Source organism: Tachyglossus aculeatus, chromosome 7 (genome assembly GCF_015852505.1).
Source record: "Tachyglossus aculeatus isolate mTacAcu1 chromosome 7, mTacAcu1.pri, whole genome shotgun sequence".
Taxonomy (NCBI): Eukaryota; Metazoa; Chordata; class Mammalia; order Monotremata; family Tachyglossidae; genus Tachyglossus; species Tachyglossus aculeatus.
In genome coordinates this window covers 31,480,248-31,615,517 of record NC_052072.1, presented here as the reverse complement: position 1 = coordinate 31,615,517, position 135,270 = coordinate 31,480,248, and the positions used below count along the sequence as shown (strand labels likewise).

General features: G+C 44.6%; 2 protein-coding genes across 4 annotated transcripts; both read right to left on the bottom strand.

Annotated features, from left to right (window-relative positions):
• Positions 1–51,716: 51,716 nt before the first annotated feature.
• Positions 51,717–56,223, bottom strand: OLFML3 (olfactomedin like 3). Its single transcript, XM_038749160.1, has 3 exons — positions 55,941–56,223; positions 55,174–55,456; positions 51,717–53,348 (listed from the first exon to the last, which is right to left on the bottom strand). Exons 1-3 carry the CDS (start codon positions 56,052–56,054, stop codon positions 52,534–52,536), a joined length of 1,212 nt encoding a protein of 403 aa, XP_038605088.1. The 5' UTR covers positions 56,055–56,223; the 3' UTR covers positions 51,717–52,533.
• A 2,019-nt stretch (positions 56,224–58,242) lies between these two features.
• HIPK1 (homeodomain interacting protein kinase 1) lies at positions 58,243–116,036 on the bottom strand. Of its 3 annotated transcripts, none has more exons than XM_038749548.1 (16): positions 115,948–116,036; positions 98,258–99,338; positions 89,903–90,026; positions 82,977–83,096; positions 82,185–82,271; positions 80,480–80,664; positions 79,973–80,135; positions 77,259–77,484; positions 73,368–73,489; positions 72,213–72,347; positions 69,245–69,387; positions 68,620–68,802; positions 67,893–68,105; positions 67,061–67,302; positions 65,591–65,721; positions 58,243–63,430 (listed from the first exon to the last, which is right to left on the bottom strand). In XM_038749548.1, the coding sequence occupies exons 2-16, from the start codon at positions 99,334–99,336 to the stop codon at positions 62,939–62,941; spliced, it is 3,645 nt and encodes a 1,214-aa protein (XP_038605476.1). In that variant the 5' UTR covers positions 99,337–99,338; positions 115,948–116,036; the 3' UTR covers positions 58,243–62,938. The 3 variants fall into 3 exon arrangements, with proteins under 3 accessions (XP_038605476.1, XP_038605477.1, XP_038605478.1); XM_038749549.1 differs by having other exon boundaries at positions 69,245–69,384; XM_038749550.1 differs by lacking the exon at positions 72,213–72,347.
• Positions 116,037–135,270: the final 19,234 nt, after the last annotated feature.

The following is a 135,270-nucleotide window of genomic DNA, read 5'->3' as shown; positions in this document are numbered from 1 at the left end:
AGAGAAAGGCATTCAATAATTGATATACATAGAGGAGAAAGCGACATGGCTTAGTGGAGAGAGCAAGGACCTGCGAGTCAGAAGGACCTGAGTTCTAATCCTGGCTCTGACAATCACTTGCTGTGTGCCCTAGGGCAAGTCACTTAACTTCTCTGGGCTTCAGTTCTCCTATTCTCCCTCCTACTTAAACTGTGAGCCCCATGCAGAAGTGGGACTGTGATCAACCTAATTAACTTGTATCTACCCCAGCACTTAGAACAGCGTTTGACACATAGTAAGCGCTTAACTGGTACCAAAAAGATTTTAAAAAATTTAAGAAACTGTTGGCAGCATCGTATTAGGTTCCAGGATAAACGAAAGATCTTCAAAGCTGTGGTGCTGACAAACCTATTCTATGTCTATGAGACCTGGACTCTTCACAGGTGCCCCATTCAACTCCTTGAAACAGTTCCTTCTCTATCACTTAACGATTGTACCCTACATTCTATAATAAAACAGGATCATAAGCAGGAAAGTCCTAAAACAAAATCAGATTCCTAGGATTGAAGCTATGCTTACGTTAACCCAGCTGGTCTGGGCCTGTGAGGAGAATGGACAACAGCAAGATGCTCAAACAACTGCTGAACTGAGAGCAAGGAGTTATCAAAGAAACATTCTAAGAACAGAGTATAACAAAGTCTCAGATTGTGCTTGCACCCCATCTGAAAACAGAGAGTCAATTGCAACAGATAGATCAGTATGATGCACCACACATAACGTTTGGTTCTTTTCAAACAGAAAGGATGACGAGACAAGGAGACAAAAGTAAAACTAGTGTCAGGTGCTGCAAACAATAATCATGAAGGCATAGCAAGAGGTAATCTGTCTGTGTGCCAAATATAGTAGGGACTGTGGTCCTTCTTTAGCCTTTTCAATGCCCCCTGCACCATTAGGTGAATTTCCTTGTCAGTGGTGTCTTCACAGATCACAAACAACGGTTATGCTTACGTATGCACAATTTCAGCAGGAGTCCACTAGATAGACCACTAGTTATATGATAAAGTTAATACTCCTCCCAAAACAGAACTTAAGCATCAAGAGATTAGTTACAATGATGACTGTGATCATTTTCCTCATATTGTGGAAATGTAGCTTCATAGCTTCTTGTGGAATTTAGTTTCTTAACTAAATTCATTCATTCATTCAATCGTACTTATTGAGCACTTACTCTGTGCAGAGCACTGTACTAAGCGCTTGGGAAGTACAAGTTGGCAGCATATAAATCTCCAGTGTCCCTAACTGGGTGATCTGTGTGGGATGCTACTGATATTATGCGACATTTAAGTTCCCAGCACATAAGGCATAGTAGAGGATATAAAAACAACATCATCTCTGTAAGTTAGTGTTTATGGAAGCGACAAAATTCATGAATATTTTGGGGGAAGGAAGAGGTATTTCTGAGTGTGGTTGAATTCTGCTTTCCTTCCTGCACTTCCCTTTCTGACACAGTAACATGGTCCCACCACAACTACGTGTGGTTTTCAGCTGCTTCTCAAAACCGCCAGAACCTATCCCTGATTCCAGCTACTTCCAGCCATACTGACTCTCTTAGCTCTGACATACAGATGTGTCCTCATAGTAGCCACCAGAACTTGTGCAACTCTCTCGTCCAGCATAGATGAAGGGAGAATGGGGTGGGAGAGTTATTTTTGGAATGGGCCTGTGTGCTCACAAGCAGGAACGGATGCAAAGCAACATGACCTTGTGGGCTAAGGGCCATCAGGAGAGAAACCCCTCCCTGAGGAGGTGACATATGGGTGGTGGGTTGGTGTTCGGGCAGCAATGGGATCTGAAGATTTTCTTGGGGGAAACTCAATTCCCCCTGGAGCTAAAGACTAGGAGGCAGGGGAAGACATACACATGAAATCATGAGTGGCAATTTGGGTGATGCACTCCCAAAATTAAAAAAAAATCCTCTGCATTTCCTCTTTCCGTTTTCCAGGTTTAAGTGCCTCCCAAGTGCCAAAAGTACCCTCTTCACCAAGAATTCCTGCATTCTAAAATCCCTTACAGCTCTCTCCAAAGAGAGATGATTAACTGGGAGAAAATAACAAATTAGTGTCCACTCTCTTCTTTGAGGTGGTTCCTTCTCATATGAACAAAAAAGATTTGGTGACATCCTTGGATGGGCTGCCTGAAGCTTGTCTGAGTCTTGCAGCATTTGGTATATGTTTTGTGACTTCACCTTGTATTCTGAGAGACACCAGGCAAGTTGGCACAGGTGATGGAGAGGTGACATTTTGTGATCTCCTGAAGGTGAAGTCATCAAAATATTCGGAGAAATCTGAATTGCTAAAGTTACAGAGAACTTGGCAATCACAGACTGAAACGCCGCTGTCCTTTGTACCACCGTCTCTCACATCTCCAGAGAAATTACAGCCTGTGAAATACAAGTTTAAAACTGAATATGAAATCAAAGACCAACTGCATTTCCCAAGTCACCATATCCCTGCCTATTTAAAACTTAATAACTTTCTCTTACAGGGGAGCTAAACATGCCTTATTTAGTCTGCAGAATGTTTCTAGAGTTCTTCCATTGAAATAAAACTGACTCTCCACCCTTCCGCCAAACACTCTTTCTTTTTTGCCTCTATCTCCCAAGAATATCTCCCTTAGCTATAATTAGTGATGACACTGTCTCACCAGGCTACATTTTCCAACTTCTTATTTCCTCCAGGAGCATCAAGATAGGGATGCTGAGTCTTGCTAGATTTGCAACTCCCTGATACAAGACTTCTAATAAGCTTAGTTTGGAACATTTAAAAAAATGTAATTTTCTCAAATTGTGAAAAGAAGAGGCACACAATTAGGGAAATTCAGATGGGAGGAGTGCTGGAAGAAGTTATGATTTGAAATTTCAGGATAGCCTGCATTGTGCAAACCTGACATACAGATACCTAAATTAAATCAACAGATTATTTTTAAACTCAAAGGTTCTCAACTGATTTATTAGCATCCAAAGATATTCCCTAGATCTTTTCACTCTTATTAATGGCACAGTAACAATGTAAACATAGAATATGCCCTTAGGGTCATTTTTTTCTGATTTGATTGAAATTTTGTCTTGCCTGCAACCTGATTTATTTTTTCTTATTTTTTTTTAAATGGTGTTTGTTAAACTCTTACTACATGCCAGGCACTATACTAAGAGCTAGGGTATTCCTTCAGTCGTTCATTCAATCATATTTATTGAGTGTTTACTGTGTGCAGAGCACTGTACTAAGCGCTTGGGAAGTACAAGTTGACAACATATAGAGACGGTCCCTACCCAACAGCGGGCTCACAGTCTAGAAGATACAAGCTTATCAGTTGGACATAATGGGGCTCGCAGTCTTAATCCCCATTTTACAGATGAGGTAACTGAGGCTTAGAGAAGTGAAATGACTTGCCCAAGGGCACCCAACAGACAAATGATGGAGCCGGGTTTAGAGCCCAGGTCTGTCTGCCTTCCATGCCCAATCACTGTCCACTAGGCCATACTACTTCTCTTCTGACCTGGACTAATTTCTTTGTGGCACCAGATCTACACCAAGAGATAGGAATAGTGGACTTCTCATCTCGATGAATGCTCATTTCTCTGCCTCATCCTGGATCTGCAACTGCTAGTAGTGTCCAGGCCACATAAATGCATTTGATTATTGAAGAGCTTGGGGAACAGTGGCAGTTCTGGGTCTAGCACCAAATTCAACAGCAGGACTCAAAGTCTCTGTATGGCCTCTATCCTCTTTGCCTCTTACTTCTATCTTAAAACACTTCCCCGGGAAACATACTTACCATGACTCAAAAGCTCATTCTATCATTCCCTCCTGATGGCTGGGTTCCCAACCAGGTAATTCAAGGGAAAAGGTGGCAAGAGCAATTATAAAACTGTTGGAGTATAGGGGAAGGTGAGGCACTGGAAAGAATGTAAGTAATAAATCAAGGACTCATGTAATTAATTTAGAATAACTTAAGGACTGAATGCTGAAGAAAAACAAAAGTGGTGACATTTAATGAATGTGCCAGTCGATATCTCAGTCATTCCAGCTGTCTTGTTAAATGTCAAATACCTCACAGTTCTTTTTCCTTACAGCTTAAATGCATGTTTTAACAGCAACAACAACAAAAAATCTGGCCTAGTGGATAAAGCACAGACCTGGGAATCAGAAGGAATGGCTCCATCACTTGCCTGCAGTGTGATTTTAGGCAATTCACTTGACTTTTTTGTGTCTCAGTTACCTCATTTGTAAAATGGGGATTAAGACTGGGAGCCCCATGTGAGACAGGTACTAGGTCCAACCTGAGAAACTTGTATCTATACCAGTGCTTAGTACAGTGCCCGGCACATAGTAAGCATGTACAAATACCATTAAAAAAGAAAGTCCCTTAACATTCACCCAGGGACTTAGAAGCCAAGAGCCCGAAGTTCCTTAGAGCCATTTGTGGAGTCACAACAATGCTCTTCCCACCCATGTCCCTCAGTTAGTTATTACCCAACTACAGCCTCCTGAATACCTTCACCAGTCAGTTCTGCCACCTTTGCCCAAATCCTTTCTCCCCTCCTTCCCTTTAAGTTACAATAACCGTGGAATTTTAAAAATGATACTTGTTAGGTACTTACTGTGTGCCAAGCACTGTCCTAAATACTGGGGTAGATGTAAGATACTCCAGATAAATTCTTCTGGAAATATTCTAGAATAAACCTGAACTCCACAAGCAATCAGAACTGAGAGAAGGTTGTTTCGGAAAGCTCCACTCTTGGGGACTTGGAAATTTATTTCGGTGCTGACTGATAGTTGGAATGGGGATTTGGTGCCTCTGAAAACACCAATTACTGCCTCTCACTGAATAGCTCAGGGACCAGTCATGTTTTCACACCTGGGAAAAATGGGAAGTCAAATGGCACCAGCAGTTCTACAAAATAATAACCATTATTATTATAATAATGGTAATAAAATAAAAATTCCAGAACCCTAATGTGAGTGCCCCCATTTTATGAGATAAATGATCTCTTTCTTACCCTTGACATATTATATTAGGTTGGGAAGGAGACTAATAACCAAGTCAGAAGGAAGGAAATAAAAGTCTGTGTTCAATTGTTTAAGTGGCCTGTGCTGATTGTACAGTCTCAGAGGTTCAGAGGTGTTTACCAGAGGGTTGAGTTGTGCTTCCACAAGCGGAAAAAGGCCATTGTATTCTTGGTTGCCTGGGGGGAAGAAACAGTAAGAACCACCTGTAGCCCAAATGTTAACTTCACTTGTAATTGCATAGACATTCACAGGGACAAAAATGGTGACAAGTTCCTCCTCTGACATCCAATTTAAAGAGTACCTGCTTTACTCAGGCAGCTTCTGAAACCAACCCCCATGCTAGAGCTTTTGTGTACTTTTCTCTAATACTAAAATGAACCGAACAAAAGCAGGTGAATCTTCAATTCCAGGCGTCTTCTTGCAACTACTTGGAGCCTTTCTGACAGCCAAACTGCAGAGGGTTGTGCCACATGAGTGGGTCGATTTCGGTTAGATGACAACTAGCACATCAACTGGCAAGGTTACAGAATGAAGAGGGTCAGACACTGATGATGTCACCTAACACTTGGAAAGCAGATGTTGGAGTCTCCCATCAGACAAAGACAGAAGAACCTAAGTCCTGTCACTTCCTCTATGTTGTGAGAAAAGAAAGGCTTCAGGATAGAAAGCCTGTGTGAAGAAATTATTAGAATCCTCTTGATGGTAAGCTCGTTGTGGGTGGGGAATGTGTCTACCAACTCTGTTATATGGTACTGTCCCAAACAGTACAATGCTCTGCCCATAATAAGAGCTCAATAAATACCACTGATCCAGCCAATTGTGTCCCCACCCCCCATCCCCTGCACTGGACACCAGAAGGCAATGAGTGGGTTGGATAGCAGCTTGGTGAATGAAGGCTCTCTCCAGAGTCAAATACTTGGCTTCTACCTTATTGGAAGCAAATGTTCCTGAGGAAATGGGCCCTGGAAAAAGGGTGATTGTTTCCTGAATACCATGGGACAGCTGGTTATGGATCCTGCACAAACCTGTTAGGGTGCTGATGCAGTTACAGCAGAAGAGAAGCAGCATGGCCTAGTAAGAAAAACAATAATAATAATAATAATAGTAGTACTTGTTAAGTGCTTACTGTGTATTAAGCACTCTACTAAGCGTTGAGGTAGTTACAAGTTAATCAGGCTAGATATAGTTCCTGTCCCACATGGGGCTCACACTCTCAATCTTTATTTTACAGATGAGGTAACTGAGGCCCAAGGAAGTGAAGTGACTAGCCCAAGGTCATACAGCAGTTATGTGGCGGAGCTGGGGTTAGAACTCAGGTCCTTCCAACTCCCAGGTCCATGCTCTATCCACTAAGCCATGCTGCTTCTCTTTGTAGAAAGAGCAAGGGCCTGACAGTAAGAGGACCTGGGTTCTAATGCTGGCTCTGCCACTTACTTGTTGGTAAACTGTGTGACCTTAGGGAAGTCACTTAACTTCTCTTTGCCTGAGTTACCTCATATTTAAAATGGGGCTTAAGACTGTGAGCCCAACCTGAATAGCTTGTATGTATCCCAGTGCTTAGTGCAGTGCCTGGCACATAGTAAGCACTATACCATTAAATAATTTTTTTAAAAAGCAGCAATGTAATTCTCATTCCCAGACCCTTGTTTTGGTCTTCCACCAGGCAGCTGTGAAGCTGACAGATCAACTGTGTATACAGTCATTTGAGGTAGTCTAGATTAGGCAGGTATTTCAAGCTGGACATGTGTGCAAAATTGAAATCACAATCAAAAAATCACAGTCTATCCTTGTAGACTGTGAGCCCACTGTTGGGTAGGGGCCATCTCTATATGTTGCCAACTTGTACTTCCCAAGCGCTCTAAGCGGTGCTCTGCACACAGTAAGCACTCAATAAATATGATTGATTGATTGATTGATTGATTGAAAAGGTGAAAGGGGGCTTCTTTTGGGTACTGGGTGAAGCCTACTGAGCTTCCCTCCAGGAATGGCTTGGCTTGTGTTGGATAGAAGCAGGTGTTAGCTGAGTCCTTTAACTCCAAAAAACAAAGCAAGGATAAGGTAGGGGGCTGAGGTGGGAAATGTATAGTTGGTGTTCTGTTCTCCTGAAAATATGACTAAAAGAAAAAAAGATTCCGTTTAAGTCTTAGGACAGTGACTCCATTAAAATGTTTTTCTCCCTCTCCCAAAAATTTCTTATTCAACAACCATCTTACCAGGAGATTTTTGTGGAGTGGCATTCTTATTTAAATGGTCTGAAAAATGAATTCCACTCTGATAAGGAGATCCCAATTATTTCTCTCACAGAAATGAAAAAAACGGTGCCCTCAGTGGTGGATGTCAAACAGATGAGGGCACAGAAATGTCTGCTGTGAAGAATAGCTCTTGAGATACCTTTTCTCCTCAGTCCTGGGCTGCATCCTTAGCCCTATCCGGTCATTTGCCCCAAATCTCTTGCATATGCATCTGTAATTTATTTATATGAATGTCTGATTCTCCTTCTAGAATGTAAGCTCACTGTGGACAAGGAAAGTGTCTATCAACTCTGTTATATTGTACTTTTCCAGGTGCTCTGCACACAGTAAGCATTCAATAAATGGTTGACTGATTAATTTGCTATTGGCCACTTGAAAGCTCCTGGAGAAGCTCTTGCTTCCTGATTGTGAGAGACCTCCTTCTCTATCTTTCACAAAAATCCTTTTGCAAATAGGTGGCCCTGGAAAGTCAATCGAATTTATTGAGCACTTCTGTGTGAGCACTGTGCTAAGCGCTCAGGAGAGTACAATACAACAATAAACAGACACATTCCCTGCCACAGCGAGCTTACCATGAGAGTTTGCTAAAATTCTGAAGCGTGAAGCACCACAGTTTAGAATGACTCAGTTCACTCTAAGTGGGGGAAGGAGCTTGAAAAGCACGCCCAAAAATCACCTGCCTCATCACTTGGCACACGTTAGAGGTAGAATCCTGTCACTCTGGGGAGAATTTAAATTGAACACATAGGAAACTAACAAAACCGAAGGGTTTTGCAAAGAACTCCAAAAGGCTATATTATAATGGTAACAGTGATTGTCCAGAAAAAAAAGGCCCTGGTGTAGGGGAATTGACCAGTCAACAACCCAGCATTGAGGGAAAAAAAACAAACAAACAAAAAACCCTTACCTGATCAAGGCCAGCTCATGAAAACAAGTACTGAATTCACCCAGCCAGTGAAAGGGCTCATCAAGTAACACCTTTCAGTAACACCACCACAGTTTGGGGGCTTGGGTCTCCCAAATCTGCCCAGAAGCAATCCTATGGTTCCCTCTACAGCAAAATGCTTATGGCTACAGTCATCAACAGGACTTCAAAGTCAACCCTATAAATCAATAAGAAAGGGGAGAGTTGACTTTGGAATCTACTGGGTCATTTCACTGTTGTCATTATCCTCAGTATATACTGAACATCTATTTGGGGCCCAGAACCATCCAAAGCATTTGGAAGTGTGTAATGAAAGGAGACAGGGTCACTGCCCTTAGGGATCTTAATGAGGGAGACAGGCAGACACAAACACATACAACAGGAAGAGTAAAAAAAAATAGACGCAACTCGAAAAACAAAAGCAAACTTGAATAATTATAAATAAAATAACCTGCTAGGGTATTTTAGGGAAATGACAGGAGAAGGGACATATGGATTGTTATTGTTATTATTAATAAAAGCATTTGTTAAGCACTTACTGTGTACCAAATACTGTACTAAGCTCTGAGGTAGATACATGGTACTCACAGTCTAAGGGGGAGCAAGAAGAGTGGTTTAATTCTCATTTTACAGATGGAGAAACTGAGGCATGGAGAAGTTGAGTGACTTGTCCAGAGTTTTGTAGCCAGCAAGTGGTGGAACTGAGATTAGAACCCAGGTCTCCTGACTCTTAGGCTTATATTTCTTCCACAGGGTCATGATGAATGAGTCCTGGAGGAGGTGGCTTTTTAGGAGAGATTTAAATGTGGGGAGTCAGTCAATCATATTTGTTGAGTGCTTACTTTTTGCAGAGCACTGTACTAAGTTCTTGGAAGAGTACAATACAACAATAAACAGACACATTCCCTGCCCACAATGAGCTTACAGTCTAGAGGAGGGATACAGAAAGGGCAGGCCATGCAGGAGGAAGAACATGCAAACAGAGTGAACACAGGAAAGTCTAGCACAGGGATCAGGTACATAGCTTGGGAAGAGCAAAGAGTACAAGCTGGGGGGCAGTGAGAGATGAGAGCAGGAAGGTAAGAAGGAGACAGCTGGTGAAAAGCTTTGAAGTCAGTGGTCAAGGCATTTCTGTTTGGTACAGAGAGAAATGCTCTCCCTTGTTGTCAAGACCCAGATCAGACTTGCTACCATTGAATATGAAAAACGCACACTACTTGAATCACAATGGTGCGTAAGGCCAAAATGCAACACAAAGGACATAGTCTCTGTAGCATGACAGCCACTGAAAAACGCAGAGAGCAACATCAGGACGTCAGAGCTGTATCAAAGAGTTTTGTGAGATCAGCAATCCTGGACTCTAGCAACTACTAAGCAAATTTGACTGGCCTGAAAAGTTCACCAAAATACTAAGACAATAGTGGTATGGCTAGCCAAGAGAGAGAGAAAAGTGTTTTTGATCCTTTTCCTGTCACCATCTGGGCTGTTATATGACCAGTTCTATTCCATATATTCTACACTACCATGTCAAAAGACACCTGAAACTGGGGCCAAAATACACATCTGATCCCCGGGAAAATTCTTCCAATTCAAAAGGCTAAGAGTATCACTGAAAAGTTTTGAGTAATAATACAGGGATCACTGTTCACTCAAGGTTATCCACTGGGAACCTGAAAATGAAGAAATCATGCCAAATACAAATTCCTTTTCAAGAGCCACATAGTGCTTTCCACTGACAAGAAGTTGAAAACAAAAACAGTTTTATACCAGAATGTATATGAGAATCCCAACACATGACCAAATATTTTAGAGGCAATGCTGAGCATAATGTAATCACCAAATTCTGCTAACCAAGAAGCATTTTATCTGATGATAGAGATAAAAAAATTAAAATTGAATCAAGAAGGAAAACCTTTCCTCTGTGCAATTGTAACAGTTTTGTGAGAATGGAACATCAATCTTCTTCCCAAATTGAATGTATTTGAAGCTGTGGAAATGTCCAGTCTCCTATATGTCTGGGAGGCCTGGAGCATCCACAAAAATCACATCATCCTTCATCAATATCACTTTTTTATGGTATTTAAGTATTTATTATGTTCCAGGCAATGTAAAAAGCACTGGGATAGATACAAGATAAGGAGGTGGACACAGTCCCTGTCCAACATGGGCTCACAGTCTTAATCCTCATTTTAAAGATGAGGAAACTGAGGCACAGAAAAGTAAAGTGACTTGCCAATGTCACACAGTAGACGAGTGGCAGAGCCGGTATTATAACCCAGGTCGTTCTGATTCCCAGCCCCATGCTCTATCAACTAGGCCACAGTGCTTTTCTCAACATCACATAGTGCGACAGGATGACCTACAATGAGATCCTGAATGAGGTAAGGTCAGCACACCTTCAATGGTTGAAGTTTGTGAGAAGGCTGGTGAACATTCATTCATTCATTCAATCATATTTATTGAGCGCTTACTGTGTGCAGAGTACTGTACTAAGGGGCTAGTCAAGAAGTTGCTATACGATGAACTGCAATGGGGCACACACAAGTAAGGAAATATGCAGCACATCTCAAAAAGTAGCAGCAGTGGCGTGGCCTTGTGGATAGAGCATAGGCTGAGGAATCAGAAGGAATGCGTTCTAATCCCAGCTCTGTCACTTGTCTGCTTGAGAGACACAAGTAATAATAATAATAATAATAATAATAATAATAATGTTGGTATTTGTTAAGCGCTTACTATGTGCCAAGTGCTGGGGTAGATACAAAATAGTCAGGTTGTCCCACGTGGGGCTCACATTCTTAATCCCCATAGGATAGAGACGGTGTCTGTCCTGATTGTACTTTATTAGGATGGTGTTTAGGATGTATCTTCTATGTGATCTTGGGCAATTTACTTAACTTTCTGTGCCTCAGTTACCTCATCTGTAAAATGGGGATTAAGACTGTGAGCCCTGTGTGGGTCAAGGACTGTGTCCAATCTGATTATCTTGTATCTACCCCAGTGCTTAATACAGTGCTTGACACATAGTAAGCACTTAAATTCCACTTATTATTATTATCATTATTAACAACCAGACTAACTTCAGTAGTAGTCATTAGGAGACGAGACTCTCTCCATTGGCAGACATTTCAGGAGGACTGGGAAAGTATGAGGGGGACTCTAAGTCAGCAACAGGTGCAACAAAGTGGCTAACATCAGAGCAGCAAAGGAAAATCGCAGCACAGAATGCATTGTCAGTTGTGCACAGGTCATTTCAGTCTACACAACTCGTGTGAATAGGATGTCAACATCAGGAGTGTCATCTTCCAAAGTGGAGAGCTCTGCCTTTATATAGCCTCATATGTACACATCTACACATTCAGAGCCTGTAATGAAAGAATTATGGCTACATTGAAGAGTCACACATGGGGCTCTTATCTATTAGTTGTCCTTTGTACCCTAAGACAACGCCATTAATGGAGAAATTCACCTGCGAATGTGGGTATGACTGAAAAGCTCAATGTGGGTCACACAGGCCCAGTCATAATGTGCACACACAAAGGCTGTATCTTGTTGGGCTGTCATAATAATTATAAACACTCATTAAGCACTTTCGGTGCCAAGCACCATTCTAAGCACTAGGGTAGATACAATATAATCAGGTCAGACACAGACTCTGTCCTACTTTGGTCTCTGTTTGTCAGTTAATGTTCATAGTGCCTGGGGTTGTTTTTGCATTTGCCTCTTGGTCTCTCAATCCTTATGAAGCCCCAAAAAGGGCCCCTCCTTTCTTGATTACTGTGTGTCATGCTGGTATTATGGCATTTTCTGAGGCTCTGTTTTACTTTAACCTTAAAATTGTCCCTATTTCTCCTCGCTTTCAGTTTCCCAATTTTGGTTTGATTTTCAGGAACTGTTTGGATATCCTGCTGTCATTCTTAGTCTTCACATATTCCCCAGCGCAACTGGGTTGAGGTGAGCATAGCATCAATACAAGAAGCCTGACTTCATCATCATCAATGGTATTTATTGAGCACTTACTGTGTGCCAAGCACTGTACCAAGCATTTGGGAGAGTACAGTACAAGAGAGTGGGGAGAAATGTTCCCTGCCCACAGTGAGCTTGCCAACTAGATGGAGACCTTTTTTCTTCCTTCATGGTATTTAAGTGTACTACAAGCTGGAGGTTAGATACAAGCTAATCAGGTTGGATGTGGTCCGCGTCCCACGAAGGGCTCACAGTCTTAATCCCCATCTTACATTTAAGGTAGCCGAGCCACAGAGAATTTTAGTGATTTGCCCAAGGTCACACAGCAAAAAAGTAGTGGAGCTGGGATTAGAACCCAGGACCTTCCAACTCCCAGGCCCATGTTCTATCCATTAGGCCACACTGCTTCTTCGAACTTCATTCTAGAACATCACTGTTTGTGATCTGGACTGGTCGTCTGATGCTCAGTGTATGCCGTAAAAGACATTATTGCAACTGCTCGAGGTCTATCTGGTCTGTAGCAGAAACTTTAATATCAAGTCCAGTGGTGTGAAGTTCTTGCAATGTCTGGGGGAAGAAAATACACCTGAATTTTCTAGCTTAAAATGCAGGCACTCTGGCAGAAAATTGATGGATCCAATTAATGGTCACAATTGCCTGGAAATTCCTCAGTGGCACTTGGGTAGAAGACCCTACTATTGCCCAGATAAGGAAGTTTTTCACTCAGCTAGACTTTTTGAGTGGGGCAACAGTGCCAGATCCTTTCATTGGTTTGACCAGCACTGCCAGGGAAGTACGGATACAAACTAGGGCCAATGGTAAAAGGAAATTAGATTGTCCTTGCCTGATGAGGACACATTCAGCAGGTGGATCCGAAAGGGGATTATACAACATTCTGTGTCAGGAACAGCCTAAAAACATCAAGACCTATCATTGTCGTCATTACTCCTGGGGATTTCTACAGCTCAGTTCTCTGGTGCAAGTGTAATACAGCATGTCTTGAAAACAAGGCCTGGGATACATTTAAATATCTACTCCGGCTTCATTTAAATTTTCAAATTCTGATCAGGATGGAAACTCAAGAGCAAGAAGAGAAAGGAAGCCTGAGGGGAATTTTGATTGGATTCCATAATGCAGGAGAAATCTGGTGGAAAGAAAGGGAGTGTAAATATGTTTAAACCATTTAGACAGTAGCTGAGAGTCCGATCATTTAAATTCTAACCAGGTTGGTGATGGAGATAACAAAGGCCACTGTGTTTAATTAAGGATATAAATGGTAAAAATATGAGACAGGAGCTTTTACAGTCTGCTAATGAGGTGGATTGGGGGGAGTCTAAAAATAAACTAGAGTGCTGTTTAAAGGGTAATTACAGGTGCAAAAATAAACAGAGGGTGTCATATTGGGAGGCAGACTTGGGCCAGAAAGCTCTGTAAATATTTCCAGAGTATTTAGAGGTGACCAAATAGAGAAGGTCTCCTCAAGAATTCCAGCCCATTGAAAAGGAAACCGAATCACTTTAAAGAATCTTTCCCCTTCTTTAAAGATCTTTAACAAAATAGGAGATGCACTAAGCTGTCTAGGGTAGCTTAAGAGGAGTCCTGCTTGGGGTCAAGAGCGGCAGCCCAGTAAACTGATGGATAGCCGGCTTTCTTAACGGATTGAAAATTCAGGCTTGCGAGTCTTAATTTTGGCAATGCTGCTGACTCATTAAATGACTCTAGGCGAGTCAACATAGCCTCTCTGTGTTCTGTTTCATCATGTGCCATGCTTGGATCATAAACAAAAAACAGAAAATACAGGAAACCATGGGACCACAGACATCAAATGTTGAACCTGGCTTAACCAGTACTGTCAAAGTGACAGATAGAGATAGCCACACAACTTGCTACCCAAGGATTTCCAACCATTTTACTAACATAACACTGTGTCCAACTTGATTAGCTTGTATCTTAGCCAGTGCTTAGAACCGTGCATGGCACATAGTAAGCGCTTAACAAATACCATTAAAAAAAAAAAAGAACATCAGTTGGTGGTGAACAATTGATCAATCATATTTACTGAGCCACTTACCGTGTCCAGAGCACGGTACTAAACTCTTGGGAGACCACGATATAACAGTGTAACAGAGTTGGTAGACACATTCCCTCCCCACAACAAACTGTAAGTATAGAGGGGGAGCTTACAGAGATCTGACCTCTCTTTCTTTCTCTGCAATCTCACATTTCCTCCTGTCTCTAGGATAAAAATTGATGATGCATCAATATCTCAAGCTCATTATGTTCCAAAATGAACATCTGGAATTTTGTTTATATTAGTAACAATAATATTAATATCTGTCTCTTAAGACTGTAAGCTCATGTGGGCATGAAATGTGTCTGTTATATTGTACTCTCCCAAGTATTTAATATAGTGCTCAGCACACAGTAAGTGGTCAATAAATATGATTGACTGACGAATGACTTTTCTTCACCCCTAAATCTTCTCCTCCTACATATTCCATCCAGCGCTTAGAACAGTGTTTTGCACATAGTAAGTGCTTAACAAATGCCATCATTATTATTACATTTGACAACTCGGCCATCCTTCCCATCTTTCAAATCCATGACCTGGACATTATCCTTCATTTTGTCTTCTCTTTCAACTCTCGCAGTCAGCCTGTCACCATATCCTGTTGTTTTCCTTCCCCAAAATTTCCAGGATAATCTGAACTACCATTACCAGGCACTTGTCATATCCCAACTCCACTACCGAATCTGTCTCCTCATTGTCTTCCTCTCTCCACTTTCTCCCCTCTCCAATTCTCACTTCAGTCAGCTGCCTGGCTCATCTTTCTAAAACATTAGTCTGCACCTGTCATTCTTCACACTTCTCCCCACTCCCCTCAAAGACCTCTCCACATCAAGCAGAAACTCCCTACGGTTGAATTTCAATCAGCCCTCTCCCTATTATTTATTCACTGTCTACACCTTAGCTTGCACTCTTCATTTCTCTCAAGTGTTGCATCCTCCTCCCTTCCACCACCGTTCTCTTGCCCTCCTCAGCTCCTGGAACTTCCTCTACCAATAAATTAGGCTGCACCTCTCCTCATTTGCAAAGTCCTTCTGAAATCACATCTCCTCCAGGAAGCCTTTATTCACTTTCTAATCTCTCCTGTGCATAACTGCCTCCTTCGGCCTATTCAGCACTTTTATGCCACCTAAGCCAATAAGGGCTCACACTCTGTTGCTGCATCGTTATACATATTTACACACCTCCCTATTGTATGAGGCTGTGAGCCTGTTGTGGGCAGGAATTGCCTCTATTGCCGTATTGTACTTTCCAAGCATTTTAGTACAGTGCTCTGCACACAGTGAGTGCTCAATAAATACGACTGAATGAATCAATTGAATGTTCAGATCTCTTTTTCCTTCTTCCTCCCCCACAATTTATTTATGTGTCTATCTCTCCCACTAGATTGTAAGCACTTCAGAGGCAGGGAGTGTGTCTACAAATGGTATCATGCTCTCCCCAAGTGCTTAGAACAGTCTTCTACTCAGAGTAGATGCTCACTAAATACCCTGTATTGATGGTCAGCCAAGAGCTGAGCATCTTCATGGACATTTAGACTGGGAACCTCATGTGGGGCAGGGACTGTGTCTGAGCTGATGATTCTGAATGCAAGGCCATCCTCTAGATTGTAAGCTCATTGTGGGCAGGGAATGTTTCTCTTTATTGTATTCTGCCAAGCTCTTAGTATAGTGGTCTGCACACAATAAGTCTCAATAAATATGGTTGAATGAAATACAACAGAATGAATACCCTAACACTTAGTACAATGCTTGGCAACATAGTAAGTTCTTAACAATACTGCAATTATTATTTGTCTGTCTGATTTTGCATCTCCTGCCAGGGAGATGACGACAGCATAATACAAGACAAGATGAGACAGACACCTTCTTCTTAAAATACTTGCATATCTGGCTTGAATTGATTTTACTGCTTTAAGAGATGGAAGGGAGAGTTACTTCCTGACTGAATTTTAACAAATATCAATGGGTAGCAGGTCACAGTGTCAGGGAAATTAGAAGTAAATGGAAGAAGGAATGGCAGAACCAGGGAGTTCTAGGACTTAAAAAGAGAGGCACACTAACCTTTTCAGACAGGATGTTCACACCAAGAACCTGCATTGGTGACTTAACAATTATAATAATGATAATAATGATAATAATTATGATACTTGTTCAGTGTTTACTATGTGCCAAGCACTGTTCTAAGTACTGGGGTAGATACAAGTTAATCAGGGTAGACACAGTCCCTGTCCCCCATTGGGCTCGCATTCTTAATCCCCATTTTTTGCAGATGAGGTTAATGAGGCCCAGAGAAGTTAAGTGACTTGCTCAAGGTCACACAGCAGACAAATGGCAGAGTTGGGATTAGAAGCCAGGTCCTTCTGACTCCCAAACCTGTGCTCTATTCACTAAGCCATGCTGCTTATCCAGCGGAGAAGATGGAAACAGGGGAAAGGATGTCATTGGTGTTTTCCAGTGACAGCAGAGCCCAGGAGAGTATTTAACTGGGTGTTTCTGTTGTTCTTGAACAACAAAGCAGATTCCTGAAACCAAGTAAACCAAGTGTACAACAGCAAGGGATCCTAAAATCCAACACAAATTATTTTTATATTAAGTATGGTGACCTGATTTTCCTTAAAGAGCAGCATGACAGGTTGGAAGGCAGAATACTAACCACTAAAGATTGTGGCTTTGGGGACAAACATCTCATCCCTAGGCTCAATAACATTCTGGAAACTTCCTAAGCTGAGTTGTTAATCCCCAATATCAGTATTATTTATATCTAACCACTTTAGTTCCAGGGGCTCAGAGCACTTGAGAAATAAACAGCTTCAAAGTAGAACAAAACTCTACTTTTTTTTTAAAGAGCAGGCTTTGCCCAGTTCTGTAAAATGAGATTATTCCCCAAAAGCCCATGTTGCAGAAAGACACAGTGATGATCACACATCTCCATTTGTATTTCAGTTTTACAGCTGGGAAAAAGAAAAACAACAAAAACAACAACAACAGAAAAAAAAAAAACCAGCTACCGATAAATAAAATTGCTTCTGGGCAGGTCTCTCCAAGTCAGTGTTTCCTGCCAGAATGAACACTTACGGCTGAATTAAACCTTCCAAAGCGCTGACAGGGCAGTGCAAGCTGCTAGATGGGTATTTGCAAAATTGATTGATCTCAGGATAAATGAGAGCTCTATGTTACCGGGCCCCACAATGGAAATGCATAGTAATGATGGGCCAGATTGAAAGAAACAATTTAAGTACAACACTGAACAGCTTCTCTTGGGTACATGCATCAAGCTTCAGCCAGAACAGAGAGTATTGTTCTGGGCAGGAGATGGAGTTTCATTCATTCAGTTGTATTTATTGAGCACTTACTGTGCGCAGAATACTGTACTAAGAGCTTGGAAAGTACAATAAAGCCTCCCTGCTCCTGTCTACTATGTTACCACCTTTCCCTCTTTTATAATTCAAGCTCTACCTTCCCCAGAAAGCTTTCCCCAATTTCCCTCACCCGTTCCAAGGGAGTGTGGCCTCATGGATAGAGCACAGGCCTGCGAGTCAGAAGGATTATAATCCCACTCTGCCACTTGTCTGCTGTTTGAGCTTGGGCAAGACACTTCACTTCTCTGTACCTCAGTTACCTCATCTGTAAAAAGGGAATTAAAACTATGAGCCCCAAGGGGGACAAGGACTGTGTCAAACCGATTTGCTTGTATCTACGCTGGTGCTTAGTACAGTGCATGGCACATAATAAGTACTTGAAAAATACCACAATTACTGTTAACATTATTCTCCAGCCTTCCATTATTGCTGCCCGCTCCCCTTTCAATTCATTCTTTTAATCATTGAATCTATATGGACAGTTTTATCTTGATTTAACATCTGTCAGTCAATTTACCTGTTGGACTAAACACTCTTTAGGGTAGAGCCTGGCTATATGTTATAGAATAAACCCCTGTGCCCCTAGTTCAGTGCTATACCTTGTAGCTGTTCAATGTTGATTGACATTGTTGAAGTAGAACCTTCTGAGAAGATTCATGAGAATCTAATCAGTAGTTAATCGACCAAGAGCTCAAACATGATAAGGCAGCTACACAGGTTTCCTACTAATCTACTTATCTTGTATTCATCCCAGCTCTCAGCACAATACTTGGCATATAGTTAGCGTTTAGTAAATATTATTATTATCCCACCTCCAATAGCCTTCCCCTACTAATTTCCTACACCCCCAAGTCATATCAACCCAACCTCTAGAATTTATGTATTTATTTATGCCCATCCTGTGTATTCAACTGTATTTTCAATTATTAATTCTGATCCTACTATTTGTAAATATTTTTGTGTACTTCCCTTGTTAAGCTCCTTCAAGGCAGGGAACATGCCCTGTGCTTTAGCAGTACTTAGGATAGTACAGTGAACTCAGTGGGAGCTCAGTAAATACCATTACCACTATTACTACTTGATGGTTCAGGTGGGACAGCCACACTTTTTTTTTTTTTGCTTTTTGTAATTGTTGCATGGACACTTTCTTCAGTCAGTGTGTTTTCCCCATTATACCACTACATCATCACCCTCCTCAGCAGCGACTTAGGACTTCACAAATAATGCCTCTTCCTTTTTCTCTCTTCAGGACTTACTCACATCTTGCTTTCAGCCATGGTCCCCGGTACTGTACTAAGCACAAAAAAGAAAAATCACGAAGAATACCTGCAACCCCATGACACAGAGAGATCACTGACAGAGCTCGGCTCCATTATAAAGCTTTCCTATATGTTCCAACCGTATCGCAAGTCCTTGAGGAGTGGTTTCTGTATCCCCACATTCCCCAACTTATTTCAATGCAGTCAGTTCTAGCATATTCACTATAACACAACAGTACTGTGTGAGACATGTGAGAAAAATGAACAACGGGAGGTTACCCAAGCAGCTGCTATATGGTGAGCTGAAACTGGGTACTAAAAGTAAGGAGGAGATAGGAAACATTTTACAGATACAGTAAAACAAAACTTCAGACAATGCTGCATTCCAGCTGAAAATGGGGAAATAATTGCAGCAGACATGTTGCAATTAAGGAAATATTACTACTACAACTACTAATAATATTATGGCATTTGTTAAGCACTTTCCAAGTGTTCAACACTTTTCTAAGTGCTGGGGTAGAAACAGGTTAATCAAGTTGGACACAGCCCCTGTCCCACATGGGGCTCACAGTCTTTAGAAGGAGGGAGAAAGTTACTGAATCCCCATTTGACATCTGAGGAAACTGAGGCACAGAGAAATGAAACAACTTGCTGAAGATTACCCAGCAGTGAGAAGCAGCATGGACTAGCGGATAGAGCATGGGTCTGGGGCCCAGAAAGACCTGGGTTCTAATCCCAGCTCAGTCCTGCTGTGTGTCCTTGAGCAAGTCACTTCACTTCTCTGTGCCTCAGTTCCCTCATCTGTAAAATGGGATTAAGACCGTGAGCTTCTTGTGGGACATGGACTGTGTCCAACCTGATTAGCTTCTATCTGCCCTAGTGCTTAGTACAGTGCCTGGCACAAAGTAAAAACTTAAATACCATTAAAAAATTTATATGTCAGAGCCAGGATTAGAACCCAGGTCCTCTGGCTTCCTGGACCATGCCCTTTCCACTAGCTGAACCTTCATAAAAATAGTGAGACAAAAGTGAAAATAGAGCCAGGTGTTAACAGTGATCAAGCCTAACGGTACCCCAAAAGACAGCTTCAGTGTTTGCACAATGAGATCAGCTTTGGGTTGCATAACACCCCTGCCTTACCTCCTTTCCCTCCCCACAGCACCTATATATATGTATATATGTTTGTACATATTTATTACTCTATTTAATTTGTACATATTTATTCTATTTATTTTATTTTGTTAATATGTCTTATTTTGTTGTCTGTCTCCCCATTCTAGACTGTGAGCCCGTGTTGGGTAGGGATCGTCTCTATATGTTGCCAACTTGTACTTCCCAAGCGCTTAGTACAGTGCTCTGCACACAGTAAGCACTCAATAAATACGATTGAATGAATGAATGAATATTGACCTTTGAAGTGATACATATTCCATTAAATAAATTTCACCAACAGTCTTCTTCAAGTACACAGGAATATAAATGTCACACGTGTGTGTGTGTGTGTGTGTGTGTGTGTGTGTGTATCTTGTAGCTATATAGATCTCGATATACATCTACAAAGACACCCACCCACACACACACTAAGCACACACACACACACTAAGCACCACGCAGGCAGGTCCATACTGTGGGACTCCATCCCCCTTCTACATGTTTGCTTAGCAACTCAGCCATTAAACCCAGAAACTAATTTGTAAGGAAAACAATGAGAAAAGTAATAGTGTCTCTAAAGGATTCCAATAGAAGTTCCACTGGGACCCACGTGCCAAAAAGAACTGAGCTGCATGGATAGAAATGCCTATTAAAATTCAAAACCCCACTAGTGTAATGGAAACAAACCAGCTGCAAAATGAAAAGCTGCCCCCAACCCACTGGCGCAGGGCATCAAATTACTTATCCTGCAACAGAATTTTAAATGGGAAACAATCGCTCTCCTGTTCAGCTTTCAGACTCAACTAAAATGTGGCATGCCGAGCTGCTTCCAGAACAGCCTCAGGGTGCTTTGGAGTGGTGCTGTTTGCCGAAAGAGAGGTCTGGGAGAGGTCAGAAGGCAGCAGACAAAGCTTTCCCATCATCAAAAAGTAAAGGAGGAAGCTGTTTCTTGATCAAAGCTTATATGAAAAGAAGAGACTGGATAAGCTCCTAAGGGTCATAGGTCAGGTAACCAACAAAAGTGGTGGGAGCACCCCTAGTTGAAAAATACAGCCCTGCCTTGGTCTTTCTCGAAGGTACTTCAGAATTTTTATAGCCAGGATTCTCTTGGAGAAGGTCAGATCGTTCAGGAGAAAAAAACAACAACCCTATCCCTTTGCCTCAAGCGCAAACAGGCTATTTCAAACATGACCAGCCCATTTGATTGACTTTCACATGTGTCCTCCTACTTGAAGGGAAGCCTTAACACTTGGGGGAGGCCATTTTCTTCCAGGACTTATGATACAGCAGGATCTGTGGAGATTTCTTTCCATTTTCAGATGAGGGCAGCCCCAGTAGCACTCTAGAGACTCTGAGAAGGGGACTCTCAAGACCAAGAGTGGGCGCCTAAAAGATCCCTGCGAAGAGGCTCCCTTGCCAGCAAGAGAGCAGAATCAATCAGTCAATCAATCCATCCATCAATGGTATGTATTGAGTGCTTACTCTATGCAGAGCCCTGGGAGAGTAACAACATAATTTAGTTGATAGACATGATTCCTGCCCAACCCAGATGGGAAGATGCACATTAAAATAAATTACAGATAGAGGAAATGGGAGAGTGTAAGGGCACGTACATAAGTGCTCTGGGGCTGAGGAAGGGGTGGATATCAAGAACTTAAGGGTACATATCCAAATGTGTAGATGATGCAGGAGGGAGAGAGAGTAGAGGAAATGAGGACTTAGTATGGGAAATGTGATTTTAATAAGGTTTTGAAGCTGGGGAGTGTGGTGGTCTGTCTGGCATCAAATCAGTCACATTTACTGAGTGCTTTCTGTGTACATATTTATTACTCTATTTATTTATTTATCTTGTATATATCTATTCTATTTATTTTATTTTGTTAGTGTGTTTGCTTTTGTTCTCTGTCTCCCCGTTCTAGACTGTGAGCCCACTGTTGGGTAGGGACTGTCTCTATATGTTGCCAACTTGTACTTCCCAAGCGCTTAGTACAGTGCTCTGCACACTGTAAGTGCTCAATAAATACGATTGATTGATTGATTGATTGATTGAAGAGCACTGTACTAAATATTTGGGAGAGTACAATATAACAGAGTTGGTAGATATGTTCCCTTCCCACAAGACACTTACAGCCTAAAGGGGAAAACAGAAACTAAAATGAATTGTGGATATAAACATGTGTTGTGGTGCTGAGGGTGGGATGAATAAAGGGTTCAAATCCAAGTGCAAGGATGACGTGACAGGCAGCAGACAAAATGAGGAGTTAGGGAAGACTTCTTGGAGGAGATGTGATTTTAATAAGGCTTTGAAGAAGGGGAGAGTGATGGTCCGTCAGGTATGAATAGATCAAGGTAAGTTAGTAGATTGGCATTAGAGGAGCGAAGCCTGTGGGCTGAGTAGTAGTAGGAAATCAGGGCAGCGTGGCTCAGTGGAAAGAGCCCGGGCTTTGGAGTCAGAGGTCATAGATTCAAGTCCAGGCTCCACCAATTGTCAGCTGTGTGACTTTGGGCAAGTCATTTAACTTCTCTGTGCCTCAGTTCCCTCATCTGTAAAATGGGGATTAAGACTGTGAGCCCCATGTGGGACAACCTGATCACCTTGTATCCCCCCAGCGCTTAGAACAGTGCTTTGCACATAGTAAGCGCCTAACAGGTACCATCATTATTATTATTATTTCTAGACTGTGAGCCCGTTGTTGGGTAGGGAACATCTCTATATGTTGCCAACTTGTACTTCCCAAGCGCTTAGTACAGTGCTCTGCACACAGTAAGGGCTCAATAAATATGATTGAATGAATGAATGAAAGATAGGCAGAGGTAAGGTGATTGAATACTTTAAAGCCAATGGTAAGGAGTTTAGGTTTGATGCAGAGGTGGATTGGCAACCACTGAAGGTTCTTGGGTAGGAAAACATGGACTGAACAGTATTTTAGGGAAGTGATACAGGCAGCGGAGTGAAGTATGGAATGGAGTGGGAAGAGACAGGAGGCAGGGAGGTCAGTGAAAAGGCTGACTCAGTAGGCAAGGTGGGATAGGATGAGTGCTTGGATCAGTGTAGCAGCAGTTTGGATGGAGAGGAAAGAGTGGATTTGAGAGATGTGGTGAAGGTTGAACTAACAGGGTTTTGTGGCAGGTTTAATATAGGGATTGAGTGATATGAAAGGCAAGAGGACAGCAGCAAGACAGAAGAAATTGAGGTGCAGAGAGTAGGCGTGAGGGCTGGATTGTAGTAGGAAGGTAAGGTCAGCAAGGTAAGGTAAGAGAGAAAAAGAGCTCATTCAGTGCCTTAAAGCCAATGGTAAGGAGTTTCTGTTTGATTGGAAGGTGGAAGGCCAACCATTAGAGGTTTTTGAGTGGGTAGACGTGCACTGAACAGGTTTTTAAAGAAATGATCCAGGCAGCAGAGGGAAGAGTGGATTAGAATTGGGAGAGACAAGAGGCAGGGAGGTCAGTGAGGAGGCTGATGTAGATCCGCTGGACACATAATCAGGACCCTTGCCAAACTCACAAATGTAAATACTTTCTGGATGTTTAATTACTTTCAGTGCAAAGAACACATTTGGAGCCTCTCTTCAGCAATTTTGCCTCTCTCACCATTTCAAACTGCTTGGGAAAATGAGTTTTGCTGCCACGGGGGACACAGAAGAGAACTAATGACTATTTTTTTTAATTAAGTCCGTATTTGGTGCTATTCTCAGATGCACTGCATCAATTTGTAATAAATGGAGCTGGATTCTGTTATTCCTTGAAAATTGATTTTTTCCCCCCCTCCCCCTCCTCCCTCCTGCATTCCATCCTCCTTCTAGCCCCTTTTAGGCTCCAGAAGAAGCAGGAGCAAGTCAAGGAAGTTGCCCTGGGAATTTGAGTTAGCGTCTCATACTGAGGCTCTGGATTTCAATCTGCAATTGAGATGTCATCCTGCTTCACAACACTGCAGTGGGAAGGTCGGAAGCAGCCACAATGCCGGAGACCTCCCGGCCACCAGACAGCTGAGCCACCTCGCAGATAACATACGTTAGGATCCCTTCTTGTCATCATAGACCCAGGTCCCATCTTGCCTTGCAACATCGCAGTGGCAAGTTTTTTTTGCTACTTGTTAAGCGTTTACTATATGCCAGGCATTGTACTAAGCACTGGGGTAGGTCCAAGCTGATCGATACAAGCTGTTTGTTACTATATCATACTCTCCCAAATGCTTAAAACAGTGCTGTGCACACATTAAGTGCTCAATAAATACAATTGGATGAATGATCAGGTTGAACAGAGCCCATGTCCCACTTAGGGACTCGCAGTCTTCATCCCCATTTTACAGATGAGGTAACTGAGGCCCAGAGAAGTGAAGTGACTTGTCCAAGGTCACACAGCAGACAAGTGGCAGAGCCGGGATTAGAACCCAGGTCCATCTGACTTCCACGCCCCTGCAATAATAATAATAATAATTATTATTATTATTATTGTGGGACTTGTTAAGTGCATACTGTGTGTCAGGCACTGTATTTAGTGCTGGGGTGGATACGAGCAAATGGGATTGGACACAGTCTCTGTCCCACATAGAGTTCCCAGTCTCAATCCCCATTTTACAGATGAGGTAACTGAGGCACAGGGAAGTGAAGGGAGTTGTCCAAGGTCCCCCAGCTTCCCAGATGTAGTTCAGATGTGGCCACCACCAAATATAGAATGCTGGGAAGGCCACGGCAGCTGTCATGGCAGAGACGACGGTCACTGTGGCTCTAATTCTGAGCCACAAGGAGCCTGAACCTCTTCTCCTCTAGCCACGGTGCCCTATGACTTTTTTTTTTTTTTTACTTCAGCACTTACTATGTGCCAGGCACTGTACTAAGTGCTGGGGAAGATACAACCTAATCAGCTGGGGCACAGTCAATGTCCCTCGTGGAGTTCACAGTCTTAATCCCCATTTTACCGACAAGCTAACAAACACAGAGAAGTTAAGGTCACAAAGGAGACAAGGGGCAGAGCTGAGATTAGCAGACCCAGGTCCTTTGACTCCCGGGCCTGTGCTCTTACAACTAGGCCAACTTGCTTCTCTTGCTTTATATTGCTTTAGTTTTCTTATTGTTTAATTTCTCTATGTGTTTGTCGCTAGTCCTCCAGCCTTTTGCACTTAGACTGGAAGCTCCTTGAGGGCTATCTGAAGCTCACTTGTGCGCTCTTCTCCAGGACTCGGTACGGTGCTTTACATATCGTAAACACTTAGTAAATATTAATACAACTTCTCTGAACTTCCCCCTTCCTGTGAGGGAGATGCCTCAGAGTGTCACTTCTGATACTTAACCAAAGGAGGAGTCTCACGTCAACAATTACCCTCGCAATGAAAGGAGCAAATCCAGTTAAACCCAGAAGTGCACACCCTGATTTGAAAGCATTACTGAACCTAGCTGGTAGATAGATGGGTTGAGGTGGACGGGAAGTTTACCTAATTTCCCTGGGGACAGTTCACCTAAGAAATCTCTCTTCTCAGTAGTTAAAAATTGCAGGCCGTCCAAGAATGAATATTTTAATTAGTGACTGACGAGTCCCTGGAAAGTGGCTCTGTTAGTGTGGAGAGAGAATTGACACCAATAGGATATTGGCAGGCCTGATGATATAAACCAAATGAAATATGTATAACAACAACAACTTAGTACTATAGCATATAGTACAGCACAACTTACAACAGAAAATCACTTATCTGAACTAATTAAGTGTGAGGCTAGTTCAAGTAATTGCTAGTTCAGGTAACTGAACATAATTGAATTTATCCATTATGGATAGATGCATACTCAATTTCGAGCTTTTTTATTATCAGAATTACCAAAAGGAAATACTTCATCCAGCTGGGAGTGAGTTTAGAGTTCATTAAAAAAGAAGGCGTGTGTGAAGAAGATATCAATGCATTCAAGAAAGGTTGAGATGAATTTCTTGAATTCATAAAGGGTTAGAAGTGAGAAAAGTTAGGGATGGTAGAAGATAATTTACTAAACACAAGGATGGATGTTAAGGAGAGCAACAAATTCCTCCAATCACCCTTTAGTGCCGCCACTGTCAGAGGCTTTCTAACCCTTTGTGACATTCCTTATTTTCTTGGTTTGGATAAATGGTCATTCAGATAACCAAGTTTTCTATTTTCAAAAGAGGAGGAGAAGCAATGTGGCCTAGTGGAAAGAGCATATGCCTGAAAGTCAAAGGACCTGGGTTCTAATCCTCGCTCTGCCACTTACCTGCTGTGTGACCTTGGGCAAATCACTTGGACTTCTCTGTGCCTCAGTTCCCTCATCTGCAAAATGGGGATTCATTTTCTCCCTTCTACTTAGACTATGAGCCCCATGTGGGGCTGGATTATCTGTATCTACCTCAGTGCTCAGTACAGTGCTTGGCACAAAGTAGGAGCTTAACAAATACCACAGTTATTATTATTATTATTATTATTATTATTATTATTGGTCTCTAGAATAAAAAGTGACATGACTCACAAATACAGAGACACCTAAGACAGCAAAACCTAATGGTGGCATCTGTTGCAGGGGAGAGGGCAGTAGGAGAGTTCAAAGGTTGTTTACACAAGGTGGGACAGGTGGGACAGTCAATATGTCTCTTTAAAAATGATTTTTTTCTTTAATGAGCACCTCCTCAAATATATAATAAAATGTGTTTTTTCTTAATTAGCTCTGGAGAGCTTCCCTAATGTCAAAGTAAAAATACTAACAGGGACCTGCCAAGACAAAGAAATTTGCAGTTTCCCAGGGTCTCAATTTCAATTTATTTGCACGTGATCACACACAGACACACACACACATGCACGCACGCACCGCAGAGAATTAGAGGAAACTGAATGAATACTGGAACAGGAACTGAGTTTGAGCCTGGGACTAGAGAAAGAATTACCTGTGAAAGAACCCAAAACTCTTTGTCTTTTTGATTGGGCAAGGCTTGCTGAGGTATGGAGCTCCTGGCAGGGAAGTCTGAATAAATTGTATGGACCCATATCCAAAACGCAACTCCTCATCTTCCCACCCAAACACTGTCCTCCCATCACTGTAGAGAGCACCATCATCCTCCCTGTCTCACAAGCCCATAATCTTGATGCTATTCTAGACTCAACTCTCTGATTTGATCCACGTATTCAATTGGTCAGCAATTCCTGTTGTTTTAACATTCATAACATCATTAAAGTCTGCCCTTTCCTCTCCATAATAATAATAATAATAATAATAATAATAATTTTGGTATTTGTTAAGCATTTACTATGTGCAAAGCATTGTTCTAAGCACTGGGGAGGATACAAGGTGATCAGGTTGTCGCATGTGGAGCTCACAATCTTAATCCCCATTTTACAGATGAGGTAACTGAGGCACAGAGAAGTTAAGTGACTTGCCCAAAGTCACACAGCTGACAAGCAGCGGAGACGGGATTTGAACCCATGACCTCTAACTCCCTAAGCCTGTGCTCTTTCCACTGAGCCACACTGCTTCTCTATCTCTATCCAACCAAACTGATACCATGGTAATCCAAGCACTTATTCTATCCTGCCTTGATTACTGCATCAGCCTCTTTGCTTACCTTACTGCCTCCTGTTTCTCTCCACTTCAGTCCATATTTCACTCTGCTGCCCGGATCATTTTTCTACAAAAACATCCAGCCCGGGTTTCCCCACTTCTCAAGAACCTCCAGTGGTTGCCCACCCACCTCCACATGTTAAGCACTTACTATTTGTTAAGTGCTTTCATATAAGCGATCACCTTGCCTCCATGATTTCCTACCACAATGCAGCCAACACATTTTGCTCCTCTAATGTCAACCTAATCACTGTACCTCATTTTCATCTATCTTACCACCAATCTCTCAACCACATCCTACCTCTGTTCTGGAATGCCCTCCTACTTCACATCTGACAGATAATCACTCCCCACCTTCAAAGCCTCATTAAAATCACACCTTCTCCAAGAGGCCTTCCTCGCCTAAGCCCTTGTTTCCTCTTCTTCCACTCCCTTCTGCAATGCCCTTGGATATGCATCCTTTATTCAGCCCTCTTCCAGCCCCACAGAATATACGTATGCATCCATAATGTATTTGTTTATAGTAATGTCTGTCACTCCCTTTAGACTGAACGCTCCTCGTGGGCAGGGAACACAACTACAAACTCTAATATAGTGTATTCTTCCAAAGGTTAGTACCGTGTTCTGCACACAGTAAACTCTCAATAAATACAGTAGATTGATAGATTCTGAAGGGCTTGGAGGTTAAGTTGACTTCAAACTTGGATGTATAATAATAATGATAATAATAATAATAATGGCATTTATTAAGCACTTACTATGTGCAAAGCACTGTTCTAAGCGCTGGGGTAGGTACAAGGTGATCAGGTTGTCCCACGGGGGGCTCACAGTCTTAATCCCCATTTTACAGATGAGGTAACTGACATACAGAGAAGTTAAGTGACTTGCCCAAAGTCACACAGCTGACAACTGGCAGAGCCGGGATTTGAACCCATGGCCTCTGACTCCAAAGCCCCTGCTCTTACCACTGAGCCACGCTGTTTCTCTATAAGACTTTCTATCCAACAGTATAGTAAATAGTAAATAGAATTTAGTGGTAAGTCCTTAGAAGGGAGAAATTGCATTTTGTAACTGGATTTTATTTATGTTCTTTTTGGTGGTACCTAGGTTGTTTGGGCTTCTAAAGTCCACACTTCCTCAAGCTCTCTTACCACGAAGCTCAAGGGCTGTGCGTGAGAAAGGGTGATCCTTTTAGCCCGGGCCTTCACTGTCCCTGTAGGAGTGGAGGGTAAAAGTCAGCTCCAGCCCTTTTAAAATGCTGAGGAGGTTGAGGCCAGGAAGATTTTCTCCAAAGTAGCGAGATGCTGAAGACTTCTCCTTCCGTCCCTGATTAACTCATGCACATTTCTACCATCGATCTTCTTGATTTGTTGAATTTAGCCAGCTTTCTAGGTGTCTGTCCTCCAGTACTGAGACCAAAGAGTGGGAGATTATAACTAAGAAAGCCCTTGGAGTAGGGGAGCAGTGTGGCTTAATGGATAGAGCATGGGCCTGGGAGTTAGAAGAACCTGGGTTCTAATCCCAGCTCTGCCACTTGTCTCCTGAGTGACCTTAGGCAAGTCACTTCACTTCTCTGTGCCTTCAGCTGTCAAACTGGGATCAAGATTGTGAGCCTCATGTGGGACAGGGACTATGTCCAATCTGATTAGTTTAACAGATACCATAATTTTTCTTATTATGATTATATTAGCTCTATCTACCCCCAGAATTTGGAACACTGCTTGACACATAGTAAGTGCTTAACAAGTACCATTATTATTATTATTATTGCAGGTTTATCCATCTCATGGGAATATAAACTCATAGGAAAATTGGGCAAAACTTTCCTCTCCTAAAGGGGTAGAAGTGATTCAGAATTTGAACTAAATTGTCCCGAATAAAGTAAAGGCTTGCTCCATTTTCCTTCACCTCAGAGGCAGGAACTGCTGAAGAGGTGACTCGTGACCCCTACAGTTATGGGATTGTGGAAAACCCTCTGGGCAAGGGAGCAGAGGAAGAGAAATAGAGCCAAGAGAACATAGGGTGAGTTAAGAAAGCTTGCAGAAGGAGCTGACTTGGACTTCCTTCAACTCCTTCCCATCTTTCTATTCTCCTCTTTGTCCCAAATCAGAGGAAAATTTCATTACCCTTTTGGGAATATTAAACCAAAACACCAGTAGGCCCTTGAGCGAGAATTCAGAGAAGGAAAGTATCAAATTATCTGTGGAGTTTTTTACTTTCTCAGCATCTTCTCTGTATTGTGTAACGTTGCTTTGTTGTGCAATGGTTCCTCTCCCAAGAGTAGTTCTGCAACATTAGGCAGCAGTGAGGGGAGTCTGGTTTGTCAAAAGTAGGAAAGGTTTAGAAAAGAGGTAATGTGATATTTCCAGAAACTGAAAGCTGACAAAACAAAGGACACAGAAGAAAACTGGATCCCCTAGGAAGCTAAAGAGAATGAATTTCCTTCCTCCAGCCACTGGTGTTTCGCAAAGAATGAGTGATGTTGACTCTTGCCCCTCTGTTATTGAACACAGTTTTGCTGGAAACAATGTCAAATGTAACAAGTTGCTAGGGTTTGGCTGCCACTCCATTTTTCCTTGAACATTTTCTCCTCAAAAGGCTAGTCCTAGGGCTCTCCCCAAGTCACAGCTCCATGATGGGAATATTCACTGACTTGCAACTTGCATTTAAAAGCCAACCGCTCTACTGGAAGAAAGACATTGCGATAAACAAAAGAATAGGGCTTTTTGAACATCATATATGTTGAAATGGGGTTAATCACCCTTTCCTCTCCATTCAAACTGCTACCGTGCTAGTAATAATAATAATAATAATGGCATTTATTAAGTGCTTACTATGTGCAAAGCACTGTTCTAAGCGCTGCAGAGGTTACAAGGTGATCAGGTTGTTCCACGGGGGGCTCACAAGTCTTAACCTTTTAGACTGTGAGCCCACTGTTGGGTAGGGACTGTCTCTATATGTTGCCAACTTGTACTTCCCAAGCGCTTAGTACAGTGCTCTGCACACAGTAAGCGCTCAATAAATACGATTGATTAATCCCCATTTTACAGATGAGGTAACTGAGGCACAGGGAAGTTAAGTGGCTTGCCCAAAGTCACACAGCTGACAACTGGCAGAGCTGGGATTTGAACCCATGACCTCAGACTCCAAAGCCCGTGCTCTTTCAACTGAACCATGAAGCAGCATGGCATAATGGCTGGAACATGGGCTTGGGAGTCAGAAAGTCATGGGTTCTAATCCCGGCTCTGCCACTTGTCTGCTGTGTGACCTTGGGCAAGTCACTTCACTTTTCTGGGTCTCAGTTACCTGCTCTGTAAAATGGGGATTGAGACTGTGAGCCCCATGTGGGACAGGGACTGTGTCCAATCAGATTTGCTTATGTTCACCCCAGCACTTAGAACAGTGCCTGGCACAAAGTAAGCACTGAACAAATACCATAATTATTATTATTACTGATACAATCACTCATCCTATCCCACCTGGATTACGGCTTCAGTCTCATGGCTGCCTCATCTCCTCCTGTCTCTCCCTAATCCAGGCCTGCTGCCCAGGTCATTTTTCTATAAAAATGTTCAGGACTTTTTCCTCCACTCTAAAAAACTCCAGTGGTTGCTCACCCACCTCCACATGAAATAAAAATGCCTTACCATTGGCTTTAAAGCACTCAATTACCTTGCCCACTCCTACTTCACCTCGCTACTTTCCTATTATAACCAGCCCACACACTTTATACTCTTCTAATGCTAACCTTCTCACAGTGCCTCAATCTCACCTGTCTCGCTGCTGACCCCAGCCCATGTCCTGTATCCAGTCTGGAATGACCTCCCTCTTCAAATCCAATGGACAATTACTCTCCCCCACTTCAAAGCCTTATTGAAGGCACATCTGAAGCAGCGTGACTCAGTGGAAAAAGCACAGGCTTGGGAGTCAGAGGTCATGGGTTCTAATACTGACTCCGGCACTCGTCAGCTGTGTGACTTTGGTCAAGTCACTTAACTTCTCTCTGCCTCAGTTACCTCATCTGTAAAATGGGGGTGAAGGCTGTGAGCCCCACGTGGTACAACCTGATCACCTTGTATCCCCCCCAGTGCTTAGAACAGTGCTTCACACATAGTGAGTGCTTAACAAATACCATTATTCCAGCACTTAGAACAGTGCTTGGTACACAGTAAGCGCTTAACAAATACCATCAGCAGCAGCATCTTCTTCAAGAGGCCTTTCCTAAGCCCCCCTTCCCTCTTCTCCCACTCCCTTCTGCATCGCCCTGACTTGCTTCTGTTTTTCATCCCCCCTCTCAGCCCCATTAAAACTTATTTATGTTAATGTCTGCCTCCCCCACTATAGACTATAAGCTCACTGTGAGTCTGGAATGTGAATGTGTCTGTTTATTGTTGTATTGTACTCTCCCAAGCACTTAATACAATGCTCTGCACACAATAAGTGCTCAATAAATATGATCAAATGATTGAATGAGTTAAAATACTTTACTTTCAGAATAACTCCAGGAAGGCAGGGATGATAGTCCACAAGGAACTTCTTTCTCTGAAGCCTTCTTTACAGAGTATAGGGCATTTCTGTAGGCAATTTTGCCTTAACTTTATTCTCCAACCCCTGCACCCACCTGCCACAACCCAAAACTTGGAGGTCTAAAGGCATTACACTAAGCCCTGGGCCCCGAAAATCAAGACAGCAACTTCCTGAGAAATATAGCATTCTCAGCCTATAATGGCTGAATTTCAAATAATTTTGGGTAAAGTAGAAGCACAGTGAACCTACCAAATCACCTCTGTGATAATAAGGGATCATTATTAAAAATGGACTATAGCCCTGAGTGATGAGATGAGCCAAAAAGAGTATCCCTACATCAGTCCATCCCTTTCTCCCAACAACAAAAATGAACCAATCAGTTAATGTACTACTGCTCCTCTACTTGTCTGCTGGGTGACTTCGGGCAAGCCACTTGACTTCTCTGTGCCTCAGTTACCTCACCTGTGAAATAGGGATTAAGACTGTAAGCCCCAGGTGGAACAGAGACTGTCCCTGATAAAGTTTGTAGCTAACCCAGCCTTAGTACAGTGCCTGGCAAGAAGTAAGCATTTAGCCAAAAAAAACAAAACAAAAAACAAACCAAAACAAAAAAAACAACAAAAAATTGCAGCAGCCTCCCTAGTGTTCTTGACGGTCTAAAGGCAGGTTCTGAGTCATTTGAGTCCCTGCAGGGAATGTGACTTCCATTGCTGTGGCCTGGTGTGAACTCCCCCAAGCAATTAATACAGTACTCTGTACAAAGCAAATGCTCATTAAATAAGATTGACTGATTTTCATCCCAGTGCTTTTCACTTAGTAAATACTTAACAGATACTATACTACTACTATTGTTACATCAACAGAAGCAAAGTCATGGACTGGCTCTCCAAGAGTTTACAATCTAATGTGTGCGATAAGAAGATAGAAATTATTTACAAATTGTGGGAGGAAGAACTGAGCTAGTAATAGCAAGAGAATGGAAAGAGAGATAAATTAATAAGCAGTACACCCAATCCTTCAGTTCTTCTGTATTGCATGAGTTGCTTTCTTGCAAAACCCCACATTAAGAAAATCTCACAATTAGAATACTTACCCATTCCAAGCCATGCACACATGCACATTTCTTCTGACACTGCAGCACTTTATCAAATATTCTCAAAGTTCCCAATAATGTTCTAGTCAAAATGGTTAGTGAAGCAAACACATTTTATGGTAGAACTAAGTTGAGTGTACCTAGACCTGTATTTCCAAAAGTGCGAAAGGAGGTTATGTGTATAATAATAATAATAATAATGGCATTTATTAAGTGCTTACTATGTGCAAAGCACTGTTCTAAGCGCTGGGGAGGTTACAAGGTGACCAGATTGTCCCAAGGGGGCACAAGTGCGCGCACACACATACACACACTTGTGTTAAGGATGGCTTTTGGGTTGGCACAACTCCAGGAGGTACAAATTAATTGGAGAATGCTTCCTAGAAGAGGTGAACTTTCAGGAGAGTTTTGAATTTTGGGGAAAACTGTGGCTGGGTGGAGTTCCAGGTATGGAGAAGAACTTAGAGGCAAGAGAGTTGAGATTGAGGGGCAGTGAGAACATGAGTTTGGGAGGAGTGAAGAGACAGCTGGGGATGAGAAGGTGAAGAGAGCAGATACACAAATAAGAGAGTCGGTGGAAAGCCTTGAAGCCAAGTTTCAAGGAGGAAATAGATAGCCATTGGAGGATTTTGAGAAGTGGAGAGATGTGTGCCCAGCAACATCTTAGAAAAACAAATCTGGGTAACAGAGTGTAGTAAAGATGGAAGAAGGAGAAGCTGGAGGCAGGAAGACCAGTGAAGAGGCTGGTAAAATTGTCCACACTTCATTTGGTGTAGTAATCAAATCAGGATCGATTCTCCTGAAGAGCCTGTATTCTCAGGAGTCCAACTGTCCACCATTCAACCCCTGTAACGGGGCACGCATAAACTACACATGCAAATCACAAAACAGCTCAGAAGTCAAAGATTACAGAAATTCCAGCCCATAACCTTTGTAAATAAGAGTCTGCTTATTCATTCTATTTTAAGAAGAGTTCTGAAGAGATGCCATATCAGCTCCTGGCCAAGAATTAATGACAGTTGGTCTCCACTGAGAGCAGAAAATGGGATTTCAAAAAAAAAGAAAACACAAAAAAAACCAACAGCAATGTTTTGATTATTTTCTTCCCAGAATTATTAAGGCTCTTGGTTTTCAAAGCAGCGTCTTCTTCCCTTGGTCAAACACCCTTTTCTGCCAGTTCCTCCTTTATGGCAGAGGGAAAATTCATTTTAAAATAAGCCGCAGAGCATTAGTCATTCAACTACATCTCATTTAGAGGTTTTTAATATCGAAAGTTATAGTAAATCACCCCTGACTTGTAATCACATGAATCAAGGATCTATATAACAAGGCTCCTAGAGCAGTGTTCCTGCTAATGATAGAGCAAGGCAGACTGAAGGGGCCTGTTTATCACTAGCATCTAAGAAAGAGCAACTCATTATCTAACCCTTGGATTAAATTATGTGCAAAACAAATCCTTCCCTTTAAACTCAGCTGTAACAACCACAGAAACCCAAACAAAGCAGGTTGAGACACAGAGCTTAGGCCATATACTGCAACCTGAACTATTGAGGAATGGGTGCAGAATGTCTGTGAGAGTCTCTCAGAGAAAAACTCCCATAAAGTCCTGCACCTCAGGGCCTGGTCCAGGCCTCCCCATTCTCCTAATTCCTCCTGAACCGTTTTTTGGCAGAAGAGCCAAACAAAATAAAGCCTTCAAGCATTTGACTCACAAAAGGCCAACCACAAAATTTCACCATGTATCAACATTTTACCTCATTAGTGAATCTAACGGTTTTAAGTGTCTCACACACACACACATCCCGTCCCACTCAAGAATCATACTTGGTTTCAAGAAGAGCTACCTAAGGCTCCCAAGCAATTGGTTGCAGATCACTGTCCTAAGAGGACTGTCTCATGATGCCTCACTCTCTCTTCTTCCACTTCCAATTTCTTGTTCATGCCCATCCTCCTGCATGTAATAATAATAATAATAGCATTTATTGAGTGCTTACTATGTGCAAAGCACTGTTCTAAGCACTGGGAAGGTTACAAGGTGATCAGGTTGCCCCATGTGGGGCTCACAGTCTTAACCTCCATTTTACAGATGAGGGAACTGAGGTCCAGAGAAGTTAAGTGACTTGCCCAAAGTCACACAGCTGACAAGTGGCAGAGGTGGGATTTGAACCCATAACCTCTGACTTCAAAGCCCGTGCTCTTTCCACTCAGCCACGCTGCTTCACAGCAGTGTGGATGTAATCCCCTTCCAATCTGCCGGACTACGACTACTACTAATAATAATATTTATTAAACACTTACTATTTGCCAAGCACTGCACTGAGCACTGGGATAGATACAAGATCATCAGGTTGGATACAGTGCCTGTCCTCATGGTGCTCACAGTCTAAGTAGGTATGAGTAGGATTTAATCCCCACTTTATAGAGGAGGAAACTGAGGCATAGAGAGGTTAGCAACTTGTTGGAGATCACCCATCAGATAAATGGTGGAGTCAGGATTATAACCCAGGTCCTCTGAATTCCAGGACCATGTTCTTTCCACTATGCCACGCTGCTTCTTTCCCTTCCCGCCCCTGCCCTAATCTTCAAAACTTTCTTCAGTTTTCTACAGTTTCCCTCCCACCCCCATCTTCAAAGCCCTCTGGTAATTAATGATTAATGGAACTGAGTGAATTGTTAATTATTCTACGTGTTAACTTGAGGCTCATTGACTAGTTCTTACCAAGGAGTAAGGTGATGGGATCCAGAGGGCAAACTTGGATACAATAGGGGCCTGGAGTCTTCTAAACATTGGATCCAGGCAGAGGGAGGAGGGTAGCAGCACCATAGCGAAACCATTTACCTTTTAGTTTGGTTGGTTATTCCCTTTTTGTTTCTTAGGGTCAGGGAGGATGAGAAGTCCCCAGCCAGAGATGGTCTTAATGATTAATGGAGTTAATTGTTCTGCAGAGACCCCCTCACATATCACTCTTTTCCATTCAACCACTCTTCAAAATATTAATGGCATTTCCACACTCACTGGTCTCTGATACTTTGAACAGGCCAACTGGACCACAACCATTCTCACAACTCCCACCTGTATACGCTTTCCCAGCACTCAATACCTGCTTTACACACAATAAGCACTTAATAAATACCATTACTACTACTCACCAGTGATGTATCAATTGGCCGGCAGCCTAATTAGTTTGAACAAGGACAGGATAGGGAAGAGGAACCTGCGGAGCTGGCTGTTTCAAGACTGAAGAAAATCGCTGCTATCCTACAGCTGCTCTTTTGAGGTGCAGGGCCTGTGGGTTTGGAGTCAGTTGCAAGACTGTTTGAATCGATATAAAGGAATCAGGTGGTGATGAGAGTGGAGTATGGTATCAGCCAGGAGTTTTCTCGCATGCACCGTGAACTGGAGAATCTATTTTTAGGAGGAAATCATTGATGAGCTTAGCATTGTAAATGACTCTGTAGGTGGGTGAGGTATTAGTAACTAGTTACTGTGACAGAAAAAATACAATTAAAGCAATATCTGTGGGTTCTGGGTATCTGGGTAACGAACTTGGAAAGTTGTGCTGCAGGTCTCCATTCCCCACTTAGTTACTGCACTCTTTCTTTAGCCCATTTTTACCTGTAGGAGTTGAATTGCTGATTTGGAACCTCTGAGTCGGTGGTTAGGTTAATGAGGCCACATCAGTTACTTCAGCAGAATATTAGCCAGTTTGAATCAGCTGGGTTTCCAGTGCCTTTTCAGTCTCACCCATTTTTTTGTGTGCTTAAGGTTTCAGGGAACTTTACTAGTGAGGAGGGGCAGAGGGTTCGGAACCATCTTCCTCCACTCATAGTCTAATGGGGATATAATAGTTATGGGCTCTCCATGAGGTCAAGTAATGAACTCACAAACTTGCTGAAACTCAAAAGTGGTAAAAAAAAAAAAAGGTGGGATTGGCAGAGCCTCTGGTAGAAATGCAGTTAAAATGTTAATCCTAATGCGTACCATCCTATATGTAGATTAGTAATAGTAATAAAGGCAACTGTGGTGTTTGTTAACAGCCCAATTCTTCTGGAGGCTCACATTCTAAGTGGGAGGGAGAGCCGGACATTTCTCCTCATTTTATAGATGAAGAAACTGAGGCACATAGAAATGAAGTGACTTGTTCAAGGTCACTTAGCAGTGAGAATAATAATAATAATTGTGGTATTTGTTAAGTGCTGTTCTAAGTGCTGGGGTAAATACAAGATCATCAGGTCCCACATGGAACTCACATTTAAAGTAGGAGGGAGAACAGGTATTAAATCCCCATTTTACAGATGAGGGAACTGAGGCACAGAGAAGTGAAGCGACTTTTCCATGGTCACACACTGTTGTCTAATAGAAAGCACATGGGAGTCAGAGGACCTGGGTTCTACTCCCACTCTACCACTTGCCTGCTGTGTGACCTTGAAAAAGTAACAACTTACCTGTGTCTGTTTCCCCATCTGTAAAATGGAGATTCAATGAATGTTCCTTCATTTTATATATGCATATACCAATATATATGTATATATGTTTGTACATATTTATTACTCTATTTTACTTGTACATATCTATTCTATTTTGTTAATATGTTTGGTTTTGTTCTCTGTCTCCCCCTTCTAGACTGTGAGCCCACTGTTGGGTAGGGACTGTCTCTATATGTTGCCAACTTGTACTTCCCAAGCGCTTAGTACAGTGCTCTGCACACAGTAAGCACTCAATAAATACGATTGATTGATTGATTGATTTTACCTCCCTCTTTGCCTGTGGCCCAACCTGGATGAACTGTGAGGAACACAGAACAGGTGGGGCCATCTGACACCTTGGTGACAAAAGCAGGTCTTTTTGCATTGTCAACAGCTGCCTGTCTTCACATCAACTCCCCTTTTGTTCTCTCCTGAACATTCACCTCTTTGCTCTCAGGGACCCAGAGACCTGCATTCAAGTCAGTGAGTGGTCACTGTCTAAGATTAAGCAGTTATTGTTCCTGATAACCTTCTTTGAACTCACCAAGCCCCCTCAAACTCCTCCCTCTAATCAGCCCATCCCTGATTTTTCCTCCCAGCACTCTCCTTTCCTCTGTCAACCCCTCCCCACCCCTCACAATGTCTCCTCTCCCTTCTCCCTTCACATCATCCCTTCCCTTCTTTCCCTGTGCCATCCCTCATCCCCCCTCCCTATAAACCAATCCCGTCAGCTCCCTCACATTCCACCCTTCCCCTATCCTCACCTGTCCCCTCCCCCCATTCCCCACTAACAGCCTCAGCCAAATCCCATCAGAAGAAGTTTGGCCTAGTGGATAGAGCATAGGTCTGGGTGTCAAAAGGACCTGGGTTCTAGCCCCAGCTCCACCACTTGTCTGTTGTGTGACCTTGGCTAAGTCACTCAACTTCTCTGTGACTAGGTTACCTCATCTGTAAAATGGAGATTAAGACTGTGAGCCCCACATGGGAGATGGATTGTGTCCAAACTGACCAGCTTGTATCTACCCCAGTGCCCAGTGCAGTGCCTAGCACATAGTAAGCACTTAACAAATACCATAAAATCCCACTTCATCATGAGAAACCTTCCCTTCATCCTTGAACTTAAACCCTGTCCCTATCTTTACCATCACTGTAGACAGTACCTCCCTCCTCTCTATCGCACAAGCCATCAACTTGGCGTTGTCCTCAACCTACCTCTTTCATTCAAACCACATATTCAATCAGTCACCAAATCCTGTTGGTTCTACTTTCGCAACATCACAAAAATCCTCCCTTTCCTCTCCATCCAAACTTCTGCTATGCTGATCCAAGCACTTATCCTATCCTGTCTTAACTACGGCATCTGCCTCTTCGCTAATGTTCCTGTCTCCTGTCTCTCCCCCACTTCACTCTGCTGTCTGGATCACTTTTCTAAGGCAACATTCAGTCCATGTCTTTCCACTCCTCAAGAATCTCCAGTGGTTGCCCATCCTCCTCTGCATCAGACAGAAACTTCTCACCATTGGCTTTAAATAAAGCACTTAATCAGCTTGCCTCCTCTTACCTTACCTCACTGATCTCCTACCACAACCCATTCTTCACTTCACACGTCACTCTTCTAGCATCAGCTTGCTCACTGTGCTCTGATCTCATCTATTTAGCTGCCGACCCCGTTCCCACATCTTCCCTCTGGCCTGGAATTCGTTCTCTCTCCATATACACCAAAAGAATCTGAATTAGAACCCAGATCCTTCTGACTCCCAGGCCTGTGCTCTATTCACTGGGCCATGCTGCTTCATGCAGCTCTTTCACATCACTGTCAACAAAATCACTATCCTCCTTATCTCACAAACCCATAATCTTGGTATTATCCTGCACTCACTTCCCTCATTCAACCCTCATATTCAATCTGTCACCAAATCCTATCACAGCATCACTAAAATCTACCCTTTCCTCTCCATCCACACTGCTACTATGCTGATCCAAGAATTTATCATATTCCACCTTGACTATCGCATCAGCCTCCTCACTGATCTCGCTGCTTCCTGTGTCTCCCCACTCCAGTCCATTCTTCACTCTGCTGCATGAATGATTTTTCTTAAAAAACATTCAGTTCACATCTCTCCACTCAGAAACCTCCAGTGTTGCCCATCCACTCCACATCAAACAGAAATTCTTTACCACCATCTGTAAAGGACTCAATCACCTCGCCCCCTCCCACCTTACCTCAAAGGCTTCCTTCTACAACCCGGTCTTCACACTTCATTCCTCACTGTACCACATTCTTGTCTATCTTGTCCTTGATTCTTTTCCTACATCCCACATACCTACCAACTCTGTTGTATTGCACTTTCCCAGTGCTTTGTACAATGTTCTATACAAGTGCTGAACAAATACCATTACTTGACTGACTGACTGTTCTCCCTCCTACTGAGTCTGTGAGTCTCATGTGGTACAGGGACGTTTCTGACCTGATTATCTTGTATCTACCCCAGAGTTTAGTACAGTGCTTGGCACATAGTCAGCGCCAAGCAAATACTATTATTATCATTATTATTATTCTTAACTGGTGGAGTTGGGATGAGTCCAAGTCCTCTTCTTCCCAGGCCTGAGCTCTTTCTAGGAGACCACGCTGTCTTAAATTAATTTTAAAGGGGGAGTCAGTGGGCCAACTAGTCAACTAAACAATAGTAACCTGTATAGCTAATCCTTTTACTCACAAAAATAAATGATTTCTGACCTGCTAACTGCAAAATTTCTGGCAGCATGTTCAGCCCAGGGTAGGTGTTCAATAAATAACTGTAGATCATGGTACTATCAAATTAACCCAAAGACAATGTACAAAGGGTCCCTTTTGTTGCTCACTACTGGTTCAGTGAGAGTTTATGGATACCTTGGAGTATTTTAGCAAGTTTATGAGCAAGTTGCAAACTCCACTTATCCAAGCTATCTGTTAATCTAACAATCACTGAGCAAATTTTCTTTGTCCCACAAAAATGTACCACCTCCTTTCTAGATACCGATGTCCATCTCTGCCAATTATTTCCATTTCTCAGGGTAAAGAGTGCTTTTATTACAACTTTTTTATACACATGCAGGGCACAGAGTATATTTGGTTGCCTACCTTTTAGGAACTGAGAGAGAAAGAGAGATTGATGTCGTTCATATTAGAAGACTCGTCTTCAATAATAGAAGGCATATTTAAGAAAATCTGAAGTGATGGTGCTCTCATCAGGATTCTCTCCTTGACCACAATGAAGGTGGAGTTATCCTCTCAGAGATGTTGTGAAAGTGTACAGAGTTAATTTCAGATTTTCCAATTGGCCTATTAGGGCCTATCTAAAAGCAGCAAATATTTGGAGGACCACCAATTTTTCCAGAGGCAAAAAAGTCACATCACACAGGATTTTTATATTAGTAGTGAAATGAACCTGTGTGTATTTTTTTCAAGTTGCAATTTGTTCCCCATAAACTATATCAGCACAATTCCCTTCAGCGATACTGTGGTGGGAGTTCTCATGTGATCACAGCACCTCAGAGGCAAGCTCTTCTGAAGATGGTGTGGCCACAATCAAGCAGTGGCATTTATTGAGCATCTACTGTGTGCAGAGCACTGAACTAAATGCTTGGAAGAGTACACCAAAATAAATAGCCATGATCCTTGCACTCAAGGGGCTTACAGTCAATCAAACAATCAGTCAATCATTTTTATTGAGTGCTTACTGTGTGTGCAGAGCACTTTACTATCGGGAGAGAAAGACACTAAAATAAATTACACATTGGAGGAAGCAGTAAAGAATAAAAATATGTTCGTACTTATCTAGGCAGCTGTAAGTATCCAAGTGCTTAGGTGACACAGAGGGCTCAAGTGGCAGTTAATGGGGAAATAATGTGGAGGGAAAAGAGATTAATCAGGGTGGGCCACCTGGAAGAGATATGATTTCAGGTGGGCTGTGAATATGAGGAAAGTAGTGGTCTGTCAGATGTGGAAGTGGAGGGAGTTTCAGGCAGGAGGGAGGATGTGAGTAAAAGGATGACGACAGTCTGACTGGTGAGTAGGCAAAGTGAGTAGGTTGGCTTAGAAGGAATGAAATCAGTGACCTGAAGTTTAGTGGGAGAAGAAGAAAATAAGTAGGAGGAAGCTGATTGAGTGCTTTAATGTCGATGTCCTGGAGTTTTTGCTTGATGCAAATGGTCAACTATTGGTAGCTTTTGAGTAGCAGAGAGATGTGCGCAGAACATTTTAAAAAGTTGATCTAGGTGAAGAATGAAGAATGGACTGGAGAAGGGAGAGTCTAGAGGGAGGGGGGTCAATAAGGAGGCTGATGCAGTGGTGAAGACGGGATATGACAAGTGGTTGGACCAGCATAGTAAAAGTTTGGATGGAGAGCAAGGGGCAGATTCTGGAAAGATTGTGGAGGAAAAATTCAACAGGATTTCGCCCTGAACATAATATAAGGGTTGAACTAGAGAAAGAAGACAAGGGTAATAGAAGGTTGTGGTCTTGAGAGATGGGGAGGATGGTGGGGCAATAAGTTTAGTGTCCAAGAAAGGCAGCATCATCATCATAAATCATCATCATCATTATTAATGGTATTTATTGAGTGCCTAGTGGGTGCTAAGAGTGGAACTAATTAAAGGATTGGTAGAGTACAACAAAATCAATCAATATTATTTTTTAAATGCTTACTGTGTGCAGAGCACTGTACTAAGCACTTGGGAGAGTACAACATAATAGACAAGATCCCTACCCACGAGGACCTTACATTCTAGAGGGGTGATAGACATGAAAATTAATTACAGATTAATTAATTACAGAGTATAAACATAACCTCCCTCTAGAATGTAAACTTTTTTATGGTATTTGTTAAATATTTACTACTAAGTGGTGGGGAAAATACAAGTTAATCAGGTTGGGCACAGTCCATGTCCTACTTGGGGCTCACAGTCTTAATCCTCACTTTACAGACAAGATACACTAAGCGACTTGCTCACGGTCACACAGCCAACAAGTGGTGGAGCCAGAATTAGAACCCAGGTCCTTCTGACTCCCAAGCCTGTGATCTATCCACCAGGCCATGCTTTGCAGGGAATATGTCTAATGGCCCTGTTGTGTTGAACTCACCCAAGCTCTTAATACAATGCTCTGCATATAGTAAGCCCTATAGTATTTATTAATACCATTGATGATGATGATGATGATGATGATATGTATATATGTGTTGTGGGGTTGGGGATGGGACGACTATCAAGTTCTTAAGGGGTACAGATGATGATGATGGCATTTGTTAAGCACTTACTATGTGCCAAACACTGTTCTAAGCACTGGCATTGTTGCATAGGTGATACAGAAAGGAGGGTGAATGGGGGAAATGAGGTCTTAGGGAAGGTCTATTGGAGGATACGTGATTTTAAAAGTGGGAGTGTGGTGGTCTGGGAAATATGAAGTGGGAGGGAATTCCAAGCAAAATGAAGAACATGGGCAAGGGGTTAGCAGCTAGACTAGATTGAGTTACAGTGAGTAGGTTGGCATTAGAGGAGTGAAAAGTGATGAATTCTTAGTTCAGCAAGGTAGCCCTTTGGACAGAGAGGAAAGGGTGGATTCTAGAGATGAAGATAGAACCATCAGGATTTGGTGACAGATTGAGTGTGTGTTCAATGAGAGGGATGAGTTACAGACTCGTGAGACAGGGAGGATGATGGTGTTGTCTGCAAGGATTGTGAAGACTAAAGAAGGAGTGCACCTAGTGGAAAAAGCCCAGGTTTGGGATTCAGAGTATCTGGGTCTTAATCCTGGCTCTGACACTTTCAATCAATCAATCAATCAATCAATCAATCATATTTATTGAGTGCTCACTGTGTGCAGAGCACTGTACTAAGTGCTTGGGAAGTACAAGTTGGCAACATATAGAGATGGTCTCTACCCAACAGTGGGCTCACAGTCTAGAAGGGGGAGACAGAGAACAAAACCAAATATATTAACAAAATAAAATAAATAGAATAGATATGTACAAGTAAAATAAATAGAGTAATAAATATGTACAAACATATATACATATATACACGTGCTGTGGGGAAGGGAAGGAGGTTAGGCAGGGGGGATGGAGGGAGCAGGAGGGGGAGAGGAAGGAGGGGGCTCAGTCTGGGAAGGCCTCCTGGAGTAGGTGAGCTCTCAGTAGGGCCTTGAAGGGAGGAAGAGAGCTAGCTTGGCGGATGTGGGGAGGGAGGGCATTCCAGGCCAGGCGGAGGACATGGGCCGGGGGTCGACAGTGGGACAGGTGAGAACGAGGCACGGTGAGGAGATTAGCGGCAGAGGAGCAGAGGGTGTGGGCTGGGCTGTAGAAGGAGAGAAGGAAGGTGAGGTAGGAGGGGGCGAGGTGATGGACAGCCTTGAAGCCGAGGGTGAGGAGTTTCTGCCTGATGCGTAGGTTGATTGGTAGCCACTGGAGATTTTTGAAGAGGGGATTAACATGCTCAGAGCGTTTCTGGACAAAGACAATCCGGGCAGCGGTGTGAACTATGGACTGAAGTGGGGAGAGACAAGAGGATGGGAGATCGAAGAGGAGGCTGATATAGTAGTCCAGGCATGATAGGATGAGAGCTTGAACGAGCAGGGTAACGGTTTGGATGGAGAGGAAAGGGCGGATCTTGGCAATGTTGCGGAGCTGAGACCGGCAGGTTTTGGTGACGGCTTGGATGTGAGGGGTGAACAAGAGAGCGGAGTCGAGGATGACACCAAGGTTGCGGGCTCGTGACACGGGAAGGATGATAGTGCCGTCAACAGTGATGGGAAAGTCAGGGAGAGGGCAGGGTTTGGGAGGGAAGACAAGGAGTTCAGTCTTGGACACGTTGAGTTTTAGGTGGCAGGCAGACATCCAGATGGAGATGTCCTGAAGGCAGGAGGAGACGCGAGCCTGGAGAGAGGGGGAGAGAGCAGGGGCAGAGATGTAGATTTGGGTGTCATCAGTGTAGAGATGATAGTTGAAGCCGTGGGAGCGAATGAGGTCACCAAGGGAGTGAGTGTAGATCGAGAACAGAAGGGGACCAAGAACCGAACCTTGAGGAACCCCCACAGTAAGGGGATGGGAGGGGGAGGAGGAGCCTGTAAAAGAGACTGAGAATGAACGAACGGAGAGATGAGGAGAACCAGGAGAGGACGGAGTCGGTGAAGCCAAGGTTGGATAGCGTGTTGAGGAGAAGGGGGTGGTCCACAGTGTCGAACGCAGCTGAGAGGTCAAGGAGGATTAGGACAGAGTATGAGCCGTTGGATTTGGCAAGCAGGAGGTCATTGGTGACCTTTGAGAGGGCAGTTTCCGTGGAATGTAGGGGACCGAAGCCAGACTGGAGGGGGTCGAGGAGAGAGTTGGTGTTGAGGAATTCGAGGCAGCGCGTGTAGACGACTCGTTCAAGGAGTTTTTCCTGCTGTGTGACCATGACAAGTCATTTAACTTTTCTGTGTCTGTTTCCTCATCTGTAAAATGGGGATTAATTACCTGTTTCCCTTCCCCCTTAGGCTGTGATCATCATGTGGGACAGGGACTGTGCCCAACCTAATTATTTTGTATCTACCCCAGGGCTTATTACAGAGTTTAGAGGAGAACAGGGTTTGGGTGGGAAGGTGAGGAATTCTGTTTTGGACATGTTAAGTTTGAGGTATTGCCAGGATGTCCAGGTGGTGATGTCCTGAAGGCAGAAGGAAACATGAGATCTGCAGGGGAGACAGGTGAGGACTGAAGAGGCAGATTTGGGAATTATCTGCAAGGAGAAGGCAGTTGAAGCCATGGGAAAGAATGACTTCTCCAAGATTTAGATAGAGAATAGAAGGGGAAGTAAGAAACATAATCGTTGCCAGCTAGGAGTTTACAATCTAATGGGGTGGGTAGACAAAAAATATCAGTTCCTGTGGTACCCTAAGATTAGTCACTGTGGGCTGTAAAATGAAAAGCCGAGCCAATGTACGGAGCATTTTAACTTCCTCAGAGATGTGGAGAAACTCTTGGTTGAGCCGCAGTCTGCATGGCTTTGGATTTCTTCTGTTTTAGCATCGCGACATTTGTTGGACACACTCTTTAACTTGATTTGCATGTTACCTTCTAGGTTTCTGTAAGCCTGTGGATTACAGGGCCCAGCAAAGTGTCAGTGTGGTATTTGTTTTGCTGCAAGTAGTCTTGGATTTTTGCATCATTTCCATCAAGTGAATCTTGAGGACTTCTTCCAACATGTCCAATGTCTTGATGGCAGCCTACTATCACTTATGAAGACTGTATAGTATATCACCCCAGGTTGGGATGGTTTCCATTGGTAAGTCGTTAAGAGAAGAATTTCAGTCTTCTCCCCATTATGAACCACAGAACATAAATCAAGAGCCTTATGACCAATAATTTGTCTGGAATTTATAGGTTTTCAAATGAAGACTGAAACTCGAGCCTAAATAAGATTAGCCCTTTGCAGTGCAGAATGAACTGATGCAATTAACATTTCCCTTGTGCCTCTGTTACCTCCTTAATTATCCACGGGTGTTTCTCTTTTAAGAAAGCCTTGCTTAGATGCCTAAGCAATGAGCCAGTAAGAACAAAAGCCTTTAACCCAACTGGGAAAAGCCAGCATAGAGCAAACAGTTTCTAAGAGTCAATGTAGAAGTAATGATTGAGTCTGGCGAGAGTGATGATGAGCATTGGTATTGAGGCTTCAGGACTGAAAGCCCGCATGATTGAATTGATTATGGTCCTAGTGGTTTGCACAGTGCCACTTTTACTCTCGTGTCCCTGACAGTCATATTCCCACAGGGGCACAGAGTGCAATAAGCCAGAGGCAGGCAGGGATGCAACACATTGCAAATGCACACAAAATTTTTTGTTGGTTTACTTTTCCTGCAGAACTCGTTTACAGTTGAAGTGACAGCGATATAGTGCTGTTGTTATGCCACAAGCACTTAGTATAGTGCTCTGCATGCAGTAAGTGCTCAATAAATATGATTGAGTGAATGAATAATGCATACAACCCTCTAGACTGTAAGCTCTTCGTGGGCAGGAAATGTATCTACTGACTGTTATATTTTACTCTTCCAAGCACTAGTGCACACAGTAAGCACTCAATAAATAGGTCTGATTGATTGATATTGCCATATCCCAGCTGACAGCTGCCTTGAGAGCTGCTGCAGTCTCTGCTTACTACATGCAGGACACTGCCTTGGGAGAGTACAATTGATAGATTCAATCCCTGCCCATGAGGAGCTTACAGTCTAGAGGGGAAGATAGATATTAAAATAAAGATGGGGGAAATGGCAGAGAATACGGATATGTACCTATTTAAGTGCTGTGAAGTAGAGAGTGGGGTGAATATCAAGTGCTTAGGGAAGGATAGCCATGTCAGTTTCAGCAGAACTTAGACCACCTGACTAAGGGGGCATTCCCCCAACTGCCTTAGCAGGGTCAGCACCCTCCTGTCTATTGATGGAGTTAAGGGCCTAGTCTAGAGTCCCCTCCAACTGATCCCTAGGCCCTGAAGTCAGACTCTGTGGATCACCTTATTTCTGTAATGGAAATTTCGTATGGCTTCAAGTCTCATCTGAGGTTACTTTTCATCTTTTGACTTTTGCTTTGGGTGTTTTGCGTTGGTGGTTTTTTTTTTCTAAATTTGTATTACACGACACCACTGATGCCGAAATTCATCTATGAGAGTGTGTGTCCGTGTGTGATTTAAATGACCAATAAGAGATCCGCAGACCCAGCCACACTATGTACACAAAAAGGCCATTCCTTATTTGTGTTGTCACTTTGATGTTTGCAGCAACTAGACCTGTTTTTGCCTCCCTGTCTCTCTCTGCTTATGTAGCTTTTGCTTAAAAACAAGATGCTCCTTTCTTGATAACAACACACCTCGCTGGGCTGTTTCAGCAGTGAGCACCCAGGTTTTTGCTGGGATGCAGTATTACTTGAGGCTTTGTATTACGGTGCCCCTAAAACATTTCTTCTATCCTTCTTGTTTTTGGTTTTCCTATTTCAGCAAAAAAGGCCTAAGTGGATGGTATCCGCTGGATAACCAAAAGATTCTCAGTCCCTCCCCTCCCCTCCCTGCCTCTGAATCCACAGATTAAGATAAAAAGAGAGATCTTTTACCGTGAGCAGCGGAGACCCCTTGCTCTTTTTCCTCTCACCAAGGGGCCGGCAAGGTCCCAGAACCCAAGAAGCAGGGGAAGAAGGTTCAAAATGGAGTTGATGAGTTCAATTTTAGCTCTTTTCTTCTTTATTATAACTTGTTGGTCTCTGCACACCAAAGCTTCTTTGGAGTTATTAAAGCTATAAATATTTACTTTTAAAAAATAATGCAGACTTGTCTGCAGTGGGAAAATCAGAAGCCAAAATTCATGACAGAGAAAGAATTCCCAACCTCTCTATTAAGGCCACCAAAGACATTCATATAATCCCAAATGGGGTGAGGTGAAGACATTGGCTGGAGGTGGGGGCGGGGATCACTGCAGCTACTGGGGTCAAATAGCCAAACTTTACTTGAGAGGAAGGGGAACTTGGAGTGTTGGGGGGAGCTCTGTCAGGACCCCAAAACACAGCCTCTGACCAAGGCCCCAGAGGGACAGCTGGACAAAACAGACAGTTAAACCCAAGGCCAGGAAAGGGGTGAGGAGGCTGCTAGGGGAGAAATCCCTGAAGCAGTGAATCTGAGGAAGGGAGCTGAAAGAGGAAAGACCAGAGCCAAAGAGGAGGGATAAGGAGAGGTAGGACTCAGCCTGGGAAGGTGAGGAGAAAAGGGGAGAGCAGGTGCCGTGTAAAGGGAGAGGAGAGGAGGAACAGGGGAGCAAGCAGAATAAAGTTGGCAAGGGGAGGACAAAAGGAAGGGGGAAGCGTGTGGGGAAAAGAGGAGTTTGGGCTCTGCTTGGATCGGGGTTGAGGAAGTGGAGGAAGGTTTGATTGCAGGAGAAGTGGCAGCAGTATGTAAACAACTGCACCACCCCCCTCCCCCGATCCTGTTGATTTAGGTTGAACAAGATTTCCATTTCAATTTGTCAGCGGGCAGCTGGGGCCCCAAGCCAAAGATGCTGACCGCGGCAAGATGCTGGAGGTGGCGGGGGTGGGGGAAGAGAGGCCGGCCGGCCTCCCAGGGAGGGGGGGAGGGACAGGGCCTGGGGTCTCCTGTCTCTGGAGGACCCCCCCCCCCCGCAGTTGGGGTGGACATTCCAGTCCTGGAGTGTGGCCTTTGGGACACACACACACACACACACACACACACACAATTGCTGGGGTGGTGGGAGTGAGGTGGGGGAAGGAAAGCTCGGGCTTGGAAAGTCACCAAGAGCCCCCCGCCCCCTGCCAGGTAGTGGATGCGGGGGTAAAAGGGTTCTCAGCTGCGGAAGAAAGGGTTGCAGGGGGTTGGGGGGGGGAAGCTGGCTGCGGGACAGCGGGGAGGGCAAGGGGGAGGACCGCTGCGGGAGGCCGGCTGCGGGGGCAGAGCAGCCTGCCGAGGGGAGAGGGGTCGGAAGCAGGGGATGGATGGATGGATGGGGGGATGGATGGATGGATGGATGGATGGATGGATGGATGGATGGATGGAGCGGGTGGGGGTGGAAGCTGTCTGCAGGGGGAAGGGGTGAAGGGTGGGAGGGAGGCTGTCTACAGGGGGAAGGATGGAGGGTGGGAGGGAGGCTGTCTACGGGGGAAGGGGTGGAGAGAGGAAGGGGATTCGGCTGCAGGGGGAAGGATGGAGGGTGGGAGGGGGTTGGCTGCAGGGGGAAGGGGTGGAGGATGGTCAGCTGCAGGGGGAAGGGGTGGATTCTGTCTCCCCCTTGTAAAAATAATAATAATAATAATGGCATTTGTTAAGCGCTTACTATGTGCCAAGCACTGTTCTAAGCGCTGGGGGGGGATATCAGGTTGTCCCACGTGGGGCTCACAGTTTTAATCCCCACTTTACAGATGAGGTCACTGAGGCTCAGAGAAATGACTTGCCCAAGGTCACACGGCAGACATGTGGCAGAGCTGGGATTCAAACCCATGATCTCGGACTCCAAAGCCCGTGCTCTTTCCACTGAGCCACGCTGCTTCTAGACTGTGAGCCCGTTGTTGGGTAGGGACCGTCTCTGTATGTTGCCGACTTGTACTTCCCAAGCGCTTAGTACAGTGCTCTGCACACAGTAAGCGTTCAATAAATACGATTGAATGAAGAATGAATGAATGAATGGAGGGTGCGGGGGAGTTGGCAGCAGGGGGAGGGGAGGGATGGGATGGGAGGGGGGTCAGCTGCAGAAGGAAGGATAGAGGGTAGGAGGCTCCCTTGGAGGCCCTGTGCAGGGGGAGTCTTAGGCCTCCACCACAAGTCCAACTTGACGGGCAGGGTGTCTGCCCAACCAGCAACATCTGGAGTCTCCTGGCCCAGCCCGGTCTGGTTGGCCTGGACAAAGGCCAGGGACGCGGCCTCTCCCCCTTGTCTTCTTTGCTCCCTGCTCCCTTTCCACCCTTCTCCTTCCCCCCAACCCTGCTGTTCTAGGCTCTTCCCGAACTCTCTTTTGGCAGCCAGACCCATTTCTGCCCAAACCTGAGATGGGTTTTTATTTATTTATCTTGTACATTGGCTCCGATCCGGAGAGTCAGGCTCCGTGAGAAGCGGTTAGCTTAATGTAATTAAGTTGGACAGTTCACTACATCTGCCCACACAGCTCCTCTGGCTGTCCAAAACAGCTCTCTGTTGTGTAGAAAAATCAAGAGAAAAAACAGAAAAAGCAATTCATGACAGGTCCCTAGAGGTTCTGCTCTTTCAGAAGAAGTGTATGCCAACTTTGCTGTAGAACTTTCAATGCTTTAGAAAAGGAGCCTTTACGTCCCTGTTTGGAAAAAAAAAAAAGACTAAAGGTGTTTACACACCAACCCACCTCACATACTCTCATAGGCTAACGTATACACACTCCTCACAAGCACCTCATATATACTCTCATGGACTAACGTACAAATACATGTTTCTCACAGACACCTCAAATACTCTCGCAGACTAACATATAAATACACACTTCTCACGGACACCTCACACGGGCAGACATGCTCACACACACATATTCCCATGGACCCTCATATTTGAACAGGCACCCAACTTCTCACACTGATGCAAACGTAGAGACTTGAAGAAACAGACACATACGTGTGATGGGCCTATTTGCTCAGTTGCATTAATACCCGCTGTGGCAACACATTTGTCTCCTGACACTTTAGCCATTCTTCCCTGCAATCCTGAGAGGCCGTCCTGTCTCCTTATACGACATATAAACCACAAACGCTTGCTCCTCCAGATGTTGCGTGGGCTGATGGCTCCGTGAGCTGAAAAGCAGTGATTAGTGGTGCCAACCAGCCCCACATTAGACATCATCCCCACTTGGGCGGGCCCCACAGTGATGTTTTGGGAACACAGTTCTTACCTCGATTCCTTTCCTTTTCCCCTTTCCCCCCACTGATGTCAGGAACCTGGACAGAAGAAGCCATGTGTGGTGGAGAAAAGAACAAAGAAACAAAGACAGGGCTAAGGGTCTGATCCAGGCAGGTCAGAAAGAATAGTCTGACCCTCTCTCCAGTATGTCCTAACAAATCATTCCACAAACTCACTGAATGAATGGCTTAGGGAAATCTTTCCATACCAGGCTCCAGTTCAGGCACCAGGAGAGCTGAGTCCCTTAGAGACTGGGCACGTGGGCCTGACCAGGAGGAAATCAGACCACATAGCAATGGGCTCTCTCCCCATTCTAGCAGCACTGGCAGGACCCACAGAAAGCAGACCTCACAATATGAAACTCAGGAGGCCACGGAGGCTTAGGTCCTTAGCGAGAAATCAGAGTGAGGAATAAAAGAGCAAAAATCCGGTCTGAGCACCGCCCCCTCCTTCACCTCCACCCCCCACCCTCCGCAGAGATTCTTCCTCAACTTCACAGAGCACATGCCTGTTTGCTCTGCAAAAGACATCAATGTGCATGTCCACTCTTGTCAGATCAAAACCACAAAAGAGGCCTCGAGGGCAGAATGAAAGGAGTTCTCTGTGCGGGGAGGACGCAGGAGTCTGAGTGGTGGATTTTTCCTTTAATGCAAAATGTCACAATACAAAAAATCAGATTCTCAGAAATCACTGTAGACCCCGGGATGCAGGACACCCGGAGCCAAAGTACACCCTCTCATCACCTGCTGGTTTTTTTTTTCATTCTAAGGTTTGTTTCCCCAGGCTCCAAGAGCAGGGAGCCATATACTTCTTACAGTCTCCTGTGACTGCCATGCTCTCAGAGCCGGGCACTGGGTTGGGGAAGGGAAAGAGATTCACCAGAATTAGCACAGTGATAGCGGGATAAGTATTCTGCCCAAATTTGCTTAACACATGAGAACTGAGACCTGGGGATCTGAGCAGTGTTTTTCCATGGTGAAACCCTGGTGATCATGCTTGCTTGAAAAGAGGAGGTCCAAATTTTATCTTCTTTTTCACTGAACACAGTTGGGTTTCTAGTCGGTTTTGCAAGAGTATGGGGTTAATGAAAATTTGCCCTCAGGGAAACTAAAATGCTAGAATTTGGGCCTGAACCTTGGAGGTGAAGGCCATTTTGGATGAGTTGAGGGAGTGGGGGAACAGGCCAGGACTATGGTGACCGGTGGGGAGAGTTACCACAGGCTAAATGTGGGGGTGAGGGGCGGGGAGGGGAAGGGAGGGCTTGCCCACATGTCAGGGAGTAGAGACTTTTAAAATTAATGTGTCCATTGCGGGGACACTGAAAGATTCGTGGGGAGCCCAGGGAAAGGCTAAGAAATACAGCCTAGTTCTGGGAGTAGGAATAGTTATGCCCAATCATCAACCTGGTGCAGGGACATGGAGGGAGGGCAACCACAGCTTGATCTATTAGACCTCTGCCTCCTTCTTGCGCATCTCTAGCTTGTAGACAATCTGGTACCCATCGTCCCACGCATAGAGCTGGCGCTCACGGGGGTTGTAGCGGACGCTGGCGTGGGCCCCGTAGCGTCGGGGGAAGTAGACGAGGGCGGCGTGCTCGGGGGCCAGGGCACCGCTGGCATCGAAGACGCACTGGACCCGGGCCCGGCTGGGTGGGCGGGTGTTGTAGACCACGTAAAGGGCCCCGCATATAACGAAAGCGCTCTCGGCCCCTTCCCGGGGGCAGGGAGTGTCCCACTGCTGCTCTGTATCCAACGTCTGCGGGTCCAGCTTGGCCAGGCAGAGGTGCCTGTCATCCTCCCTCGTGGCATACACGGCCCACAGTCCTTCTTCATCTGCTGCCAGATCAATGTAGGTGGCTCCGTTCAGGCTGTAGGGTGGAATGAGCCCCTCGGCGGGAAACACAGAACTGTCCACCACGGTCCGGTTGGCCATGTGGAACTTTATGAGCTGTAGCGTGTTCTCCCCGCCCCCGCCAGGGCCTCCTGGGGGCCGCCGCACGAAATAGAGGAAGCCACCGTACACCAGGTGACCCGTCCCCACCCAGGGGAAAGGGAGCCGCACCCGGCCTGCCTTGCGAGCAGCAGATGCCAGGGTGAAGTCACGCAGCCGCGGGAAGATGTAGGCCGTGTCGTTCTGCGTCCCGTCTAGCACAAAGATTTTTTCCGCTGGCCCCAGAGGGTCCTTGGTCCACAGCCCCGCGGGGCCCCCAAACCGCTTCAGGATCTTCATGGATCTCACCTGGGAGATGGTATCACCACAGTCTAGGCGCCGGTGGGAGAGAGAAATAGAATCATTCCCACACTTCGAGCCTGCCCACCCCTCATAAACCTCCCCGGCTCAGACAGCTGGAATTTTCTACAGGTCTCTAGGGAGAGGATCCGGAAATGTCACCCGAATCCTCTTTCCAGCGTTTCTCAAACCCGGCTACCCGGAAATCCTTTGTGGTGCCCAACTTTGTGGTCAGACTTCTTGCTGCTTGAAGCTGGGTGGATTTAGGGAAGGGGTGGGAAAGAAAGAAGGGGCAATCCCCAGCCTTTTACCAATGGAGAGCCTAGTCTCAACTGCTTACCTAGGTGCCAACTCCCCTTTTGTTTGACTTTCCTTATGTGTCCATCACCAAGCCCCCACTACCCTCTCCTCATTCTTAAACCAGGAGGCCCTTAAGGGCCAGGGACTGCACCTATCTCAGCCATGTGTTTCTTTCCCAGTACTTAGTACAGTGCATCGCAGAATAGGCATTAAATAAATATTAATAATAATGGTATTTGTCAAGTGATGATGATGATGATTATGGTATTTGTTAAGCATTTATTATGTGCCGAGCACTGTTCTAGTAGATACAAGGTTGTCCCATGTTGGGTTCACAATCTTAATCCCTATTTTACAGATGAGGTAACTGAGGCACAGAGAAGTTAAGTGGCTTGCCCAAGGTCACAGAGCAGACAAGGGGCAGAGCTGGAATTAAAACCCACGTCCTCTGACTCCAAAGCCTGTGCTCTTTCCACTAAACCACACCGCTACTACCACCCCATTCTTTCCTGCCCCAGCCCCGTTTTATTGCCTGTCCTCCTCTGCTATGGATTATAACTTGGAGTAGGAGGGGGCTGCTGCTCAACTCTCTCAAATCCTGGGGCCTCCAGGACGGCCGAGGACTGGGATGAATTTCCTCCTGGCAGAGCTCCCAGCCCCAGCTTCTCCACTCCTCAAGCCCACTGGCTGTTCAGGGAGTTGAGAAACAGCACCCTTCTCCTTGCCTAGAATGTGCTCTGCACACAGCAAGTGCTCACTAACTGACTGAGGCTAAAAGAAAATGAGGAAAGGAGGTGAAGGCCACCTGGACTCGGAACTGAAGAGACAGTTGCCAGTGACCCCTTGCTTATGTCCTTCCTCCTGCCTACAGCTCCCTCCGTCTTCATATCCAAGAGGCCACCCACTCGCTCCACTTTCAAAGCCCTACCTAAAATCAGTTTCCCTCCAGGAAGTCTTCCCTGACTAACCCCTCATCTACCACGGTGTAGTGGATTAAGCCTGGGCTGGGACTCAGAAGGTCATGGGTTCTAATCCCGGCTCCACCACTTGTCTACTGTGTGACCTTGGGCAAGTCACTTAACTTTCTGTGCCTCGGTTACCTCATCCGTAAAATGGGGATTAAGTCTGTGAGCCCCACATGGGGCAACCTGATTACCTTATTATGTACCCTAGCACTTAGAATAGTGCTTGGCACATAGTAAGCGCTTAACAAATATCATCAGTATTATTATCCTCCCTCGCTTTTGTGTCCCCTATATACTTGGGGTCCTAAGCACCCTACCTTCAATCCCACAGCACTTATGTCCATATCCTTATATGCTGCTGCTTCCCCTCTCTGTAATAATTATAATGTCTGCCTCCTCCACTGGCTTGTAAGTGATTCGAGGGCAGGGATCATGTCCATCAGTTCTACTGTATTCTCCCAAGCGCTTACTTAGTACAGTGTTCTCTGCCCAAAGTAAGCGCTCAGTAAATACCACTGATGGACTGAACGAGGACTGAAGATAGGAGGAAGTAGGAGTGGGGGAGGAGCGGTTCTATGCTCTGGTCCCTCACCTGTCAGCAAGTCATACTTCTCATTTCTCCGGCCCTTGGTCTTGGTCCCTGGCCCTGTCACCTTCTCCTCCATGTCTATGCAGGGCAGGGCTGGGTTCTGAGTCTCCAGGTAGTCAACTTCACGCTCCAGCCTGTCCAACCGCGCAGCCGTGCTCTCCGCCTCGGTCCGCAGCGCCTCCCTCTCCTTCTCCGCCCCTTCCAACAGCGGCAGCATCTTGTTCTTGAACTCGCGCAGCTCTGCCGCGTGCCGACTGCTCTGGTCCTGGCACTGGGAGAGCCGTTCCTGGCGGCGGGGGAGGGAGGAGGATGGAGAAGAATAAGGCCTACTGAGGGCAGAGGGGCCCAACGGGGGGAGCAACCTAGGGACCTCCCCTTGCCGTGAAGCTAGAACGTGGGGTTGGTTCCAAGCACTCACTCCAGAGTCCCTGGAGGGTGATCCTATAGGAGAAGAGGTTCCAGATAGACCCCGTTCTCATTTTTCAGGAGCTGCCGCAGGCAAGAAATCTCAACTTTGGGTGGCCCCTGCTTCTACATGGAACCAGGAAAAAACTCCAAATAGAGGTGGAGAAGGCAGAGAAGGGGAAAGGAGGAGGAGGGATACAGCCCAGGTTTTGATGGCAGTCACAAGGTCCCTGTGTGGGACCTTGATTTGTTCTCATTCTGTAAGTCTAGGTGTCACTGGGTTAAACGAGCTGCAGGGGAAAGAACCGAGTGGAAGGGGACGGTGGGGAAGGGGAATGAAGGAGTCAGGGTAGGGAGTACCTCACCTCCAGGGAAGCGAGGCGGCGCTCCATGTACTCCATGAGGTGATGCTGCTGCCCCTGCACGGGCCTGGGTAGGGCAAGGAGGAGCAGGACAAGGACGGGAGCCCAGGGCTCCATGGCACAATGTGCCACTGGGACAGAGGGAAGGAGACGGGAAAGTAGCTTGCGTTTTTGCACAACTGATGAGAAGGCCGAGGAGCGGTTGAGGTTCAAGAAAGGGGTGGGGAAAGGAGGAGAAGAGGGGCGGTACTGCTTCTTTCTCTCCAGCCCGTCTCTGTGTCTCACCACTCTGGAATGCGATCTCATCCCACCAGGGCTAATCAAACCCAGATGGCCCCCCTCTTGGGCTGCGGACGGAGACCAGAAGCCTTAACCATCTCATTCCCAGCTCCTTGGGCCTAGGGGACAGGCTGCCCCGGGCCTGGCTCTAAAGTCGAGTCACGTTCCCGGGGGGAGATGCCCAAAGATTGTTTCTTTGGAAATCCCATCCTTAGGACTCGAGATCGTGTGTCCCAACGCTGATTTCTCCGTGAATTCTACCCCTCTACTAGACTACTTCTCCATTAATCTCTCCCTCGGAGCCAGGCTAATGATCCCACTGGACAAGGAGTTTCTGGGCCTGTCTGTGTGAGCCCTTGGGTCCAAAGGATGGGAACAGTGGTGTTTTCCCTCTGGTCTGACTCGATCGGTAGTTCATTGGCACCATCTTGTGCTTAAGCCCAGAAACGCAGCCACTTTCAACCTGGAGTTGGGGGGAAAAAAAAGATCTGAGGCCCAGGTTAAGCCTAGCCCAAGGGGCTGATGAGGGGATAGAATCGACTCAAACTCTCCCCACCAAATCCCGACAGACCTACGGGCCCCAGTGCTCCACACCTTTCCCCATAACAGCCCAAGTTTGGGGTGGAGAGAAGACGTGAATGAAGACACACATGGTGGGCCACCCCTGGCTACACTTGCGGGGCAGTTGGCAGGAATGGATGGGGATCTACACCCTGCTTCAACCCTCATCACTCAACCCCCAGCCAGCAATGATGCAGTGAGGATTAACCTGAAGGAGAGAGTGTCGCAGGAGGCCAGTGACTCAGAGTCTTAATTCCATTCCTGCTGGGGAGGCACAATCCCTGATTTCCCCACCCCAAACCAATGGTGAGATCCTGGTGTTTCTCAGCACGCACCCTGATCGATTTTCGCTTGGCAGCTCGGCTCAAGTTCAGCCTGCTTGGCAGGTCCCAGGCTAGGTAACGCTCGGTAACAAGGGCAGGGAGTTGGATGACCACAGATGGCTCTCAAGGATATCTGACGTTTCTCCGCCGACTCCTAGTGCTAGGTGGTAGGGCGGATTAATACTGGATACATGGTCACCCTAGGAAGGGGGACAGCCCAAGACCACCTTACCATGACCTCCTTTCCTCCAACCTTCAATCTCTGCATCAAATTGAGATGGTGTTTATTCTGAGGTCAGAAATCCAAGCTGAAATTCAGAATTCCTTTAGGTAGGGCTCTAGCTGCAACAATGAATTTTTTTTAAATGGCAATTAAGCATCCTTTGCGCTAAGCACTGTGGTAGATACAAGGTCATGAGATTGAACACAGTCCTTGTCCCACACAAACTTCGTAATTTATCTTGTCCCAATTTTATACATACGGAAACTGAAGCCAAGAGGTCATGACTTGCCCATTGCTATGCAGTAGTCCAGTAACAGAGCTGGGGCTCAAACCCGGGTCTCCGGACCCCGAGCCCCAGATTTTCCCACTCGGCCAAACTGTCACCCTATTGAGTAGTAAGTCTCAGAAAACCCCAAGGAAAGGGGAAAAAAACAAAAAACACCCCACCCCAAAAGACCCCTAGAAATCTGGAGGAGCCTAAATAAAGGTTTGGGAAAACTTGGCCACTTAAACATTTCTCTACCTGCCTTTTTGTTGGGTCTGCCCTAATTCATTAAACAGACCTACTCAGGGAATGAACTAATTTGAATCCTAAAGCACTCAGACTACAGGGAATTTGGACATTTTTCAAAAAAAAGTCAGCTTCATCTTACCTCTCTTGTTCCTCCTGCACTCTGTCTTCAAAGTACTACTTTACTACTTTTTTTCTGACGTGATAAAGTACTTGGGGGGGGATCACTCGATTAATCTCCCTGACAAATGACCACATTAAGAGCCTTGATTAAAATGCCAGGACCCTCCGCCTTGGGTGGTAATTAGTCTGAGGGCACGGCCCCTACCAGGCACAGCCACTCCACAAACAGCTGGCAACAGATGATCAGCGGATCGTTTTCTGGACAACAGGAGTCAGACACAGCCGCGTGATTAGAGTACAGAAAATTAACCCATTTTATTGATGCAATGCAATTGCTCTACATTTTACCATATTATGTAGAAAATACTGAAAATACAAGCTACTTTGTAAAACCAAAGACAAACATTGAATCCAAAGATAAACTATGTTTTCACAATGGACCCTTTTCCCATAGTTAGTATTAAATTTTAAATATCTATATTTCTTTTGTTAAAATGATTATTTTACATACCCCCTAAGTACATCTGCAATACAAACATAGATCAGTAATTCTCAGAAACTACCTGTTTCTAGAGGCTTGTAAAAGGATGAGCACAACCATAAGAGGGAGGAAAAAAAGGTTTAAATCTCACACAATAACTAGCATATCAAATACATTTAATAAAGTAGGAATTCCATTGCAATACCAAGGATTCGAAGCAGAAATACTAACATTACATATAATGTACATATAATGTACTGCTACATGTAGTGAGATTATTTTTCAAGCTGAATCGGAAATCACACATTATATAAAGTTGAGCAACAAACACCCATGTAGACATGCGGCACCATCCATCAGTTCAAAAAATCAAAAAAGGAAGCAGGCGTGGGCTGTTCCTGACACTGAGAAGCAACTGAGTTTCCTATCTTCAAACAAACCAACCCAAACAAGGAAGTTTGTGTAACACTAAGCAGGAGGGGTAAATTACTGCCTCCGCAAGCGGGCCCCACCAGCGGACAGGCCGGTTCCCTAGCCTCTCGAGCGGTGGAACGTACGGTGGTCCATTTCCAGAGCCATCCCAAGCAATCAGATGTCGTTTCTGGCCTAAGCTGAAATGGACTTCTCTTTCGGGGATTACATACGCACACACACATACACAAAAACAAAACAAACAAAAAACACCACACAAAAAACTGCTTTCCAGGCTCAGTGCATGGTCGGGTGCTGTTGTGGCTAGAGATCTTTCGATGCCACCGACGGTGGCCTCTGCCTCCCCACCTGCAGTGGGGAGGGAGAGTGGATTATTCGCCCGCAAGCTTTGTACAGGGAGAGCAGAGATGGCACGGACTGTGAGGTACTCTCACTGCTCAAAGCTTCACAGTGAGAGACGCTGGAAATAGAAACTCTGAAAAAAGATGTGTTATTTTTTTTCAGCTGGTTTGGCACCAGGTCGCTTCTGATAACAGAGCCGTTCTATACTCAGGACCCTGGACTAGACGTGTGTGGTTTTCCCACCGTTGAGCCTCAATGATGGTTTTTTTTTTCGAAAGACAAGTATAAAGCAGAGTCCCTCTCAGTGGATACATTTAGTATGCAGCTTTTGGTAAATCTGCAATGTTACTTAATTTACAGCCTTACAAGGAGAATTCTTAAATACTTTACACTAGAACCCTGCCTGGGTGAGTAAGCAGCCTGCAAAGATCTTAGCCTTTTTTGCTTTTTTTCCTTTGAGATCGGATTCACATTTTTACGAAAGCCTCCAAGAGGTTCGGGGTGGGGGCGGGGGGGTTCTTTTTTCTGCATCTCATGCTTTCTGTGTACACAACAATCAACATCCATTGCAGGGTAAAACAGCAAGTGTTCATCACAAACAAACCATGCATTTGGGAAGGCAAATTTGCATGTTATCTGGCAACAAGAAGACACAAAGATCACACAGAGCAACAAGGACATTGCAACACCAGTGACAGAAACTATGCGAACTGCTTGGTTGTCTTGACATTTATAGCATCAAAAGACAGCTCGGTGTAATGTCTAAAAAAAAATACACGCAACACAGACTTCTTGTGGGCTATCCAGCTGGCTATCTGCCCCCTTTTGGAATTCGCACTCTCTTATAATGAAAAGATTCCAATCCCCTCGACATTTCTTCAGCCTGGGGCCCGGCACCTAGCTCTCTGATGCGGGCCTCGTGAAGTCTCCCAGCTCCACTTTTCACCTCCCTCACACCATCTCTACAGTCCCAGAATTATTACCCCAAATACATTACTTTCAACTCAGACAAAAATACTCACTGGAACCCACTGCACTGCCCCCTGGAAAATCCTTTCTGGGTTCCGGACTGCCTCCTGCTTCTCCCCATTTCCACAGCTCTCCCTCTGCTACACCTGGACTTTGATCCGAACAGGAGTCGAGGGCACGATCCCTAAGGAAGCATAGTTGTTCCGTGAAGCCACTAGGTCCCCCCCTCACCCCATGAGCCAGGGAACCCTAATCTTCTTTTAATACTTTCGCTCCAACTGAGACCCCTCTCTGTGAGCTCCCTGTCAACAGCGGCCTCACAAAACTCCTAATGGTATGAGTACATTGTGAGCTAAAACAACAGGCTCTCTTTGGTATAAACAATATCAGTTTTGTTTGCTTTTTAATCAGCAATGTTTTACAAGAAACATCTTACTAATGCAAGGGAGCACCGTGCTCAAAATAATTTCAGACCAACGGTGACTGCATAACCTTTAGAAAATGGGGGGGAAAAAAAACTCTTCTGATATCGACTTGACTACCCAAGTGTTTTCTACACTCGAAGAAGTGACGCAACACAGTGTGCAAGCCATCTGAGGGGAAAAACCCTGGGAAATGGCTCCCGGAAGAAAGGGGAGGGGAGAATGTGACTTTATTTATTTTTTCTTAACGTCAGCTTGGAAACTGAGAATAATGCATCTACACAACACAACTGCTAGTCCTGTTCTGGGAAGCCCAGTGAACTGCTTAGATTCAATAAGGGCTTGCTGGTCCATCCTAAGGCAAGCTCACTGTAAACTCTAACAACACTACATTATCATATAAGGCACTACAATAAGAGGAAAGAGGGGATGGCTGTGGGCTGGGGGGGAACAAACACAAAACGATTCCTCACCACACACACCTGTGCAAAACAATCCCGAAGATCTTCTCTCTTTGCATGCGACTGACTCCACTGCTTGCTCTCAGTGCTACAGTGAGATGTGCTCTACACAACTGCAACTGGTTCACACACATTCCAACATGTAATCAGTTCATTTTGGTTTAAATACAATGGGTACATCAATTTCATGAGGGGCGGGCTTGAGGATTAGACACACACACTAAGTACATTGTTCAAGTATAGCCACTACACATCTTGATTACAAAGACAGAGGACAATTTCGGTGAGCAGGAACATTTTTGCTTGTTATATTTTTTCTAATCAATATGTACATATTTATGTAAAATATTAAAACACCACCATTACAAAACTTCTAAAATATTTTAAATTCAGTAATAAACTTTAAAATCTTTTTTCCTCTTCCTTTTTTTCTTTTTTTTTTTTTTTGCAATTCCTACATGCATTTACTGTATAAGTCATAAGAGAACATTCAGTTGGTTGCTGGAGTACAAAGGAAGCTGATCTTTCCGAAGTATAAAAAGCTATTCACAACAAGGTTTTTATCTGGTTTCAGATTCTTGACTCCGCCCCAAGTGAATCATGTAAAATAAAAGAGGAGTTTGGGGTGGGGGGGGAGGGCGGGGAGAAGGGGGCAGAGGTGAAAGCCTTCTGCTTAATAAAGAAATTCTGCCCTTTGAGAGGTCTGGTGTCAAATGAAAACTTAAAACTACTTGTGCAGCTCTGCTCCCACTCGGCTGAAAGCACAAGCTTTAGCAAATCAGACATATATTCATTCATTCAATCGTATTTATTAAGCGCTTACTTTGTGCAGGGCACTGTATTAAGCGCTTGGGAAGTACAAATCGGTAACACATAAAGACGGTCCCTACCCAACAACGGGCTCACAGTTTAGAAGGGCCAAACATATATGCCAGTATCACGTAACCAAAGCAATCGTGCATATAACTGGAAAAGAATGAAAACCACCTTAATTTAATGGCTTCTGCAGTGATAAAGAGTTTAGCTGAATCACAGGGACAGACGTCTTAAAAATAATTTGAGAGCATTTGGAATTTTCAGTTTCAGTAGATTCTCAGATCACCGATGAGCGGCAGAAGGTGAACTGCCCTTTAAAAATGGCTTTAAATGAAGCACAGAGATAACCAAGAGCGAGAATTCCAGCAGCAACTCAAAACGATACAGAACTAGTTCTAAAGAAATAGCCACCGGCCAGTACGAATAATCTGGGGTGCAAAACCAAAAAAATCTAAAAGTTTAAAATGTCCCATAAACAAAGATAAACATACATTATATCTTAAGTGAAAATGCCTGCTAGTAACATAGACTAGTGCAAGCTGTTGCTAGAACTTCCTGGTGAATAAGCATTTGTTACCTACCAAAAATTACTTTTCTTCTTCATCCCCATACTCTTAGTTTTAAAGTACTCTGCACTGGCATCTTTATTCCAACCAGTTGTAACAATTAAAACAGCATTAAAGCAGAGCTCTTGCCTCTACTTAAAAACACCTACAGAAATAAGAAGGCAGAATGTTAAAATAGTTTTTGATGGGCAATCCGAAAATGGAAGCTTTACTGGTTACTGAAGAGACTGGCTCCTTAGGGGTGGATGGTTGTGTGTGTGTGTGTGTGTATCTGAACTGCTCGATCTGCATAAAGACTATCAAAAAAACAGAAAAATAAAAAACAGAACAGACTTTGGGAGACTACAACAATGCAGTCAACGTTAAGATTGGTTCCCCCTGGAAGACCTTCTTTCCTTCCACTTCAGCTGGCTTCCCGGAGGAGCGATGGCTGGCCAGGAGTTGGCCGCCAGCCACCGATGGCTCTGAGCAACGCCCGCCCGATCCCACCTCCTACAAGTAGGAGTACTGGTTAATCTTGGTTGGGCTCAGCGGGTATCCAGTGTAAATCGTCGAGCCCCGGGAAGCCCCGATGTAAGACTGGGTGGCAAACTGGTGCTGGTACTGGGCTGGGGCCACGCTGGCAGAGGTGAGCAGACTGGGACCCACACTCACGGGGACCTGGTGGACCAGAGTGCTAGGATAGGCCGTGTGCCTCGACGAACCCTGAGGGGAGAACAGGTGGGCGATGGAACTGGTGGAGCCCAGCGCCGCGGCCGTCGTCGGGGCCGCGTAGGTGTAGACGTGCGGCTGGCTTGGCAGGTGAGCGGAGGCCGAGGCGGTAGCCAGGTGGGGGTGCACGGTCGAGTGCAGTGGGCTGCTGTGCTGGAAGGTATAGGGAGCCTGAGAGAGGGTGGAGGTGAGCGGGGCCACGTAAGCTTGCTGCCGGCGAGAGGCAGAGTTGCCGCTTCTCTCCTGCGGGACCGACACCGCTTGCTGCTGGTTCTGGAAGGAGCAAGAAGGGAAGGGAAGGCTCTGAACGTTATTCCGCTTTAGGACGCTGAGGAAACCGCTGGATGCGGGACTCGCATTTGGAACATTTTTGGGCAGCTCTAGCTCACGGGTTACCGGCTGGCAGTCGTCCAGGGGCCGGCCACATAATCCATCACTTGGCCTCCAGGTAGGACTGCCCTTTCCCCGGTCCAATTAGATGAGGAGTTTTTCCTCATCTTCACTAAGCATTTAGGATAGAACGCTGTTGGGAAATCTTCCTCTCTCTCTCTCTCTGCATAGAACATGATGCGACGTTGGAAGAAATAGCTGTGCGGCTCCCCTAACACTGGGTTCGTCAGAAACCTAACCCCAAAGTTACTTAACTGCTTAGTACTTATTTTCTACATTTTCCTTATTACCACTACCCTTTTCTCAATGCTTTAAACCCCCGTTAAAATGTACAATCCCAAAGTAAACCCATACATACAAATATCTTTCCAAGATTTTTTTATGATTTTGTGTGTGTGAGAGTGTGTGTGTGTGTGTGTGTGTGTGTGTGTGTGTGCGCGCGTATGGAGTCAATTAATTAATTGAGTCGATTAATCTGGGTCAATGAAGAATGACCAACTTTGTCAACTTGCGCCTGTAGCCAAGTCCTTTTGCTGAGATCTTTAGCTTTAATTCTCCTATTTATCCTTTGCCAGGCAGAAAAGATGTAGCTCTAGCATTCGGTTTACCGGTTGGCAGTAGAGACCCTGTAGAGACCCTGATTGTTCTATGACAATTTACAGGGAAAAATATACGAAGAAAACACTCTTCTGTCTTTTTAAAAGCTCTACATTACACACACACACACACATATATACACATATAATAATAATATATGCATATATGCGTGTGTGTGTGTGTGTAATGTAGAGCTTTATTATTTATATTATATATTACACATATTATAATTATATATTCTTTATATATAATTATGGTATTTGTTAAGCGCTATGAGCCAGGCACTGTACTAAGCATTGGGGTGGATAAAAGCAAATTAATAATAATAATAATAATTGTATTAAGCTCTTACTATGTGCAAATCACTGTTCTAAATGCTGGAGGGGTGGGGGGAATACAAGGTGATCAGGCTGTCCCAGGTGTGGCTCCCAGTCTCAATCCCCATTTTACAGATGAGGTAATTGAGACCCAGAGAGGTGAAGTGACTTGCCCAAAGTCACCCAGCAGATAAGTGGTAGAGCCCAGATTAGAACCCATGACCTCCTGACTGCCAGACCTGAGCTCTATCCACTTGTGAGAGAGCAAAAGTGCATGAGAGCTTCTAAGATGACACAAACACACACAGAAACATACAAAGAGAGAGAAGTGTGTGACAGCAAGAGTCTCTAAGAAGACCCAGACATATATGAGGGGTGGGGGAAGATGAGGGAGAGAAAGAGAAAAAAGAAGCAGCGTGGCTCAGTGGAAAGCGCACGGGCTTTGGAGTCGGAGGTCATGGGTTCTAATCCCGGCTCCGCCAATTGTCAGCTGTGTGACTTTGGGCAAGTCACTTAACTTCTCTGGGCCTCAGTTCCCTCATCTGTAAAACGGGGATTAAGGCTGTGAGCCCCCCCGGGACAACCTGATCACCTTGTAACCTTCCCAGCGCTTAGAACAGTGCTTTGCACATAGCAAGTGCTTAATAAATGCCATCATTATTATTATTATTATTATTATTAGAAAAAGGAGGGGGGAAGAGGGCAGGGGAAGGGGGCCAAGGAAGGCCTGAGCAAAGTGTTTTATGATTCTGAGCCAGTGACCTGAACATAACTGGCCCCCTACATTCTGGGTCTATATCTAGTCCCCTGGGACAAGCTCATGGGGAACCTGGGGTTGACTCTGATCACACAGTTATAAGACTGCCCTTCCCGCCCCCCACAAACTTCCCCCCACCAACACACACACACACACACACACACACACATACACACACACTCTCTCTCTCTCTCTCTCTCTCTCTCTCTCTCTCTCTCAGCACAGGCCACATCATAAAGAGTTTGTTCACCAGAAGGGGCTTTATTTGCATTTTAAAAATCAGAACCATTCAGCAGTCCATCCAGAGCTGGATTTCTTCAGGGGCTAACAGAATGGTGTCTGAACGGAAAGCAACAGCCCCCAGTTGCTTACCTGGCTGAGGTTGAGGGGCTGCACGCCATTTGTCACCCCTCGCTGGGATCGGTACCCCGTGGGGGTGATGCAGCATCCGGATGTCTGCCCGCTCACTGAAGCCACTGGCTTGGTCTTGCTGGTCAGGAGGCCTGGAAAATGCCAGGTAAATTTCAGATGAACATTTATTGCTACTGAATATGATCGCCACAACAGAACTGGGTAAACCTGCCCCTTTCTCGAGCACCTTCCCAGGAGAAGCCGAATGAACCAATCAGTCCTGTTTATTGAGCACTTACTGTAAGCAGAGCACCCTACTAAGCGCTTGGGAGAGTACAATACAGAGTTAGTAGACACGTTCGCTGCCCACAAAGAGCTTACATGCTATGGATGGAAGACAGACATTACTGTAAATAATTTATGGATATGTACATACCTGCTGTGGGGTGAAAATCAAATGCTTAAAGGGTACAGATCCAAGTGCAAGGGTGATCCAGAAGGGAGAGGGAGTAGGGGAAATCAGGACTCAGTAGGGGAAGGCCTCTTGGAGTAGATGTGATTTTAATAAGGCTTTGAAGGTGGGGAGAGTAATCTTCCAGGAGATATGAATGGGGAGGGAGTTTCAGGCCAGAGGCGAGATGTGGGTGAAAGGCCGGTGGTGAGACCCATCAGAATCAAGGTACAGTGAGTAGGTTGGCATTACAGGAGTGAAGTGTGTGGGCTGGGTTGCAGTAGGAGAGTAGCAAAGTGAAGAAGGAGGGGGCAAGGTGATTGAGTGCTTTCAAGCCAATGGTAAGGAGTTTCTGTTTGATGCAGAGGTGGATGAGCAACCACTGGAGGTTCCTGAGGAGTGGGAAGACATGGACATTTTTTTAGAAAAATGATTCAGAGGGAACTATGGACTAGAGGGGGGAGAGACAGGAAGCAGGGAGGTCAGCCAAGAGGCCGATGCAGTAGTCACGGAGGGATAGGATCACCCTAGTAGCAGTTTGTATGGAGAGGAAAGGGCAGATTTTAGCAAAGGCAGAACCGACAGGATTTAGTGGCACTCTGAATATGTGGGTTAAATGATAGACATCAGTTGAGTTATGCATTTGCTTCCTGATTCAAGGCTCATACAGACATCTTCACCCTGGGGAGGAGGAGGTGGGGAGGGGGAGGGAGGAGTTATTCCTGGGTCCTGTTTTTACCTAACCTGGCATTAAGCCCGGGGACTAAAAGAAATCAAGCAGCGGGCTAAGAATCTTAAAGTGGCAAGTATGAGCCACAGTCCATCCTATCCTTCCTCAAGTCACTCCTGGAGTCAGTAACGTGGCAATGGGGAGATGAAGGAAAGACTGGAGGAGGGTTTTTTAATTCTATTTACAAGTCTCTATTGTGAAACTAAAAAGAGGGATATACAGGGAGGGAGGATTTCATTCCTTTACTGATGAGGAAAGGAGGAGCTCGGTGTTCCCGAGGCACCCGTCGGCCGAGTCGGGGCACACACACCTGAAACCTGGGTCCCCACAGTGCAGTCGCTGAGCTGGGTTTTGAGGGGTGGCACGATGATAGTGCGAGTGCCAGCGCCATCCGTCAGAACACGGCTAGGAACTTCCAGCAACCCCCCGGCGTTGACCCGCAGAGCTGCCATCGTGTCTGTGGAGTACGGGCTGCTCAAGGAGGAGTCGGAATCTGGCGAGTCATTGACGGTGACATAGCTGATGACGTTGGACCGTGGTTTCAAGCTGGAGCTGAGGGACAGAGAGGGAGAGAAAAAAACACTGAGACTCTCTTCAGCAAAACCCAAAATGGAGGTTCCTCTTGAGCAGCTGAGGACAGCTGCATTCTGGGGCCTTCAATCCCAACAGATTTTGTACACACCCTCTTTCATCATCATCATCATCATCAATCATATTTATTGAGCGCTTACTATGTGCAGAGCACTGTACTAAGCGCTTGGGAAGTACAAATTGGCAACATATAGAGACAGTCCCTACCCAACAGTGGGCTCACAGTCTAAATGGAGGGTTTCGCTGTCGTTCGCCCAGGTTTTTACTCCACCAGCCCAGAAGCAATAAAGACGGTTGAGGTTAGGCAGCTTCAGGCAGAGTGGGCTAATAAACCCTGCAGACTCATCTTCAAGGACCACCATTTAAGACGACTGAGCTGCCAATAGGGTAATGTGCAGTCAGATCTGCTCACTCCTTCTCAGGTACCCCATCTGGGAGACTGATCCGGTTTCCGCCAAGACCCCAATCTGATTTTCCTCTGCGTCCACTCGCAATGCCCAAATTTACCAGTCACCTGGTACCAGCCCCATCCCAAATCTACCCCTCCTTGCCTGTTCGGTTTGTACTTGCTGTCTTCCTCTTCGTCGGTGTCGCTGCGGATGGTGATGACGCTGACTGGGGGGCTGGGAGTATCGGGGATGACGATGGGCTGGTGCTGGTCTTGGACGGGGAGGAGGGGGTTGTAGGTCGAAGAGGTACGGAGGGGGCTGCTCCCAACCAGTGAATACACTTGGGAAGGGAGGATGTCCAACGTGGAGGTGGCTCTAGAGAAAGGGACCCCCCAGGAATAAGGTCTTTAGTTGCTGACCCCGCAGAACACGCTCATCCCTGTCCCACTCAACTCCCAATTCCTTTGTCTTTGAAAATTAAACTGATACACTGAACTCCAGGGAAACAATCGCAAGGAAGATCAACTGCTGAAAGAGCCAGGGCCCGCTGGTATGGAAAAGGCCACCTTTGTTCTCATTTTCTCTGCCACAGGACTGGACTCACTTTGGAACGTGGGCCAAAAATGGGGTGAAACCAGCCAAAACCCGAAGTGGAATAAAACCGGAAGCACAGACCAAGCTGGGACTCCCTCTAACCTACATTCGGACAGGTGAGTTTGAGGAGATGGAGTGAAAAAGGCAAACATTATCCCTGGATCGACTCCCCCATTAACATGACACTGTACCCATTTACACTCAGTCGCCCTTGCCGTACCAGCCTACTGCTGAGCGCCATACCAATGGGGCTAAAAGGCAGAACTCTAGACAACATTCTTGAAATGAGGCTTACTTGGCAGAGTTTGGAGCAGGCTGCTTGCTTTTCTTTGAGGGAAGAGCGCTGGTTTGCTGCTGCCGAACAACATGAGCCACGCCGACATTCAGGGGCTGAGCGGCGGCCAGAGTCACGTGATTGGTCAGCAAGGAGGGCTGCTGCATGATGGTTCCGTACTGGTTGCTGTGGGAGTGGGCATTCCTGCACCAACAGGAAGGAACAGAGAGAAACTGAGTCTCCAGAATGCTGACTGGAGGAAAGCCAAGTTGAAGGGGTTAACAGGCAACTAAGCAGTTTTGTGTTGGGCTTTTTTTTTTTTTGGTAGCTCGGGCATGTGGATTACGAGGCTTAAATTCCCACTGTGTTTTCTTTCTGAAATTGCTGATTGAGGAATTCTTCAAACCTGGCACAGACTGTCCTTGAACTTGGGACTCAGAGTAAACAAGCCCTTCCCTTATTAGCAGCTTTCAAAAGATAATGTCCTCCTGCTTGGTTTGGCGAACGACCACCTCTAAAAGAATTCCTACGACGGACCACATTTTCCTCTCCCCTTTCCCCTCTCTCCCCTTCTTTTCCACAACCTAAGGGGGGGGAGGGGTCCCCCTCTTCCTCAGTTTCCCTAGAGGGAACTCAGGTCACTTGCCTCCAGTCCGCCAGCTGTTGACTGCTTCCCATCGTCTCCGGAATCACCGCTGTGGGTTGCACGGAGTTGTGCAGGGCCACTCCAGGGAGCTGTTGCCAAGCTGAAGGCAGCAAAATTTGCTGGGTTCCTCCAGGCCAGGCCTGCTGCAAGGAAGCACAACACAGAGACCAAGATTTGACTCATCTGGCTTTCTTTTTCTTTGCTCTTTTTTTTTTTTTAAATGAAAGGAAGTCTGTTCAATAAAAGTTACTGGTGGATTGTTATCTTGCAGAGATTAAAAATTAAAAAAAAAATCAGAGGGCCCAAAACTGCATTTCTTTCAATCTTGTCACTAGAGAAAGGAAACGTTCTGCTATTTCCCAGTACTTCCCAGCCATCGGTCACCTCCAAACTGAAGACAGCAACCCTGAGGGGAGGGAACTTTCTACTGAACTGCAGAGAAAAAGTGCCAAGAGTGTTAATAGGCAGAACCCAGCAATGCAGAATAACTTTGCTGCAAAACCCCTAGGAAATTATTCCTTGAAAGAATAAGACCTCTAATACATTGAAGTACATAAAATTCAATTAATTTCTAGAATTTAAGTTCTGAGAGGAGGGGGAAAAAAAATCAGGCTAAAACTTTCCACTCCACTGCTTTTTTTTTTTTTTTTTTAGATTTTAAAAAAGTATTTTTGAGCAAAGGGGAGCTAAGATATGGATGCAAATACTTCTGTGGAATGAAGGCCAAATAATCTTTTGAGAAATGCAATGGTTTTTGAGAGTGAAGCACGTCCTCTACCATTAATTAAAACCTATTATGTAATAATTGAAGAATATTTTAAAATAAGTGAAGAAAATTATTCTTCTAGATTCACGGCAAAGAGCATGTTATGAGGTTTCAATGTAGAAATTAAAAAACAATTTTCAACACCATTGATGAAATATGTTTTTCTCACAAAAACCTACCACTACCCAGAAACTGGTGTTCCCAATTTCCTTAGACACATCACATTCAGTGTTTGTAGGATTAAGTTGCTGGACACCTTCTCTGATCATGGAAATTCTGGAATTTCCCAGAAAACTGAACTAAGATTTAGGAACTTCCTACATAGACTGAAATTCTGCAGTACAATACACCTATGGTGCTTTGAGACATACAGGTCTGCTTCTTGAATTTCAGACTGCAAGCCCATCAACACACAGCATTTAAAAATACTTCTGCAAGTAACAGATCCACTTGGTACCGATATTGGTTCCAATCAAGAAGGCTTCAAAGCAGAGAAACTGCGAACAGGTCTGCTATCATAAGCAGAATAATAAAAAAAAAAAGAGAAATATGTTAAGTCACACCATGCGTCTTTCCAAAAGCCAACACCTGCACAAGACAAAGCATGTAGTTTAATACAGAGCAAGAAAAAACATCCCAACGTGAGGCAGAAATCTGGTGTTCCAAGCGACGAACTGTTTCGACAGAGGAAGGACAAAAATATGCAAAGCTTAGCAAATGGCTAGTGCAAACTTAGGCAAAGCGGCAAATGAGAAGTGTCTGCTTAACACTCTCAACTTTTAACTAAAGGTGAGCAAGTTTGAGCCAGCATCTTTATTGGAGGAAGTTGTGCGTGTACCTGACCACCTTGTATCCAGATCTAAAGTCACTGAATTGTCTAATTTGGAAACAGATAGGGGTCTGTTCTCCCACAGATGCATGGTAAGTCAAATGACTAAGACTTTGTGCGCTGACAGAAACCAGAATGTATATATATGGTGTGCTGGGAGGGAGATGGAGGAGGGAGGGGCAGATGAGAAAGAAGAGAAGGGGAACAGAAGCATGACAGGGAGGTGGATATGACACATCACTGAAAAAAATCTCAACATTCAATGACGACTTGTTCAACCCAATGAAAGAAACATGAGGACAACAAAACGAGAGTTTCGGAACTTCTCGGATTTGATTTTGAGGTTTACGAAATCAGTATTGGAATTGGGGAGGGAATCCCATTACTCCACTGGTCAATCCCCAGCACTGAAAAACAGACTAAACAAAAATAGGTTTGACTGGCAATTCCTAACACAATTGATCCTTTTCCTGAACCTTTACGATCCTCATCGTTATATTTACTACTCGTGCCGGGCCGTCAACCACAAATGAAGCATTTGGGAACCAACTCAGACATTTCAAAAGCTATATGTCCCTTTATTAATCAGAGTTCACTGCCAAATTGATGACCTCATACACCCTAAAATTCAGCTCACCTTTAATTTCAAAACAAGAAATGAAATATCTAAAAGCATCTGTAGGGAGCAACTTCTTTAACAGGACGATGCAAGCTGCCACTGATTGATTACAAGTAATTAAAGGACAGAGGGTTTAATCTTCGTGTGCTCAGAGAAGGTTACTATCAACTGCTGAAGCAAAAAATTAGAAAGCATTACTAGCATTAAAAGGTTTAACCGAAGCTTAAGCACCTTAAACATTTCTACGTGCAAAGAAGCTTGAAAAACAGCAAAACAAAGACGCAGCTAACTTGCCAAGGAGTTCAAATTTGGCCATCCGGGTACCTGTAGCAGAGCCAAGCTAAAGGCCATTTCCTTTATTTTATTGATCGGATAGTAAAGTGAAGACAGTAAGCAGAGGAACAGTCACAGCTCTCCTGAGGTTATTCGAAGAGCTTTTATCGCACTAGGCCGGTAAAGAGTAACAATCAAGGGACCTGGAATCTTTACAGAGCCACACTGAACATCAGAGTCAGACAGTGCTTCAGCAGATGTTGGGAGGAAAACAACGAGACATTAAGATGTAGCAAGAACACAGCCACAAGATGGCACATGCTTCCATGCCCTCTGCAAAGTTCAAGTTTGAAAAAACAAAACAAACCAGAATAAAAACAAAACCAAAAAAAAAAAAAAAAAACCAACAGAAAAAAAAAAGAAAGAAAAGAAAAGAAACCAAAGAAACTCCGTTAGTAACACAATCAAGTGAGGGAATTACCAGTACAGCGGCAGTCTGTTCAACCAGCGCCGGCCGGCCGGCTGCGCAGTTCAGAGTAAAGGGCACCGCATACTGCGGTGTGATGGTGGCTACTTGAGGATGGAGAGTTGCTACCATTAGTGGTGTACAGCTTCCCTGAAACGTAGATTAGGCAGTGAGTGAAACAAACAAACAGACTGAGGCAGGTTAACTGGGTTCAGAAGGGAACTCACCCCCCCGGGTTATTACGGATGCACTTCAGTGGTTTCATGTCATCAAAACACTCACATATGCACGCACACACACACGCACACAAATACACGCACACACACCCCAGAACCACCACTCCCTTCAACTCTCCACAGCGGTCACCATTAGAGCAAAATAAATGGAAAAGAGCAAAAACAAAAAGAAAGAAAAACAAAAACAAAAACAAACAACAAAACAAAACAAAACAAAAAAAACTCCTAAGGTGGATTTGGAAACATACTACTTTTGTCAAACTCAATAACTTAAGGCACCCAGGGAATAATTTCTCCCCGCCGCCCCAGTTAGAAAAGCCTTTCAGATTTCAGAACACCTTAAGGCCACAATCGTATTCACATAAAACAAAAAATGTGATGGTCTACGTATCTGTATATTTCTCAGGCCTCCCTGGACTCATAGTTGCAGTCCCAAGGATAATCTAAAGGACTAATAATTCTTATTCTGATCTGACAGGCACATGAGGAAGAGTGAAAATACGGCCTTTAGTAGCATCAGGATGTCATTTAGACACTCTAACTTGGCTAAATTAATGCTCACCAAGCAGAGGGGCCAGGAAATCGATGCCAGTGCTCAATATGGTTTGAAGAAAATGTGATACTTGTGTACTCAGGTTGTGTGGGGTGTCCATTCAGGTTGGAGAAGTGCCAGTTAGGGGACTGCGATTTCCTGATGTGCAGGACGTATCCACACACACACACGCCTCTGAAACACTACAGAATGTACTGGCAAAACTGTAATGTCATTCAGAAGGAGTGTCCAAATAAATGACTTGAAGGAGTTTCCACTCAAATCCACAGCGTTGTGATCAAGACAGAGCTTACAGTCAGAGCAGACACCGATCCAAAGGACCAACGAACTGGTTCTACCTAGGCCAGAGGCACTGGGACAGCAAGTGAACAGGTATTTTACCTGGGTGAGGACTCCCGATTGGATCTGTAGAGGCTGGGCCGTAGGTGCCTGGGGTACAATAGGAACGGCATTATCCATCCTCACCGGGAACCCAGAATGCTTCGTAGTTGCCTGGAGTCCAGCTATTAGGAATGACAGCATGGTTAAATCACATCTCTGACTCTTTAAAAGCTACTTCCCTACCCCCACTACGCTTTAACCCTTGGAAGACATTCGGGAGCGGCCAGCTTCTCGGGAGACAAGGAAAGCAACACTTACTCCTATGTCAGGCTTTATTCAGCAATCAGCATTCTTACTATCTCAGTGAAATTTCCAGAGAAACCAACGCCAGCTCCGTGGCCTGACAGATCCAGAAACCTCATGAAGCACCGCTGATCCACCGACCCTGATTTTCTATGCCCCGCATGAGTCCACAGCCTGCCAAACTCAAAACCTTTTGGAGTGTCCCTTTTAAACCGCATTCTCTCAAAACAAGGTGCTAGGAACTGCAGGGCTTCACCACGGCCCTCTCGACTCCACCCTCTGCTCACATCCCTGCCATCTCCCCAAATCACCATCCCCAGCAATGCCCCCAGTCAGCTCACAGTCCCATCTATCCCATCTCCACCCCTCCTAAAATCAACCTCTCCTCCTTACCCCATATCTCCAACTAATATGGCCTGCAAAACATCCCTTTCATCCTCATTCCCTTCTCATCTGCCTCTCATCACCGAAATCTGATCCACTCCAGACAATATTGCCTCCTGTGCCGCTCTCTCATCCGAGAGGACCTCACTTCTCCGGGTCCTCTTGACTCATGGGGAATGGGAGAGGAGTAAACCTCCTCCTCAGCCCCCAATGCTACTTTTGCTCCACTTTACCACCTCATCTTTTCTTTCTTTGACACTCCTATCACCTACCTCCCGGCTCTGGCCCCATCTCCAAGTTTCTGAGTATCTTTGACACCTCTTCTCACCGCTCATTCAGTCGTATTTATTGAGTACTTACTGTGAGCCAAGCACTTTACTATGCACTTGTGAGAGTACAATTCAGCAACAGATACATTCCCGGCCCACAATAAGTTCATTCATTCATTCAATCGCATTTATTGAGTGCTTACTCTGTGCAGAGCACTGTACTAAGCGCTTGGAAAGTACAAGTTGGCAACATATAGAGACGGTCCCTACCCAACAGTGGGCTCACAGTCTAGAAGGTCACAGTCTGTGGGGGAGACAGACATTAATATACACAAAACATCCTTAAGGTCGTTCATGATGACCTCCCCCAGTCGTCTGTTTTCCTCTCCTCAATTCCCAAGACCTCCTGATCCACACCACCACATCCTCTCACCAGCATGGACACACTAGTCATTATACCATTCCTAATTTTACCAACTCTGAAATCCCATGCCTTCTTTCATTCATCACATTTATTATGTGCTTAATGGTTGCAGAGCACCGTACTAAGAGCTTGGGAGAGTACAATGCAATAGTAAAGAGTGACAATCCCTGCCCACAACCAACTCACACATATCTCTAGATCACCTCCATTTATCTCAGGTCATCATGCCTCCCCAGCCTCCTCTCTCGATGCACAAATCCACACCCTCCACTCCCTCTGCTGATCTCAACTCCCTTGCCCCTCAACTAATCTCCCCCCGACCAATCTCCAACCCTGGATCACTTCCACAGTATGCTGTGTGCCTGTGCCACACAACACTGTTGGGAAAAACAACAAAAAACAAACAGGAACCAAGCCAACTTCAGTCCTCTCAAATTCATCCTCACCTGTCATAACTCTGCCTTCTCTACCACTTGGCAACATTATTTTTCCTCCTCCACTGACTATCCCAGGCCTTTATGCTTCCCTTAAACTCCTGGGCTTCCACCTCCCCCATCATTCTCTCTTCTGATCATGCCAACTACTTTGTAGACAAAACTCAAAACCATCAATTGTGAGGTCCCCAAAATGGCCTCCCCTCCACCACATCCACTTTATCATCCATCTCTCTAGAGCAGCTCTCCTGCTTGCTCTCAAAAGTCTAGTCCCTCTACCCACTCCTCTGATTCCACTCATTCTCACACTCTAAAGACACTTGCACTCACTCTTCTTCTCTCCCTGTCATCTTCAGCTAATCATATTCATAAGGCCCTTCCAGGCTTTCTCCAAACACACCCACATCTCCATATCCTAAAAAATACTTTCTCTGAACCCTACTGCTGAATGAGAATCGATGATGTATATATCATTCATATCAGTCGGTCAATTTCAAATCTGTCCCTCCTTTTCTTAGGAAATAAGCTTTCTGTTCTTCTTGTCCTTATTCTTCAAATACGTTGCATACACCTGCTGTCTCCACTTCCCTTCTTAATCTCTTCAATCCAGGGGTTCCATCCCCTGTACTCCATGGAACTGCTCTCTCTCAAGTCACCAATAACCTCTTTCTTGTCAAATCTAAAAGCTTCTAATCTGTCCACTTTGCCTGCAACTTCTGGGCTGCCTTCTACACTGTGGACCATTTCCTCCTCCTTAAAACACTGTCTAGTCACATTTTCTCTTTCACGGTCTCTCCTGATACCTCTCCCTCTCTTTCGCCCACACTTCTTCTGCCTTCCAACCCCTTAGTTTGGAGGAATCTCAAGGTTCAATGCAGAGGACTCCTTACCTCCTTCCCTGGAAATTATACATACACTCCTATCTCGAGGTTGCATCTAAGTACGTGTCCCATTGACACCCGCAGCTCACTATTTCTAAAACTCCTCTTCCAATTCCTCTCCTCCATCTAAGTTCCCCATCACAGTTGGTAACCCCACCATCTTTCCCATCTCTTAAGCTCACAACCTTGGCATTACTGTCACCAAATCCTGTTGGTTCTTCCTCCACAATTTCCAGGATCCTCTCCATTTAAATAACCACGTTACTGGTCCAGCCACTTGGAATGTTCTGGCTTCACGACTGCATCGTCCACCCCACCAATTGTCCTGCTTCCAGTCTCTCCCCTCTCTGGTCCAAACTGCACTCTGTTGTCTGAATTATTTTTCTAAAACATAAGTTCTACATACATATCTCTCCACTCCTCAAAATCCTCCAATTGTTACCCATTCCTTTCTGCATCAAGCAGACATTCACAATCACTGGCTTTACGGAACTCAACTAGCTCTCTCCCTCCTAATTAAGTACTCTCTTCTCCCACTCCACCTCACCTCATTCCTCTCAAGCCCCACTCTCATTTTTCCCACCTCCATCCTCTTGCCCACATCCTGGCCCCTACCTGGATCTCCCTTTCCTTTCATCAATCAATCAGTTGTATTTATTGAGCACTTCCTATGCTGCAGAGCTTGTACTAAGCATTTGGGAGAGTACAGTACAGCCAAATAGGTGGACAAATTCCCTGCCGACTATAAGCTTACAGTCTGGGGGGGAGACATAAATTACGGATATGTAAATAAGTGTTATGGGACTGAAGGAGGGGTGAATGTACATGTCCAAGTGCAAGGGGGAGGCAGAATGGAGAGAGAGATACGGAAATAAGATTACTCAGGGAAGGATTCTTGGAGGAGGTGTGCTTTTAATAAGAATTTGAAAGTGGGGAAAATGATCGTCTGTCGTCTGAAGGGCATTCAGGCACGAGGTGGGACACCTCTCCCCATGAAATCCTCTCCCCCCCAATCTCCCTTAGGCATTTATACGTGCACTTTAGCATCTCTATTTCTCCCTCCTACCTGTAATTTAAATGAAAAATTACAGGTAAAATTAAGTGAAAAAAGCAAATCCAATGGAGCAACAGGCAATACCAGAAACGACTACAGAAACTCTGCAATGAATAATCGGCCCAAACAAGCCCAACATTGCTGGGCAGATATGTCAACCTGAAATGTCAAATCAACACCTAGGTGAATTTTCTCCACTTACTTTGGAAAGTGGGTGGACACACAATGAATGTCTGTTGGAATGGATCTGTCTGAGTGCAGATCTGGGTGGTTCCAGGCTGCAAGGAAACACTCTGTTGAGTAACTCCAGTGACGGGTGCCGCAGATGTTGGATAGAGAGCCGACTGGTAGTTGAGTAGCGAGACATCTGAATTCGCCAGAGAAAGTGTAGCAGCTGCTGCAGAAGAACTAGAAGCTAAAACACTGGCCTGAAAAACACAATTATTAGAGATGTACGCGTGGAGGCACTTTGATATAAATTAAAATCTCTCGGCTTATAAATTAAAATGCTTGCTCAAAATTTACCATGAGAGCTGAAACATACTGTGGGGTTAAGTTGCTTTTGAAATAACTATCTTTCTGCTTAAAAGATTCCAAACATCTCTAACTTCAACGAGAGTTTAAATCATTCCAAGAGACTCTGAATCAAGTGGGTATTTCCCAACCTCTTCTTATTAAACAAAAAGTTACCAGATCTAAGATCTGGAGAGTGACTCCTTCTTAAGGAGTCAGGAATAGAAACAAACTTTTTTTCCTGAATGGAGTTGGTCCAAAAGATAAAATGAAATTTCCACTACCAAAGGCAGCTAGAAATAAATTAAATCTGCTTCTCTGGCAGCTAACCTTCGAATCTTCAAGCCAGACTGTAAGTTTGTTGTGGACAGGGAACATATCTACTAACTTGGTTGTAGTGTACTCTCCCAAGCACTTAGTACAGTGCTCTGCACCCAGTAAGTGCTCGAATACAATGCCACTGACTGATAAAACAGTTTAATGAAAAAATCCACTTAAGTATGGTGCGGAAAGAAGTACTCAAAGGTTTTATTGAGTGCTTACGTATATGGAACACTGCACTAAACGCTTAGGAGAGTGCAATTGAGTTGGTAGACATAATAATAATGATGGCATTTATTAAGCACTTAATATGTGCAAAGCACTGTTCTAAGCACCGATGCACTGTTCTAAGCACTGAGCACTATTCTAAGCGCTGAGCACTATTCTGATTCCTGCCCTCCAGGAGCTTAAAATCTTGTGAGTAAACAGGCATTAAAATAAATTATAAGTGGGGAAAGCAACAGGGCAAAAGGACACATATGTAAGTGCTGAAGGGTGGGGTGAATATCAAAGTACTTAGGGGGTATGGATTTAAGTGACAGAAGGGAAGGAGAAAAGGGTGGAAAGATGACAGATTGGTCAGAGAAGGCTTCCTGGAGCAGATATGATTTTAGAACAGCTTTGAAAATACAGAGAGTGGAGGTCTTGTTGGATAATGAAGGGGGAGGGGGTTCGTGGCAGGAAGGAGGGCGTGAGCAAGGTGTTAATCCAAGCATTTAATCTCTCCTGCCCTGCCGACCTCCTTGACTCCTGTTTCTCCCCACTTCAGTTGATATTTCACTTTGCTGCCCGGATCGTTTTTCTACAAAACCGATCAGACCATGTCTCCCCACTCCTCAAGAACCTCCAGTGATGGCCCATCCACCTCCACATCAAACAGAAACTCCTCACCACTGACATTAAAGCACTCAATGACCTTGCCTCCTCCTACGTTACACCTCACTGGTCTACTACAATCCAGCCCGCACACTTCACTCCTCTAATGCGAACCTACTTTCTATACTTTCTCATCTATCTCACTGCCAACCCCTTGCCCACGTCCTCTGGCCTGGAACTCCCTCTTGTTTCATAACCAATAGACAATCATTCTCTCCACCTTCCAACCCTTACATCTTCTCCAAGAAACCTTCCCCGACTTTGTCTTCTTTTCATCTTCTCCCAATTCCTTCTATGTCACCCTCGCACTTCGATTTATACCTTTTATTCATCCTACCCTCAACCCTACAGCACTTATGTACTTATTTATTTATACTATATTTATATTTATTAATATTTATGTCTATCTCCCCCTGTAGACCATAAACTCATTGTGGGCAGGGAATATGTCTATGAACGCTTATATTGTACTCTCCAAAGCACTTAGTAAAGTGCTCAGCACTCAGTAAGCACACAATAAATGCAACTGACTGTTGATGGAGAGATGTGAGATCAAGGCACAGTAAGTACCTTGATGAACTATGCAAGTTGACTTGTAGTAAGAGAAGAGTAAGGATGGGTGAGAGACAGAGCTGACTGAGTGCTCTAAAGCAGGTAGGGAACAGTTTGAGGTGGAAATTAAATACCCCATTAAATACCCCACTACTGGAGGTTTTTAAGGAGTGGGGAGACATGTACAGAAATTTTTTTTAGAAAAATCATTTCTAGATTGCTGTGTACCCAGAGTAAGACCTGTTGTAAATTTTATGTGAACTTTTTTCACCATGTGCGGCACATCTGCTGCCTTTGTGCTTGATGTACTGGTTGCACAAGAACATGAATAATAACGGTGTTGTACTATCTATTACTGCAAGCAATTCCATGTAGATTCTTGGTCCTGAGGCACATACGACATTCTCTGTGGGAAAGCCCACCAAGCAGGGTTGCTACACACAAGTTTTTTTCTTTTCATGTAGTTCAGAAAGCTGATTAGATCAATTCAGGCCCAGTAAAATCCATATGCAAGGCTATTATGCATAAATTTATAATCCCTAAAGATCATTATTTCCCTCCTCCACACCAACTGTAGCAATGCAGAATCTCTGGCTTCCCTGAAGTTTATCAGTTTAATTCCATAACAATTTTGAAAATAAAAAAAACCCATACCTGATTGTGTACTGTGTTGAGCTGGTTGTTGAAGCTCATTGTTAAGTTTGTGCTTGTATTCGGCGCAACATGTGTAGTGAATGGGCTCTTTATCTGATTCACAGTATCATACATATGGACCCTTCTCTTACAGATCTCCATGTTCTGAAAACAAGACTTCACACTGAAATGGAAATTAAAAGACAAGGAAGGTAAAAAGTGTCAAGAGCCACACCAGGAAGAACACTCACTGAAGACTGGTCTTTGCACTCTTGGGACCCTACGAATTATGGACTTCATGTAATTTTTTTTTTTAAAGCTTCCTGAAAAATCAGCCTCTAGTGAGGCAGTTAATACTAGGAAAGGGAACACAAAGCAGCAGATGTGCCCTTCATTGTCCTTTTTAAATACCAGAACAGAATGAAGTGAAGGTGCACAGTTTGTGGAAAACAACATCACACATGCCCTAATTGAAGCTTCCACCTGAAATCATCCACACCAAATTGAACAAAATGATCCCAAACTCACTGATTGCTGTGTGGAAAATCTAACAGATGAGTCATTGTCACAAATGGATGGTTTAGCGTTTTCAGCGGTGTAATTCTCTTGTCTGCATCAATCGTCAACATTTTTTTTAGCAAGTCAATGTATTCTCTACGATCCGCCTTCTCTGCCAACATGTCGGTGCCCTCTAAATCCGTGGACATATTCACCTTTCAAAAGAAAAAAATCGGGGAAATGTTTAGCCAGTTAACTATCCCTCTATCATGTACTATCTATCATTAATTTTTTTCCCTTACCCAAGACAAACTAAACTAGAGAGAAACCTTAAAAAGTGACAAATTATGCACTCTGCTTCTAAACTTGCAAAATTTATCTTGTCCTGCCCTGCTTATCTAACAATCATTGCAAGATAACTTATTTCCCTGATGAAATGTAAAACTGCAGCAAATGTTTTTTCTCTCAAAATCAAAATCTATTTGGAAATCAGGCAAAAATTCAAGTAACCAGGTTTCCCCTATTCCCCAAAGAGTACTTTACTCATCTATTTCTGAAAGGAGGAAAGAAACCTGCACATAATTAAAAACACCTCACAAAATGTTGGCGCTGTATATCAAAAATGGCATTAGGTACTACAAATAACACACAATGGCACAACAATAAGCAGCCTTTGTGTGGAAAGAGTATGGAAGGGATGTCTGTGTTGAACTTATTGCCTAGTGGATAGAGTCAGAGGGACCTGGGTTCTAATCCCACTTTTGCCACTTGCCTGCTGTTTGACCTTGGGCACGTCATCATCATCATCAATCGTATTTATTGAGAGCTTACCGTGTGCAGAGCACTGTACTAAGCGCTTGGGAAGTACAAGTCACTTCACTTCTGTGTCTCAGTTACCTCATCTATAAAATGAGGATTAAGACTGTGAGCCCAATGTGGGCTGATGCAACCTATTAGCCTGTATCTACCCCAGTGCTTAGAACAGGGCTTGACACATAACAAACGCTTAACAAGAACCATTATTAAGTGCTCCGCACATAGTAAGAGCTCAGTAAATACCACTGATTCATTTCAGCCATACCTGCAAAAGACAATAAAATAATAGAGCTTATCTTAAAATGCAAAAAAGAACTACATGCTCTACTAGCAACTGCATAAGACTGGGAACTGGGAGACATCCAGATTATGGTCCCAGTTCTGCCGCTGGTCTGCTTTGTGACCCCTGGCAAGTGGCTTAACCTCCGAGGCCCAATTGTAAATGAGGGTGTGCCTCAGTTACCTCATCTGTAAAACGGGCATTAAGACTGACCCCCATGTCAATCAACCAATGGCATTTACTGAGCACTTTCTATATGCAGAGCACTGTACTAACTAAGCACTCAGGACAGTACAACAGAATTAGCAGACATGTTCCTGGCCCATAATAAGTAGTCTACAAGGGGAGACAGACATTAATATGAATAATTTATAATATGTAATCTAAAGCTGTGTAAATAAATCCATGTGGGACATGGACCATGTCTAGCCTGACTGATCTGTATCTACCCCAGCATGTAGTACAGTGCCTGGCACATACTAAGCACTTACATATCATTAAAAAATTATTATAGGCAAATAGTGTAGAAATATTGTACTTCTCAAATCACTTCTCCTCAGTATATCCTATAAAATGTTAAACAGATGTACCTAGAAAGATAAAAAGAAAGATCTGCCTTTCAAAAGCTTCCACACTCACCTGGGCCATGTCATCTAAACAATTAAAGATGTATTTTCGTGCTTCTTTTGATTTTATTCCTGTCTCCAATTCATGTTCCTCTGGAGTCTGTAAAATATAGTTTCAGGTGCAATTTTCACATTTTAATATTAAACACTGTGGTATAAAAGCCTGAAAACGTTACAAGCCCAAACACAAAATTACAAATGGCCAATACACCAGTTACGGAAAGGTGGCTTCAACCTCCACAAAGCAGGGGTGCACAGTCCCCAGACCTCATCAGGAGGAGAACATTTCGAGGAAATTCTGCAATTACTCTTGGAACAGCATATGTGGTAGATATTGCTGGTGCCTAAGGGTCAGATACTACAAGATAAGGAGGGATTCAGAAGAAAGGGCAGCTATTCTTTTCCCAGAAATACACCAGACATCACTGACAGAACAGTTTGGTCTGGAAAACATGTTAGGTTTTTGTAACGCAGATTGAGCCCTCCCCAATAAATGACAATTACCTCAATTACTTTGGTCCTTCCACCTATTTTATGTGCTTTCTCTCACAGCTGCTACTGCTGGACATGGGCAAGAAGCAGCCACTTACTCAAAATAGGCAGTGCAACCTTATCTTATTGTTGCTTAAGAACCATATGTTTATCAAGGTCTAGGGCCTTCTGGGTAGAATGAAATCTATTTTTAAAGCCATCTCCCTGCCAAATCAATCCAATTTATACTACACAATAATTTCATTATCAAACATGAAATAATAACCAAAAAGAAGAGATGAGAAAGAGAGAAAGAGAAAATGAGGGGTGAGACCTTTAGCCTCCACAGCGGGTAACCCAGGTTAGGTTCTCTGTTGAAAAACCTTGTTGTTTTCGTCCCTGCACTCAGGAGATATTCTGCTGGAAGGCCTTGTGTTTGCGAAATGTAACGAATCTGAAAATATAAGCCAAAAAAGAGCCATTAATTAATTTTTCATAGCTAAAAAGTCACTAGTGCTACTTTGTCACATTAAGAGTCATGATCTCTATTGAGAGTTCACTGAGGACACATAGCTATACATCCAGACATCCATGCAATTCAATCCTACAAATAACTCCCCATAATTATTCAACACTTCCCCATTTTTCTCTTTACTAATTATCTGATGAGGTCTGAGTTCTCAAAATTCTACATGTAATTTATTGTAATTTCTTTTCCTTGACACTTTCAATAAGTGATACAAGGTTCAGAGCACTTCAGAACACCTCACATATAGTAGCTCTCAGAGATTCTGAAGCTATTTTTTAGCTCATCCTCTAGTCTGTAAGCTCATTGTAGGCAAGGAACGTGTCCATCAACTCAGTTGCACTGTACTCTCTCAAGTGCTCAGTACAGTGCTCTGCACACAGTAAGCACTCCATAAATACCATTGAAGATGATGACTTTTCCACCTACATTCCTGAATCGGAAAGATATTTCTCAAAAATTTTCAACTAATGAGGAATTCTTGGCCGAATAGCAGTATTAAAAACACAGAGAATTAAGTAATAAAATGTAAAGCGAGGAGTGATTTCCCCCAGAAAAAAAACAACATAGAAGAGAACAACTTGGTCTGAACACAATGCTTTTTGTGAAAGGGGAAAAAAATGAGGAAAGTATATATCTCTCTCTCTCTCTCTCTCTCTCCATATATATATATATATATATATATATATATATAGGCAGCCCCAGGATTCAAGTGTGCTTCTAAGAGAAAAGGTTGGGAAGCCACCATCTCCTACATAAGCTTGTTTTGCTCCATACACTACAAGGGGTAGGGGGAAATCAATCATATTTACTAAGCACTTACTGTGTGCAGAGCACAATATAACAGAACTGAAACACATCCAATCTATTACCAAACCCTGCCGGTCTCACCTCCACAACATCGCCAAGATCCGCCCTTTCCTCTCCATCCAAACCGCTACCTTGCTGGTTCAATCTCTCATCCTAACCCGACTGGATTACTGCGTCAGCCTCCTCTCTGATCTCCCATCCTCCTGTCTCTCCCCACTTCAGTCTATACTTCACTCTGCTGCCTGGATCATCTTTGTGCAGAAACACTCTGGACATGTTACTCCTCCTCTCAAAAATCTCCAGTGGCTGCCTGTTAACCTACGTATCAAGCAAAAATTCCTCATTCTCGGCTTCAAGGCTGTCCATCACCTCATCCCCTCCTACCTCACCTCCCTTCTCTCCTTCTACAGCCCAGCCCAAACCCTCCGCTCCTCTGCCACTAACCTCCTCACTGTACCTCGTTCTCACCTGTCCCACCGTCGACCCCCAGCCCACATCCTTCCCCTGGCCTAGAATGCCCTCCCTCCACACATCCGCCAAGCTAGCTCTCTTCCTCCCTTCAAAGCCCTACTGAGAGCTCACCTCCTCCAGGAGGCCTTCCCAGACTGAGTCCCCCTTTTCCCTCTCCTCCTCCCCATCCCCCCCCGCCCTACCTCCTTCCCTTCCCCACAGCACTTGGATGTATATTTGTACAGATTACTCTATTTTACTTGTACATATTTACTATTCTTATTCATTTTGTTAATGATGTGCATTTAGCTTTAATTCTATTTGTTCTGATGATTTTGACACCTGTCTCCATGTTTTGTTTTGTTGTCTGTCTCCCCCTTCTAGACTGTGAGCCCACTGTTGGGTAGGGGCCGCCTCTATATGTAGCCGACTTGTACTTCCCGAGCGCTTAGTACAGTGCTCTGCACACAGTAAGCGCTCAATAAATCCAACTGAATGAATGAATGGACACATTCCCTGACTATGAGAAATAAGCTATTGTATGTGTGTGGTTCGCTCTTCTCCCACTGCCCCACAAAAACACACGTGCTGGAAGACAGAGAGCAACTTCCCTCTTTATTTTAAGCAGGCAGTGGCCCTGACAGCAAATCCCTGACAGTGTGCACCCTCCACCCCAGCCCTAAACACCCCCTCAAAACCGCACCCCATTTTGCTACTGGATACATGCAGGAGCCAGCAGGAGAGAGACATTCTCCCTTCTCCTCCTCCCCACACTAACGATTCATATGCACATTAAAAAAACAGCCCTTCCTCTCACTAGCAGAATTGGACTCATTATTGTTACCACTATTTGATTATCAACATACAAAGGAACAGGTGTCGCTGTCTGGGTTTCTACTTCACCCGCTGGAAGGCGGCACCTAGATGGAAATGAGCCAATGTGCTGGGCGCAGACAGGAGAGTTCAGTCAGCAATCCCCTTTCCGCCCTGCCTGGCAGAAGCAAGGTAAGTGGCAGAAAATTGTGCCAGCACTGAAGAGGTTTTCAAGACAGCTGGTTGGTGTAATCAGGTGCAACCACCAGCCATGACAACTGCAGGAGCCACAGACCAAGACATGTTGTTTTCACCCAACAGCCAGAGCACCTGGAGGTGGAGGGTCCTTGATGCAGCTGCTTTCCAAGGTGATTGCAAAGACATACGTCCGCAGAAATTTTGGGGGAGCCCAGACCATACACCTCTTCCTTTCTTACACTCACATGTTAATCTCCTCATTATTTAAACACCACCAAAATTCATAAAGCTCGGGCCCACTCCGAAAAGACTGAACCCTGGCCTGCCACACTTTTGAGGAGAATTTCAGAGGAATGAAGGTCCTCACATGAAATCTCACAGGCATCGGAGCACATGGATTTTTCAGCCTTTCAACAACTGAAGCACCCTATTTCCTAAGCACTGGAAAAAAACTACCATCCTCCACCCCTCACTGTTCCCCACCACCACCCACACAGAGATAAGATTCTCAGAACTACTAAAACACTTCTCTACAAGGAAACCACCCAGCTGCACCTTTGGTCTTTTCTAAATGAACTGGCTAACTCGGGGGTAATACCACATTTCCTCTGGAAATTTACAACATGACTGTATTCATCTATGTCGTGATGCACTCCAGATAGGGTAAGAAGAGGCAGTATGTTTAAGGGGCTGACAAACCAATAAGACCACTGACTGATGAAGGGAGTCTCATCCTGGCCCTGTTACTGGCCTACTCTATGGCCCAGAGCCAATCCCTCCTTTTTGGCTGGTTCTTAATCTCTTTATTTAACTGCTTGAGCCATTTGGAGCTCCTTTTACATCAAAGTTAGCTCTTGCAATAAAGAAAAACCTTACGGCTCTCAACCTACCAGCTGGTGGTGATAGTAGTAGTAGGCTGCTTGTGGGAAGCAGCATAGCCCAGTGTTAAGAGCACGGGCTTGGGAGCCAGAGGTCATGGGTTCTAAGCCCAGCTCTGCCATTTATCTGTTGGGTGACCTTGGGCACTTCACTTCTCTGTGCCTCAGTTACCTCATCTGTAAAATGAGGATTAAGAGTGTGAGCCTCATGTGGGACAAGGATTGTGTCCAACCTTATTACCTTGTGTCTATGCCGGTGCTTAGAACGGTGCTTGGCACATAGTAAGTGCTTAACAAATACCATAATCATTACGATTATTATTATTATTATTATGTAGTAGTAGTAGTAGTATTTAAGTGCTTACTGTGTGCAGAGCTCAGCACTAAGTGCTGGGAGAGAGTACCTGGAGGGTGGGGGAATTAGAAATAACCCTGTTAAGGGGTTCAGAGTCTGATAATTCTGGCTCTCCACCATTCCAAACTAGTTTGGCCTCCACCCTTCATTATAAAATATTCAGAGTCGGCAGTAGCCACACTGGGAGCTTCGGCAGTGGAAGAGATGAAGACCGGAAGAAACCAAAAGCAGGGAGAGGGGAAGGAGGAAGAGAAAAGGAGAAGGCTCAGGTCTGGGACAACTAAGGGTACAAAAGGAATGAGACATGCCACCATTTCCATGAGAATTTCCCAGCAATCTCACTTGTTTCTTTCCTGAATCACTCAAACTTCTTAAGACGATATATGGAGTACTAATACCATTTTCTGAGCATCACTGGGTACGATACACTGAAGTACTTGGGAAGTGCAAAACACAGATATGTGACATGTTCCCTTCCCTCTAAGGAGCTTACCCTCTAACTGGGGAACCTGATTATTTTACCTGTAAATACTTCCCCATCTTAACTGAAAATAAAATTGAATAACAGATGCAAAAGTGCTGAGGATGAGTATTACAACAGAAGTGATGGAGACCAGCCTGAGGGTTTGTATGACTCAGTTTCCCAAACTGTGAAGTGGGGACAATATTATTAGACTTGATAGAAGGAATAATACAAACTGTGAGAAGCACAGTGTGAATGATTATTAACAGCAGACTATTTGTCTTCCTCACTCTGAAGGTCCTGACAGAAAATTGGGCCAATTTCTAGAAGCTGGCCATATGCCCTTTATTATGATGGCTATTAATAATAATCATAATAATAATAATAATGGAATTTGTTAAGCACTTCCTATGTGCGAAGCACTGTTCTAAGCGCTGGAGCATTCTTAGCTGGACATCAGATAAGGTGTCATTTTTGTTTTGTTTTAAAACTTTATATGGCTTAGAATTACTAAAACACTATGGAAGTGCCCTTGGAACAGCTGCTCTGTACCAATTTCTCTGGACAACTTTTCTTCCATTATTGCATTTCCGAGGCCATGGATACCTGGAACCATTTCCCAACTCCCACCTACCGTTCCTCTCAAAACTCCTTGAGCAAACTGTCTACACCCACTCTCTCAAATTCCTCTCCTCCACTTCTATATTTGACCCTTTCCAATCTGGCTTCTGTCCCCTTCACTCCTCAGAAACCGCTCTCTCAAAGTCAAAAAGGATCGCCTTCTTGCCAATCCCAACAGCCTCTGCTCCATCCTAATTCTCCTTGACCTCTCAGCTGCCTTCTACACTGTTAACCAATCCCTTTTCTTAGAAAGATTATCCAACCTCGGCTTCACTGACACTGTCCTCTTCCTGTTCTCCTATCTCTCTGGCTGCTCATTCTCAGTCTCTTTCCCAGGCGCCTCCTCTGCTTCCCACCCTCTAACTGTGGGTGTCCCTTCAGGGTTCATTTCTGGGTCACCTTCTATTCTCCATCTTCACCCACTCCCTTGGAGAACTCATTTGCTCACATGGCTTCAATTCCCAACTCTATGCGGTGGTGATACCCAAATCTATATCTCCAGCCCTCATCTCTCTCCCTCCTGCAGTTTCTCATCTCCTCCTGCCTTGAAGACATCTCTACTTTGACGTCCTGCCATCACCTCAAACTTAACATGTCAAAAACAGAACTCAAAACAGAACCCTGACCTTCCCCTGACTTTTCCACCATCGTAGACAGCCCACCATCCTTCCTTTCTCACAAACCTTTAACCTAGGCATTATCCTTGACTATTCTCTCTCATTCAACCCACATATTTAATCTATCACTAAATTTTGTCGGTTCAATTTTCACAACACTGCTAAAATCCACCCTTTACCCTCCATCCAAACTGCTACCACATTAATTCAAGCATTTATCCTATCCTGCCTTAATTACTGTATCAGCTTCCTTGTTGACCTCCTTGCTCCAGTCCATTCTCGGCTGTGCTGCAGATCACTGTTCCCAAAAGAGTTCAGTCTGTGGCGTCCTCCACCTCCAGTGGTTGCCCTCCACTTCCGCACCAAATAGAAACTCCTTACCAATGACTTTAAAGCACTCAATCACTTTGCGCCTTCTATCTCACTTGGCCGATTTACTACTAAATCCTGCTCCCTCCAATAGACTGTGAGTTCCATAAAAAAGGAACTGTCCAACCTGATTATCTTGTATCTACCCCAATGTTTAGTCCAATGCCTTGAAGAGTAAGTGTTCAGAAGTGCCATATTTTAAACACACACACACAGACCAAAAAAAAATTCAGCCCACTCACTTCACGCCTCTAACACCAACCTACTCACTGTACCTCAATCTCGTTTATTTTGCCACCGATCCATTGCCCACAACCTCCCTCTGGCCTGACACTCCCTCCCCCTTCACATATGATAGGGCACCATTCTCCCTCCGACTTCAAAGCCTTTTAAAAATAACATCTCCAAAAGACCCTCCCCAACTAAGCCCTCATTTCCCCTACTCCCTCCTGGATCACCATGGTACCTGTACTTGTACCCTGAAAGCACTTGATATTCACCCCATCCTCAGCTTCACAGCACTTAGGTACGTATCCGTAATTTAATTTTTGTCCCCTACTCTAGGCTGTAAGCTCCTTGTGGGCAGGGAACATGCCAACCAACTCTTTGAACTGCTCTCTCTCAAGAGCTTAGCACAGTCTTTGCACACAGTAACTGCTCATTAAGTACCAATCATTGATAGATTTCTTTTATCACTTTCACCATCTCTTAGCAGGTAATAATAACTGAGCAAGATATGGCTCAGTAAATCTAAACAGAGCTCTTTGAAATTCCACACTCTTGTAGTTTCAATTTCCCACCCTGGCTTCTTTATGCCCTATCCAAACTTCCAAAACACAAGTTAGTTGAGACCACATCTCTAAAGTCATTTGGTATCTTATCTTTCCAGAGCTTGGTAAAAATTCCAGTTGGAAGCAGAATACAACAGAACGGCCTTCATCATTCTTTACTGGCAGGGTACTTACTTCAGCAAGCATTAAGTTATTTCATACTACAGCTCAGACAGACCCTATTTGGGGGAAACTGTCAATTTCTATTTGATGCTGGTTTTAAATTTAATGGAATAGAGTAAAGGTTTGAACTCTTTAAAAAAAAAATGAGCTTATTCTTTTTCCATTAGTAAAACATTTCCCCACTGCCCTCCAAATCCACACTTTTACCTGATCGTATTCTGAAGCACCCGGGTAAAGAGGCCACCCGAGGAACAGCTCAGCGATTACGCAGCCCAGCGACCACATATCAATGGCTTCACAAAATGGCAATCCAAGAATTATTTCAGGAGCCCTGCCAAACAAAATGTCAACATGAAATAGAGCACAAAGATACTTCAGAGGGATTTATCTATTAAACTACAATACATTTCGTCCTGTTTTCATTCAGACCTGACGCATTTCTTCCAAGAAATTGGAAATGGCCCTGTTTGCTCTGGAAGCTCCGTTTATGGTTATCTCTCCTGCAAACAATATCTTAATTACCCATTTTTTAATAGTACTTGTTAAGCACTGTATGTACCAGGCACTAAACTAAAGGCTCAGGTAGATACCAGGTAAACAGTAAACATGTCCCACATGGGGATCACAGTCTACGTTGGAGGGAGGGGAATTTAATTCCCAATTTAAAGGTGAGGGAACAGCACAGAGAAGAGACTTGCCTCAGAGCAGACAAGCGCAGAGCAGCGATTAGAACACAAGTCCTCTGACTCCCGGGCTTGTGCTCTATCCATTAGGCCACACTGTTTCTCATTTTTCCCCCTACCCAAAATGAAGCTACACTGGAAAAGAACCAGAGATATTGCTGTTTTCTTAGTGATAAAAGAAGAATGAATATTTCTGTAAAATGTCCCAGCGGGAACTCTCAAAGTAGAGGGATGGGGAGAACACTGAGAGAAACCCAGGGTGGGGGAAAGGGAGGAGGGAAGGGATGGTGGGGAAGAAGAGAGGAGGGGCAAGAGCAGGGAAATATAATAGGGTGTCAATCTTAGCCCAGTACTGACCAGATTCTGTTTTGGCTCATGAACTTAAAATCACTACTAAAAGCCCTACCAAAATCACGCCTTCTCCAAAAGGCCTTTACTTAAGCCATTATTTCCTCTGTTGGCCTTTGCACTTGAATTTGAACCCCTTAAGCACTTGATATTCACCCTACCTCTCAGAACATCGGTACATATCCATTTTCCCTCAATCTAATTTACCTGAATGTCGGTCTCCCACCCTAGACTGTTAGTTTCTTGTGGGCACGGATTGTCTACCAACTAAATTGTATTGCACTCTCCCAGGCACCTAGTATAGTGCTCAGCACACAGTAAATGCTCAGTGACTGACCATGGTCAATTTTGGACTACAGAGCATGCATAAAAGCCCATGGTAATCTGAAACTTTCATTTCCCACTCCCAGTTAAGTCAAGTGTGATTGGCATGTCTGTTTAGCTTTCCTTGATGTGTGGCTTTTCTTGGGGTGCTGCATTCTAAAGTACACTACATAGCACCAGAGAAAGGCAAAGACCTTCAATTTCATTTTCCAATTAACTGGCTCAATATTTTATATCAGTGCCCTTTCAGTTTGCAGTGAAACTAAGCCTCAATATATCTTCCCTTTCAATCCCTTTGGAACAGGGACTCTCTTCCCTTCAAATGATAAAAAAAACGAGGATCCTAAGATCCAGGAGTAAAATACGTAGTCTTTCTGGAAATGGGGAATATAACAACTTTAGAGATTTGAACGGGGAAGTAGCACAGAGTAAACAGGGCACCAGTGAAGGGCAATAGTATGGTGCAGTGAAGACCTGTGAAAAATGTGGTACAGATTTCTGCATTGCGGCCTGTATTGAAAAAAAAAAATCAATCAATAGTTTCTATTGAGCACTTACTGTGTGTACAACACTGCACTATGCAATTGGGAGAGTAAAACGCAACAAAACTGGTAGATACATTCCCTACCCATAGGAGTTTACAGTCTAGAGGGAGAGACAGGCATTAAATTAAATTACAGATCTGTACGTACATACCGTGGGGCTGGGGGTGAACAAAAGATGCTTAAAGGGTATATATCCAAGCGCAAGGATGACACAGAAGGGAGAGGGAGTAGAGGAAATGAAAATTAGTTGGGGTAGGCCTCTTGGAGGAGATGTGATTTTAGTAAGTCTTTGAAGATGGAAAGCAGCATGGCATAAAGGATGGAGCAAGTGCCTGGTAATCAGACGGTCATGGGTTCTAATCCTGGGTCCACCACTTGTCTGCTATATGACCTCGGGCAAGTCACTTCATTTCTCTGTGCTTCCGTTACCTCATCTGTAAAGTGGGGATTGAGACTGTGCGCCCCATGTAGGACAGGGATTGTGTCCAATGGACCTGATTTGCTTGTATCCACCCCAGTGCTTAGTATACTGCCTGGCACACAGCAAGCACTTACTACCATTATTGTTATTATTATTATCACTATTAGTCTGTCGTGTATTGGGGGAGGGGGGGAAGAGGGAAGAGTCCCAAGCAAGAGATCAGCGACAAGATAGACAAAAATCAAGGTTCAGTGAGTTGGCTGGCGTTATAGACGCAAAGTGTGTGGGCTGGAGTGTAGCAGAAAATCAGTGGGGTAAATGATGAGGGAGGAGAGCTGAATGAGTGCTTTAAATCTCATGGCTAGGAGTTTCTGTTTGGTGCAAAGGTGGATAGGCAACCACTGGAGGTATCTGAGGCGTGGGAAGTTGTGAACTGAGCCTTTTTTTTTTTTTAGAAAAATGCCCCAGAAAGAAGAGTGAAGTAAGGACTGGAATAGGGACAGACAGGAGGCAGTGAGGTCTGTAAGGAGGCTGAATATAGATATTTATTACATGCTTAGCTTATTTGGAGAATACTGTACTAAACGCTTGGGAGAATACAACAGAATAAATGGACACACTCCCTGCCCATAATGATCTTATAATCTGGAGGAGACGCAGTAGTCAAGGTGGGACAGGATAAGTGCTAGGATCAGAGTAGCAACAGTTTGGACAGAAAGGAAAGAGTGAATTTTAACTATGTTGGGAAGGTAGAACAGACAGGATTTGGCGGCAGTTTTGAATGCGTGGGTTGAATGAGAGAGAGCCAAGGATAATGCCACGGTTACGGGCTTGAGGGTCAGGGAAGATAGTGGTGTTGTCTGAAGTGAAGGAAAAAAACAGCGGGAGGACAGAGTTTGGATGGAAAGAAGTTCTGTTTTGGATATGTCAGGTTTGAAGTGTTGGCAGGACATCCAAAACAGAGGTATCTTGACGGCAGGAGTTATGAGAGTGTAGAGACGGAGAGAGGTCAGGGCTGGAGAATTAGTTTTGAAAAGGCATACGATCAACAGATTTCTCCTACCTAAGGCTCTTAGAATCATTTAAACTAATAACTATTTTTCTAGCAAACATCCTAGTAAATACAAATGAAATGAGAGATGATCAAGCAGATGTGATGAAAAGTCAGGAATATTTTTTTATAGTAACCAAATTCAGGGTAAAAGGACACCCCAGACAAGTCACAACTAAAAGGATTTCCTCTGTCACAAGGCCAGCAATTGCAAACATCCAGAGGGAACATCTCTTCGGATGGATTCGCTCCATGTTGTCTCAGTAGATAACTAATGCTTCTGTGTTAACAAAATGGCAGCTGCCTCAATATAGAAGCCTCTTTCTCACCGACCTATTTCTTTGCTTGTGGTGACTACAGACACCCCCTGGATGCAACCGAAAACAGTTCAACTGTGTAAGAGGAAGTGACCAGGCAGAAGGGAAGTAGGCTGTAACCTGGTGGGAAAAGCCATGAAGGACAGTAAAGCAGTGCCACCTCCACCCCTCCCCTTCTGTGATCCGAACAAAACAGGTGGCTCTGAAAAGACTGAGCCAAATGACCATTTGCAAATTGGACTCACGTTAGTGAACCACTCTAACAGCCTCTCAAAGTCCCAAAGATAAAACCTATTCCCTGAGCCCAGGAAGGTCAGATCTATACTAAAGGAAATGACATGTGTCACTTGAAATCAATTTACAACTCCCACAGTTCAAACTGATACTTTTAGCGGTATTTGTTAAGGGCCGACTACATGCCAGGCACTGTACTAGGCGCTGGAGTAGATCCAGGCTAATCAGGTTGGACACAGTCCATGTCCCACCTGGAGCTCACAGTCTTAATCTCCGTTTGACGGCACAGAGAAGATAAGTGACTTATCCGAGGTCACACAGCAGACAGGTGGCAGGGCCGTGATTAGAACCCAGGTCCTCTGACTCCCAGAACTGTGCTCTTTCCACTAAGTCACGCTGCTTCTCTCTGGGCATTTAATGTTCTCTGGACATTTTTCACTCTCACTGATTAAAAAAATGCTCCTTAGAATGCACCAAATAAGGAACTTCTACAGATGAGTTATTGGTTCAGTGTAAACAGCCCACACCCAGACTGCAGCCAGGCCCCAGTTATTAGTTGTTTAGGGGCCTTAGGTGTGGGGCAGACCCTATCCTCTTTAGTCTATACTATTTCACTTGGATGATAAATTTCTTTATTAAAGGAATGACCTTCAAATGCATAAACACTTGCATTGCTGGCGGAGGGCCCAGGTCCAGGTGACATTCCTGTTGGAGGTGGTTTTGCTGCCCAGAACTGATGGCATTTCAGATTTTAATTAGTTGCCAATGGCTGGGCTTCGTGTTTCTGCAACAGCCCGGGGATTATAAAAATTCCAAGAATCTAAACATCCGAAGGGTCTAGAGCCAACCTCAGAGATTTTTTTTTTTTTTTGGTGCCGAAAGATGAACTGAATTCCTGCTCCCCCAACAAAATTGTTCGTTTCAAGCAACTGGCAGAACCCAACCCAGCTGGCAGGGAAAGTAAACCTGGTCAGAGGCCAAAGCCAAGCTCAGAACATTCCCAGTCATTAGCTGGGAGGGGCTGGTTTGTCTTGACATCCTCACATTACCAGGAAGATTTTTTAAATCCCCAAAAGGTAGGTCACTGGGAGGGACCAAGCCACCTAGTGACTCAAATCTGGAAAAAAACCAAATATGATCTGAGTTTTATGTGCTCTACAAGTTAAAATTGAAGGGAACAGGGAAGGTTCCTTAATTATCCCCTCCTTTGAAAACTCAGCTAGCTAGTGCCATTGGTTGGAGAAGATTTCATTCTTCTGAGTTTGTTTCTCTTCATTCCTGGGGTATCAACAGCCAAGAAGCTACCTCACTCAGCACAACCACCCATTACACCTTCCTTATTAGCAAACACAGCAGAGGCCTCCCAGGGGCAGTAAGGATTCCACCAGTTTCTCTACTATAAAATACCTCTGCCATGGGCCCACCAACAAGAGGGAAATGGCATGAGGGGCTGGGGAAGGATTAAATCACCAAGGCTGCGATCAGATTAAAACTACTCAAGAAATATTTTTCTTGGTGTATCCTCCCCCTCCATACACTCTCACTGAGTACCTGGCAAGTCCTCTGAAGTTAGTTAGGAGGAGAAATTGTCTTCTGATAGTCACTTCCTAGAGGAAATCCTCTGGACACACTGAGTCTTAATTTTTCTCTGTTTTGAAGGTATCCAGCTTGTCTCCCAACCACTCCCACCCTCGAAAGAACAAACACTCCAACAGAGCTCTAATTACAGTAGCGAAAGTTCCTCCCAACTGATTTCCCAACCTTCAAATTGAAAAATTCCCTGAAGCAGTAATGCTTTGTTTCTCTGAGATCTAGGAGGCAAAGGTTAGGAATCACTGACAACAATCGCCTCCCAGGAAAAATCGACCTCTTGGCAATTTCATGAAACTTCTCTAACTTCTCCTTTCCCTCCTCAAGGACACCAAGCTTACTCACCAGGTCCAAGATAGTTCATCCAGTCAGCTGACTTTATTGTCAGGGAATTAAAAAAAATATGTGGGCATGTGCTTTACCTTCGATAAGACATCAGATAAAGAAAGGAACATGGCTAGAGATACAGGAAAGTTGATCTGATCAGAATAGATAACCATCCACTTAAAAAATCAGTGACCTCAAGATCGCACAGGCAAAACTTTATCCCAAAGGACTCAGGCTAAGGACAAAATGACTCCAAAAGCCTCACAACTGCTACTTCTCTGCATTCAAATTCCAACTGCTTGAGAAGTAGCATGGCCTAGTAGATAGAACACAGGCCTGGGAATCAGAAGGGCCTGGGTTCTAAACCCAGCTCCGCCACTTGTCTGCAGTATGACCCTGGACAAGTCACTTGACTTCTCTGGACCTCAGTTACCTCATCTGTAAAATGGGGATTAAGACTGTGAGCCCCATGTGGGGCAGACACTGTGTCCAACCCGATTAACTTGTACCCATCCTAGCTCTTTAGTACAGTGCCTGGCACATAATAAGCACGCAAATATCACTACTATTATGATTACTATTATTATTCACTTATTGTGGGCCAGGAACCAAGAATATTGCTTTTATTTATATCTGGCTGAATATTACAACTTGGTCTTTGAGTAAAAGGTGGGCTAGTAAAAAGACATGGGCGCTGATAATTCTTTGTTACAAGGTGATATTGTTTAAAAAGGCTTTTTGGTTGTTGTTTTTTGTCGTGGCTTTTTTTAAAAAAAGAAAAAAAGGGGTGGGGGAGTTCAATCAGGAGTCCAGGTGATACTCTGATTTGGGAAGGGACAGTGGAAGAGAAGGGGAGGAAAAATCCCACCCCCATGGGTCCTGACCAGCAGTAATACTAGCAACAACACATAGATTGAGGCTGAGACTAAGTCTACTCCACTTATCTGATCTGGTGCCTATCCGTATTTGGGGAATTAGAATAATTTCCAAGATGCTATCTAAAAGGAGAGAGAGGAAAGGCTGGAAGTACTGTATCAAGGAGTCAGAACAACATGAAAGTAGCTTAGCAGGACTATCTGAGGACAAACCTAAGGAAAATACAGGGAAGCTAGATCTTTAGTTCCATCTGTCATAGGCCAATGGTTAATCTAGCCCAGCAATTCCTCCACCTGTTAGGTTTTAAACTCCAACTCAATGCACAGCATGCCCTCCCATTTTTACCTCTGAACATGGGCCCTCTTAAGTCTGCACTGCTAGAGTTAAGGGCACAAAAGCTGGGAATTGCTAAGTAGTTTACTGAAAGGGAATTACCAGAGGATTCGGAGCAACTGCACATGTGTGTCCCCCTTGGCCAAAACAACAACAAAAACAACAAACAAAAAACACACAACAACCTCCCAATTCCTGGTCAGTGGTCAAGGCTTAAATTTCTGAAGTGGCAATTCATTTGGAAAGGTGGGGGGAAGAATGCATCCTAAATTTCACAAACATGAGATTATGACCTAGATAACAGAGAAAAAGCGTGGCTTAGTGGAAAAAACACGGGCTTGGGAGTCAGAGATTATGGGTTCGAATCCCAGCTCTGCCACTTGTCAGCTGTGTGACTTTGGGTAAGTCACTTAACTTCTCTGTGCCTCAGTTACCTCATCTGTAAAATGGGGACTAAGACTATGAGCCCCACGTGGGACAACTTGATTCCCCTGTATCTACCCCAGTGCTTAGAACAGTGCTTGGCACATAGTAAATGCTTAAATACCATCATTATTATTATTATTATTATTATAACAATGCATTGGAACAGAAGAAGCAGCCAGAGTTTATCTGCTATTCGCTAAGAAAAAGCACCCTAATAAACATAGGACAGTTAAGAGTCTCTTGTCAGACTCAGGAAAATCTTTAGCTACTCTTTATTGATTTGACTCTTTTTTTCCTCTGGTAAGAAGAAACTGGTGCAAAGCACAGTACCATGTACCTACCATGAGGTGCTGATGACAGAAGTGATACCCCGGGTGGAGTGAAATATCTATATCAACTTTATTTACAGCATAACACAAATTCTGTCCTTCTAACTTGTCAATGAATTACATAATTCTGGTTTAGGGCATCGACCTACTTCAAGAACTACATTACAAATCATTTGGGTTAAGGCCCATCCTGCATAAATAATGTAAAATTGGGCCAGTTTTTTTATTTAAATTTTAAAAGCCACGTACAAAAGATGGTTAACTACAGGGGTGGGTTCTGGGGGCAGGCTCTTAGAGCATTTACTCTTCCCACGTATAATAAATAATGGAAAACGTGTGATCATGGGCTGATTAGTAATTAATCCACTGAGAAGTTTTATTTAAGAGGATTAAAAAGGGGAAACTGGATGAGGGTGCCCTTAAGAACCAGATGACAATGAAATTCAAGTAGGAACATCTCCAGGGTTCAGACTCCGAAGAGTCATCTTAGCCCAAAGGTGGAGTTCGCAAAAAAAAATTGGTATAGAGGAGAGATGTGGGGAAGTCACGCGCTGGGTCAAATGAAGACATTTTGGGGAAAAAAGGCGCGGTCCCGGCTGTGAGATTCTAATGCCTGCTACAAAATGGATATCCCTATAGTATTCTACGAGCGAACGGCATCGCTCCTGCTGTCATCTGAAGCCTGCGCCTGACCCGAGGCTGGCTCTATCGGGTCGAAGACGAAGCCAGCGAGAGCCCCGCGGGGAGGTGCCACTTGCCTGTAGTAGCGCGACTGGAGGTAAGTTGAGCACACAGCTTTGGACACGTGGCTGGCCGAACCGAAATCTATGACTTTCACTCGGTAGGGCTGGCGAACCGGATCCACCAACATGATGTTTTCCGGCTTCAGGTCGGCGTGGATCAGGCCGAGGCTCTTGAGTTTCATCAGCGCGGTGGCCACTTGCTGCAGGATCGGTCTGATGTACTTGAGCGGCAGGGGGCTGAATTTGTTTTGCTTGAGGAAATCGTACAGGTTCTGCTCTAGCATCTCGAACACGAGGCAGGTGTGGTTCTTGTGCTGGAAGCACTCGTAGGAACGGACAAAGTTATACTCGTCGGCATTCTCGCTGCTCAGGCGGGAGAGGATGCTCACTTCGATCTGCCCCTGCCTGGCATAAGAAGGGTGGTTTTTCAGGATCTTAATCGCCACGATCTCCTTCGTGCTGCGCTTCCAGCACTTCGCCACCTGTCCAAACGTGCCCCGGCCCAGGAACTCTAAGACCTCGTAGCTGTTGGTCATGGAACAGAGGAGCTCGTGCTGGACCAGCTGATAGTCCCCTTCCCCACTGGAGCTGCTGCTCTTTGTGGTCACGGTGGTGGTAGTGGCGGCAGCAGCTCCCACCACAGTCCTGTTTTGCAGCATGAGAGGGGGATGTTCTTCTATGATCTGCACGCTACCGTTGCTGTCCACCTCTTCACTTTTCCTTTTCAGGCCACATTTTTGGTACGGCTCCAGCAGAGAAACGTTGCTTCTGTGGGTTAGGGTCTGACTGCTCTGGAACGACGAGGTCGCGGCACTGCCGGTGCTGTCGGCGGCCGTGACCACGATGTGCTCCACTGCCGGAGCCGGGAGGAGGAGGTTCTGGTCGTAAGCGGGGAGATTGAAATTGGTTACTTGGTGCGAGGAGTTGGCCGGGCCTTGGGTGACTGGGAGGTTTTTGCTATGGGTATAATACTTGTCGCTGCCGCTCTGCCCTGAAACATCCCAGCCAGAGGGCTCGACTTTCAGTTTCTTGGCGCTGCAGAAGGCACTCGACGATACTGACGGCGGGGAGAACACCTGCAGCTGTGATGCCATACCTACAGAAACAGAGAGAGAGTCAGCTTGGGTCTCGGCACTCGGTTGGCAAACATCTAGAACGGGCTCTCTCGGGCCTGGGTTTCAAATGGGTCGTACTGGAGTTCGACACGCACGTTCGGTAAACTTGTCTGCTGAAAGATCAGGCGCCACATGGGAGAAATCAAAGATTAAGTTTCTGACCCCGGTGCAGCACCCGAGCACCTGAACCCTTCCCATCTCGGGGTCAGAAATGGGACCCCAGCATTCCTGAAGAAGCACACTCTGATTACTTTTTCCTCAGGGCAAGCCAAACACCAGATTATAGGGACTCGTTGTAGTCCTGTAAATGTGGTATTTTTAACAAAGCATTTCTCCTGCTGCCGAAGGAACTGGTTCCCCTATCTGAATTGGACGGCCCCTCAGTCATGCATAATCACTCTCTGAGACATTACAAAACCACAACTGGTCCCACCTGCAAGGATCTGGAAACATATTTTCTGGGCTAATGATGAAAGAGCAACAGTTCAAGGGCTAAAAGAACCACACTTCAAAGCTGAGAAGGAGGATCTGTATGGGCTGGGCTCAGCCCACCGATTCCAAGCCTGCAGGGCTGGTCAGGAAGCAGCATGGCCTAGTGGGTGAAGCACAGGTCTGGGAGCCAGAGGACCTGGGTTCTGATTCTGACTCCACCACCTGTCTGCTGTGTGACCTTGAGCAAGTCACTTCACTTCTCTGGACTTCAGTCTCCTCATCTGTAAAAAGGGGATTCAGTACCTGTTCTCCCTCCTCTTTACATTGTGAGCCCCAGGTGGGGCAGGGACTGTATAAGCATGATTAACTTGTGTCTACCCCAGAGCTTAGACCAGTTCTTGAAACATAGTACATGCTTAACAAATACCATTAAAAAAAGTCCCACTGTGTTTCGATGCCTTCTCCCTTTGCCCCCTACTACCTCCTTCGCCCCAACTCCAATCTTACCGATCTCATAAGTCTCAGAGAGGAGAGGGGCCAAGTACAGAGACTGGGGTACAGCCATAAAGTGCAGGTGTTCTGCACATGCACAACTTGTCACCTCCATTTCCGGGGCAGCACTACCCATAAGAGAATGCCAGACCCACGACTCAGGCTTGGGTTCACTTCTGGTCTAGTTCTGGGCTAGACCATAATCCGCCGAGGCCTCTTGCACGTCCACCGAGCGCAAGCCAAAACATTGTTGGACATGGCTGGGGATTTCTGGCCTGGACAGATATCTAGGGAGAGCATCAAGGAAGTTGATCTATGTGCCTCAGAGATGAACCCAAGCTCTTCCTCTGCCCTCATTTCCTGCCAATCTTCCTATTTTAAACAGACACGTTCCAAAGAAGCTCAGGCACATCAGAGAAAGTGAAACTGGGACACAACGACAGAGTAATGAAAGCAGACTGTTTCAGCTGAACAACCTGACCAAGTTTATAAAAATCACTAACTCTCAGGGGACTACCGCTACTCACAGTGGTCACTAACTATAAAGACATCACTCAGAAGATGTTTAGAGGACTCTTAGGACAGGGGTGCCAGTTCCCCAGGGATCAAGTGAACCCTCAACCTCTTGGGACTAGCACCGAAAAGGCAAAGCCATCATCTTGAACCTCGGTATTATGATCCAGACAGGCAGCTGTAGCTAACCCATCTTGATCCTTGGAGTCCAAAAGGGACCAGAAGTGGAGTTAAAATGGCAGCTCCTCTTTTAGCTTACACTGACGGGCCTTGGTCCAAGCCCTTGCAGAGTTTTTCTGGGTCCAGACTCCAAAGAGTAGAAGCTGTACTCCTGCCTCCCCTATACAGCCTGGTCAGGGTGGGGGGCAACCCCTGGGGTCTGGGGGGATGCCCAGAGTTCCTAGGGTACCTGTGCAGACTGCAGGGCCATAAAGCCACCATTCTGCTTCCAAGCCCAGAACCACTGGCTAACGTCAATGGGGCTGCCATTTGGGTTAAGGCAGAGCTGAAGTGACACGAATAATAATAATAATTATTATTATTATGGTACTTGTTATGCGCTTAATATGTGCCAAGCACTGTTTTAAGTACTGGGGTGGATACAAGTTCATCAGGTTGGATGCAATCCCTGTCACACTCTTAATCCCCATTTTACAGATGAGGTCATTGAGGCCTAGAGAAGCGAAGTGACTAGCCCAAGGTCATACAGCAGACATGTGGCGGAGCTGGGATTAGAGCCCAGGACCTTCTGACTCCTAAGCCTGTGCACTAAGCCACGCTGCTTCATGAAGGGAGACACTTTCCCACTTTCATCTTCCTCCTCTCACCTTTCCCCTTCTCTTCCTCATCGTCCTTCTTAACCCTGCTTCTAATTCACCCTCAAAACAAAGAATTGGCTCCCCTGCTCTTTAGCCTCAGAAAAACTTCAATAAACGCAGGATACCAAATAAAAGTGATTTAGCAGTTGCTCTGATCATAAAAATACATATATATAGGAACATAGGAAAACCAGAAAGGGAGGAAATGAGACAAAAGAAGTCACAGAACATCAGAAAGCAATTGTGTACATTTCTCTGTGTCTGAATCCAACTGAAAACCATCTGCATTGATCTAGTCAGCTGGAATGAAGAATAATTTACTCTCAGTGTTCAAACTGCACCCAACTGCTTTGTAATAATGAATATATAGGTTTTCTTTCAACGCTGAAGTCACCAGTTTGAACTGGTAATCTAGTCAAACACTGAACACAAACTTTATTTCTAAACATTTAGAGAGATAATATGAATAAAGAATTTATAATTGGCACCCGGGGCTAGATGTGTGGCTGATGCCTGAAGCAGTTAAGTAACTTTCCAGAAATGGCAATTCAATTTCTAAAAAATTGGTTTTCAAAGGTGAGAGCCCTGATGAAGTTAAAGAAGGTTGCCTCAACCAATGGTACACATATGACTGTCACATTAACAAGTTTGCAAATTACAGAGATCAATGGATTTCAAAACTTTAGGTTGGAGTCTGGATGCCAATTCTTAGATCATCTTTGGAGGGTGCACATAGGTGAACGTAATTCTTTCAAATTTCAAATTGGTGTCTCTACCCAAAGAGCCGTAACAGATGGGTTAGAGATGGCCAAAGAATGGTCTTTTAAGTCATCACAGCCCAGATCCCAGAAAACACACATTTAGCAATTTTCCATCTGATACCTGATGGGTTCCCAAATGGACTTCACTCCCACCCAACACGAGGAATCTACTGGCCTGCTTCATCTCCCTCTCACAACATTTAGGAAGCAAAGCATGTCTAAAAACAAATTAAACCTCAGGAGGGTTTAAATCGGCCCTCTGGTCCTAAGACAGAATGCTGGTTTGGAGTAGGTGAAAGGTGAACCCAAGTTTGGATCTGCCGTCGTGCTCACCAACCTTCAGTCAGAGGGTCCAAGCCAAGGGGCTGTTTTGGCATTCACACTGTTCCTGCAGGTCCCAGCGGCCCAATGTATGGTCCCTTTCTCCTCTTACGCCCTCCCCTTCCCTCCTCCACCTCCCTCAAGGAAGTGAATTCTCAAGCTCCCTTCCAAAACAAACCAGTGCTAAATGCCACACGCAGTTCAGGACTCGGCTCGGGTTAGGTCACGCTCCTGAGAAGCTCTGGGATTTGGGGGCTGCAGAGAGGCTAAGGAAGGAGGGCACATGGGAGGGGTTGGAGGGCAGTCGGTGATATGATCTTCTGCAGCTCCTAGTGCCAGTACATTGGCCCCCTGGAACAGACCACCCCAGAGGAATAATAAGTGACCCGTAAGGGGACAATCTGGATTGAATAGCTGGCCCAACACCTACGTTCAATTCCATTAGGCAAGATTTTCCAAGATACTAAGGAAGGGTTTTTACCGATCACTCGATGAATGGTACTTATTGAGAGCTTACTGTGCTCAGAGCACCGTATTAAGCACTTCCTCACCACAGTACTAGCTCAACGCAAGTTCTCCAACCTTCCCAATCGCTGTCTGGTCGCTGTCCGAGCACAGCCAAGATATATCGGCGGCTATGATGGAGGGAAAAAAAATAAAAACCCACAAAAACACAGTAACCTCTTTTCACTCCCTAACAGAATTAAACTTTTCCTAGACCACACTGAAACTCCAGCTGAAGGCAGCACAAAGGTATCCAGCAGTCCATTTTTACAGGATGAAGGAAAGGCCACGAACAGGTGAAGCCCCCTGAGTAGGCAAAGGGCACAAGGAGCCCTAAAAATCCTTTGAAATCACTACTTGAAGGTTTCCACAGGAAACAACATGGCCCATTGGAAATAGCACAAGCCTGGGATGTAGGGGGCCTGGGTTCTAATCCCAGCTCTGCCAGTTGCCCAAGGTCACAGCACACAAATCGCTTCAACCTCTCTGTGCCTCCTTTCCTTATCTGTAAAAGGGGAATTAAACACCTGTTCTCCCTCCCCTTGCATACTCCCTCTAAATGGGGCAGAGGCTGTGTCCTACCTGATTAACTTTTATTCACCCCAGTGCTTGGCACATAGCAAGCACTTACCAAGAGTACAATAATAACAACACTGATATTTGTTGAGATAAGACCAGGAGGTGAAGGAAAAAATGGAACTCCTTGCTTCCTGCATTTCTCCACCCCCGAAATGCACAACCAGTGACTTTTCTTCAAACCCCAAAAATGATCCTGTAGGCCCTGCCAATTGGTTTTGTCACCTGATCACAAAATCAAGTTGACAGGCAATGACCATTCATTGTTGGAAAAAGTAGTTCTGAAAAGGACCATTAAGTATGGTTGGAATCACAGAATCTTCTGAAGATTCACACCAAAATTCTCAACAAGGTACCCTGTTTCCAAGAGGGCCAATCCTCCCTCAAAGACTTCTTCAGTGGCTTAAAACAGCAAATAAAGTTTTAAACAATACACGCAAATATCAATACAAACCGATGTATTTAAACACCACAACCCAGCTACACACAAGGCGAACACCCAGACGACCTGGTGATCTTTTCTCTGCTAACTCTGCCTCAACCCCTAGACAATACTTGATAACATTCATTCATTCAATCGTATTTATTGAGGACTTTGTGCAGAGCACTGTACACAAACAACATTGCTGGACGTAGAAATGAATAGATATCTAGGGAGAAAAGTCTTTATGTAAATATCTCAGGTAAATGCAGAGTTGTTGTCAAACCAGAAAGAGAAAAATCTTGGAAAAAAATGTGTCAACTGTTCCACCTGGAAATGTTCAGGTTCCCTCTTTCTGCTTCCACACCTTGGTGATAATCATGTCCTAAAGCAGCTATAAGAAGAAGGAAAGGCAATACTGGACACAGTATTTACATAGAGTCTGTTAGCACTTTTCCAATAAATTTGTTCTCACAATATTCCTATAAGTAGGAAGGGAACAGTGATCACATTTTACTGGAAAACTGTGGAACCAGTTAACCTGACTAAACCCTAAATGACTTGCCCAACACCATATGTGTCAATAATCAATCAATCAATCAATCGTATTTATTGAGCACTTACTGTGTGCAGAGCACTGTACTAAGTGCTTGGGAAGTACAAGTTGGCAACATATAGAGACAGTCCCTACCCAACAGTGGGCTCACAGTCTAGAAGGGGGAGACAGAGAACAAAACCAAACATATTAACAAAATAAAATAAATAGAATAGCTATGTACAAGTAAGGTAAGTAAATGAATAGAGTAATAAATATGTACAAACATATATACAGGTGCTGTATATATAGAATAAATAGGATAGCAAATATGTAGAAGGAAAATAAATGGAGTGATAAATCAGTACAAACATATATAGGAGAGGAAAAAGGGGGATCAGTCTGGGAAGGCTGTTTGGAGGAGGTGAGCTCTCAGTAGGGCTTTGAAGGGATGAAGATGCGCTTAGTGCACGGCCTGGCCCACGGTCAACAAATACCATGGTTATTATCGATTAATTACGGAGCGCTTATGTAATGAAATAATGAAACCAGGAATAAAAATCCAGATTCCCTTCTAGTTCTCAAAACAGTCTATATATTTGGAAGGGGGCATCTAGAAGTGGTTTACCTAAACTCATAGGCTAAATAATGCATCTCTGCTTCTGATGAACTAGAAGTTACCATCCCCATTCTTTCCAGGGGGGAACAAAAAAAAAAAATCCACACAGGTGGTTGGGTGGGGAAAAGAAGAGTGTAAACATGAAACCCTAAGGGCTTCATTTGTCTAAAACAAACTTCCCCACCCCGCTTCCTTTGAGCATAATTTAAAAATGGAGCCATGCAAAGCCTGCTAGTTTCATTAATCTGCATATACAAAAATCACTGGGAGTGGACAGTGGTCAGGCATAGGGCAAGCAGATTAGCTCAACAGGCCTAAGTGCTTTGTAATGGCATTAAGAGGTCCTTCTTGGGCTGCTATTAGTTAATCGACTGGGAGCTGCTTTATTCCAGAGTACTTTCATTCTGGTGATCTGGGTTGCTTGGTTTTTGGGAGTTTTTTTGAAAATCTGAATTTATGGCACAGCATAATTCCCCCACAGAGATCTCAGTCTTGCTTATGCATAGTAAAATGACTAGGGTAAGTTTACCTTATGGATTTTCCCCCCCCATCACATCAAGACTTTACAAATGAAAGCATTAAAAAAAAAAAGACCACAGTCTAACGCAAGCTTGTGGAGATGGCAGAACTTGTTTAGATAAACCTGGGAAAGTTTCATGGAGGAGGCAATCTGGAGATCCAGCAGACGAGGAAGGAAACGGTTTCAACAATAACGTGGATACCGCATGAGGAAAGATTTGAGGAGGGGGGTGTCAGTTTTGTGGACAGATTCTTTGGGGGAGAGGGACAAGGGACAAAGAAAGAAGGGAGCAAAGGTAAAAGGGACTTCAATAAACAGCACCTAGATCCAGGGTTGTCCGATTTACAGGTCTGCAAAACGATAGTGAATACAACTCACCTCCAAAAAGTTTCATACAGTCAAAACCTGTGGACTCTACAAACCTGACTGACTTCACTGATTACTAAAAACACACTATTCTCCTTACTGCGCTAAAAGTAGTTACAGATTGAATGGCTTCTCTTTTCCAGACTGCTGTGAACTTTGAAGTTTTCTTTCTGAGATTCTAGTTTAGTTTTAATCGCATGTTACAAATCAACTAGCCCTGAAATCAATAGAATCCTAGCATGTCAAGAGATCTATGAACAATAACCAGAATGCTAAAACAGACAAGAGTTCTACCTGTCACCAAGAGTTACACGTTTCATAATGTGACTTCACCATCCAGCCCACTGATCCAAAGCTTTATTAGAAGTCCGCCGGTATTCCAAAGGATACTCCTAGGTGTCCAACATTATTCAGGGACACTTTTTTTATTAGAAAAAAAAAAGGAATGAAGCCAAATGCTTGAGTCACACCATAAAGTGTTACTACTAGGCACAACGAGCCAATAACTTTAATAGCCCAAGATCTCAAACTGAAAGAGTGGATGAGCCTAGCGTGATGACTGGCAGAGTTAAAAAAAAATATTTTACAGAAAGCTTTAGCCCAAATACTCTGGCAGCAATCAAAAGCCGGTAATTTGCATCCTGTGTCATCTTAAAACCTGAAACCAACATGGCCAGCCCCCCAAAATAGCCTTAAACAAACAAGGGCCAAATTGTAGGTCTGGAAGAGCCTGCCACTTCATTTAACCCCACTTGATTAGAAGGAAACTGGGAAGGAATTTACCTCACCCTCTTCTGTTCCAAGCAGCGTGGCTTAGTGGAAAAAGCACGGGCTTGGGTGTCAGAGGTCATGGGTTCTAATCCCATCTCTGCCGCTTGTCAGCTGTGTGACGTTGGGCAAGTCACTTAACTTCTCTGGGCCTCAGTTACCTCATCTGTAAAATGGGGATGAAGACTGTGAGTCCCACGTGGGACAACCTGATAACCTTGTCTCTACCCCAGCGCTTAGAACAGCGCTTGGCACATATTAAGCGCTTAACAAATACCAACATTATTATTACTAAAACAAAGTCCCCGATAATCCAAGGGTGGATCCCAGACACCGATGTGTAAAGTGAAGGGAAGAGTTGGGGGAGGGAAAAAAAAAAGGGCCAAGTTGCACTTCGAGGGGGTATTTAGTCACCTCGGTATTATTACTGCAAATTCCTGAAGCATTTCCAATATGGGAGTGCATCTGGGGCAGGAAAGGAAAGTGTGATGAAGCGGGCTGAGCGGCCCCCGAGATGAGTCGACATTTGACGCAAAGGTTAAAGTGGGGAAATTCTGTTGTGGACGCTGAATTCCCTGGCCCCCCTCCTCCTCCACAGGAAAGAGCTCCCTGCGTAAAACCCAGCTCGCAGCTCGGGGCTTTGTTACCACAACAAACGGGCAAAGATTTGGCCGAGACTTGGAGTCGGTCTTGATTTTTGTTCCTCGGCAAGAGGCCTCCTTCCCTCCTCCCCACCCCTTCAACTCTGCTCTGTCTCGGGTCGCATCCGGGCTGACGAGGCCTGTAAAAGCAGGCTGCTCAAAGAGGAGTAGAAAAGGAAACGTTTGTCATTCATTCATTCGATCATATTTGAGAGCTTACTGTGCACAGAGCACTGTACTAAGCGCTTGGGAAGTACAAGATGGCAACATATAGAGACGGTCCCTACCCTTTGCACATAGTAAGTGCTTAATGAATGCCATAAAAAAAAAATTCTGAATCCACCTGGGCCGCACGAACACCCTCTGGGAGCCCTACAAGAAATAGATGGTGCTTTCCTGTGGAGGGACGTTTAGTGGAATGTTTACCACCTCCTCCGAGGCCCCACTTCCTCATCTCCAACTGCCCAACAACCCTATCGACGATGCTCGGCCTCCCCGGGATGAAACGTCGGGCTCGGGGGAGGGAAGCGGCTTGGGATCCCCGGATCGGTCGGATTTGGGGGGCCCAACTGTGCGCGAAGCGCTGTCCTGGGCGGGGGTCATTCATTCATTCATTCATATTTACTGAGCGCTTACTGTGTGCAGAGCACTGTACTAAGTGCTTCGGAAGTACAAGTCGGCAACATATAGAGCCTGTACATATGTTTGTACATATTTACTACTCTATTTTACTTGTACATATTTACTATTCTATTTATTTTGTTAATATGTTTTGTTGTCTGTCTCCCCCTTCTAGACTGTGAGCCCGCAGTTGGGTAGGGACCGTCTCTATATGTTCCCAACTTGGACTTCCCAAGCGCTTAGTCCAGTGCTCTGCACACAGTAAGCGCTCAATAAATACGATTGAATGAATGAATGGAGACGGTCCCTACCCAACAGCGGGCTCACAGTCTAGAAGGGGGGAGATAGACAACAAAACAAAACATATTAACAAAATAAAATAAACAGACTAGTAATAGGGTGGGAGGGCAGGAAGCGAGAGGACTTGACTGTGAGCCCGCTGTTGGGTAGGGACCGCCTCTATATGTTGCCAGCTTGTAATAAAATAATGGCATTTATTAAGTTGCCAACTTGTAATAATAATAGTGGCATTTATTAAGCGCTTCCTATGTGCAAAGCACTGTTCTAAGCGCTGGGGAGGTTACAAGGTGATCAGGTTGTCCCACGGGGGGCTCACAGTCTTAATCCCCATTTTACAGATGAGGTAACTGAGGCACAGAGAAGTTAAGTGACTTGCCCAAAGTCACACAGCTGACAATTGGCAGGGTTGGGATTTGAACCCATGACCTCTGACTCCAAAACCTGGGCTCTTTCCACTGAGCCACGCTTGGGAACTTGTACTTCCCAAATGCTTAGTACAGTGCTCTGCACACAGTAAGCGCTCAATAAATACGATTGAATTAATGAATAAATGAGAGGAAGGTGACCCGTAGGTGGCCTGCCCCGGTTTGGGGGCGGGGAAACAAGGGTCTGCTCTGGCCGACCGAGGAAGGAGCAGGCCACAATCTCGCCCTAAGCGGCTGAAGGACCAGCGCTTATTCATTCATTCAATCGTATTTATTGAGCGCTTACTGTGTGCAGAGCACTGTACTAAGCGCTTGGGAAGTACAAGTTGGCAACATATAGAGACGGTCCCTACCCAACAGTGGGCTCACAGTCTAGAAGGGGGAGGCAGACAATAAAACAACACATATTAACAAAATAAAATAAATAGAATAAATATGTACAAGTAAAATAGAGTATTAAATATGTACAAACATATGTACATATATATACAGGTGCTGTGGGGAGGTGAAGGAGGTAAGGTGGGGGGGATGGGGAGGGGGAGCATTTCTAAACTGAGCCTGCTGTTGGGTAGGGACCATCTCTATATGTTGCCAACTTGTACTTCCCAAGCACTTAGTCCAGTGCTCTGCATTCATTCATTCAATCGTATTTATTGAGCGCTTACTGTGTGCAGAGCACTGTACTAAAGGTTGGGAAGTCCCAGTTGGCAACATATAGAGACGGTCTCTACCCAACAGCGGGCTCACACAGTCTAGAATCATGCACACAGTAAGCGCTCAATAAATTGAGTGATTGATTGAGTGAATAGTAAGTGAATAGTGAGTAGTAATAGTGATAGTAATAATGAATAGAAAGTGAATAGTAATAGTGAACGACTGAGTGAATAGTAAGTGCTTAACAAATACCATTATTATTCATTCATTCATTCACTCAATCGTATTTATTGAGCACTTACTGTGTGCAGAGCACTGTACTAAAGGTGGGGAAGTCCAAGTTGGCAACATATAGAGACGGTCCCTACCCAACAGCGGGCTCACAGTCTAGAATCATGCACACAGTAAGCGCTCAATAAATTGAGTGATTGACTGAGTGTATAGTAAGTAGTGATAGCAATACTGAACGACTGAGTGAATAGTAAGCGCTTAACAAACACCATTATTATTCATTCATTCACTCAATCGTATTCATTGAGCGCTTACTGTGTGCAGAGCACTGTACTAAAGGTTGGGAAGTCCAAGTTGGCAACATATAGAGACGGTCCCTACCCAACAGCGGGCTCACAGTCTGGAATCATGCACACAGTTAGCACTCAATAAATTGAGTGATTGAGTGAATAGTAATAGCGATAGTAATAGTAAGTGAATAGTAATAGTGAACGATTGAGTGAATAGTAAGCGCTTAACTGATACCATTATTATTCATTCATTCATATTTATTGAGCACTTACTGTGTGCAGAGCACTGTACTAAGTGCTTGGGAAGTCCAAGTTGGCAACATATAGAGATGGTCCCTACCCAACAGCAGGCTCACAGTCTAGAATCATGCACACAGTAAGTGCTCAACAAATTGAGTGACTGAGTGAACAGTAAGTGAATAGTGAGTAGTAATAGTGATAGTAATAGTAACTGAATAGTAATAGTGAACGACTGAGTGAATAGTAAGCGCTTAACAAACACCATTATTATTCATTCATTCACTCAATCGTATTCATTGAGCGCTTACTGTGTGCAGAGCACTGTACTAAAGGTTGGGAAGTCCAAGTTGGCAACATATAGAGACGGTCCCTTCCCAACAGCGGGCTCACAGTCTAGAATCATGCACACAGTAAGCGCTAAATAAATGAGTGATTGAGTGACTAGTAAGTAGTGATAGCAACAGAGAACGACAGTGAATAGTAATCGCTTAACACCATTATTATTCATTATTTCACTCAATCGTATTTACTGAGCGCTTACTGTGTGCAGAGCACTGTACTAAAGGTTGGGAAGTCCAAGTTGGCAACATATAGAGACAGTCCCTATGATAGTAATAGTGAACGACAGTGAATAGTAAGCGCTTAACAAACCCCATTATTCATTCATTCATTCACTCACTCAATCGTATTTATTGAGTGCTTACTATGTGCAGAGCACTGTAGTAAAGGTTGGGAAGTCCAAGTTGGCAACATATAGAGACGGTCCCTACCCAACAGCGGGTTCACAGTCTAGAATCATGCACACAGTAAGCACTCAGTAAATTAAGTGATTGACTGAGTGACTAGTAAGTAGTGATAGTAATAGTGAACGACTGAGTGAATAGTCAGCGCTTAACACCATTATTATTCATTCATTCATTCATTCACTCAATCGTATTTATTGAGCGCTTACTGTGTGCAGAGCACTGTAGTAAAGGTTGGGAAGTACAAGTTGGCAACATATAGAGACGGTCCCTACCCAACAGCGGGCTCACAGTCTGGAATCATGCACACAGTAAGAGCTCAATAAATTGAGTGATTGACTGAGGGACTAGTAAGTAGTGATAGTAATAGTGAACGACTGAGTGAATAGTCAGCGCTTAACAAACACCATTATTATTCATTCATTCACTCAATCGTATTTATTGAGCGCTTACTGTGTGCACAGCACTGTAGTAAAGGTTAGGAAGTCCATGTTGGCAACATATAGAGACAGTCCCTATGATAGTAATAGTGAACGACTGAGTGAATAGTCAGCGCTTAACAAACCCCATTATTATTCATTCATTCACTCATTCGCATTTATTGAGCGCTTACTGTGTGCAGAGCACTGTACTAAAGGTTGGGAAGTCCAAGTTGGCAACATATAGAGACGGTATACCCAACAGCGGGCTCACAGTCTGGAATCATGCACACAGTAAGCGCCCAATAAATTGAGTGATTGAGTGAATAGTACGTGAGTAGTAATAGTGACATTAATACTAAGTGAATAGTAATAGTGAACGATTGAGTGAATAGTAAGCGCTTAACAGATACCATTATTATTCATTCATTCATTCAGCTCTCTTCCTCCCTTCAAGGCCCTACTGAGAGCTCACCTCCTCCAGGAGGCCTTCCCAGACTGAGCCCCTTCCTTCCTCTCCCCCTCGTCCCCGTCTCCATCCCCCGCATCTTGCGTCCTTCCCTTCCCCACAGCACCTGTATATACGTATATATGTTTGTATATATTTATTACTCTATTTATTTATTTTACCTGCACATATCTATTCTATTTATTTTATTTTGTTAGTATGTTTGGTTTTGTTCTCTGTCTCCCCCTTTTAGACTGTGAGCCCACTGTTGGGTAGGGACTGTCTCTAATGTTGCCAACTTGTACTTCCCAAGCGCTTAGTCCAGTGCTCTGCACACAGTAAGTGCTCAATAAATACGATTGCTTGATTGATTGAGAGCTTCCTGTGTGCAGAGCACTGTACTAAGCGCTTGGGAAGTCCAAGTTGGCAACACATAGAGACGGTCCCTACCCAACAGCGGGCTCACGGTCTAGAATCATGTGCACAGTAAGCGCTCAATAAATTGAGTGATTGAGTGAATGACTAGTAAGTAGTGATAGTAATAGTGAACGACTGAGTGAATAGTAACCACTTAAACACCATTATCATTCATTCATTCACTCAATCGTATTCATTGAGCGCTTACTGTGTGCAGAGCACTGTACTAAAGGTTGGGAAGTCCAAGTTGGCAACATATAGAGACGGTCCCTACCCAACAGCGGGCTCACGGTCTAGAATCATGCATACAGTAAGCGCTCAATAAATTGAGTGATTGACTGACTACTAAGTAGTGATAGTAATAGCGAACGACTGAGTGAATAGTAAGCGCTTAACAAACACCATTATTATTCATTCATTCACTCACTCAGATGTATTTATTGAGCGTTTACTGTGTGCAGAGCACTGGACTAAAGGTGGGGAAGTCCAAGTTGGCAACATATAGAGACAGTCCCTATGATAGTAATAGTGAACGAGTGAGTGAATAGTAAACGCTTAACAAACACCATTATTATTCATTCATTCACTCAATCATATTCATTGAGCGCTTACTGTGTGCAGAGCACTGTAGTAAAGGTTGGGAAGTCCAAGTTGGCAACATATAGAGACGATCCCTACCCAACAGCGGGCTTACAGTCTAGAATCATGCACACAGTAAGCGCTCAATAAATTAAAAGTGATTGATTGAGTGACTACTAAGTAGTAATAGTAATAGTGAACGACTGAGTGAATAGTAAACGCTTAACAAACACCATTATCATTCATTCATTCACTCAGTCGTATTTATTGAGCGCTTACTGTGTGCAGAGCACTGGACTAAAGGTGGGGAAGTCCAAGTTGGCAACATAGAGAGATGGTCCCTACCCAACAGCGGGCTCACAGTCTAGAATCATGCACACAGTAAGCGCTCAATAAATTGAGTGAGTGACTGGTAAGTAGCGATAGTAATAGTGAACGACTGAGTGAATAGTAAGTGCTTAACAAACACCATTATCATTCATTCATTCACTCACTCAATCTTATTTATTGAGCGCTTACTGTGTGCAGAGCACTGGACTAAAGGTGGGGAAGTCCAAGTTTGCAACGTAGAGAGACGGTCCCGACCCAACAGCGGGCTCAATAAATTGAGTGATTGATTGAGTGGCTAGTAAGTAGTGATAGTAATAGTGACGACTGAGTGAATAGTAAGCGCTTAACAAACACCATTATTATTCATTCTTTCACTCAATCGTATTTAGTGAGCGCTTACTGGGTGCAGAGCACTGGACTAAAGGTGGGGAAGTCCAAGTTGGCAACATAGAGAGACGGTCCCGACCCAACAGCGGGCTCAATAAATTGAGTGATGGAGTGGCTAGTAAGTAGTGATAGTAATAGTGACGACTGAGTGAATAGTAAGCGCTTAACAAACTCCACTATCATTCATTCATTCACTCACTCCATCGTATTTATTGAGCGCTTACTGTGCACGGAGCACTGTACTAAAGGTGGGGAAGTCCAAGTTGGCAACGTAGAGAGACGGTCCCTAACCAACAGCGGGCTCAATAAATTGAGTGATTGATTGAGTGGCTAGTGAGTAGCGATAGTAATAGTGACGACTGAGTGAATAGTAAGCGCTTAACAAACCCCATTATCATTCATTCATTCACTCACTCAATCGTATTCATAGAGCGCTTACTGTGTGCAGTGCACTGGACTAAAGGTGGGGAAGTCCAAGTTGGCAACATATAGAGACAGTCCCTATGATAGTAATAGTGAACGACAGTGAATAGTAAGCGCTTAACAAACACCATTATTATTCATTCATTCAGTCAATCGTATTCATTGAGCGCTTACTGTGTGCAGAGCACTGTAGTAAAGGTTGGGAAGTCCAAGTTGGCAACATAGAGAGACGATCCCTACCCAACAGCGGGCTTACAGCCTAGAATCATGCACACAGTAAGCACTCAATAAACTAAGTGATTGACTGAGTGACTACTAAGTAGTGATAGTAATAGTGAGCGACTGAGTGAATAGTAAGCGCTTAACAAACACCATTATCATTCATTCATTCACTCACTCAGTCGTATTTATTGAGTGCTTACTATGTGCAGAGCACTGCAGTAAAGGTGGGGAAGTCCAAGTTGGCAACATAGAGAGACGGTCCCGACCCAACAGCGGGCTCAATAAATTGAGTGATTGCTTGAGTGGCTAGTAAGTAGCGATAGTAATAGTGACGACTGAGTGAATAGTAAGCGCTTAAACACCATTATCATTCATTCATTCACTCAGTCGTATTTATTGAGCGCTTACTGGGTGCACTGGACTAAAGGTGGGGAAGTCCAAGTTGGCAACATAGAGAGACGGTCCCTACCCAACAGTGGGCTCACAGTCTAGAGTCATGCATACAGTAAGTGCTCAATAAATTGAGTGATTGAGTGAGTGACTGGAAAGTAGCGACAGTAATAGTGAACGACTGAGTGAATAGTAAGCGCTTAACAAACACCATTATTATTCATTCATTCACTCGCTCCATCGTATTCATTGAGCGCTTACTGTGTGCAGAGCACTGGACTAAAGGTGGGGAAGTCCAAGTTGGCAACTTGGCAACATATAAAGACAATTATAGTAGTGATAGTAATAGTGAACGACTGAGTGAATAGTAAGCGCTTAACAAACACCATTATCATTCATTCATTCACTCACTCAATCGTATTTATTGAGCGCTTACTGTGTGCGGAGCACTGGACTAAAGGTGGGGAAGTCCAAGTCGGCAACATAGAGAGACGGTCCCGACCCAACAGCGGGCTCAATAAATTGAGTGATTGACTGACTACTAAGTAGTGATAGTAATAGCGAATGACTGAGTGAATAGTAAGCGCTTAACAAACACCATTATTATTCATTCATTCACTCACTCAGTCGTATTTATTGAGCGCTTACTGTGTGCAGAGCACTGGACTAAAGGTGGGGAAGTCCAAGTTGGCAACATAGAGAGACGGTCCCTATGATAGTAATAGTGAACGACTGAGTGAATAGTAAGCGCTTAACAAACACCATTATTATTCATTCAGTCAGTTAATCGTATTCATTGAGCGCTTACTGTGTGCAGAGCACTGGACTAAAGGTGGGGAAGTCCAAGTTGGCAACATAGAGAGACGGTCCCTATGATAGTAATAGTGAACGACTGAGTGAATAGTAAGCGCTTAACAAACCCCATTATTATTCATTCATTCAGTCAATCGTATTCATTGAGCGCTTACTGTGTGCGGAGCACTGGACTAAAGGTGGGGAAGTCCAAGTCGGCAACATAGAGAGACGGTCCCTACCCAACAGCGGGCTCAATAAATTGAGTGATTGATTGAGTGGCTAGTAAGTAGTGATAGTAATAGTGACGACTGAGTGAAAAGTAAGCGATTAACAAATATTATTATTATTACTATTATTATTATTATGAGAGGGTTCTTCCGGGCACTCACCGCCGGTGGGTCTGGTTCTCAGCCGCTTGCTGGAGCTGCCGTTGGGTGTGGAGATGCGGGGCCCCGCCGCCGGGTCATGATACCCCCCGCCCTGGCCGGCCCGGGACCCGAGACCCCGGACCCCGGACACGCCTCAGCGCCCGCCCGCCCGCCCTGACGAGATGGACGACGAGGACGACGACGACGACGAGGAGGACGAGGAGGAGGAGGAGGAGGAGGAGGAGGAGGAGCGGCCGCCTGGGGCCCTGTGGCTCCCCTCACGCCCTCCCGCTCCCATCCGGGGCCGCGGCCGGGCCCCTTCTGCTCCCGCCGCCCTCGCCGCCAGACGCGACGAGCCGAGCGCCGAGCGCCGCCCCCCATCCCCATCCCCACGCCCAGCCCGACATGGCGCCGCCCCTCGCCGGAAGTGCCCCTCCGAGCCGCCATGATGAAAGCGGAAACCCACGGCCCGCCCCTTTTCACCTCAAACCCGTGTTCCCTTAGTTTGGCCCTCCTTCAGTCCTCCGTTCAATCGATCGTATTTCTAGGAAGCGCTTAGAACAGTGCTTTGCACCTTTTCACCTCAGACCCATGTTCCCTTAGCTTGGTCCTCCTTCCTGCCTTTGTTCAATCAATCGTATTTATGGGAAGCGCTTACAACAGTGCTTTGCACCTTTTCACCTCAGACCCATGTTCCCTTAGGTTGGCCCGCCTTCCTGCCTTCATTCTATCAATCTTATTTCTAGGAAGCGCTAAGAACAGTGTTTTGCATCTTTTCACCTCAGAAACATGTTCCCCTAGCTTGGCCCTCCTTCATTCGTTCAATCAATCGTATTTATAGGAAGCGCTTAGAACAGTGTTTTCCACCTTTTCACCTCAGACCCATGTTCCCTTAGCTTGGCCCTCCTTCCTTCCTTCGTTCAATCGATCGTATTTATTGGAAGCGCTTACAACAGTGCTTTGCACCTTTTCACATCAGACCCATGTTCCCTTAGCTTGGCCCTCCTTCACTCTATCAATCGTATCTATAGGAAGCACTTAGAACAGTGCTTTGCACCTTTTCACCTCAGACCCATGTTCCCTTAGCTTGGCCCTCCTTCCTTCCCTCATTCTATAAATCGTATTTATAGGAAGCGCTTACAACGGTGCTTTGCACCTTTTCACCTCAGACCCGTGTGCCCTTAGCTTGGCCCTCCTTCATTCTATCAATCGTATTTATAGGAAGCGCTCAGAACAGTGTTTTGCACCTTTTCACCTCAGAACAATGTTCCCTTAGCTTGGTCCTCCTTCCTTCCTTCGTTCAATCAGTCGTATTTCTAGGAAGCGCTTACAACAGTGCTTTGCACCCTCAGACCCATGTTCCCCTAGCTTGGCCCTCCTTCCTTCCTTCGTTCAATCAATCTTATTTCTAAGAAGCGTTCAGAGCAGTGCTTTGCACCTTTTCACCTCAGAATCATGTTCCCCTAGCTTGGCCCTCCTTCATTCTATCAATCGTATTTATAAGAAGCGCTTAGAACAGTGCTTTGCACCTTTTCACCTCAGACCCATTTTCCCTTAGCTTGGCCCTCCTTCCTTCCTTCGTTCAATCAATCATATTTATTGGAAGCGCTTAGAACAGTGCTTTGCACCTTTTCACCTCAGACCCATGTCCTCTTAGCTTGGCCCTCCTTCCTGCCTTCGTTCAATCAATTGTATTTATTGGAAGCGCTTACAACAGTGCTTTGCACCCTCAGACCCATGTTCCCCTATATTGGCCCTCCTTCTATCCTTCATTCTATCAATCGTATTTATAGGAAGCGCTTAGAACAGTGCTGTGCACCTTTTCACCTCAGACCCGTGTTCCCTTAGCTTGGCCCTCCTTCATTCTATCAATCATATTTATAGGAAGCACTTAGAACAGTGCTTTGCACCTTTTCACCTCAGAACCATGTTCCCTTAGCTTGGCCTTCCTTCCTTTCTTCGTTCAATTGATCGTATTTATTGGAAGTGCTTACAACAGTGCTTTGCACCTTTTCACCTCAGACCCATGTTCCCTTAGCTTGGCCCTCCTTCATTCTATCAATCATATTTATAGGAAGCACTTAGAACAGTGCTTTGCACCTTTTCACCTCAGGACCATGTTCCCTTAGCTTGGCCTTCCTTCCTTTCTTCGTTCAATTGATCGTATTTATTGGAAGTGCTTACAACAGTGCTTTGCACCTTTTCACCTCAGACCCATGTTCCCTTAGCTTGGCCCTCCTTCATTCTATCAATCATATTTATAGGAAGCGCTTAGTTCAGTGTTTTGCACCTTTTCACCTCAGAACCATGTTCCCTTACCTTGGCCCTCCTTCCTTCCTTCGTTCAATCAGTCATATTTATTGGAAGCGCTCAGAACAGTGCTTTGCACCTTTTCACCTCAGAACCATGTTCCCCTAGCTTGGCCCTCCTTCATTCTATAAATCGTATTTATAGGAAGTGCTTAGAACAGTGCTTTGCACCTTTTCACCTCAGACCCATGTTCCCCTAGCTTGGCCCTCCTTCATTCTATCAATCGTATTTATAGGAAGCACGTAGAACAGTGCTTTGCACCTTTTCACCTCAGACCCGTGTTCCCTTAGCTTGGCCCTCCTTCATTCTATCAATCGTATTTATAGGAAGCGCTTAGAACAGTGTTTTGCACCTTTTCACCTCAGAACAATGTTCCCTTAGCTTGGCCCTCCTTCCTTCCTTCGTTCAATCGATCGTATTTATTGGAAGCGCTTAAAACAGTGCTTTGCACCTTTTCACCTCAGACCCGTGTTCCCTTAGCTTGGCCCTCCTTCATTCTATCAATCATATTTATAGGAAGCGCTTAGAACGGTGCTTTGCACCTTTTCACCTCAGAACAATGTTCCCTTAGCTTGGCCCTCCTTCCTGCCTTCGTTCAATCAATTGTATTTATAGGAAGTGCTTACAACAGTGCTTTGCACCTTTTCACCTCAGACCCATGTTCCCTTAGCTTGGCCCTCCTTCATTCTATCAATCATATTTATAGGAAGCACTTAGAACAGTGCTTTGCACCTTTTCACCTCAGGACCATGTTCCCTTAGCTTGGCCTTCCTTCCTTTCTTCGTTCAATTGATCGTATTTATTGGAAGTGCTTACAACAGTGCTTTGCACCTTTTCACCTCAGACCCATGTTCCCTTAGCTTGGCCCTCCTTCATTCTATCAATCATATTTATAGGAAGCGCTTAGTTCAGTGTTTTGCACCTTTTCACCTCAGAACCATGTTCCCTTACCTTGGCCCTCCTTCCTTCCTTCGTTCAATCAGTCATATTTATTGGAAGCGCTCAGAACAGTGCTTTGCACCTTTTCACCTCAGAACCATGTTCCCCTAGCTTGGCCCTCCTTCATTCTATAAATCGTATTTATAGGAAGTGCTTAGAACAGTGCTTTGCACCTTTTCACCTCAGACCCATGTTCCCCTAGCTTGGCCCTCCTTCATTCTATCAATCGTATTTATAGGAAGCACGTAGAACAGTGCTTTGCACCTTTTCACCTCAGACCCGTGTTCCCTTAGCTTGGCCCTCCTTCATTCTATCAATCGTATTTATAGGAAGCGCTTAGAACAGTGTTTTGCACCTTTTCACCTCAGAACAATGTTCCCTTAGCTTGGCCCTCCTTCCTTCCTTCGTTCAATCGATCGTATTTATTGGAAGCGCTTAAAACAGTGCTTTGCACCTTTTCACCTCAGACCCGTGTTCCCTTAGCTTGGCCCTCCTTCATTCTATCAATCATATTTATAGGAAGCGCTTAGAACGGTGCTTTGCACCTTTTCACCTCAGAACAATGTTCCCTTAGCTTGGCCCTCCTTCCTGCCTTCGTTCAATCAATTGTATTTATAGGAAGTGCTTACAACAGTGCTTTGCACCTTTTCACCTCAGACCCATGTTCCCTTAGCTTGGCCCTCTTTCATTCTATCAATCGTGTTTATAGGAAGCGCTTAGAACAGTGTTTTGCACCTTTTCACCTCAGAACAATGTTCCCTTAGCTTGGCCCTCCTTCCTGCCTTCGTTCAATCAATTGTATTTATAGGAAGCGCTTACAACAGTGCTTTGTACCTTTTCACCTCAGACCCATGTTCCCTTAGCTTGGCCCTCCTTCCTTCCTTCATTCTATCAATCTTATTCATAGGAAGCGCTTAGAACAGTGTTTTGCACCTTTTCACCTCAGAACAATGTTCCCTTAGCTTGGCCCTCCTTCCTTCCTTCGTTCAATCGATCGTATTTATTGGAAGCGCTTACAACAGTGCTTTTCACCTTTTCACCTCAGACCCATGTTCCCTTAGCTTGGCCCTCTTTCATTCTATCAATCGTGTTTATAGGAAGCGCTTAGAACAGTGTTTTGCACCTTTTCACCTCAGAACAATGTTCCCTTAGCTTGGCCCTCCTTCCTGCCTTCGTTCAATCAATTGTATTTATAGGAAGCGCTTACAACAGTGCTTTGTACCTTTTCACCTCAGACCCATGTTCCCTTAGCTTGGCCCTCCTTCCTTCCTTCATTCTATCAATCTTATTCATAGGAAGCGCTTAGAACAGTGTTTTGCACCTTTTCACCTCAGAACAATGTTCCCTTAGCTTGGCCCTCCTTCCTTCCTTCGTTCAATCGATCGTATTTATTGGAAGCGCTTACAACAGTGCTTTGCACCTTTTCACCTCAGACCCGTGTTCCCTTAGCTTGGCCCTCCTTCATTCTATCAATCATATTTATAGGAAGCGCTTAGAACAGTGCTTTGCACCTTTTCACCTCAGAACAATGTTCCCTTAGCTTGGCCCTCCTTCCTGCCTTCGTTCAATCAATTGTATTTATAGGAAGCGCTTACAACAGTGCTTTGTACCTTTTCACCTCAGACCCATGTTCCCTTAGCTTGGCCCTCCTTCCTTCGTTCAATCAGTCGTATTTATTGGAAGAGCTCAGAACAGTGCTTTGCACCTTTTCACCTCAGAACCATGTTCCCTTAGCTTGGCCCTCCTTCCTTCCTTCGTTCAATCGTATTTATTGGAAGTGCTTAGAACAGTGCTTTGCACCTTTTCACCTCAGAAACATGTTCCCCTAGCTTGGCCCTCCTTCATTCTATCAATCGCATTTATTGGAAGCGCTTAGAACAGTGCTTTGCACCTTTTCACCTCAGAGCCATGTTCCCTTAGCTTGGCCCTCCTTCCTTCCTTCGTTCAATCAATCGTATTTATTGGAAGCGCTTAGAACAGTGCTTTGCACCCTCAGACCAATGTTCCCCTAGCTTGGCCCTCCTTCCTTCCTTCGTTCAATCAATCGTATTTATTGGAAGCGCTTACAACAGTGCTTTGCACCTTTTCACCTCAGAACCATGTTCCCTTAGCTTGGCCCTCCTTCCTTCCTTCTATCAAACTTATTTCTAGGAAGCGCTTAGAACAGTGCTTTGCACCTTTTCACCTCAGACCCATGTCCCCTTAGCTTGGCCCTCCTTCATTCTATCAATCGTATTTATAGGAAGCACTTAGAACAGTGTTTTGCACCTTTTCACCTCAGACCCATGTTCCCTTAGCTTGGCCCAACTTCCTTCCTTCGTTCAATCAATCGTATTTATTGGAAGCGCTCAGAATAGTGCTTTGCACCTTTTCACCTCAGACCCATGTTCCCTTAGCTTGGCCCTCCTTCTTTTGTTCAATCAATTGTATTTATTGGAAGCTCTTAGAACAGTGCTTTGCATTCATTCATTGTCGTATTTATTGAGCGCTTACTGTGTGCAGAGTACTGTACTAAGCGCTTGGGAAGTACAAGTTGCGACTTTTACCACAGACCCATGTTCCCTTAGCTTGGCCCTCCTTCCTTCCTTCATTCAATCAATCGTATTTATTGGAAGCGCTTACAACAGTGCTTTTCACCTTTTCACCTCAGACCCATGTTCCCTTAGCTTGGCCCTCCTTCCTTCCTTCATTCTATCAATCGTATTTATAGGAAGCGCTTAGAACAGTGCTTTGCACACAATAAGCGCTTAATAAATGCCGTCATTATTATTATTTATTCAATCGTATTTATTGAGCGTTTACTGTGTGCAGAGCACTGTACTAAGCGCTTGGGAAATACAAGTTGGCAACATACGGAGACAGTCCCTACCAAACATTCATTCATTCATTCAATCGTATTTGTTGAGCGCTTACTGTGTGCAGAGCACTGTACTAAGCGCTTGGGAAGTACAAGTTGGCGACATATAGAGACGGTCCCTACCTAACATTCATTCATTCATTCAATCGTATTTATTGAGCGCTGACTGTGTGCAGAGCACTGTACTAAGCGCTTGGGAAGTACAAGTCAGCAACATATAGAGATGGTCCCTACCCTACAGCGGGCTCACAGTGTAGGAGGGGGAGACAGACAAGAAAACAAAACATATTAACAAAATAAAATAAATAGAATAATAAATATGTACAAGTAAAATAGAGTAATAAATATGTACAGCACTTACTGTGTGCAGAGCACTGTACTAAGCGCTTGGGAAGTACACGTCGGCAACATATAGAGATGGTCCCTACCCAACAGCGGGGTCACAGTCTAGAAGGTGGAGACAGACAGCAAAACAAAACATATTAACAAAATAAAATAAATAGAATAGTAAATATGTAGAAGTAAAATAATTAGAGTAATAAATATGTACAAACAAATATATAGGTGCTGTGGGGAGGGGAAGGAGGTAAGGCGGGGGGATAGCTTGGCCCTTATTCCTTCCTTCATTCAGTCAATCGTATTGAAAGCGCTTAGAACAGTGCTTTGCACATAGTAAGCACTTAATAAATGCTGTCATTATTATTATTATTATTATTGAGCGCCCTCCGAGGCCAGACGTCATAATGACTCGTCTGCTGGGTGACCTTGGGCAGGTCACTTTACTTCTCTGTTACCTCATCTGTCAAATAATAATAATAATAATAATAATAATGGCATTTATTAAGCGCTTACTATGTGCGAAACGCTGTTCTAAGCACTGGAGAGGTTACCGCCTGGCTCCACCAATTGTCAGCTGTGTAACTTTAGGCAAGTCACTTAACTTCTCTGTGCCTCAGTTACCACATCTGTAAAATGGGGGTGAAGACTGTGAGCCCCCCGTGGGACAACCTGATCACCTTGTAACCTCCCCAGCGCTTGGAACAGTGCTTTGCACATAGTAAGTGCTTAATAAATGCCATCATTATTATTACAAGGTGATAAGGTTGTCCCAAGGAGGGCTCACAGTCTTCATCCCCATTTTACAGATGAGGGAACTGAAGCACAGAGAAGTGAAGTGACTTGCCTGAAGTCACACAGCTGACAAGTGGCGGACAGGATTAGAACCCACGACCTCCGACTCCCAAGCCCGGGCTCTTTCCACTGAGCCACACTGCTTTCTCTAAAGACTGAAGAGTGAGAGCCCCACGTGGGACAACCTGATTACCTTGTAATAATAATAATAATGGTATTTGGTAAGCACTTATTATGTGCTGTTCTAATCAGGTTGAAATCATGTTGTCCCACCCCAGTGCTTAGAACAGGGCCTGGCGCATAGTAAGCGCTTAACAGATACCACTGTTATTGGAGAAGCAGCATGGCTTAGTGGAAAGAGCCTGGGAGTCAGAGGTCGTGGGTTCTAATCCTGCCTCTGCCACTTGTCTGCTGTGTGACCTTGGGTGAGTCACTTCACTTCCCTGTGCCTCAGATACCTCATCTGTAAAATAGGGATTAAAAGTGTGAGCCCCATGTGGGACAACCTAATTACCCTGTATCTACCCCAGTGCTTGGCACATAGTAAGCACTTAACAAATACCATAACTATATTACTCTATTTATTTATTTATGTATTTATTTTACTTGTACATATCTATTCTATTTATTTTATTTTGTTAGTATGTTTGGTTTTGTTCTCTGTCTCCCCCTTTTAGACTGTGAGCCCACTGCTGGGTAGGGACTGTCTCTATATGTTACCAACTTGTACTTCCCAAGCGCTTAGTACAGTGCTCTGCACACAGTAAGCGCTCAATAAATACGATTGATGATGATGATGATGATATTATTATTTGACATCACGCTAGGACATCACCACAGTTGTGATGTCATCACCACACCCAACCCCCCCCCCATATATATATGTATATATATAAATAGAAGTAAAGCAAGATGCACATCATTAACAAAATAAATAGAATAGTAAATATGTATTCCTTCATTCATTCAGTCGTATTTATTGAGCACCCTTCAAGGCTAGATGTCATAATGCTGGGTGACCTTGGGCAAGCCACTTCAATTCTCTGTTACCTCATCTGTCAAATGAGGATGAAGACCGTGTGCCCCACAGGGAACAATAATAATAATAATAACAATGGTATCTGTTAAGCACTTACTATGTGCAAAGCACTTAACAAATACCATAACTATTATTATATTGTATATATAATACAATATAATTGTATATATATTGTATATATAATACAATATAATTGTATATATATTGTATATATAATACAATATAATTGTATATATATTGTATATACATATGTATATATATGTGTATATATATATATATACACACATAAGCATCCCCGACCGTATCTAGGTTCCGCAAGCCATCAGAGCTCCTGAGGCTGGGGAGGGGAGGACAAAGGAAGGGGCTTATTGTGCCGAGGCCCCAACTTCTGCAGAGGTGACCTAAACACCAGGCAGGGTTGTTAAGTACTTACTATTTGCCAAGCACCCTACTAAGCGCTAGGATAGATACAGGCAAATCGGGTTGAACATGGTCCCTGCCCCACGAGAGGCTCACGGTCTTAATCCCAAATTGGGGGATGAGGAAACTGAGGAACAGAGCAGTGAAGTGACTTGCCCAAGGTCACACCCCAGACAAGTGACAGAGCCGGGATTAGACTCTGGTTGTTGACAGGTTGCTGTTTCTGCTTTCCTCAGAGATTTAATTACAGACATAAAAGAAGCTGATGTACTAGAGTAGGCCCTTGTGGTGAAAGGATACTGTAATCCAAGTGAAAGAGTGGGAGGAGGAGGAGGAACTCTTAGCTCATGCCTCAGGAGCCCCTGAGGGTTATTAAAATGTCCCCTCTACTGAAACTCAGGAGGAAGGGAGGAAGACCAAGGCAACTTCTTGGAACCCCCTGTTTTGGGATTAAAAGTGGTCATGAAAGCTTTCCTCTCTCCATTCTGATACTCGCTGAGAAAGTCACAAGACAAACAAGTCCTGCAATTAGCCTCCACCCACTTCAGTTTTTGCAAACCAGCCCTCTCACACCCCCGCCCCCCACCCCTAGGGTCAGCCAAGGCACCAGGAAAATTGGTTGTTCAAGAGGTGAGAATGTAACACACCATCCTGTATTAAAAACAAACAAGCAAAAAAAACCCCAAAAAAAACCTGTCTCTGACTCACTTGCCATTATTGATGATGATGGCATTTATTAAGCGCTTACTATGTGCAAAGCACAAAGCACATTGGTTCTAAGCACTGGGGAGGTTACAAGGTGATCAGGGTGTCCCTCAGGGGGCTCACAGTCTTCATCCCCATTTTACAGATGAGGTAACTGAGGCCCAGAGAAGTGAAGTGACTTGCCCAAGGTCACACAGCTGACAATTGGTGGAGCCAGGATTTGAACCCATGATCTCTGACTCCAAAGCCCGTGCTCTTTCCACTGAGCCACACTGGGTTCCTCTTCCTCTTGGATGGGTAACAGGAATGGTTGGCAATGCCATAATAATAATAATAATAATAATAATAGCATTTATTAAGCGCTTACGATGTGCAAAGCACTGTCCTAAGCACTGGGGAGGTTACAAGGTGATCAGGTTGTCCCACGGGGGGCTCACAGTCTTAATCCCCATTTTGCAAATGAGATAACTGGGGCACAGAGAAGTTAAGTAACTTGCCCAAAGTCACACAGCCGGCAATTGGCGGAGTCAGGATTTGAACCCATGACCTCTGACTCCTCTTTCCACTGAGCCACGCTGCCTCTCGTAGACAATCCCTACCCAACAACGGGCTCACAGTCTAGAAGGGGGAGACGAACAAAACAAAACAAAACAAGTACTACCACGTTAATCCAAGCACTTATCCAATCCTGGCTTGATTACTTAGCCTCCTTCTTGACTTCCCTGCCTCCCGTCTCTCCCCACTTCCAACATACTACACTCTGCTGCTCAGATCATCATTCTACAAAAGCATTCATCCCATGTTTCCCCACTTCTCAAGAACCTCCAGGGGTTGCCCATCCACCAGCACGTCAAAAATAAACTCCTTAACGTTGGATTTCAAGCACTCAATCACCTCCTCTAATGCCAAACTACGCTCTGTACCCCAGTCTCATCTATTTTGCCACCGACCCCTCGCCCACGTCCCGCCTCTGTCCTGGGACACCTTCCTTCTTCGCATCCGACAGATGATCACTCTCCCCACCTTCAAAACTCACCTTTCCCTAGCTGTGCCTTTGCCGGTCAATGTCCCAAATAAAGATGCACTGAAAGGGTTACATTGCTTCTAATTAGAAAGCATTTCGGCCTCTCCTTGGCTTAATAGTAAAGGGAGAGGTTCCTTATTCCATGGAACAGGAAAGTTTATTCTCTGGGGAGTCCTGGGTTAGTTAAAGTGTCCACTCCCTCGGGACAGTCTTGTTTGTTTGCTCTTATAGGACTTCCTCCTCAGTGTTTGGGAAATCTGAAATAGGGGAGGAACACAGAGTGCTCCACTCTTGATCTCAGCTGGGGTGACTTTGGACTCAGGGAGTGAGCGGAAATGCCCCTTTTCTCCCTCTTTGAGCTATCCTGGAAAATTCTCAGACAATCTTCGAGCCACGTCTACAACAGAACAAATAAAGTTGGGCTTTGGCAGTTATCCAGTTAATTTGATCAATGTAGTACGCCAGACTGGAAATTCTGACCCCAGAGTTAGTGAAAGCTCCTAAATGACAGAGTCCATGTATTTTCCACCTATTTTAGGCTCCCTAGGACAGTGCTCTGCACATGACTGTGAGCCCAATGTTGGGTAGGGACCGTCTCTATATGTTGCCGACTTGTACTTCCCAAGTGCTTAGTACAGTGCTCTGCACACAGTACGCCCTCAATAAATATGAATGAATGAATGAATGCTGAATGGCTGCATTCAATAAACACTTTTAAAAAGCGGATTTCACCTGAATATTTTGTTTGGCTGTCCACGCTGATCAAATTAAAATGGTATTTATCGGACACATACTGAATGCAAGGCACTGCTCTAAGCGCTTGAAGTACAACTGAAACACAAGAACGTTCCCTGTCCACAGGAAACTTATATACAGATGGATAATTACGCAAATGATTGCCCGATTCTCAATTTATTTTGTGCCATATAGACCCAGAGAGAGGCGAGAGAGAGAAGGAGAGAGGGGAAGGAGAGAAGGAAAGGCGAGAAGCAGGGAGAGGAGAAAAGACAAAGAAGAAGAGAGAACACTGTTTGGCTTCTTAATTCAAATAACCCGAGACAGAGGCAGTAAACATAATGATGAAGTGGAACGGCTCTTGCTGAGGAAATGTTTTAACGAAGTGGAATAGGTCGAGTGCTCAGAACGCTTGAGAAGAGTTAAAAAAAAAACCTCCTGCTTTCTCTGTATGAGACTCCCCCACTGATTGTGTTGTGTGATTCTTGGTAAAGTACCCCTCTGGCTCAGTAACCTCTACAGTGACCCCAAGTTCCTAAGCCATTGTTTTGTTGTTTCCTCCACCTCTTCTCTGTTGGAGGTAGTAGGGGAATTTGATTCTGAACACCAGTAGCCCTTTTCTAACCCCTCCCTGCGAGGCTTCTTTATTTTTGTAGAGTCGTCTCTAGTGACCAAGCAATAGGTCCATCCCTATCAATCTGACGAATCCAAGATTTACCGGACTCATCCTTGTTTCCCCACATAGTTTCTTCTAAATTTCCTCCCTTCAGATGCAAGTCTTTGCTTTCTCCGCACTAACCAGACTGAAGCAGCGTGGCTTAGTGGCAAGAGCCCGGGTTTAAGAGTTAGAGGTCATGGGTTCTAATTCCGCACTACCACCTGTCAGCTGTGTGACTTTGGGCAAGTCACTTGACTTCTCTGTACCTCAGTTCCCTCATCTATAAAATGGGGATTAAGACTGTGAGCCCCACGTGGGACAACCTGTTTACCTTGAATCTACCCCAGTGCTTAGAACAGTGCATGGCACATAGTAAGTTCTTAACAAATACCATCACTATCAGTGCTTAGAACAGTGCTTTGCACATAGTAAGCACTTTACAAATACCATAAAAAAAATGAGGGTGTTTTTTCACTCACAACTCATCACCATTACCTCCATTCTTCCCCCAAACCTACCTCTAACTTTCCACCTTTTACTGCCACAGATCAATCAGTGGTACTTATTGAGTGATTAGCACTGTACACTAAGCGCATGGGAGAGTACATGTAAGCTTGTTATGGGCAGGGACTGTGTCTGTTGTATTGTACTCTACCAAGCACTTAGTACAGTGCTTTGCACACAGTAAGTGCACAATAAATACATTTGATTGATTGATTAATTAATACAACAATTATTAATTCATTCAATCGCATTTCTTGCACACTAACTGTGTTCAAAGCACCGTACTAAGCACTTGGGAGAGTTCAATATAACAATAAACAGACACGTTCCCTGCCCACAACAAGCTTACAGTCTAGAGGGGGAGAGGGACATTACTATAAATAAATAAATTACAGATATGCACATAAATGCTGTGGGACTGGGATGGGGGATGAATAAAGGGAGCAAGTCAGGCTGACAAAGAAGGGAGTACAAAGAGAGGCCTGGAAGGCTTAGTCAGGAAAGGCCAGGAGATACGTGTCCTGCCCATAACAAGCCTAGTCTTGAGACCGTATTGTTAAAGAAGCTGCTAACTTGTATGTTCTCTTGTATGTAACTTGTATGTTCTCTTGTATGTTAACTTGTATGTAACTCTCCTTCCCACCCACCTGGAGTCTTGCCTGGCATGATTTACCCAGGTGAGATCAAGCCCAGGCCAGTGTGGTCAAACATGTGGTTGGAGATGGATGGGACTTTAAGCAAAAAATGGTGAAACAAACACCTCTGGGATTGGGGGCGAGGGCAAAGCTTTGGCACTGAATCGCCATCCGTCTATTAATAATTAAGGCATTTATTAAGTGCTTAATTACGTGCCAGGCGATGGGGGTAGATACTAGAGTATAAGAATGGACCCAAGTCCCTATCCCACACTGGGCTCAAAATCTATTTAACCCCCATTTTACAGATGAGGAAACAGAGGCTAAAAGCAGCTACCTAACTGCCCAAGTAGGATAGTGGCAAGGCTGGGACTCGCACCCAGGTCTTCTGACTCCCCATCCCAGGCTATTTCCATTAGGTCATGCTGCCCCCGCCCCCACCAGCCCCCCAAGCCTGCCCACTGGGATTGGTAGTCTTGCCTGGGACTGACACTTCCCAGAAACCTTCAAAATAATTAAGAAGCTAATAAAATTTGAGGCCCAGGGCCTGCCCAGTGACAATTCAATTTGATTTAAATGTCATAATTGAGTTAACATTGTATAAAGACCCCTGTCCAGAAGGGTCCCTATTCCCAGCTGTGAAGTTTAACCTGATTTCTTCATTCTGCATTCTTGTCATCCATCTCCATTAAATATAGCATGAACTAGTTTTTGGTGGGAACATTCTCCTCTCCGGCCTCTTTTTGGATTACTGTCTGGAAATCTCAGGAAAGTTTTGTCTGTGGTTGGCAGAATGGATGGACAGTAGTGGGCTGTTCCTCTTCCAGGACGAAGAAGCCTTTGGTTCTGAGGATCCCCCACTTCTGCACATAACTCTATCTACTGTCCTTTTACTGTACCCCATATAATAATAATAATAATGATGGTATTTGTTAAGCACTTACTATGCGCCATGCACTGTTCTAAGCGCTGGGCTCACACACCAAAATAAGTGTAAATCAGATCTCATCATCTCCAGACATTGCCCCATTTCTCACTTTTCCACCTGAATCGTCACCATCTTCTAAACTGCCACCTCACCCACATCTCTCCAGTCCCAATATCTGCCCACTACCCTTACAGAAACCTCTGAATTCTAGACACACTGAGCCTATCCGTAACTATCATGTCCCCACGGATTCCCTAAAATGCCTCCATCCCTGGATCGCCTCCATAATCAGCTTCGTCCGCTCCTTCACTCAGGAAGCTGAGCTCTGGTGGCCCAAATCCCCAATCCACACCAGCTTCTGCCACTTCAGATTCCCCTTGATCAAATTCAACCTTCTCTTCTGGTCAGTCAATCAATCAGGGGTATTTACTGAGTGCTTACCTTGAGCACAGCACTGTACCAAGCACTTGGGAGAGTACAATGCAGTTGAGTTGGCAGATACAATCCCTACCCACATGGAGCTTACAGTCTACAAGTGGATGCTCAGCAACACTACTTTTCCTCTGTCATTGATTCTCACACCCTCAACACCCAATAACTCTTGCAGACCTTTAACTCCCTCCTCAAGTCTCGATTGTCCCCAACTCCCCCTCTCTAACCCCTGATGACCTCCCCAACTCCTTTTTTATTTTACCAAATAGATACCACCAGACATGAACTCCCCTCACTGCCCCAGTGCCTCATACTTCCATATCCTCTTTCTTCTCCCCAGCTGCCTCTAAAGAGGGCTCCCACTTGCTCTTAAAATCTACCCTCTCCACCTGTGCCCTGAATCCCATCCCCTCTCATTTCTTCAAAACTCTTGTTCCTTCCCTCACTGCCATCTTTCACTCTCAGTTGGTTCCTTCCCTTCTTCTTTCAAAGAGCCTCGAGGCTCTCGTACCAAAATAAGATTTATTGCCCTACCTACCTTCTTCCATTCCTGTCTAAAATTCTCACAAAGGTTGTATACCTCTACTGTTTTCACTTCTCCTCTCCACCAACACATTTTCTAACCCACTCTGACCATGATTCCCCACACTTCACTCCACCGAGAGCCCACACTTCTCCAAGTTCACCAATGATCTTATGGCCAGATCCTGTGGGCTCTACTTACCTTCATCCTCTGCGACCTCCCTGCCACCTTTGACAATGTCAATCACTCCCTATTCCTAGAAATGCTGTCTTCCCCCTGGTTTCACTAACTCTGCACTCTCCTTGTTCTTCGCTTACCACTCTGACTGCTCTAATCAGTCTCACTCACTGGCTCTTTTTTCACCTCTCACCCCCTAACTGTGGACACCCCGTGAGGCAATGCTATGAGGGCTTTACCTTTTCCTTGCTCTACAGTCACTCTCAGGGAGCTCATCCACTCACACAGCTTCAACTAACACTTCTATGTGGAGGACAACTCTCTTCCTAAAACATCCCCTACCACACTCCTGCTAGATAATCTTGCATTTCCTCAGGTCCCCAGGTTCTCACCACACTGATGCCTCATGGGCACCTTACAGTTAACTCTTCAACTTCCCTTCTAAACCTGCTCCTTCTTCTAACTTCCTCATCTTTGCTGGAAACACCACACTCTCCTTCCTGTCCCAGAAGCCCACAATCTTGATGTCAACTTTGACCGCTAGCTTTTAACCCTCACATTCAGCCTGCCACTTCTCTCTCCATGATAGTCCTGTAGGCCACCCCTTATTGTCTTCCTAAACGGCCACCACCCCGGTTGAACGTTTCATCTTCTCCTACTTAAATTGCTGTATCAGCCACCTCACTGGCCACTCTGCCCCCACTCTCTCCTCTCTTCCCTTTATACTACACTCTGCAGCCTACTTCAGTTTCCTAAGGTGTTATTCTGCTCACATATCTCTCTTCCTCAAAAACTTCCAGTGGCTACTCATTTCCTTCTCTACCAAGCAGTGGCTTCAAGGCTTTCCAGCAGTTCTTTTACTAATCTGCCCTCAACCCACACGGCTCTCCAGCCCTTAATGCTCCTCCCAAACGACCATGTCCCTCAACACTCAATCAAATCAATCAATCATATTTATTGTGTGCTTACTGTGTGTAGAGCACTGTACTAAGAACCTGGGAGAGTACAACACAACAGAATTAGCAGACATGACCCCTGCCCGTAATGAGCTAACTAGCTCTGGCTCTTGGCTCATTCCCCCTTCTAGACTGTGAGCCTGTTGTTGGGTAGGGACCATCTCTATATGTTGCTGACTTGTACTTCCCAAGCGCTTAGTACAGTGCTCTGCATGCAGTAAGCGCTCAATAAATACGATTGAATGAATGAATGAATGCTCTCATCAATCAATCAGTGATAGCTATTGAGCATTTACTGTGGGCAGAGCACTGTACTAAACACTCTGGAGAGTACACTACAATAGAGTTGGTTGACACAATCACCGCTTACAAGGAACTTACAGTCTAGAGAGGGAGACAGATATTGAAATAAATTACAGATGGGGGTAACGGCTGAATATAAGGTTATGTATACGTGTTGTAGGGCCGAGGGGGGAACGAACTGGAACTCCCACCCACTTCACATGTACCAGACCACAGTTTTCTCCATCTTCAAAGTCCTCCGGAACTCCTACCTTCTTCAGGAGGCATTTCCTGATTAAATTTCTACTCCTCAGGTAATATTCCCCCAGCCACTACCTCGGCATTTATATAGGAAAGCAGAGTGACCTGCTGGAAAGAGCCCGGGGCCTGAGAGTTAGAGAATCTGAGTTCTAATCCCAGATCTGTCAATCGCCTGCTGTGTGACCTTGATCAAGTCACTTAACTTCTGTGTCTTGGTTTCCTCATCTGTAAAATGGGGGTTTAATACCTGTTCACCCTCCTACTTAGATTGTGAGCCCTGTGTCCAATCTGGTAATTCTGTATCCATCCCAGTTCGGTCCAGTTTATTACAGTGCTTGTCACATAACAAATACCCCAGTTATTATTTGTGGACATAGAGGCCTACCCCAGGTTCTGACCACCCCACAGCATGTGCAAGCTGGGGATAAATCCTGCATTATATGTTGACCTTCCTCAGCACATGTACGCCCCAAGGTTACATCCAGTCCCCCGTGCTCTATCTGTTCCCAGTAGTTTTCGTTCCCTGTCTCTTTCCCACCCCATCAGTCCCTCCTCATTTCCATGTATCCTTTTTACTCGGTTTAAACTGTAATTACAGTAACAGCTGTTGCGGCTGCAGCTGCAAAACATCAAGACATCAGTCAAGACATCAGTGGTTTTTATTGAGCACTTACTACTAAGCGCTGGGGAGAGTTCAACAGAGTCGGTCGACATGTTCATCAGTCAACGGTATTGATTGAGCAATCTCTCGGCTCTTGAGGGAGTACGACACAACAGAGTCTGCAGGCGTGTTCCTTGCGATAAGGGAGCTTATAGTCTAGAAGGGGAGAGAGATATTAGAATACATTTTAATATTTAGGGGGAATGGGTGAGTATAAGGATATCTAATTAAGTCCTGTGGGGGTGGGGTGAATATCGAGAGCTTAAAGGATACGGCTCCTCTCGGGATGGCCCCTGGAGAGTTTCCAGTACTCCACCAGAACAGTGCTTTGCACGTAGTAAGCGCTTAATTAATGCCATCATTATTATTACCAGTCTCGGCTTTGGGAGGGAGTCAAGCAGAAGCATACCCATTCCATTCCTAGCTCGGGCAGTGGCTAGCGAGTGAAAGGCAATCAAGTCAAAACTCACCTGTGCTGGGCAGCGGTGGCTTGGGAGAGAGTCAAGGGCTGAGACTGAAATTTACCGCGCGGAAGAAGGCACTGGTAAACCGCTTCCTTATTTTTACCAAGAAAACTCTACGGATCCACTACCGGAACGATTGCGGATGGGGGTGGGGCGTTCTGGGAGAGATGTGTCTATGAAGTCGCTATGGGTCAGAAACGACCCGACAGAATAAGACGGGACTAGGGCTACAGATCCAAGTACATAGGTGAGGCAGAAGGGAGGGTGAATAGGAGAAAGGAGGACCCGGTAATAATACTGATGGTATCTGTGAAGCGCTTATTATGTGCCAAGCACTGTTCTAAGCCCTGGAGTAGATACAAGACTATCAGGTTGTCCCATGTGGGGCTCACACATGGTAAGGTAAGACCGCTCGGAGAAGATGTGATTTCACTAGATTGCAAACTCCTTGAGGGCAGGGATCGTGTCTACTAACGCAATCGTACTGTACTCTGACTTAGTACAGTGCTCAGCACAGATCAAGCACTCCTAACTGATCGGTTGTAGCCCCATCTCTCAGCCAAAGACCGAGGAATAGGGAATAGGAATAGGGACAGGCCCCCTGAAGCCAACTCCTTCCATCCCCACAGCCCCCAGCCAACCCTTCCCACCCAAGTCCAGCCCTGTCCTTGTCCCCATGGCTTTTGCATACCATGGCTGCAGCAACAGCTGTTACAATGATGAACACTCAAATAAAGCAAAGAATCCCCGGGCCCTGGAGGGCCGGGCCAACAGCGCGGCTCAATGCAAAGAGCATGGGCTTTGGAGTCAGAGGTCATGGGTTCAAATCCCAGCTCCGCCAATTGTCAGCTGTGTGACTTTGGGCAAGTCACAACTTCTCTGGGCCTCAGTTCCCTCACCTGTAAAATGGGGATTAAGACTGTGAGCCCCCCGTGGGACAACCTGATCACCTTGTAACCTCCCCAGTGCTTAGAACAGGGCTTTGCACATAGTAAGCACTTAATAAATGCCGTTATTATCATTATGGAGGAAACAAGGGAGGCCAAGCTTGAGTTCAAGGTTGGGAAGGGGGAGCACAGACACAGGACTCAATTGTCATGTCAGGTTCTTAATGGTTCCCTACTAATTGCCTGTTAAGACTATGGGAAAATGTACCTCAGAGTACAACCATACATGATGCAACCACTTTTTCAAGGACCATAACGTGGATGTATTGTGGGGTCCACCCAAATTTTTTTTTTTGATGGCATTTATTAAGCACTTACTATGTGCAAAGCACTGTTCTAAGCGCTGGGGAGGTTACAAAGTGGTCAGGTTGTCCCATGAGGGGCTCACAGTCTTAAACCTCATTTTACAGATGTGGGACCCGAGGCCCAGAGAAGTGAAGTGACTTGCCCAAAGTCACACAGCTGACAACTGGTGGAGCCGGGATTTGAACCCATGACCTCTGACTCCAAAGTCCGGGCTCTTTCCACTGAGCCATGCTGCTTCTCTATTCATTTACATACTCTCCTATTTAAACACCTATTTATCCACCTCATCACCTGTCCATTCTCATTTTCCTTCTAACAGTAAATAGTTTTCTGTCTACAACAATAATAATAATTATGGTATTTAAGCACTTACTATGTGCCAAGCACTGTTCTAAACGCTGGGATAGATACAAGGTGATCAGTTTGGACACAGCCCCTTTCCCATGAGAG

Bases quoted from the DNA above. Each gene is read 5' to 3' on its own strand.
- OLFML3 (XM_038749160.1), bottom strand. From the start codon at position 56,054: ATGGAGCCCTGGGCTCCCGTCCTTGTCCTGCTCCTCCTTGCCCTACCC. The intron at 55,457-55,940 runs GTGAGGTACTCC...CCCCGCCGCCAG, and splicing joins GCCGCCTCGCTTCCCTGGAG to GAACGGCTCTCCCAGTGCCA. The intron at 53,349-55,173 runs GTGAGGGACCAG...ACCGGCGCCTAG, and splicing joins GAAGTATGACTTGCTGACAG to ACTGTGGTGATACCATCTCC.
- HIPK1 (XM_038749548.1), bottom strand. From the start codon at position 99,336: ATGGCATCACAGCTGCAGGTGTTCTCCCCGCCGTCAGTATCGTCGAGT. The intron at 77,485-79,972 runs GTATGGGTTTTT...TGTGTTTTTCAG, and splicing joins TCAACACAGTACACAATCAG to GCCAGTGTTTTAGCTTCTAG. The intron at 69,388-72,212 runs GTAATTCCCTCA...GCTTCCTTGCAG, and splicing joins AACAGACTGCCGCTGTACTG to CAGGCCTGGCCTGGAGGAAC.